The 103555-nt window shown below is 36.0% G+C and overlaps 4 protein-coding genes across 7 annotated transcripts; 3 read left to right on the plus strand and 1 right to left on the minus strand.

The window, feature by feature from the left end:
- Window positions 1–1005: 1005 nt before the first annotated feature.
- Window positions 1006–18403, plus strand: snx7 (sorting nexin 7). 2 transcript variants are annotated; one of them, XM_052596229.1, is made up of 10 exons: window positions 1047–1293; window positions 3056–3241; window positions 3323–3433; window positions 3685–3849; window positions 4933–5131; window positions 5257–5456; window positions 6440–6526; window positions 7951–8052; window positions 12334–12486; window positions 17461–18403. In XM_052596229.1, exons 1-10 carry the CDS (start codon window positions 1171–1173, stop codon window positions 17536–17538), a joined length of 1404 nt encoding a protein of 467 aa, XP_052452189.1. In that variant the 5' UTR covers window positions 1047–1170; the 3' UTR covers window positions 17539–18403. The 2 variants fall into 2 exon arrangements, with proteins under 2 accessions (XP_052452190.1, XP_052452189.1); XM_052596230.1 differs by lacking the exon at window positions 7951–8052 and having other exon boundaries at window positions 1006–1293.
- Window positions 18404–21250: 2847 nt separating this feature from the next.
- On the plus strand, window positions 21251–27857 carry LOC128012904 (uncharacterized). The gene is made up of 3 exons (XM_052595485.1): window positions 21251–21354; window positions 25180–25994; window positions 27491–27857. Exons 2-3 carry the CDS (start codon window positions 25251–25253, stop codon window positions 27638–27640), a joined length of 894 nt encoding a protein of 297 aa, XP_052451445.1. The 5' UTR covers window positions 21251–21354; window positions 25180–25250; the 3' UTR covers window positions 27641–27857.
- A 1649-nt stretch (window positions 27858–29506) lies between these two features.
- On the minus strand, window positions 29507–61418 carry LOC128012905 (phospholipid phosphatase-related protein type 5-like). 3 transcript variants are annotated; one of them, XM_052595487.1, is made up of 7 exons: window positions 61386–61418; window positions 60627–60815; window positions 51336–51468; window positions 45523–45773; window positions 38630–38806; window positions 34792–34926; window positions 34223–34634 (listed from the first exon to the last, which is right to left on the minus strand). In XM_052595487.1, the coding sequence occupies exons 2-7, from the start codon at window positions 60804–60806 to the stop codon at window positions 34506–34508; spliced, it is 1005 nt and encodes a 334-aa protein (XP_052451447.1). In that variant the 5' UTR covers window positions 60807–60815; window positions 61386–61418; the 3' UTR covers window positions 34223–34505. The 3 variants fall into 3 exon arrangements, with proteins under 3 accessions (XP_052451449.1, XP_052451447.1, XP_052451446.1); XM_052595489.1 differs by lacking the exons at window positions 34223–34634; window positions 61386–61418 and adding an exon at window positions 29507–30695 and having other exon boundaries at window positions 60627–61099; XM_052595486.1 differs by lacking the exon at window positions 61386–61418 and having other exon boundaries at window positions 60627–61103.
- An 18732-nt stretch (window positions 61419–80150) lies between these two features.
- Window positions 80151–96136, plus strand: LOC128012923 (phospholipid phosphatase-related protein type 4). The gene is made up of 7 exons (XM_052595514.1): window positions 80151–80494; window positions 83225–83410; window positions 88559–88688; window positions 89596–89791; window positions 91092–91149; window positions 92212–92385; window positions 92860–96136. Exons 1-7 carry the CDS (start codon window positions 80417–80419, stop codon window positions 94267–94269), a joined length of 2232 nt encoding a protein of 743 aa, XP_052451474.1. The 5' UTR covers window positions 80151–80416; the 3' UTR covers window positions 94270–96136.
- The last annotated feature ends 7419 nt before the right edge of the window (window positions 96137–103555 follow it).

The raw sequence follows: 103555 nt of genomic DNA on the forward strand, positions 1-103555 counted from the left end.
TGATTTAGTTTCATACCAAACTAATTTAATAATATAAAAAAAGCTATATCTAGTATGATATCTAGTTTTCACACAATTAAAGAATGTTAAGCTTTATAATTTTTGATAATATAATGGTTGAAGTCCAAATTCAAAGAAATATGATCAAGTCAAACATTCATTATATCCAAGGGGATGGTCTTTATTTGATTAAATAAATGAAATAACTGACAACTAATGAGGAATTCTGTGGCCGAATACTTTATATTAATGACTTGAGCGGTCTCATGATAAGTACTTAAATTTAATATAGTCTGACTGACATGTCCCCAATTAGACGTTTCCTAATAAGTCTCTTATTAGATATGCCCGATTTCGTCCCATAATACGGACTCACACAGCAAAATAGTTGAGTGTTTGCACAGCTATATAGAATTGTAATTGCCACTGTCATATGAAGTCTTAATTATGAGATGTGACGCATTGCAAAGGCATTTAAATTGAGCAACAGTATCATCTGCTGGTTGGAAAAGGACATAGCAGGAATTCAGTGCTAGTTCTACAAACTCCAAACTGAAATACAGCTGGTGCATTAAATACTGATATGAATGAAGGGGAATTTAATTAAACTTGATATTTCAAGACATTTACACAGTTCTTGAATATATAGACTTGAGTCAATACAGTGAGTAGCAAGTATTTATTATGATATATATATATATATTATAATTATTATATACGCTTTAGTGTTTGTTTTTTTGGGGGTTTTTTTTTTTATTACTGCAGTTTTTATAGAATATACGGTATATTTTGTAGTAAGACAATTAAATGAAAGAACCCATAATCACAGAGTTCCATAGCCAAAGAATTATGCAATACACACAAACCTTTTACACTTTTAAAACACTAATTTGATGTTAATCACTATTATTTCACAGTTCAAAACTGAATAATCTTTAAAGGCAAGAGCTGTTGGCCATTAACAAACCACAACATCAAACCAAATAGCTACCGTAAACACGCTCCTTCACGTGGGCGTCCCCCAGAGCTCAGCTCTCGGCCCATTCCTAGTCTCGCGGTTTCCGATTCTGCGCAGTTGAGCCTGATCCGCCTCGGCTGAGCTTTTGAGAGTTGTGCGGAAAACCCGATGAAGTCCAGAAAACTTGTAACAAAGTAGCGATCTGAGCAAAGATGAGTGGATCTGTTGTCGACAACACCGTGTCACCGGGCAGTTCTTCGGTTGCGATTCCGACAGACATCAGCGGGCAAATATTAGATCTAGATGAAGACGATGACTTGGAAGTTTTCAGTAAGGTAATTTATTATCAACTAGTTTCAACTCGGATCCACCGCAGGCTGATCGATCTGTTGTGTGAAACAGAGACATCAGTGTTGATGTCTTTTGATTATATTTAATCAATGGCGTAGAAATCTCAACTTCTCTTGGTGTTTTGCTGTGTTCTGAAGTTCCAAAGGTCAGCGATCAGGCGCTGTCATGCCATGCATTTCTTTTTTCACTTCTGGGTTTTTACTGTTGTACTTTCTGTATACTTCGTCATTTGATGGAAGCTTATTAGTTTTTAAAATAGTCAGAAACTCAGGAAAGAGCTCAGTAGCCTACAAATGCAACCGGTGCGAACACCTGTTATTTGAGTTTGTCTGTCTCACTGTCGCCAACATAATGTTATTTATCTGTCTGACTGTTTGTCTGGTTGTCTGTCGGCCAGTCAGTCCCTGTCGGTCGACGGTCAGTTATAAGAACACCATAACAACAGGACACCATGACACCTAGCAACAGTTCAAACACCCTATAATCTAGGCAGAACACCCTTTCGAATCCTAGCAAACACCCTGCCAACACCCAACAAGTGTTAAGAGCACCCTAGCAATGCCTAACAAGAGGTAAAAAACCCTAGCAACTAAACAGAACGCCCTAACAAATCTCAGCAAGCAGTTAGAACACCCTAGCAACACTTATAAACCATTAGAACAAAAGTCAGAACACCCTAGCAATGCCTAGCAACAGATAGAACACCCGTAATAACTAGGCAGAACACCCTAGCAATGCCCAGCAACAGATAGAACACCCTAACAACTAGGAAGAACATCCTAGCAATGCCTAGCAACAGTTAAAACACCCTAACAACTCGGAAGAACATCCTAGCAATGCCTAGCAACAATTAGAAATCCCTTAGCAACTAGGCAGAACACCCTAGCAATGTCTAACAAAGGTTAGAACACCCTAGCAATGCCTAGCAACATTTAAAACACCCTAACAACTAGGAAGAACACTCTAGCAATGCCTAGCAACAATTAGAACACCCATAGCAACTACACAGAACACCCTAGCAATGTCTAACGAAAGTTAGATCACCCTAGCAATGCCTAGCAACACCTAGCAACAGTTAAAACACCCGTAATAACTAGACAGAACATCCTAGCAATGCCTAGCAACAGTTAGAACACCCTAACAACTAGGCAGAACACCCTAACAATTCCTAGCAACAGTTAGAACACCATAGCAACTGGGCAGAACATCCTGAGAGTTCTCAGCAAGTCATTCTTAATGAACGTTCCGTTGTAGTTGAAGTGTTTATACCTCTCTCTAACTGCTGGTGTTGTCGTCAGTATCAGCACCAGTGAATGGTTTTGAATGGAAGTGCTGTGTTTGTTGGGTAAAGCAGCAGTGTAGTTTGTGCTGACTACAGGCCAGTTTGTTATGACAGGAAACAGACGCTCAGGCTTCTTTCCCAGCAGCTGGGGCTAAACGAAAGGGATTTGCATGCGTAAGTGTTTGGACCAGGAAAGCATAGCGAGAAAATAGGAAAATCAGATGTTTGTCTCTCACTGTGATCGGAACACAAACACAACTCTAAAATCAAGTTCATGGCAATATTACATCCAGTTCTAAATAATGATACACTGTTATGGCATGATACTGTGGTTATGTGGCGTAGTAACAATATCAGAATCATTGATTGATACATTTCTTTAGGTTCAGTAAATATACTATGGAGTTGTTTAGTGTTGCTAGTCCCTCACGTGTCCTGAAGCACGTTTTGTTTTTTTTGTGTAGGATACGACTCCAACAGACGGCAGCTCTTTCAACGCCTCCATGCAGACCTCCCCTGCTTCAATGATCAACCAGTACAAGTTTGAGGAAGACGCTGAAGACACTAAAGATATTTTTGTCACGGTCGATAACCCAGAGAGTCATGTAACGGCTATTGAGACATACATAACCTACCGGGTTGTGACCAAGGTACTTATCTGAGCACGAACTCGCTAAGTCAGGCTCTGTGAATAATTCTCTCATCTTTTCCATCATTCTCCCTCACGTCAGACCACACGGAGCGAGTTTGACTCGAGTGAGTTTGAGGTGCGAAGACGATACCAGGACTTCCTGTGGTTAAAGGGACGCCTGGAAGAAGCTCATCCCACGCTTATTGTTCATGTAGGTGAAGTGTGTGAGTCTCCTGCTTGTCAGACATTCTGGAGAATAAACACATTATGGAAGTTTATGAGATATGGAGAGTCTAAATATTCATTTTTCCAATGGAATATGCTTGTAAAGTTGTTTTTACATTTTAAACTGATTTGACATCATCATTCATCAATAATTAAAGGTGTGGTCCATTTCAAAATGGCTTTGGTTGTGGTGTGCTAAAACTCTCATGAATTATTGATTTGGTTGTGTCCCATCAGCCACTGCCTGAGAAGTTTGTGGTGAAAGGAATGGTGGAGAGGTTTAATGAAGATTTCATCGAGACGAGGAGGAGGGCGCTGCATAGGTTTTTGAACAAAATAGCAGAACATCCCATTTTCTCCAGCAGTGAGGATTTTAAGATCTTTCTCACTGCAGCGTCTGGGGTAAGATTGATCGACTGATTTAAGAAATTTGATTAAGTTTATTTCATTCATTCATTCGGTTATCTATTTTTAGACATTTAATGCAGTTTATTTATACATTTTATTTATTCATTTTTATTTAGGTATCTATAAATCAGTCCTATACATTTTATACAACTGATTTATACATATTTATTCATTCATACATTTTTAATGATCTATTTATTTTTATTTATTTATTTTTATACATTATATAATTTTTTTTTTTTCATTCATTTAGTTATCTGCTATTTATTAATGCATTTATCAAAAGTATATATTTTTAATCATTACTATTATTATATGTAGTTAATGTATAAGCTAGTTAATGTAGTTGTAATACTTAAAAGGTAGAGTAGAGGTATAAAACGTATAACTGTTGTGCATAACTCTTCCCAAACCATGTCTTGAAACCAAAAAATCATCCATACTCGGGGCTTTTTTTGACCCGGACTGGAAAGTGATCACCCAGCAACCACCCAGAACATCTTAGCAACCATGTAGCAGTGCTATATTATAACTACCATATTTTTGTCTTGTGTTGATGTTCCACTGTTAGGTTTTGCGTGTCTATCAGATACATTGTTTTCTTCCTAATAAGAAAAAAACCAGCCTGTTCACACACACACACACATAAACACAGACAGTCCCACATTACCATGATAATAACCACTGACCTTCTGTGTGTTCATTATATGTGATCTACGTTTGTTTAATAAGAGGAATATGTTAAATGCATGCAGATAATGTGACAGTTTCTGTGTTTAGCCCCGGCTGAGTGATCTCTAAGTTAAGTACTTTATAAAGAGCTCCTCACTTCCCTTCAGTCATAAAAAAGGAAGTTTAGCTGTTATGGATATTTGACGCTTCGTAGGCTGCTATGATACACAGTTTTATCAGCTTTATTTGCACTGGTGTTGCCATTACTGCCCGACCATGAACACATGCACACATTTTTCGCCATCAGAGGCTTTTGCTGAGTAAAAATGAGAGGAGTTGAGAATTATTTAGCTGTAGTCTCTGTAGTTCAGTAACCTCATGCTCCGTTCCTATCATCCTCTGCAGGAGTTGTCCTCTCATAAGAAACAAGGTCCGGGGTTTCTGAGCCGGATGGGGGAGACGGTCAAAGCCGTCGCTGCTGCGGTCAGAGGGGTCAGAAACCGGCCTCTGGAGTTCACAGAAATGCAGGAGTACGTGGAGGCCTTCAGTCAGAAGATCAGCTCGCTTGATAAAGTCACTCAAAGGATCGTCAGAGAGCAGAAGGGTTCGGTTTTGTTCCATTCGCTCACTTTTCAGTGAATTCTCATCTCTGATTGGTTGACACTTAGTGGACAGTATCTGCTGTGGTTATGGATGTTCTACATAAACCAGCTGCTGTTGTTGTCACAGAGTATCTGGAGGAGGTGAAGGATTCTGGGCCGGCATACGCGCTGTGGTCACAATCAGAGGAGGAGCTGGCCGAGCCCCTGAAGAACGTGGCCGGCTGTGTGGACAGATGCTGCAAGGAGACAGAGGAGCAGGTCAAGAATCTCAATGATCACCTGATTCCAGTCCTTCACGAGTACGTCCTCTGCGCAGACACACTCAAGGTAGAGTGACTAGATCTGTTTTTGTCTTTTAAAGGATAGTTCACCCTAAAATTCAAATTCAGTCATCATTTGTTCACATTTATATCATTCCGAACCCGTATAACTCGCAGAACACAATGAAAAAAATAAAAATAATACCATTATTCAGCAATGATTCATTCAATTCATCAAGAGTGATGGTAGAGAGATTTATAATGTAAAAAAAATGATTCAAATACATGCAGTTATTTTGAACTTTCTGTTCTTCAAAGAATCATTTAAAAATTATCACGGTTTTAACAAAAAATATTAAAGCAGCACAACTTTTTTAAATGTTTTTAAATATTTCTTTTGTAGCATTTCAGCGTATTAATATGATTTCTGAAGGATCGTGTAATACTGAAGACTGAAGTAATGATCACAGTTGCATCATAGGAATAATTTATGTTTTAAAATGTATATTTAAATAGAATACTGTTATTTTAAACTGTAATACTTTTTCACAAAATTTGTGTTTTACTGTATTTAAAAAACAAAACAAATAAATGCAGCATTTGTGAGTATAAGAGTCTCAATAAAAATCATTCCAACCCCAAACTTTTCAACACTACTGAAGTAATTTATTTGGACATCCTTCAAAAATCATATTTCACTTAAAAAATTAAAATAATAATAATAATTAATACAAAATAAAAACGCATATGGTTCAGAACACATGAGGTTGAGTTCCTTTTTTAAGTCCACTATCCCTTCACGTGTAGAATGTTATTCATTTGTTTTGGTTAAGGCAAATGACCTGCTAGCATAAAAATCATGTTTGAATTGATACAATGTTTGATGCATGTCATCCCGTCTAATATTAACCTTGATGCAAAGCTAAGATCAATACAGCCAGCGTTATGCTTTTTCCAAGGCTTATTACATATTTCATTCAGCCTTACATTTCATTAAAATATATCGATCGCAATTTTCATACTTCATGATTATCGATCACGGGTTTTCAGGCGGTCCTCAGGAGGCGAGACAACATCCAGGCGGATTTCGAAGCCAAGACTGAGGCTCTTGCCACAAAGAAGGCCGACAGAGACACGGTAGGTCTATTATTGACTCATTCAGTCCCCCACGAAATCCATCCAGTGCTCCTTTGGAAAATTCATGGAGATTATTTTTAATAAAAGCGAGCTCTAGCTGTCTTCCTGGCTTTCATTAGACAGCGCTGCTTTTTAAGCTGTAAGAGGAATTTAGAGAGATTATACGACTATCTCCAGATCGCTGTAGATGTCCCTTGAAGCCAGACCACTCTTGAAGTGGGAAGCTTTCAAATATTACTCATATTGCCCAAGCTAATATTGCCATATTTAAGTCTCTTTGGCTGTTTGAGTTTATTTTTGTCAATTCCATCAAATATCAGGGGCAGGACGCTTGAACGCTTTGAAAGGGTATTGATGGACAAAGTACCGATGGTGTCCAGAGAAGCTTAGCAGCGTCTCAGCTCTCGTCAATTTAATTACGTGCTTTGATTGAGCTGGTCCCTGCTGAATTATGCTGCTAACTACAAAAGGCCATTTCCAAAATGAGAAGGTATCCCCAATGGCCTGAGTTTTCTTTTTTAACCAATAACTATATGCTCCAGATTCATTTACTCCCAGTGTGTAGAAGAAAAGATGTGCCATATAATGAATTTGAATATGTGTCCACTTTTTGCTTTTTATCATTGTGTAAAATTTGCATAAAATAACTACTAAACAATACGTAAAAGCTTACTTTAAAATTGTACTTTGGTCAAGGTACAAGTTACTTTTAAACTAGTTAAATGGCAGTCAGACCACACTTTTTATAAAAGTTTTCAGTTTTTTATATACATGTCCAAATTAAGTTGCAAGGGCACTCTTCCTAAAATATTCTCGGGGAGGGGGGGGGTAATTTATACACTAAATTGTGTATAAAATATTATGTGGGAAATATTTACTGTATAAATATTTGATTTTCATTTTATTTCAATATTTAACTTTTTTTTTCTGCCCATCATTTGTGTGTAAACCTGAAGAGTAGATTTTAAAATTAACTTTACTTTATTATTATCATCATTATTATTAATATTAAAATTTGTACACTATTTTAAGTAATTAAAAAAATATATATTTTAAATCTCTAACTGTCAGATATTTATTATTTCAGTCAAATGTTAAATGCTGCTACAAAAGACCTAAAGTGCCAATAAAAATACTTTGTGAATTGTTTTTTGAACCAGATTGATTACACTACAGAAGTGCTTCACTAAAATCAATTCTAGTCAAAAACCCATTCTAAAGTGAGGGCATTTGATCATTGCTTCTGTTTGCTGGAGTGTAAAGCTACTTGTGCCGGGGATTTAACCAATATCCCAATATAAACCCAATATAGCATTTCTGAAATTACATCGTGTGATATGTTATTCCCACAGTAAATGGGTTTTGTGACTTCCAGTCCAGACATGTTCATATTCATGTGTTAACTGCTCATGTGTCCACTGAAGGAGTCTAAGGTGCTGAGTTTAGCATGGGACAGCTTGGTGGGACGATCCCCTGAGGAGGTCAAACAGCAGAAACAGCAGAAACTTAAGGGCGAGATTAATGAGGTAACAGTCCCCCTTAGCGCTTGAGCTTGGCCTGACTAGCTTCTTCTGGCTTTATTTACTCAAGAGTTGATTTGACAATAGTACGTGGCTTTTCTGAGGCGACCACACCTTGATATGAGGGTGTGTTGTCGCCTCGTCTTTGTTTCACATATTTTTGCTCCGTTTAGGCCAGCATGTGGCTTTATGTTTGAAAGCTGTGACGTTTGATGTCAACATCTACGCTTTCAAAACGCTGCCTAATATTTCACTCTGCCGAGCATGTTAGTATAGTAGCCTTTTACTTATGGAGTAAAGGTGTGGTTCATGTGACCTTTCTCAGACTTGTCCCTCCACTTTGTGCTACAGACATGAATAAAACCTTAAATCATGTGGCTTGTTGAGGAGAGGTGTGTTATTACTTTCTTGGAGATCAGGGCCAGGTATATGTATATGTGTATAACTGAGGGTTTGCTCAGCCTGATTGGCATGTTGCAATCAGTTTTTAGTTGAGTAACTAATCTTTTTATTCTATTTTCAGTTGATTTTTAATTTAGTTTACATTGTCATTGTTACCTTTTTCTACATTTTTGCTTTATTAAAAATTTTCGTAGTTTGTAGTACTTCCAAGGTAAATGTGGAGCCTTACATTTTTTTTTTTTAGTTAATTTTTTTAGTTTAACTAGGTTTTACAGCATTTTTCATTTACTCCATGGACAAGCAATATAAAAATCGAATTGTTTTCTGCTTCTGTCTGCTATGTGTTACTGTGGCTTAGTCGTAGAGCATTGCATTAGCAGCGCAAAAGGTTGTGGGTTCAATTCCCAGGGTACAAACATACAGATAAAAACAAATGTAGAGCCTGAATGCACTGTAAGTCGCTTTGGATAAAAGCATCTGCCAAATGCATAAATGTAAATGCTATGTTTGCTAGCAGACTATGCGAGTTTTTAGCAGTTAGCACAAATACTCCAGACAAATTGAGCTAGGATTCTCATACATGAGTTATGGGGTTTGGACCTAGTCTGCATCACTTCCTCATCCTGCTGCTCTCTTTCTCTTTTCCACAGTATTTCCTGTCATGTTTACTTTCACTCTAAATTAATGAGAAAAAGACTGTAGGATGCAGCCATGTGCTTTCTGTCCAATAGAGGGCAGTAAAGGTCACTATAAACAAGTGGAAGATCATCATCCCATTTATGGAAAACTCTCTCCGATAGACCTAAATAAAAGAAACACTTACTTCAGTAGTGTCAACAAACTTGAACATGTGACTCAAGTTTGCGCAAGATTATTAATTCATTTCTTTGTGTGGATTTTAGTCACTTAGTTTGGCTTTGTGTATAAATGTGTGTGTTTGGGTGACCGCAGCATCAGATCAGCGGAACTAATGATCTGGCCTGCTTGTCAGAAGCGAGACGCAGCTGTAGACAACGTCTCGTCCCTAGAGCAATGCGTCCACTCACCAAACACAACCGCTGTTCCACAAGACATCCCCACATCCGATTCACACGAACACACGCTACATTGGAAATGAGATAGAGCTCTAACAGACAGCTACCTCTGACCTTCATTAGCTTACCTGTCAATAAACAGCTCGCTCTGTGTTTCTTAAATGATCCTCTCATTCTTGGCCCACTGATCTGACATGCCACCGTCCCCACAGGCATGTCATTCCCAACATCACTGGGCATGTTTACTGTTCATCTCTCTCTATGTTTAGACACTTATACTGCTGAGTGTCATCTGGATGTTCTTTCACCCCTAGAGAGCTTGTGCAGTAAATAGAGTACGATAGAGTTGTTAACAGCCACCTCGCTGTGCAGTGACAGGAAAGATGTTGTGCATTGTGCAAAGATACACAATGTACAGGAAATGGCTGAAAGTTTGTCAACACCCCTGGAATAATTAGAGGAATTTACTACTATTCAGCTACAAAATCTATTTTTATTTTAATTGCATTTATTGGATCACAACTGTAAAAACAGTAATATTGTGAAATAATATAGCTATTTAAAATAACTGTTTTAATATATTTTAAAATGTAGTTTATTCCTGTGAATGAGTTTTCAGTTTATATTTTTGATCAATTTAATGCATATTTGCTGAATGAAAGTTATAATTTCCTTGAAAAAAAAAAATCTTAGAGACCTCGAGGTTTTGAAATGTAGCATAGGCGGGAGAGAGTAAATATGAATAACTGACAATTATGATCGCAGATTCAACGTCATCATTGTTTACTCGGTTAGACTTTCGAGACAACTTGCAGGGAGCCAACACAATTTTTTATTTAATTACAGGGACCGATCTAGTTGATATCAGCATATTAAATTCATTCATGCATGCTCAGCAGGATTTTACAGGAGTTATACTCCTCCGTAATAAGTTTTTACAACACTCCAAAAAGTGTTCGTCAGCAGTCTGATGGCAGAATAGCTACTCTGATAATTTTGGTGGTGGCATTGTGGTTTTAACTTTTGACCATTCAGAGCTACATGACTTGTCATGTCATGTCTCTGAGTCACAGTTCAGGATTAGGGATCCGCAAAACTACATCTGAAGGATTAGTCGATGTGTCTGTCTTAAGGAAATCCTATAGAATTAGGCAGGTTTAGGGTTGAGACCACAGACCCGATTAGATTGGTACTTAGCAATATATTTTAAATGCAGCCCTTTCAATAGAATAAATAACAGATTTTCAACTAAATAATAAATAGACTAAATAAAAACAACTTTTTATTTCTCATTAATATGAATGTTGAAAACAGTTTTGCTTCTTAAAGGCAGGGTAGGTAAAAAATTTATAAACAACTTTCTTCCAAATTCGTTTAAACTTTCTATATATATCAATGCATAATTAAAATGTAAGTACTCTGATAAAAAGAGTATAAAAATCGAGTGACTCTAGACCGTTTAATCTGTATTAAACACAGCTCATTATTTCCATTCGGGACGAAACATAGGATTGGCTTAGGCGACTGTCACTCTCTCACAACCATGGCAACCACACTTTTGCCACACATGACCTGCCCACTTGCGCGCGTACGTTTGATTTGAGGAATTCAAGAGGCACGGATCCTAGGAATACCAAAACAATTGTAGAGAAACAGCAAGCAAAATTCACAGTATCGGCCTATGCAGTTAGTGAAGGCAAACCAGGCAAAAAAAGGAAGACAGTAACAGTACAAGAAAAGGCAATGAACAAAAAGTCTTTGGATAAACAAAGAAATAAAACGTTAGTTAATATCGGTGTGGCTTTCCAGCGATGCGAGAACTGAGGGAACTCAAGGGGCTGAAAAGTGACTCCTTGATGGCTTTATTTCTGCTGGACAGGTAAATCTTTATTTTTGTATTTTGATCATACATATTTTTTTGTTTATTTTTTCATGAAGCATGTGTAATTAGCACACGTAGCTGCATAATATAGCTAACATAACATTACTTAGCGAGCCGTAGTAGAGACGATAAATAAGGAAGGAGCCCTGAAGGGAGGGGGTGGAGTGAATGGAAATAATGAGCTGTCTTTAAAACAGTCGTGAGAGGTCTACAGACACTCGATTTTTATACTTTCTTTTTCAGAGTACTTAGATTTTAATTATGTATTGATATATACAAATTTGGAAAAAAAGTTTTTTATATATTTTTTCCTACCCTGCCTTTAATATTTTTGTGGAAACCATTACATGTTTTCCTGATTCTTTGAATAAAAAGTTAAAAATAAAAGCATAAAGCAGTTCACAGTAAGGCAGCTCACTTATATCATCCGATTGTGGTTGCATCTCTGGAGCTTTATGTTGAATTTTGTTGGCATTAGGTGAATTGCATTGGCATGTTTCAAATCATACTTATCTGACCATTATCACCAAAGAGGTGTCATTGATCACAATTTCAGTATGTAGTACTGCAAGGCTCAGTACTAGGACCATTCCCTTTCATCCTGTACATGCTACCTTAAGGAGATTTCATTAAGAAACCTGAAACTAATTACGCTGACAATAGTCTTTAGATTTTGCTTTGAGAACAGGTGAAACATACCAATTAACAAAACTAATGGAATGCATAGTTGATATAAAAATTTAGATGACTCACTTTCTACTACTAAATTCAGAAATACTGTCTAACTCTTGACCACGATTTTCCATCTTAAAAATATTTCTAAATAACAACCTTTATCTGAATACTTGTCTACTTGTGAATGGCCTTCGATAGAAAAAGAAACTGTTCAGTTTCCTGATGGTCTAGTTATGACATCTACCAGCAGAGGCTAACAGGACCATGCTAACCAACAAATCCTTGTGTGTTCAGATGAGAGATGATCTGGATAAGGCAGAGGACCGGCTGGAGTGGGCAAATAATGCACTCAAAAGTGACTGGACCCGCTGGCAAAAGGTCATGAGGACTGACCTACGATCAGCCTTCGTCGACACAGCAGAGAGGAACGTCAGCTACTATGAAAAGGTAAGATGTTTGCTTAGTCCAAAATATTATTCACTTTTTTTGGTGTCCTTTTGTTGATTTGTTGTTGCCATTTTATAAAAGCTGTAAGCCGCTTGAGGTCATCTGTTACTGCTCTAAATTTGATCAAGCTTTAAAATAGTGATGTATTTGAGAGATAAACATTCGCACAGTATGAGGTGGTAAAAAATGATCCCCGTTGAAGACTTGGACAAACCGCCAACAGATTTTAGACGGATACATGTGGCCATCTGCCTGCATTCATTTGCACAGCCGCCCTGGACATGTGCCAGCAGAGGGTGGTAGTATCTCATTTTTATCCCTGCTGACAAGTAATTGCACTCCAAGTCTATAAATGTTGACATTGCTCACTAGATTGGATGCGTATAAGCCTTAATTTATCTTTTTTTAAAGCTCTCTTCCTTTGCTTTTCGGTCTTAAACTGTAAATCACGACCTCACAGTTGAAGGTGTTTTACAATAGCACAAAATAAAATGAGAAGCAAAGGAGGAAATGCTTAACTTTCAGAGTTTTAGAGATGTTGAATTATGGTTAATCCATAAACAAGTTGTTCCAGTCAATCTAGTCTATCCTGCTGAATTATAATTACATTTGAGATATCAGAATAATGGTAAGGAAAATGTACTGTTAAATTCAGCAGGAGAGCCACATTTATTATTTTACTGTGCACAAGTACTGTAGTATGGTGTTGCGTGTTTCACAAATAAAACTTTAAATTTAAACTTTAATGTTCTTATTTTGAGCATGGTGCAGTTTCTGAGAACATATGTGCCATTGTGTGCTCAAATTTGTGAAATAAAGTTATTGAGGTATCATTAAAACAGACTAAAAAGCAATAAATTAAATGAATACTGCATGTTCACAGGGCCCTGCAGACACACGTGTGTTTTTATGTAACCTCCAGGCAAAGAGGCATTTTTATTTAATGTGGAAGGAAGAGCCTGATAGCATCAAACACTGACCTAAAAGAGAATAAGGTGTGAGGAAAAAAAAAAACAGAGTAGGTGGAAGAATAAGAAAATGTGTTTGTGTAAGAGTATTTCACCAGCATTGGTCTTTGGGGATATCTGTTAATATGAGAAGATCCAGGCTAGAAAATGTGGTCAGACCTACCGTTCTACCATTCTCCCAGTTTAAGTAGTTTTCTCTCGACAAATGGGAAAATTGCCGACAAGTCATTCCCGCCGAGATGAGAAAAATGCATTTTCCACCTCAGATTGTGACCTCTCATTGTTCATTTTCGAAGCTGGAAGGGTCAACCAGTGGACTTTTAAAGGGATAGCTCACCCAAAACTTTCAAATAATTATCAGAATTTGCTGGTAATTATTATTTGTGCCAAACCTGTATGACTTTTTCTTCTGTGGAACAAGAAATTATTATTTAATTGTATTAAATTACAACATTGAATTACAATTTCTAGTTATGTTTTTATTAATATTATATTTTATTTTTATATTAAAATATATATTTCTATTTCTATTTATATATTTAATATAACTCTTATATTTAAATTATACTAAATTATGATCAGCTTCCAGGTCTAAACAACACATTACTGTATAATATTAATTATTCAGAATTATATTATATTATATTAATTATATTAATTATAATAATTCAGTTTCACATCCTGCTTTTTTTTTTTTAACCTATCATAAAGACATTTGCATACGACCTGCATTTCACCTCCCTGTACACATCATTAAGCTGTAACAATGCAAACTCTAATATGAGGAACAGTGTGACCCTGCACATTGGTGTGGGTGGATGTTCAACATTTGCATGCCGCTTAGTACAAAAAAAAAAAACATGGCAACTTCAGAGAATTGCCATGGAGATGCCATAGCAACAAGGCTGTAGCCGAAACGATAGCAAAGATGAGGAAGCTGTCATTAAATGTTAGATACAATTCAGCCAGCACAGAGCCTTCATTCCTCGTTACCTACAGCTGATGCAACTGATGTTGAAAAATTCACATCTCAAGCCCTTCGACCGCGTCTCTGTCCTCCTGCAGCTCAAACAGAATGTTTTTTTGCCGTCTGATCTGCACAGTTACGTCTCAGGTGTGTCTGTGTTGATTATTGTTATTATTCATGCCTCGCTGCCTGATTAGCGGCAGGTTTGGCTGCGAGTGGTTGGACTGGCGTCAGAGCTAATGATCCTCCTGGTAACACAAGAGTCATTAAAGAGACCCAGTCCATCAGGAAGTGTGTGTCAGAGGGACGTGTTGCAAACCAAGCCCTTAGACTCTCTAGACTACTGAAATAGGTACTGATGGTGTTCAAGCCTTGTGTTTCTCACCCAGTCAGTGATCTGGAATGGTCACATGGGTTTGTGTTGTGCCTTTCTGCTTTATTATAGTTTTATTGTGTCCTCATGTGCACTGCATTGCAAATACAGCTTCTGTTGTTGATTCTGAGGCTTGAAGAACATGTTCATAAGTTAGTTGTGTTCAACTTTTCTTTGTTCTGTTCTTTTTTTTTTCCTTGCATTTCCACATTTACCGTATTCTCAGCTTGAAGTTTTTCAATTTTCTCACAACAAATGGGAAAATTGCCGACAAGTCATTCTCCGCTGAGATGAGAATAATGCATTTTCCACCTTTGACTAAGACCGTCTCATTTTCATTATTCTTGTCCTCATTTGACCTTGTTTTGCTTGGAGGGTCAATCGATGCATTTTAAAAGGGCGACTTCACCCAAAACATTTAATTTTGTTGTTTACAAAAAACGTTATTCCAAACCTTCAAACAGACTTTTCTGTTTTTGTTTGTTTATCTATTGAACATTGGTGTCTGTTTTAATTCTACTTTAAATATCATATTTGTACATTAATATAATAGTAAATACATTTTAATTGTTCCAATTATAATATATTAATATATTACTATATTTTAATTATTGAATGTTGATGTCTTGTTAAATATAATTTAATCATAATATTTGTATAATAATCACTGTATATTTCTTTATTAGAAATTTGTTTGGTTTTTTTCTGTTTTTGTTTATTTATTTATTGAACATTGATGTCTGATTTTAATTCTTATTTAATTATAATATTTGTGCATTAATATAATACATTTCTTAATTATACTTATCATAATATATTTGTAATTTAAATTATTTATATACAATGGCTATATATTAATTTATTTTAGTTATTGGATGTCTTATTATAATCAATTATAATATTGATATAATAATCACTTAATTTCTTAATTATATTTAATATCTACTATATTTACTATATAAGATATATAAATATAAGTTATATTTTCATTTTATTCTAATTACGCTAATAATAATATAAATCAACATCAATGTTTGTTATTAATTACAATTGTAATAATATAATTATATATTAGAATTAGGATATTATATATTTTATAGTTTCATAATTACTCTTTATATTTAGTATTATTTTATTTATTTATATTTATGTATATTTTAATTGTTTCTTTGTTACTCATTGAATGTTCTTTTATTAATTATAATTGAATTACTATATTTATACATTAATATAAGTATAATAATTTTTTCTCCTTTCACAATTATGCTAGTTATATAATCAATATTATTTCAATATATTGAATGTTGATTGTGGTTTTTGAAGCAGTTCAGCATTGCGTCATGCTTTCTACCCCTAAACCATTGTAAAATCACTATTATTTGCATTCTACAATTCACAGTCTGGATTTCTTCTAACTTTAGCAAAATATGCTCATTCTTTGCATATGCTTTCATTCCAATCCTGCATTTATGTGAATGAAAGTGAATAGCACACTAAAGTCCTGAGCAGCTGCTGCAGCTTAATCAATATCTTGAACTTGAGTGACCCAGATGTCAACTGTTTCCCTTAACTCCACTGTTTGGAACTGAGACAAATATAGCCGTGTCCTAGTGTGATTTGGAGGGCGACTGTGGTCCAGCGGCCTCACACACGGCCTGTCCAAAGTGGTTTACCGAGGTCACGTCACGTCTGAATCCTGTGGTGATGGAGTGTATTGACTAACTGCTCTTGACAGTCGGTCAGTCGCAGCCAACAGTCCTCCAGAGGTTCTGCTTTAAGAAACACGCTCTCGAGCAGCATCTGAGCAGTTTGGGCCGAGGGTGTTGCGGTGTTTAGGGCCCTGGGCGGCGACTGACAAGTCCCGGTGAGGACATTTATCAAGGGCTTCGAATCTTGACACCTAAATGGCGATCAGGACGAGGAGCGACCGAAGCTTGTGAATGAAATTGGAAACCAAATGGCAGCCACTTGTCAGGCCTCACACTTAAAGCTGTTTAAATGTCTACAATATTTCACTGCAGTAAGAGTTTTTACTCATGTGAGAATGTAAAAAAAAAAAAAAAAAGGGGGGGGGGGTTAAATAGGTGTATATGGATAGTGTTGCACGCGCATTTGCTTGGGAAAATAAATTGAATTAAAAAAAAAAAACGTATATTATTTTTATTTTATTATAATTATTATTGTATATTTTATATATGAATAATTATACTTTTTATATTGAATATTATTTATTATATAATTATAATATTTTTGAAATTTATATATTTCTAATATATTTACTCTTATTTAAATGATTTATAATGCTTGCATATTTATTGAACGTTGGTCTGTTATTGAATATTTCCATCTGTTATGATTCATCTGTAATATATATTATTATAATACATATTTTCATAATTTTAGTAGTTATTACTTTATTTACTATAATGAAGTTTATTTACTATAATAAACAATTATTTATTTATATATATATATATATATATATATTACAATTTAGATTATGTATTTTAAAATTAGTGTATATACATATACATATATATATATATATACATGTATTGTATAATTTATATATTTAGAATTATATAGTTTAAATGTATTATTTTATTTAAATTATTTATTACATGTATTTTATTTATTACATTGCTTGTGTATATGTTCTTTTGCAGTGTTTGGCAGTATGGGAGTCGTTCTTGCATTCTCAAAGGACAGACGCTGAAGGAAATGGAAATGTTGACTTTTCCTAATCTCTCGTGGTGCTTTTATCTGAACGGGACCACCAAAGATGCTTTTATTCCTGCAGAAGCCAACAAGATTCATATTTAGAGACCGAGGCACCAAAGAGAGGGACAGTCACCCTGTAAAAACATATCCAAACATTCACCCACTCAACCAGAGAGATCGAGAGGAGAATTTCTTTCTGTCATCTGTACGGCTCACATTTGAATTCTTTTGATAATGGGAAAAAAATAATATTGCCAAATATTTTATACTGAGATCTATTTTTCATTTTTGATTATATAAATACAACACATGAGATGGAAAAAAAAGTAATGCAATTCCTGGAAGATGAAGATGCACGCATTATGGCTTTATTGCATCATCTGACCTTTCTAGTGAGGATTTTATCCATATGATGTTTGCTATTTCATATTTCCTGCCCTTTTGCAGATCAATGCAAATGCTTTTTACCTCTTATCAGAGCTGCCTCGATGCAAAAACCAGTCAATTAGAGTATAAATAAATATAAATGCACTCTGAATGGATGCATTTCTTGCATTGGACTGAATTCATCATTGTGCTATTCCATTCAGGTTACTGAAGCTGCATCTTTATGCAAAAAAATCATATATTAAAGATGCTGACATTCCAGAATTGTTTACATGTAATTGTAGTGCATAAATCAAAAGAATTTACCTGCTGCCTTTTAATGTGAATTGAGTGTATTGTTTTAGATTCTTCCATATGATTTAATGCGGTGCACTAATTTCATAAAGTAATAAATTGCAACCTGATTTAAAACCGCTTTTTCAGATCAGTAGTGAAGTTAATGTCTTGGATGTATTCTTGGAATAGCTGTAAAGAAAGTTATTGAAAAGATGATTGAAAGAAGTCTTGTGGTGTGTGTTTTTATTCTCTCTCGAGGGAAATTAAGCAAACAGTTCGGTATGTTAGATGCTAAACTGGGTTACCATCACAGCTTGATCACATGAAACATTAAAGAGCTCTTTAAATGACTCTGTGCCATAAAATTATTACTTTGTTTATTAGAGGAGTTCATTAAATGCAAAATATAAGGAGTACATTAGGGTTAATTAAGTAACCTGATTCACGAACAAAAGGCTCTTATGAACAGATTCTTTTTGGTGAATCAAATTCTTACAGAGTAAACAATGTAACCTGATTCATGAACAAATTACTCTTATGAACAGATTATTTTTGGTGAATCAAAAGCATACAGTGCAAACAATGTAGCTTAATTCACAAATTAATTAATATTATGAACAGATTCTTTTTGGTGAATCAAAAGCATACAATGGAACCAAAGTAGCCTGATTAACAAATAAGTGACTCTTCTGAACAGGCTCATTTTAGTGAATCAAAAGCATACAATGCAACCAATGTAACCTGATTCACGTACAAAAGACTCTTATGAACAGATTCTATTTGGTGAATAAAAAGCATACAATGCAACCAATGTAACCTGATTCACGGACAGATGACTCTTATGAACAGGTTCTTTTTGGTGAAACAAAAACATTAGCTGTACCTTGAAGTTGATTAATTTGTGAATTTGGCCAACTCAACACTACTTCTGCTTGGCTTAGGAAAAACTCTCCCTTTAAGCACCTGTGAAAGATCATTTTGACCTAATTGATATCTCACAGTCAAATCCATTCAGTTTCTCCATCAGATCTCTTCCTGAACCACTTCCATGTGGACATGAATACTCCAGAATCCTGGAATGGAAAAAGGATAACCAAGCCCAGACTTGTCCCAATCCAAGACCCAACACTTTTACTAAAGTACTCTGCACTGGCAGACTTAATCACTATTGTCTCTGACAGAAGCACATATGTCAGTGTCTCCAAAGCAATATTAATTTACTATTTGGTAAGGAAGCAAGTGTGCTAAGCAAATTAATTTTATTCCACGGCGCTTTCATTTTTCCCTGCCAGCAGCAGCTGCTCCCTGACTCGAGCAGAAAGCGGCTCTGCTCTGGGCTTTCCTCGTGGAGACTTGGAGAAGGGAAGTACATGCATGCCTGAGTGACCAGATGGATCAAACAGCCTCAGGGAAGCCCACAGTTTCCTTCCACTCGTCATGCTTCTATCTGTTCCTTTCAGAATCTTCAAGCACTTGACTTCGGCGTGACTAAAGAGAAACTGCCAGAGGATGATTTCAAATACTGCCATTTCAAAGCTTTAAACCTTAATGGAGTTCTCTGTGACTTAGATGTTTCTCCTCACACTCTTCAGAAGAAATCAAATACATTACATACATTAAAAGCAGCTATATACAGGGAGGTTTTTGGTAAGTGTTGTTCAGGTATCAGCTGTTGGCAGTGGGAAGGCCTTGACCAGTTACTGAAGCGTGTCTTAAGTTCCTGGTTACTGTTGTGTCTCGTGTGTGTAATTATGGTGTTGGGTGCGAACATGACCATGTCAAAGCGTTTAGTAGAGACCACAAGACAAACGTGTCCCAACATGCAGCTCATGGAAAATAAACCGAGGACTAAAAGGTACAGTTATTAGCTTATTTTATTCTTTTAACAACACTCAATATTGATCTGCATGTTAAATCACTTAAAGGGACAGTTCATACAAAAAAAAAAAAAAAAAAAAAAAAAAAAAAAAATATATATATATATATATATATATATATATATATAATTGTAACTTAAAATCTCCCAATTTTGAGTTTATATCACAATGTGAATTTGTCTTAATTTAAACTTTATACTGTGGGTTTGAAGCAGTCGTGTCGGCTCTGCTCTCTCTCTCTCTCTCTCTCTCTCTCTCTCTCTCTCTCTCTCTCTCTCTCTCTCTCTCTCTCTGTTGCTGTAAACCGTATTCTGCTGGAGGAATTAAGAGTACTCACATCGTCAAAACAAGCCATTTCTATTGTATGCTGCATCGAACACAGGGCTGGAACAGAGAAAATTACTCTCTGCATTGCGCTTTTACAAAAAGTGTGCTTTAGAGATGTTGGAGAGGTGGCTTATGAGTAGCACTGATATTAGGTGATGGTAATGGAAAACAATAGCCAGGAATAATTATGGACTCCCATGACTCATTGGTCCTGGGCTATAGAGTCATTGTCTATCAGATGAGAGGTTTGATGAGCTGCAGGAACATACACAGGGAACCTGTTAGCATTGTACGCTCCATTCATTTGAACTGATGTTGTTTTGCTATCGTGAAGAGCTTCTATTGTCCTGCCCGTTGCCATAATATCAGAAACAATTCAACACCAGCCATAATGCTGAATACAAAACACTAGCTGCATCTGTGTAAAAAGTCTCCTGTCAGTCCTTTCTGTGGAAATTGTTTTTTTTTTTTTTAATTTTAACTTCATTGTGGTTCAATTCAGTTAGCAGTTAGCATTTTGCTGCTCAAATGTTGCTTTTTAGTAGCTCAGAATACTTTTTCAGAAGAGTTTTATGATGTATCATCTATCCATCCATCTATCATGTAAATGATATGTACAAAATTATAAATATTAGAATATAGATAGAAAATAGAATAATATAGTTATAGTTATGAGGAGGACAATATAGGAATTGATGAATATATATATATATAAATTTTAATTATGGAATATTACACATTTAATATCAATCATTTAATATCAATCAAATAGATGAAAACAGTGTCATCACGTCATGTCTAATGTTCGAGTACTGCACTTCTTTCTTTAGACTTTAAAAAGTTGTATTCTGAAAATTCTGGTCTTTTATGCATTTAAATGCGTATGCATTCAACATTTTTTCCACAGAAAAAGTGGGAAGAGGGATCTGTGCTGTGCTTGGGAATGTTCTGATAAGGATGGAGGAATCAGTGGTAAGCAATCAAACCAATTCATATTCAGTCAGGGAATCTATGTAAGTAATGGCTTACATCGTAATGAATCTAGCTCAAAGGAATAAAATGCTGCCAAAGAAAAGTCAATAATACTCTCTAAAATAGCTCTAATGTCACATCAGAGTCCTAATCAGAGTCCTGAGTGACAGTCCCACTGAGTTCCCTTAAACATGGTTTAGTTCAAGCAGCAGGAGAGGAGATAATGGACAATGCTGGTGTTTTCCTGTGTGCGACCTGCATCTAATTACACAGTTGCTTTCAACATTTATGTGCTACCGAGTCTAGCTTGCTACCCAGCATGCCTCAAGATTACCTCGCGGTGTGTATCTGTACTGGAAGGCATGACTTCCTGCCAATCACTCAACATGTAGAGGTTTCACTGCAAAGGGGACATGAGGCCTGATGCTTGTTTTTCTGTTTTGACTGGTTATTATGTTTGTTTGAGCTTTTAACTATTGTTTTGACTGGAGGGTGAGAATTGGTTTGACACTAAAGCAGTTTTCGAAAAAAGAAAATAACCAGGCTTGGAGTAATGGGATACTTGCCACACATTTATGCAGCTTCATTCACGTACATTAAAAAAAACTATTTAACACTGTGATACTGTGATTCAGTTCAGCTTGATTTAGTGTTGGAAAAATTATTTTGTATGTATATATATACATTATATATACACACAAAAAGTTCATTTCTGAAATAGCCTTAGCCGTCTCATTTGTTGGGTTTAGAGGGCCCTTGTCATCTTAAGACTAGTTTCACATACTCACAGTATTTTTACAGCATTACCATCGCTCTCTGTTCAACTTATTTAACCCCATTTTTTTTTATGAACGTAGCATGTCATTTGTTTTCTGAGCAACTTCCAAGCAGCCAAGCAAGCAGCATGTCAGAGCTCAACAAGAGCACTGTGTGAGTCACGACCACCACTGACTATTAGATGCACAATTGACACTTCACTCACAACAGCACTCTGGTACTGAGTCATATGTGCTCAAACCATATACAATTATTGTAAATGATATGATTACCAACCCAACTCACTGCAATGGACCTTTCTTGCATTGACATTTTCTCTGTCAAAGAGAAAAAGAAGGAACAGTCGACCCAAAAATGAAAATGTGCTAAAAATGTACTCAGATTTGGAGAAATTTTGCATGGATATATAATCACTTGCTCAACGGTGAATGGGTGCCATCAGAATGAGAGTCCAAACAGCTGATAAAAGCATCACAATAATTCAACGGTAATCCAAACCACTCCAATCCATCAATGTTTTGTGAAGTAAAAAAAACTAAAATAAAAACTTCTGGGATTTTTTTTATTTTTTTTTATTAAACCTCTGCTTCTGCGGAAAATACCAGTTCATAAACAATAATAATGCTTCTTCCAGTGAAAAAAGCCAACACCTGTTGTCCTAACAATTAAAAATCTATGCACAGACATATTTGTTTATAAGTTTTGCCTTGTAACAATGCTTGATCTGTGCATATTTCTCTCCTGATTCAGACAAAATGACTGAAGAAAGTAATATTTCATTTTCACAGGAGAAAACAACATTTTGGATAAAGGATTCACATTTTTAGTGGAAACGATTATGAATTAAAAAATGTTTATGATTAATTTATTACAAACATGCCACATTTTAATGAACAAGATGTTAATTCTTGTTGTGTTGATTATTGCAATGTTTTTTATCAACTGTTTGGACTCTCATTCCAATGGCACCCATTCACTGCAGTTCAAGCAATTAGAATTTTTGGGTCAACTATTCCTTTAATGGTAAAATCAGAGCTTGTTCATTAACAATTTCACACATATTGTGGATTTATGTGCACAGTTCTCACTCTGAATTTCTGACAAATTCACATCAGGTGCATGTACACAGAAATGTGTTCCTGTCATCATTCATCATTGGTGATGAATCTGGATTATTCTAAATAAGGAAAGGTGTATCTACATCTATTAGTTTGCATAAAACACACCCAGTGCATGTTCCTAAGAGGGTTTTCCACACAAAACCAATTCTCAAAAAAAAAAAAAAAAAATATATATATATACTAACATTCATGCTGCACAATATGCAGATGTCTCACAGGAGCAAATACAGAAGCTCAGCCAGATGTTGTTTACTCCAATCTCATTATACATACAGCGGGACGCTAAAGTCTGAGACCACAGTGAAATTTGTATTTAAAACAAAAGAAAGAAAGAAAAAAAGGCCAATTTAAGAATAAGATTTTTTTTTTTCTTGGTCACACTTGGACTCTTTGTACAGATGCTTAGATGTTATTGCATTCATTAAAGCACAAGATTCTTTTTAGATCATTTTCAAGTCATGCTGGGTTTAACTTGTGGAGTTCATGCAGAGTGATTTTGTCATTAAAGCAAAAGAAGAACCAAAAAAATAAAAACAATACAATATTCCAAAGGTTATAAAACATAGAAACATTTCAGCATGGCGATTTATTAATTGAAAAAATAATTGAAATTTGTCTCGGATTTTGGAGCCCTAATATATCGCTCTCTGCTCTCCAGAGGTTAGATGTTGAAGACATTTGTATTTAAACCTTCCATCACTCACCTTCTCTGGAGGAAACGGTGAGTCATTGTGAGTCCCACAGCGTCAGTGCAGCTCTCTGAAAGATGGCCGTAAAGTGGGACATCGATCAGAGCCAGGCCACGCTGGGCTCAGACCTGACATTTAAAAACAGGACCTATGATTAATCATCGGCCTAACAGGGATCAGACTTTACAGCATTTGTAATGAAGCCCCATGGACACTCAAATACCCAAGAGCAAGAAAACAGAAGGGTTTAACATCTATGTGACAGACATAACCTTGTTAAACTGTCTAAATGGGAATGTTTATATTTACCCAAATATCCTGGGAGGATTCATTCTTGTTCCCAAAGCAGACATTAGATCTTCTCAACATATTTTAATGCAGGTATGAAATCAATATGACACAGTTTAGCTCCAGCCCTAAAGCAGCTAATAATGGTTTATAGGATTACTTCAAAATTACCAGCATGTGTGTTCCAGCAGATAATGGATCATCAGAATATCCTTTCCAGTTATTCTTTTCTAGAAGTGTTAGCAACAATAATAAATAGTGGTAGTGTATTTAAGTGCGTCTATATTTGGGTAGCAATGAAAAAATCCAGAAAACATTGATTATTTAAATTGATTCAGTGGTACACAGAATTGTGACCAAACTACATTTCCCATCATTCTCTGTAGCTGCATAAGATTGATAATGGTGTTTTCAAGTCCGAGTTGGGAAGTCAAATCTTTCAGATCACTTTGGTCAATCGTGTTTTTTCACTGACTCAAAATACCACATTTTCCACTCATTATTTTGCTATTATCAAATACACCAAATAATCTAAGAAGCACCAACTTTATGTTAAATCTTCCTGTCAATAGAGATAATTAGAGAAATATAAAAAATATTATAAGAAAGAAAGCGGAAAAAACTTAAACAAGCAGAGACTTGAAAAATATTTATAATAAAATTTAAATGCATTAGTTATTGATGATTAGAAAAGTTTCATGAGTAGCAAATTAGCATATTAGAATGATTATTCATGTGACACTGAAGACTGGAGTAATGGCATTGCAGAAATAAATTACCTTTTTAAATAGAAAACAGTTTTTAAACTGTAATAATATTTTTACAGTATTATGGGTTTTAATGTATTTTTCATCAAATAAATAGAGCACCGAGATCAATCATCTTCTTTCAAAAACATAAAAAAACGTATTTACCACTGTTTTTTTTTTTTGTTTTGTTTTTTTTTACAGATGATAATGTCTTTCATCATTACCAGGAGGCTAAACAGAAGGTTAGGCACAAGTGCAGTTACTTGGACGAAATGAACATCATTTTGTCCCCTCATTTATTTGCTCAGCCCAGGCCCTGCGTATCTGGAGCAAATGATGCATCGGATGAAGCAAACTCAAGATGGAAAGCATCTCAGATCACTAGCGTCCCCACTAAATCTGCCAGCCCAGACGTGAACATTACCACTGAGAGACCAAGTGCACCAGACCCGAGCTGCGTACCCATAAATCCCAGCGTATCTAGTGATTCAATGCCCCAGAGACAAAATACTGTCAGCGAGAACTCACAGCAAGTACATATCGTAGAGGTGAACGGAATTCTGCCAATGATTGAGTGGATTCCGGAATCATCTCATGAGCAAATGACGGAGGAAACCATACCCTGGAGGTGTGCTGGACTTGTCTCAGCGACCATTGAAACAAGGAGTCCTGAAGCATCTGGAAAGAAAATCGAATGGTGCCATGAGCGTCTGGCTAAGGCGGCCCACCTTGGGTCATCAGCACCCACCACAGCCAGAACCAGAGTGGTGATCCGGAGATTGGCACGAGGAAGAGGTTACAGAGGAACAAGCAGGCATAGGGAACAGAAGCTCAAACCACTGGTGAATCACAAAGACCTGCACAATAGCTACTATAGTCTGTCAACACTACAGAATCGCTACGGTTGTCTCTGTAGCCCTCGCCAACCGCGGTTGAGACACAGTCCAGGGTGGGACCAGCGAGACGCCACACAGAACCTTGACAGGAAACAGCAGGAGTTTTCAGAAGCGATTGGGGTAAGACTGATGTTCTCAAACTTCAGACGTTTTGGTCTAAAAGCCAAACTCTTCCAATTTGCTGCTTTGGAGATTTGTTTTCTGTCCACTTCGTTCTCAGTCACGTCAGTTGATCTATGTCCTGACTCAGACTTCTCGCATTTGAAGCACAAAGGCCAAGCCTGCGAATTGAATGAGAACCAAAACAATGCGTAAAACAATAAGGCTGCTTGTTCTCGCTGGGAAACCCTGCAGTGTGGATTGATTGTTTCATAAAGATATCGACCTATTTCGTGGTAAACAGAAATGAATGGTTTTGTTATACAATCACCCTCTGTTTGATTCCAGATGAATGCTGGGATATGGACTGGTAGCTATTGTTAGCTGCAAAGTATTACAGGAGCAATTTAGACTTGGAGTGCATGCTAAACACTGCTGTAGTAATGTGTCAAAATATGTCAGTGTACATTTCATTAGGCTGACAAAGAAAATGTATTCTAGAGCTTAATTAAAACTATTAGGAATTATCAGTGTGACGTGGCTGTACAGGTCAGTTGGGCTCACTCTGGTGGCCAAGAAAGCTCAACATGCTGCAACTTAAGAAAACATATGCAAATATAAAAAGCACCAGGAAATTAAGTTTGATAACGTGTGCTGCAAATACTCACAACCCAACCAAATAAAAAAATGCGTTGCAAATATGCACACCGTGACCAAATACAAAAAAAGCATTGACCTGTAGCACAGACCAGATTGATAATGTCCCAGTATTTTTTTGTCACATATTGTGGTTTCCTCAAACATTCCATTGGGGGTCTGTGCATACTTGAGGTGCGTTTCTGCCTATTTGGTTCTGTTGCAAGAAATTGCAGAGCATTTTAGTATTTTGTTGTGTTGCGCTTTTCTGCAGCATGTTTCTGTATTTGGCTGCATTGTGCTTATTTACAAAAAATAAAAATAAAAATAAAATTAAGTACATTTTTCTTTAGAATAGCTTGCTCTAACTAAATGTACAAATAGATCAGGAATGCATAAGAAAGTTAATAGGATAGATTTTCATTTCAAACCAATTAACTTCAAACAGGCATTACTGAACCATGAATTGACCAAAACAAGTACATTTCCCTCGTAATGTGCCTCAGTCATGCTAAATCAACCTTTATTAGTGTGATGTTTATGCCCTGCTTTATTATGAGTAATGATAAATCATCTTTGACTTTAGATTTAACTCTCAAAAGACTGTCCTAAGACCAAGCAGCCTATTTGACAGCACTTCACCACTGGTTTCAATCTTCACTGAGACGGTTAGCAGCAGTCAGACCAGAGAAAATAAGAAGGACTCTCAAAGCAGAACGCGTTTTCCCTTCGGAAAAGAATCAATCCTTGTGATGTGGGGAGGGAGGAATGGGAAATATAGATTTTCTACTTTGAACCTGTTGAGTGACAGTTATTAATGTGTACTGGTCCAATTGCTCCATCTTTTCTGATTGCGTGTTTGTCCGTTTGTTGCTCCTCAGGACATACGGTGTCAGTCAGGATGCCCGAAGAACACCGAATCCCCTCCGACTCCCCACCACGTCACTTTCTCTCATATTTTACAGGTTCTTCAGACCAAACCAACCAATTTTCCAGAGGTCAGGGGCCAGAGACGCCACAGGGCTCTTTAAACGTTGCTGAAAGCGTTCAATAGAAGACATCTTTCTTTTTATAGTCCATACACATCAGTGAAGATCTAGTCAAAGAAAACACCACAGGCTTTAGAATATATTTTTTATTCAAACTTTAAATTTCATCGTCTCTACAGTGTAAAAGGTCATGAATTCCAAGCCCTAAAAGGACTCAAAGAGATGGACTCATGTCGATTTGGTAGGAAATCCACCTATAGTCTCCAAATTAACCATTTAGTAATGATCTACAAGGTGGGATGGGAGAAGAAAATATAGGAATCATAAGTTAAAAAAGCTTTTGAGGTCGAAAGAACATCTTTTAACAACCCCAAAACTCTGTGCAGAACATAAAATAGACACGATTAAAAAACATCCATTTGGTACACAGTAAACCAGTGTGATACTACAGCTAAAATTCAAAGAATATCAATGATAAATACAGTACAATATGTACTTACAGTATGCCATTGTACACCCACAAGCCCCCAGCCACACATACTGTACATGTACAGCACAAACATAAGAAAATAAACATCGATAATCTCTGACAAAAATGATAGTCATGTGCATTTACACTGTACACACCATGTCGGTTTTCACTTTAATACTGCTGCAGTCGCTGATCGCGTTCTTTATCATTTTTATGCATTATCATTATTTTTTCTTTCTGCATTATAAAGTGCAGCTACCCCAGACTTTTGTGATTGGTGATCTAGCAATAATAAACCATTTATCACACCAATATATTATATGTCTATATATTTATCAATAAAAATATACATACCATTTGAGGGGAAGCCAAATGGGAATTTTCTCATGAGATGTAAAGAATCACATTATTGCTCTTAAGGTTAAGGATTGGTACCATCAGCAGGACATTGTACTATACAAGGGGAACCATATATTTAATCAAGTCTAAAACCTTTAAATGAATATTCTGGGTTATTTTTTTGTTTTTCTTTATCCAGGGCTGCATTTATTTGATGAAAAATACATTAAAACTGTAATAATCATCAAAAAAATATTACTATTTAATACAACTGATTTCTATTTCAATACATTTCAATCTGTAATTTATTTCTGTAATGCAATGCTGAATTTTCAGCATTACTTAATTGTTATTCTTTAATCATTTTTTAAAGGATTCTTTTAAAAAAAAGGAATTCAGTATTCTTTGTAACATTGTAAATGTCTTAACTGTCACATTTAATCAATTATATGCATCCTTGCTGAATAAAAGTAAATCAAATCTTACTGACCCTGAAAATGTAATGTCATAAGATAAATATATCCCAGAATATTTCTTTAAATGGCACCACAACATGACAAACACAGGGCCGGAGATCTAAAATATAAAATAGCGCATCACTGCATCTTTTCAGAATAAAATAATGTAGGAGACTAATTTATATCCACAGTTTTACACGAGGCATCACGGTTTGTTTTTAATGATCACAGGAGGAGAGGTGGCTTTCTGACTCACTATTTCTTGAACATTAACAATATCCAATATCCTCAGTGAAAGACGGGCTGGCCATTAAAACAAATGTCTATGTGAGAATCATTATGTTGAGCACTGGTTAAATGGACTGTCTCATTATTATAGTCAGATGGCTGGTGATTGTCTTAGCAGATGATCTGTCTTTCACAGCTGAGTGATTTCAACTCACAATCAAACACAGCTTCACTGTGAAAGCCTATTGGCCTCTGGGTGAAACTGAAGTTATCTAACCAAAGGATCTGGAACCATTTTTCTTATTTCTTTTTGCTGCTAGAACAGTAGGTGAGTACTTGCATTTATCCAAGCTTTGGTATATATATATATATATATATATATATATATATATATATATATATATATATATATTTTATGTGATCTTTCAACAGATATTTTTAGCTTATTTTCTGCCTTATTTTTGTGGACACAGTGTATTTATGAATGTATGTATGGAAGCCCAATTCTGCCTCAGAGTGAAAAATAAAAGACATAACCATCAGGAATAGTCACTATTTGAGAAATAAAGTCACAGTGAGATCATAATGAAGATAAATACATTTGTGATTCAGAGATATTAAGCTAAAATGAAGGAAAATAAACTTAATTTGTGTGATAAAAGCATACTTAAAGTTGTAAAATATATAATTGCAGTTATAAGAATAAATTAACGAAATTTGAGACTTTAGGTACAATTGTGAGATATAATGTTGCAATTAAGAGAAAGTCATATTGTGAGATATTAAATCACAGGTAAGAGAAATACATTTTCAATTGTGAGATCTTAAAATCATAATTATGAGAAAAAAAAGATGCAGTTGTAAGGTATAAATTCAAAAATGAGACTTCAGTCACTATTTGATTAAAAAGTTGCAATTGTGAGATAGTTACAAAATTGTGATATTGAGAGACATAAAATCAAAATTATGAGACACATATGACTTGAGAAATCACATTGTGAAATTAATGTTCCAAGAAATAAACTCATAATAACCTTTTTTTTCTTCTTTTTTACTCTGAGGCAGAAATATGCTTCCAAATGTTTGCACTCATCCAATGCAAGCACTAAATGAGAAAAAATAATATAGGAATAAACATTTTCAGGAATATATGACAACAAAAATTTTCACAACTACAAGTTAAGTCCATTTTGAATTCCAAGTGCAGGTATTTGCATCCACCTGCCATAAACCTTTCAAATGCAAACACAGACACATACGCTCTCCACATACGAGAGCAGCAGAGATATTCTGAGCTCTAGATGAAAGATTGTTTTGCAAGAAAGCCAACAGAACCGGTAGAGAAAATATGAAGTGCAGCTTCAGTCATTAGTTGCGTGATGGTAACAGTTATTAATTGATAGGACCAATATTTCCACACACACACACACACACACAAAGCAAGGGCAGAGCGATCCAAAACGACACTATAGAGAAAATGACCACTGCGTGCACGTTGAGCCGGGACTATCGAGACTGGACAGTAAACAGCGTGGATGTCCAATGTGTCTGCCACACCGGCGAATCATGGTCACGTGATCTCAGCGAAGGCGATGTGATTCTGTTGACAGAGTTAGACAGAAGAAACAATGTCTTGAGTAGATCAAACACATCATATCTGCTCTGGCAGCGGAAAGACTTTTCACATGCAAACCGTTTCTACACAAGGTTTGAGGAGAATAACATTTACACTTTTCACACAAGTGTGACTACTAGCAGCAGCTGTTTAGCACTGTGCCTAAATTCACTGCAAAATACCATCTTGTTTTCCAGTAAAAAAACATCATTTTTTCTTTTTCATTAACCTCTTGAAATTGTTACAATAATGCTTACAGCATGAACGAATAAACCAAATAATTTATGTATAAGCATTTTATGTATCTTACCAAATATTTTTTATAATTTCTGTATACTTTAAATAAATGTATTAAAATTTGAAATATTCACTAAAAATGATATTTTGAGATGCAATTACACTAGTTAAGTAAATCTTAGGGATTTTTTACACATTTTAACTGGAAAACAAGACCAAAAGGAAAACAGGAAGTGTTTTTTTCTCAAATTGTAATTTTTGTGGTTGCACTTTATTTTACAGTATGTGTACTAACATGTACTTATAGTGTTCTTACAGTGTAAGTATCCAAGAAAGTTCTGGTAATACAAGGTAACTACATGGGGTAGGGTTAGGTTTAGGGGTAGGTTCAGGGTTAGTAACTAGTTATTACATAGTTATTGTAATTACTATAATAAGTACATAGTATGTACATGAGGAACAGGACTGTAAAATAAAGTGCTACCAATGTATATAAAAAAAAACAAAAATAGAAGCTCCACGCAATCACTTTAGAAATGCAATAAAACTTTAATGCATGAGGCCAGAGAGCACCCAAAGTGTGCTATTTTGTAATAATGTGAGTTTAGAGCAAATATAGGCAGCTTTGCTTGGCTCCAAATCTCCCAGAATTCCTTCATCGCTTTACACACAGTCAAAGTTCCTGCATGAGGCTGACTGTATATGGACCAAGCGACAGCAAACACTAATGGTTTTGTTCAACCTTTGGCTGCCATATGCAACGGGCCCGATCCCAGTCGGAATCATTCATTTACAGTACAGACCAAAAGTTTGGACACACCTTCTCATTATAAGAGTTTTCTTTATTTTCATGACTATGAAAATTGTAGAGTCACCCTGAAGGCATCAAGGGCTATTTGAGCAAGAAGGAGAGTGATGGGGTGCTGCGCCAGATGACCTGGCCTCCACAGTCACCGGACCTGAACCCAATCGAGATGGTTTAGGGGTGAGCTGGACCGCAGACAGAAGGGAAAAGGGCCAACAAGTGCTAAGCATCTCTCGGGGAACTCCTTCAAGACTGTTGGAAGACCATTTCAGGTGACTACCTCTTGAAGCTCATCAAGAGAATGCCAAGAGTGTGCAAAGCATCAAAGCAAAAGGTGGCTACTTTGAAGAACCTACAATATGACATATTTTCAGTTGTTTCACACTTTTATGTTAAGTATATAATTCCATATATAATTCCACACGTGTTTATTCATAGTTGTGATGCCTTCAGTGTGAATCTGCAATTTTAATAGTCATGAAAATAAAGAAAACTCTTTGAATGAGAAGATGTGTCCAAACTTTTGGTCTGTACTGTATACACAGCGAGATCCAGAAGACAGATCGTTTCAATCAGATCTGAAGAGGTGTGTGACTCTGGTAATCAAAACTATATCAGAAAACGCAATGTGCTGTTTCTTACACGTCATGCATATATAAATGGGCATTGAGAGGGATTCTGCTGGAGTCGTGACTTAATGATAGCTAACATTTCATGGTGCAGAAACTACACGCTGCATTAGAAAATGAATAAATATTATAGCTGGAAATGGAGTGAGTTCATCAGAGATTCAGCAAACACGAAGCGCGATCACAGAAAAGCACTCCGCAGGTCACATTGCTGAAATATACACTGTGACCTCGGCAGAGAATATGGGGCGGATTTTGCCAAACAAATGATTTCTTGCTTTGAGTCACATTAGCCGTGATCCCGCAGTCTGTGTGATTTGAAGAGACAAAAACAGAGATGCGGATTTTCCTCGCCTTGTCCTCCCACTTTCAACAGCATTATGGTTTCTGACAGCAATCTGTCTGGGGGATATTTCAGCAGAAACCAAAGTGGAATCGTCTGTTTTCCATCCCAGAAACCTCACGGGACATTACTGCATCCAAACTTCATCCATCTAAAGGACGGAGGTATATCGCAAATGGATCTCTCAAACCATTAGCACTTTTATTGGTGGAAGAAAGAGTCCTCAATATCCAACATATTTCATTTGCTGCATTTCAATAAACCGTCTGTGAGCCGACACTGTTCCCAAATGGTTTTATTGCAGTTGAATAAGCAAACAAAGAATAACATTTAATCCCTCATATACTGCGGAGAGAAAATCAACACAGCAATCTGGGATTAAATTATCCTCTCATTTGCTTACTTGCAGGATTGTGAAATGAATGCGTAAATAAAAGTGTTCAAAGGGTCATACTTGCAGCTTAATTACAGTCTGACGGGGCTCAGCGGTGGCCCGTGGCTTAATTAAAAGCTGAACACGAGGTCTGACTCTATGCCATGGAGGATAACGGCTGCTTGGGAGCGCCTCAGGAACGGAGGAATTTCAAACGTGTTTCAAGTCTCTGAGGGCTTAGTAGTGCATTTCGACTTCTATTAGAGGTGCGGGATTTCTGATAGTTTTTAGGTCACCCAACTCAAACACCAACACCGGGTCTCAGTTCAGGTTTTAAATGGATTCTGGAGCACTGACTATGAAAGAAAAAAGACTGGAAGCAACTGTGCGTGCAATTCTTCTTAGATCACAAAAGCTTTGAATGATATGACTCTCCAGGTATATTGCAAAAAAAAAAAAAAACAACCGAAGTGATGTCTCCTATCACAGTGTAGTGTACTAACAAAACAACACAAACAAATCTCAAGACTTTGACCTTGTTCTGTATCAAAATCAAAGATCCTGAGAAAAAGAAAAATTCACATTAAGATTAAATATTTTAAAAACATATACAATTACAAACTTCTATTTCAGAGAGCTGTGAGGAAAAATTAAATACAACAAATAATAAAAACTACATAGACGTATGTTTTTTTTTAAGTAAAAAAAAAAATACTAAAACTAACTCAAAATGAAAAAAATAAAATAAAAATAATAATAATAATTTAAAATATAAATTAAACTATAATAAAAACCATAATCAATACTATAACAACAAAGTATATAACTAGGATACAGAAAAATGACAGTAGATCTTTAAATTTGAAGGGTCCTTACAGTATGATTATTTAAATTTATTAAAACAATTTGTGAATATTTACAATATTACAATAATTATATGAATATAATTATATATATATATATATATATATATATATATATATATATATATATATATATATATATATATATATATATATAAATTATAATTTAGTTATTGCATCATACGTTTAATATTTTATTAATATAAAAAAAGATATATATATATATAATAAAACAATTACTGTAAAAAGACAAAAGGTAAACTGATCGCACCCTGAAAATTTATTTAAAAAAAAGTCAACGGAAAAATCAGCACATTAGTTTTAAGTTCAGAAGAAGATCAGATGCAACCATAAAGATTGAACTGCAAAGGACTTGAAAACATGCAGACGGGGATGCCAAAGCTCTGGGTAAGCTTTAATTAGCAACATGTAATTGGTTTGTTCAGTTGAAATGAACATGATTGGGTTTTAACTGGGCTTTAATGACGTGTTGTTATACTCCAGAGCTTTGGCAGCCTGAGCTCCTCACACAGGTGCGCATACGTTTATTGCCTTGTGCTCTGCAGGTGTCTGAAGCGGCTGCTTTTGCCTGTGATCCAGCTAAAGAAACTCAGCAGACGGCCTTTCAAAGAGCGGGACGACAAGTCCTCATCATCCATTCTCAGTTCTGTCACCTGAGAGACAGGAGCGCATGGATACACATCTTGTTGATGATAGCGCTCAAACTGACACAGTTAGGACCCTTGAGAGCTGATTCAACACTCTGTACACAGGGCATGTACCATGCGGCAGTTCATTTGACAGTGTGCTTTTGTCTACTTTGCTCTGTACCTGTGAAGCGATGTACTTCTCCAGTGGACTCTCAACCCTGGGCGAGTTGACCATCGGATCGTTGCTTAGTGGGTCCTGTGGGGGATCCAGGTTCAGCAGTTGTTTGCCTTTGAAGTTATGGACCACACACACCACCTGAAAACATGAAAAATATAACATTATTTAAAGGGATAGTTCACCCAAAATGGGTAACCAAACAGCCATTGACCTCAATCATATTTGTTTTTCAACCAACATTCAAAAGATCTTCTTTAGTGTTTAAAAGAAGAAACAAATGCATACAAGAACAACCTGAGGGTGAGTGAATGATAACAGAATTTTCTTTTTTTGGGGTGAACTGTCCCTTTAAGGGGAAACACAGGATTATTTTGATCTTCTTTTCACTTCTTAAGACATTCAAACAGTTTAAACATCGGTATGAAAATATCAAGTCAAGGCATCTTACATTACAAACATGAATTAATAAGCAAGCATTAGTTGATGGAAATATGTAAATAATATGCAGTTGTAAACTTTGAAATGTCAGGGAGTAATGTGTAACACCTGCAGAAGAGATAAGTGCTGCATGAACTCTAGTGTGCAATGAATTAATTTCTAAAATATTATTGGGGAGAAGAAAAAAAAAACAAGAACTTTACAAACAAACTAAAGTGAAAGTATATATAAGTGAATATATAAGAATTTGTGCAGCTGTTGATTGTGTAGCAGTTCTGGAATACAGAGTCAACACAATACAGCTGCACTGTCAATGGAAAGGATAATATTAAAGTGCACAAACTTAATACAAAGCTACCATGTAGCGCACAGTCAGGGACAATTGTGTATCACAGTGAGAAGAGGGAACAGGGAAATAACAGTAATTTGTTAGTAGCCATGTGAGAGTCCTCGACCCATAAAAGAAACACAGCTACTACCCATAGCAGATAGAACGATAGATCGATAGATAGATAGATAGATAGATAGATAGATAGATAGATAGATAGATAGATAGATAGATAGATAGATAGATAGATAGATAGATAGTTAGACTGATTGATTTACATAAACTCATTAATGTGTTTTGCTTGCACAGCTTGCTCTCCATTCCAAATATGTATTTGTATGTTGCTGAGCATCTGCTTTTTCTGACTTCTGTGCAAAATCTGTTGATGATATTAATAAAAAAGCTCCAACACAGCAGTCAAGGGCCAAAGTAGGTCACATATTGTGTTGGTAGTTTATATTCTGTCATCATATATGCAGCTTGTGGATCTCAGCTAAACAGAGCATGTTTGAATCACAAGCCCATCGTGGGCTAAATGAGGCCGATGTCTTATAGAGGGCTCCTTACACGGCGAGAAAGCTTCGCACATGCAATTTCAATAATTGGAGCGTGTCAACTAATCACATGATTCTTTGTGCGCTTCCTCCAACAAAACGGCAGCTAAATGCTTTCATAAATCACAATCTTAGTCGCCGGAGAGGATTCGTAATGGCCTCGCAGCAGGGCTAAACACTTGTCTGACCCTCAAGACTGGTGGCTCATATCCTAGCAATATGAACAAGAAGAATATGACTACAATTTTACAAGAAAATCTGCAAGGATAGTTGATGGAACTATAGAATGATAGAATAACAGTTAGACAGATAGATAGCGACAGAACGACAGACAGACAGACTGACAGACAGATAATTTTTTTCATTATTTTTGAGTGAGATTTCTTTAGGGTTAGATGTTTTGACAAAGCAATAATCCATTGCCTTAGAAAGTACCACTAATACTGTGATAAAGTAAGTTCAGTCAAAGTAGGAGGTTGACATCAGAGAGCTTTTCAACTCTCTCCAATATTCCACCAGCACAAGAACTCCACTGCCACACTGTTTGTTCAGCACCAACACGGCCTGCTCTCAGACAAATTAATAGCTGAAGTCAATCAAATCATCATTAAAGAGCTCAGTCTGACAGGTCATTACTAGAGAAATCTCTGTGAGACCACACAGGAATACTCTGCTTTATCTTGACAGCGACTGGAATGAAGTTAGACAGGAGTTATGAAATGTTTTGGAACTATTTAATTCACTCTCTGATCAATAATGAAAATCACAAAGGGGACATCTCTCGACAAAGAGTCGTTTGTCACGAAATCTTCAACTGAAATGACACCAAAACTTAGCCACTAGGATATCACAGAAGCTCCTTTGTGGCTGTGTGGTATGATGGACAAGAAACAGTCTTCATGGCTCCGGAGCTTTTGGGCGTCTCGGCCCCAATGCCTATATCATTGTTTTTATCTATTCTTCTGGGACCATTATCTTTCATCCTAAAATCATACCTTATCTTTACATTGGGCTAGAGGCTGTCATAAAAAAAAGAAAAAAAATGCATTTTAATATGCAGAATGTACTGTATCCCTGTAGTTCATCAAAGCAGTAGTCATTGTGCTTGACTGTAAAGCTTTAAGACTCAGACACAGCTGTGGTCTCCACAAATGCATTAGCTTCTGCTCTCAGCTCCTGTGCCCTCAGAGGAAGCCTGTATCATGATGTGTCCAGATGTGGGTGGTGGAACGAGGGTGAAATCCATCTTCCTGCATTTGGCAGCTCTTCTACACGACACAATTGGCTTTAAAGGAATAAGAGGCCTGGAGCAGAGGGTCTGGATGCTCTAGAATGTCAGTATGTGAGCACTTCTTCTACTTAGCTTCCCACCAGCCATGATCCTTTCACTATCCTGTTATCCTTGCTAGATGAACTATATGTAATTTGCTCTGGACTTTCGCCATTCAACTCCATCTTTGTCACAGAGTTAGTTTTCAATCAAATAAAATCATGTCATTTAATCACCCTCATAGTTTGCTTGATACAAAACTACTGTTTACAACTTTTACACGATTTACATATGAAGGATTCTTAGAGTTATACCAATGAGTTTCTATGGCTTTGCTATGATTACCTAATAAAATAAAAAAAAGACTGTATCCATAAAACGCCATTTCTAGCAGATATTTTTCATAGCTTTATACCAGTGATGTTATTGTTAACTGAAAAAATTAAAAACACTTTTGTTAAATTGTAAAATATATATATATATATATATATATATATATATATATATATATATATATATATATATATATATATATATATATATATATATATATATATATATATATATATTATAAAATATAAAAAAAGAAAGAAATGTTACCTTGGCAACTAACTGAAATATATAAAGTGTAGGTTGAAATACTAAAATTAAAAACCAAGACTGAATAAATAAATATCATCTAAAAGGACATAATATGACAAAATATTTAACTAGAATTCAAACGAAAACTAAAAATATACATAATTAAATAATGAAAATAATAATAAATACTGTAATAGTATATAAATGTTAATGTCACACTGCAATAAGGGAATTTTAATAATTTCATTATTAAAAGTTAATGCTGAAAAGTACAGTTTAAATATTTATGTTCTAGAAATATTGGAGGAAAAACATATATATATATATATATATATATATATATATATATATATATATATATATATATATATATATATATATTATAAAATATTTCAGTGTGAGTGAATATGGACGAGGAGTGAGGAGATCTAAAGCTTAAAAAAAGCACCATAAATCCATAAAAGGGGTCCATATGGAAATACTAGACATATATATATATATATATATATATATATATATTCACTCACACTGAAATAGATTAATTTATGTCTGAAATGACATGAGAGTATGTAAATGATGATAGAACTATAATTTTTGGCTAAACCGTTACATTAAATGCTTGAAAAAGCCTAAAAGATATATACAACATGAATCTGTTGAAAAACTTACTAGAAAGGTAGCGATGGCCACACCGATGATAAAGCCAGCGATGACGTCAGACCAGTGATTACGATACTCTGCCACCCTGTTAATACCCGTAAGGAAAGCCAGGCACATCAGGCCCAAAGACATGACTGGTTTAGCCAGACGAGTTCCTTTGGCTCTCACTGTAAATGTGATGTACATCTGAAATCACAGAGAAAGAAGCAAAACATATTCAAATCATGAGTTTGATTTGCAATAATTAGTGTTTCTGTGCTCCTGCCCCTCAATTTGTGGGTTTTTTACAGAACACTCAGTCACTTTATTTGTTTGGATAGACATCTAGTTATTAAAATAACACGTAAATATCCTCAAAGATGCATAGCAATCCGAGCACACAAACCTAACGATTAGAGGTGCATATACTGTAAGATGTCATTGTGAATGCATCAGGCTAGTCAAGCCAACACTTAAAACCTTCCTTCTCCCGAACCAAACCATATCAACATCCAGACACTCCGGAGCCCCAAAATCATGCACACAATCGAACACCAGTTGCCATATAGGGCAAAAAGAGCATAAGCAAAGGGACAGAAAGCACTTTAACAGTCTACTGTTGTTATGGTTACATCCTCAGGCGAATGTCTCTTGTTCGCGAGCATCTATTTGTGACTAGGTGAAAATATGTGCTCTGGCTAACTTAACAATCTACATTTTTTTTAAAAACATTAATGATGTCATATGTAGAATTAAAACTGCTTTGTTCTTATACAAGGCCTCCAGAAGTATTCAGACAAAAAAAAAAAAAAAAAAAAAAAAAAAAAAAAAAAAAAAAAAAAAACAATGCAAGGAGAATGGATGCAAAACTTACTCTGAACTAACAGACTCTTAAATATTATGTGTTTTTTTTTATTGGTATTGATGGTTCCATGACCTTTATCATCCATAGAACATTTCCATTACACAAAAGGTGGAAAGGTTATTTTATAAACTCTAATTTTATTATAATTTTATTATAAACTTCTTTAGGAAACCAAAAATGAAACAATTTTCTGCGAAAGCCCCTTTGAAAACATTTATTTTGAAGTAAACAGAGCTCTTTTGGTTGAGAATACAGAGATTTTAGGTTGTGATTTAAAAGCATAGTCCACAGTGACATGCCTATATCCATTAAAGGATGAAAGTTTTCATAAATTATAATTTTGTCATCTTTTACTCACCCTCAGGTTGTTCCAAACCTTTATGAGTTTCTTTCTTCCACTGAACCTAAAAAGGTATTTTGAAGAATGTAGGTAACCAAACAGTTACTGGTATCCATTGTCTTCCATAGGTTACTAGCATTTTTCAAAATGTCTTCTTTTAACAGATTAAAGAACATCATACAGGTTTGGAACAACCTGAGGGTGAGTAAATGATGACAGAATTTTCATTTATGAAAACTTTCATCCTTTAATGGATATAGGCATGTCACTGTGTGTGTATCTCAGGGAGGTTCATGGGCCGGTGGACAGCTATCCAACACTCACTCAGAGCAGTCAGGTAAGACAGAGTGGCCAAAACAAGTCTATCCATCCAGAGAGAAATCTGTGCTGTGACTTTGCAAGCAAGTGAATGAGAAAATGTGGACAAATGTGGGACAGTCCTGCCGACTCATTCTGGAGTGTGCCTGTGTGTCAGCGCTGAAGGTCGTAGATAATCAGCCATCACTCCTGAGGAAACGCCACACAAAGACAGTAATTGTTACCTTGTGCGAGTCTGAGACGCTACAGCACTGTCTTTTTGGATTCGAAGCTCATTGTCACATTGTGACCTGATTTTTTTTCTTTCTCCAAGAGGAGTTGGGGTTGAGCAGTTGTTTTTGATGTCCTCAAATTTCAATATGTATAACTCCGTGTTCTTGGAAGATAAAACCAGACAGATCAGACAAATTAACGCAGACTCAAATCTCATACAAAATACAGTTATGCACCTCCAATAAATGTGTATGTGCGAAGGCATTTTGGAGGTTTCAAAAACAGAAATATGAAGTTCATATTTTTAGTACAGTATTTTCAAGCAGTGAAGTCCTTTGTCATCATCTAATGCTCACTTTTAACTCTCATTTAATCTTTAAAAAACTAAGAATTTAATAATGTTAATTAAATATAATCTACTTTTTTTATAGTGAACATTACAATATTGTAATGCCTAAATTTATTTGTAGAATTTAAAATGTCTGATTTTAATTATTTAATAAATATATATGTTTTACTTAGAAGTGTGTCAGACTACAGAAATAAAATGGGTTGTGAGTATTGTTGCATGCTGACTTTTCTCTGTCCTACATTTTGCATGCACGACTCAGTCGCCGGTTGAGTCCTCAGTCATCTGCCTTCAGGGCTTCTGTCAAAAACCATGTTGTCTTTTTGAACGCAACAAAACGTAATCTCACAGGTCAAGGGCAGAGCCTGGACTGCCTCAAATCTGCAGAGAGTAAGTTGTCAAATTATCAATTTTACACACTGTTGCACAGCCGTAAACTTCTTTCCCGAGAGATACCATCTGTCCTTCCTGTCAGGTCGACTGGCCATCGGCTCTGACATGTTTTAATTTACATCATCTGAAGGCCTAAAAGATATTTATATTTTATTTGTGACAGCTATCGTGTTCAGAATTGAGAACATCACGTTATTGTTCAAAGACTTTATCAAACTGTCTCAAGTCTGCCTTGACAGTTTTTGAAGAAAGTCAATCTCCCACGGGAGTCTGACAAAGTCATGAAACTCTGGAAATGGACTGACTCACAATATCCTGTCAACTCTTCTGACTTCATTTGCCACCTCTTTCTTCAAACCTGAAAAAAAGTGTTAATGTGTGTTTGCAGCTCTGTTCCAAAACCTAGTGAGCTGCTCCCTACTTAGACTGCAGACTCATACGTGAAATGAATCATTATGAGACCAACTGGGAAGTCTCTTTATTGGCAACAATGTCCAAAATGGTTTGTTAAAAATGCAGTTAAATACCATATACAGCAAAAATGGTAACAAATGTAGCTTGTTCAGCTCAAAGATACTAGACTATAAGAATTTAAGCACGTTAGGTTTAGCACCTAATGTTGGCCACAGACAATATATAGAATACACAAATATTGGGATATTACACACAAATCTGTAAAATAAATAAATAATCTCCAAGGATAGATTAAAATTAATCAAAAGTGGCAGTAAAGAAATTACAACAGATGTATAAAAAATCTATTTATTATTAATTTTTAAATATCCCTTTTTATCTATTTCAAATAAATTCTATTCTGTTCTGTTTGATCAAATAGATGCAGTCTTGGCAAACATAAGTGACTTTTCAAATATTAAAAATACTTATTTTTGAACGGTTGTGTATATATTTTTATCTTAAATATTTTTAATCACTACATTTCAGTACTAAATAAACAAATATTCAGAATTCGGTTTTCTCTCAGTCCATTGATTTTTCAAAAATGCATTCTGCTTGAACTTAAAACTGCTTGAAGCTGTTAAACACTAATTTTGTCAGTGTAACACACTGAATCAGCCTCCTTTACCAAAAATAAATAAATAGCAACCGCACTCACGTATTCAGTGTCAAACATTCAGTCCAGATCATCAACGTGTTTGAGACTAATAGTCATGATATTTAAGACAAAGAATTAGCTAACTTTTGATCCTGCAGAACATGCAAACTAAAACATCTCCATACTTCATGACCTACATACAAAACATGATTGATCTGCTCTTTTTTATTGGAAAAGCACGTCCGTTCAATGACACCTTGAAGGAAGTCAAAAATTCACAGTTCTCTGACACTAATCAGACTCCTCTTGTGTCTACATTAATAATCAAAGCTCCCGGGACACTGATTCTTTCCGAGTTCTAGTCATCGACGAACAGCCAGCGTGAGATATTCTCTCCCTGCGGAGTGAGATTGCTTGCGGGCTCAGTGCACATCTGGAGCAGCATCACTGATGAAAAAGAGGGCTAAACCGTGCCAGATGCTCATTACTTGATATTTGGATTCTGTCCTTCATGGTCTGCTCGCCTGTATGGGTTGTCTCACATCCTAAACGGGTCACTGTGGATAATTAGACCTTGAAGTGAAAAATTAAGGGAGGTTGTAAAAGTGGGGATTATAATGGGAATGAATAAGTAAAAGAGCTGGCAGGAAAGCTCATATGTTATTTAACTTTTTGGGCTGGTTTGTGTTTGACGCCTAGCCCATTTCTAAAATGATTTGTGAGCTGTAACATTCAGCTGAGATAAATAATTAAGTTTTCATGGGTTTTTGTGCAGAGAAGCAGCAAAAATCTGATTCTGGTTCTGTGTCTCACTGAAAACCAACTTGAGCCACCAACTGAAAAGCAGCCGTATCCTGTATGAGAAAGGTCCACACACAACCTTTAAATTGACATCACACCAATCCAACTCTCATTTCCTTTTTCATCTGCAATATTTCCTGCTGAAAGATTGCCGACAGACAGGGATACCACAGCGTTCATGAAAAAAAAAAAAGTTACCACTTTTTCTACTGCCTATTACAAGAAAAAAAAAAGTCATTTCCAAAAACAACTGTTCACGCTATAGTGCTTTGTGTCATATCTGTCCTCGATCAGGCTATGGACAGAATCCAAATGAAGCTACTGATAATTTTCATCTGCATTTCAAACACAGCCCTGTGTTGTGCCATCTCTCCTGGATGCATTCAAGATAACCATGCTTCATGATGATCACTATAAGACACAGAGATATACATATAAATGCTCTGTACAGGCCATGAAAAATTCAAACCAAGTGGTGCTAGCTAAGCGAAGAGCATAAATCACCTTCATATGGCTGCTGTATTTAAACATCAGCTCAAAGTCAAAAGCAGATAAACGGTTGTCACTCTACATCTCATTCATTAATGGCCGTAAGTGTGAAGAGCAGCAGAGGACATCCTTTGAAAATCCTTCTTTAAGAACTTCTTTAAGAAGAGCTAATAAGCTTTAAGAGCAGCTAATAACTTTCAAAGATGTGTACATGACATTACAAGGTCCTATACTCTTACAAACAAAAATAATTGTATAAAGTTCTTATAAAGCACATGTCATCTTAAATCAAATGGCTTGTGGGTGGAAACTCAAGAAACAAAACAAAACAATGCAGCAGCTAAAGACATTCACCTGCATGTGTATAGCAGTGCTTTTAAAAGGGGAACATCTAAAGACAACTTTTTCAAGAAAGTTTTACCATGGAAACTGTCTAACTGCTTAAGTGCAACATGTTAATTACCCCAATCATTGCTAAAAATATCATACATTAAAGAAAAATCTTGTTTTAAAAAGGGAAACATTTAAAGAACTTTTCCAAGAAGGTTTTACCATGAAAACAGACTACCAGCTAAAGCACGGCACGGCAGTAATTCAACCTTCACTGCAATAAATATCGAAACTAAATAAGAAAAATTTTATTTAGACTACCTTCTGCCATGTCAAGGCTTTTAACAATGCATTTGCATAATTCCTTTAAAAAATTATTAAAATGAATAAATATCATGATTAATTTGGTGATTCTTCTGGCCAAAGTAAGCACTGATTGTCTGATAAATATCAAGAAGTCATACTGAATACTGAATTGTAATTGTTCGTTTTTTACTGTACCGAACCAGATATAAAAAGAGGAACTATTATGGATTTATGCAACAAAGATTCATTGAAAAAAATGTACATTTTTGCAAAACTCAAAAAACATACCTATTCCTGCAATTAACTGCTGTTGCTAGTGGCACTAAGGCCCCGTCCACACGGAGACGCGTTTCTGTGAATACGCACAAATTTTTTATCGGATAGGCGTTTCGTCCACACGGATCCGGCGTTTTCATAAGGTGAAACGCTATTTTTTGAAACCGGGTCCCAGAGTGGATAAATTTGAAAACGCCGGCTTTGCGTTTTCGTCTGGACGGCTAATCTGTATATTTTCTGAAACGATGACGTCATCAGCCCACGTCTCCCCCCTAGTCAAACACCTCTACGTAGCGTAACAGCAACAAAAACATGAACAAACACTGAACGATTGTCTTTTTATTAACTAACATTAACACTGATTAATAAATGTATTGCTCCATGTTCGTTTACCACGCGCAAGGTTTATGAGCGTACTAGTCCAAGTCTTCTTCTCTGTTTTTAGAGTATATCTGTGTCAGAATTACAGCGCCACATACTGGTCTGGCATGTAAACTACATCATTATGCGGTTTCGTGTGGACGCGGATATTTCTTGAGACGGGGAAAAAAAGATTGGATTGGGATAAGCTCCGTCTCCGTGTGGACGGGGCCTAAAACACCAACCTTTTTTTTTTTACCCATATTATAATTACACGAGTAGACCATCAATTTAGTACAGACTTTTTTTTTGCACAGTTCCTTGCACAATACTATCTTACAACCTCAAAACACTTTTACCATACTAAATTATTTTTATTAACTAATACATTTTGGTTTTTGCATCACATAACCAACTCCATATGTATGACTTTTCTGATGTTGTAAACTTGCTTGTTGACTCACCCGGTAGTACAGCACTGCACTACAAATCACATGAAACATGAATCATGATAAAAGAGCTAAAAAAAAAATAGCAGGGCTGTTTTAGCAAACAAGTATTTATCTTGTGTTTTCTTTTGTTAACACTATCAGTTATGTTAAAAGTAGGTGGTAAGTTATTTTCAAAACTGATAGAGCATTAACCTTTAAACGCCACTCACCAGACATTTAATATAATAACTAGCTTTATGAAATGTTGCCAGATTTATGTTCATCTCACTGGACATTTCACTTTGAAATTGTAGCAAAACATGCAAGAAACAATGCAATATTTACAAATAACGTCACCACAGGCACATTTTTCTAATGAAGCTGGGTTGGATACTCACAGCCATGTAGACAGCAGCGTACACGCTGAGCGCCGCCTCTTTGGAAGGGAAGGTTTTGCGGGCTCGTAGGATGTCGTCTTCATTGCCAGTGCAGGCTTCCTGATGGCTGATGTAGCGAAGAGCTTGCTGGCAACCCAGAGCTGTGTAGTTTGGCTTACACACTGTTAGAAAATGAGGGGCCAGGTTCCCCGTTACCACCTGACCAGCGTTCACGAAGATGTCTGTGGTGAAAAGACCAAACATGTATACACCTATGGAGAAGTAAACAGATACAGATTCCAATTACTACAAAACCAAACACATTTTTTCAATAACTATACCACCAGTGACAAAAAAAAAACAAAACAAAAAAAAAAAAAAAACGGTGAAACTCTACTCTAGGGAAGTTGGAAAATTAGACTATTTTCAAAAAAAGTGGAGTGTTCCTTTAAAGAGAATCCATCAAGATGGGGCTTAAAATGTGTATTTGACACACATGACCTGGAAAATTGGTTCAGTTATTCAGCAGTTGCTTTTGGCCTGTTTATGTGGGCTCGGTTAACACAGTGCACACTAGAACCCACATTTTCTACTTAAGCACATTAAGGGGATGGATATGACTAAGATTAGGTGATCTCCACAGTGGCACACATCTCACCGCTGAGCTGTGAGGACGCATTAGAGGAGCTAATGTTCTGAGGTTGATGAGATAATAACCAAACCTCATAATTGAACAGAGTCTTTCTCATCGCTGCTCTGTGAACCAAACCTTAAAACCTCAATTAAAAGAGCTCAAACATTGGATTTGCATGTCATTCAAGCTCTGATTCCAAAATCATGCAGTGTTATATAGTATATGTACAACTACATCTAATAGTATATAAGAACCAAAACATAACAATGGATCTTTATCACTGTTGAACTGTAAGTTAACATTATGAAATGTCTTTACTGTCACTTTTGATAAATTTAATGCATCCTTGCTAAAATAAAGTAAAAATTTTATTTTATGTAATATCTTTCTTACCCCAAACATTTGAATGGTAGTGCAAACACATATTCATTATATTTCATTTGTTTTGGATCCAGGAAACACTGGTTGTCCTTTGGATTTTAAGAATCAATATGGAGATATTGTCAAATTAACAATTTGATTTGTATTTTTACCTAGTCCAACACTGATGACCTCATCATCAAAAATATGAAGAATATGAAAATGAGCTAGACTTCACTGAACATGGGCAACAGTTTTGTTGGATCACCAGAAGCAAAACAAGAACCACTGAGCTCGAGGAACCCCAAATCATGATGGACACATCATAAATTAGTCTTCTCTCTTCATAATATAACCTTCTGTTCTGAAGAGTTTTACAATGGTAGATATTGGCCGAGGAACAGGAAGTCACCATTGTTTCTTAAAGAGCTCCATTTTTCTCCTTCACTCTTAAATGTCAAGTTCATTTTGTTTGGAACATCTTTTCAGCTCAACAGAATGACAGGCTTGACAAGGCTATTGTTATAGCCATTGAAAGACTTGTATCAACAATAAGTCATTTTCATAACTGTTGGCAGACGTATTCAGACAACATTAACAAAGCCCTGTTTAGCACGTTTCTCTCCATAAATACTCAAAGGAAAGCCTTGCGGAGTTTTTACGTGACACATAGCAAAACAAGTTTGGCTGATGGTTTGGAGGGAAAATATGGTCTTGTTTTACTAAGAGACATGAGAACGCAAGTTAAGGTTGGCATAAAAAGGCCATCTTATAATGTCACCGGCTGGCGTCACATCAATTCTGTTTTCTGTCACATCGGCTACATAATAACTTTGACGCTGACAGTCCTTGAACTGCATTCTGTCTGCAAGTAAACTGAAGCTAAATATAGCTTATTCACACTTTCTCTTGCACAGTGATCTCAACAACTGTGTGGACTCCAAATATAACATATCTTCGCCTGTGAGTCTATATAAATTTTGTTCAGTTAACTAGCATTCATTCGTATCCACTCTGATTCAGAGAGTTAATTCAGAAAGATGTCCATTAGTCTTTTTTCAATGGGTCATTAAAAGGATCGACTCAAAGGAATCATTTGTTAGTGAATCACTTTGTTCCAAAGGATTCACTATACATATATCTAGATACATATATTAGATACATATGCTATATCGTTACAGTTTTGTGACATGGATAGATACAAAACATAAATTTAGTTTTTGCTTTAGACTGAAAAAAAAAATAATAATTATATATATATATATATATATATATATATATATATATATATATATTTATTTATTTTTTATTTTTTTTACAAAACATGACTCCTAATTAAATGGCCTGAAATTAAAACAAAAGATTTTACCCAACAACGTCTGTTTTATGAAAATACTTTTTTACTCATTACATTCATAATGATACTTCCAGCTTGAGTTCAAACTCTTCCAGATTTCATTGATATAACTTGGAGGAACAGGAGCTATTTAATGATATCGGCACAAACCCACACTGCTTTGAAGTGTTTTCTGTTTTCATTCACAATCATTTTTGATATCAAGACTTGGTGTGAACGAAGAGTTCTTCTTAGGCAGAGAGATGGGGAAATATTACTGAAAAAGCCTGCCTGAGCTAAACGAGAGTGCACCATGACCCACAGCCATTTTCTAAATTTAATCTCTCCCAAAGAACATCGCAGCGCGAGTCATTATGCAAATAACACAAGACAGTGACTCCAGGTCACGAAGCAACTGGTCTCAATTGATGCTTTTCAGTTGAGAAGCATCATCATACCTCAACCATAACCGGAAGAAACATCATTCTTCTAAATATTTTTCTTTTAAGCAGCCACCAATGACTGGAAACACACATGGCATCTTCTAGATGCTTTATCCTTTAAGTTTGATTAAGGTTTGCAAGGAATAAAACTGCACAACAGATAATCATAGCCAGAATCTATGAAGAATGAATACATTTTAAAATTTAAAGGATAAAAATAGATTTAATCTTTTAACATTTTAACAAGGCTATAATGTGAATCTATTATATAGTGGTATTTTTCAAGCTACATTTATGTGATTGAAAATACATTAAAAAAACAGATAAATTATTATAATATTTCACAATATAACTACTTTTTATTTTAATACATTTTAAAACGTAATTTATGAATCTTCAGCCATTCCGCATTTTTTTGGTGTCACATGAACCTTTAGAAATAATTCCAATATGCTGATTGGCTGCTCTTGAAAACATTTATTATTACCGAAAATTGTGCGGTTTAATATTTTGTGGAAGTTTTTTGTAACATTTAATGAATGGAGAGTTAAAATAACAGCATTTATATAAAAGCCACTTTGGATCAATTTAATGTGTTTAAATGAAAGTATCTAAAAGTATACATTTATTATAATACATTCTTACTGACCCTGAACTTTTGAACAATAGTGTTTATATTTTCTACACATTCTTTCTAACCTTATTGCTTAACTGTTTTATCATTTACTAACACTACTGTTTCAAACCTCTATGACTTTCTTAAGTTACCACTGAATGCCATTTGGTGTCATTGGTGTCACGGATGTCAAAAGTAAATGGGATTTGAGAATTGTAATGGATTTTCTTGAAATAATGACTTAAATTTTAGGGTTTCTTTTTTTTTTTTTTACAGAAGTCAAACAGGTTTGGAATGACATGAGGGTCAGTAAATGATTTGAATTAGCTGTGACTTGACACACACACACACACACACACACACAAAAAGAGCTTGAAATGACTTAAAATGTCACAGCCTAAACAACCATGACAATGCTTTCCAGGAGCCAAGTGCTGTAAAAAAAAAAAAATCTCAGATGGATCTGATTTCCTCTATGACACATTAACTGCTGCTGAACAGTGACAGATGCTGTCAGTAAAGTAAAGGTGATTTTCTCAGTGCCCTGTAGGTGGATTAGGAATAATTCTGCTTATCTGATTTGTCTTTAAGACCGCTAATGCTGTCAGATGTCCAATAATCCTGCAGCTTGGTTGACTAGGCACAGCAAACTGTGAAACTATGACTAAAGTACTGTACATGCTGCTGGAAAATTAGAGCGTCTGTGGGTGAATGGGAACCATTTAAAGCAGAAATTAATAGGAGATGGAAGTGGATTTTCTCACAGGATCAGGCTAATAATCCATGACGTTGCTGCTTCTTTATCTCACAAAAACACTAAAACATTAGAAGGAGAAATTGAGTGAAAAGGGGGAAAAAAAAATCAAACTGTGAGAATGAAAGAGTATGGAAGAGAGACACACAGTAAGACACCACAGATTAAGTCTGCATTATAGGGTTCATATGATGTGACTTAAATTTTTCCTTTCTCTTTGGAGTGTTACAAGCTCTTGGTGCATAAAGAAGATCTATAAAGTTGCAAAGACTAAAGTCTCAAATCCAAAGAGATATTCCTTATAAAAGTTAAGACTCGTCCGCACCCCCCTAAAATGGCTCGTTTAAACACACCCCCACATCTCTACGTCACTATGTGGGAAGATTTGAATAACACCACCCAGATGTTCACGCAAAGAAGGCGTACCGTTTATTTTCATTAAGTATTGTTGTTACCACCGCCGCCACGTCGTATAGACGCAGTGTGTTTCACTGTGAAAGTGAAACCACTTTGTTTGGCTTTGCAAAAGAGGATGATATCCGCTTCGTCATGCCTGGAGCTGATTCATGCTGGTCGCTGAGAAAATACATTAACCTTGCACTGTGTATCGCCGGACCGGCTTTCACTGTGGATGAAGTGGAGTCCAGCCTGGGGTCGTCACATGTGGTTGCTGCAAGCCCAACGGACGCTTCTTAGTAGAATCCGCCGGCCGTGCCATTCTACTTGGTTTGGCCTTCCAAAAGGGGACATGACTAGAAATCATTTTTATTTCACGTTTATACTGAGTTTATGTTTATGTCTCGTGGCTCCAGCCGGACAGGGAATCACAATATGGCCTAACATTTCCGTCACACGCTTGAGGTATTCTGCCAAGCACACACACTGGATAGCTGGCCAATTAGAGCACACCTCACATTTCAAACAGATAAGCCTTGTAAAAATTTACGCGTTTCAGAAGGTAAGGCATGGAGAAGAAACAACAAACTGCATTTCGACTAAACACTTAAATAAACACTTCACATTCAAATTGTGTCATCACTTAATCTCATTTAAAGATGTATTTTCAAACCTGCATTACTTTATTGCTCTTGTGAAACACACAAAAAGATATTTAGACAATGCATTTTCCTTTTTTCATAAAACAAACACACAGTAAAGTAACCACGGCTGTTAAGCCCCCCAAAAAGTCCATTAATCTTATTTCAAACATTCTGAAGCCAATTGAGTAGATTAAAGTCATCCTTTTCCATTATTATTATTATGAATAACAAATTATATTTCAGTCAGTTCATCACACAATGTTACTGTGTGACTGTATAAAACTAGAAATACAGAGTTCTTTTAAGGTGCTGTTTTAAGAATTTTCTTGTAGAGATTTTTTTTTTTTTTTCTCCGTTTGTGTTATACAGAAGAAAGCCATAAGTAAAAGAGGGCAACTTTTATTTGGGTGAACATTCCCTAACATAAAATAAAATGTTTCAAACGCCTTTCTTCACTGGTTATAACCCTAAAATAAAGGGGGTTTGACAGTAGTGCACTTACCATGGGTTGGTACAACCACTCTTTCTTTTGAGAGGGACAAAACACTTCCAAGTAATTCTCACAGCTTAACTGTAAATTGAATGCCAGGGCTTAAAGCACAAGGTTCCATAAAAAGATCCATAAAATGAAGTGGACAAGCCATGACATACCAAGGAAACGGAAAGTCCTCCGCACTAATGGGTTGAGGTAACAGCAGTCCCCGGTCACCATGGTCTTCTCTCGACTGTCGAGATCTTTCGATGTGTACTGTATCAAGAACAACACCGTTTCTGTCACGGTGATCTGAAACAGAGCGGAACATTAGAAAATGTCAAACATCTGAAATGAAGTTAACGAATACATTTTTACATTCTCTGAGGAAAATGTGAGTGGTGCTGATAAGTTCAAAAACGTGTAACTAGATGGTTTCCTAGCAGCCCAAGTAGATTTTTTTTATTTTATTTTATCGGGTATATAACCGAGTACAGTCTTGCCTCTGCAAATGACTGTCATAATAAATGTGTTGTGTTTTATTGTGCTGATGCTCATCACAAGAATGGGCACAATTTACATAGCATAAACCCAAATGAGAGTTCTTTCTGTCCTTATTTGCATCTATTAGTAAATTAAAGTGTTATTGTTCTAGACAGAAGCCTTGCTTGATTACAGGCCTTTTCATATTGTATAGTTCATCTATAGGACTGAATAATTTGGTCGGTTAGATTGAACTTCTTGTTCTGGTCTTATTGCGACTTAAAAATGTGTTTTTGTAAACTTTCATCAACAGGTAAAAACTTGCTCTGTGTGTGAAACGACTTTTCTTCTCTGCTGATGCGATCAAGCCCTCTCATTTTTAGCCCTTCCCTATAATAATCTATTCAGTTCCCTATGAACGTTCAATATCCCATCACATTCAGAAGAACATCACATATAGTAACAGATACTTCATCTAGGATTGAATCATCACTTCAATTTATGTCATCATTGAAAATGGATTTTAGGTTCCATACAGACTTCAGGCATTTAAAGTAAACTCTATCTGCAATAAAACTAATGAGACATTTCTTTCTCTTCCTTTGCTCACGAGTCCAGGTTTGATTGAGGTAACGAGACCAGGATACGAACACACATGAGGAGCTTGAGGCTCTTCCTGATCTGTCAGAGTGATTTAACAGCTTGTCCAGCTCCTATAGGGTTTGCTTTTGGGGCTTAGATGCAAGCAGGATCTTCTGCTTCCAAAAGCAGAGCGACTTAATCTCACATTCTCAAACTGCATAAACCTCCACATAAAAATCTGGGTAGAGAAGCGTAAGAGTTTGGTGGCCTCTTTGCCCCCCTCCTTACTTCAAAACAGTAGCAAAACCGCTCAAGGCTTTACACACATACGTACTGCAGAATCTAGGTTATGAGCATCCAGCAGAAGAGAAAATGATCAGAAAAGACAGGAAAAATAAGGGGAGGGGGATGGACAACATAGCCATTTGAGAAACACATCATTGCTTCTATTAGATCTCTACATCCATCAGGAAATAGATTTAAACCAGGGCTGTCAATCAAATTCCTTACACAAGGTGTAGATCAATCAGATAAATCACATATTATATCATAGCATATATTTGTACACAAAAACTAATTTAAGAGAAAATGTAAACATTATCATGGTGTGTATGGACAATTTAAATATGTATACTTGCATTTTTCTATGTATTTAATGCAAGAACCTCACAGGAAAAATAAAAGCTTGACAATTTCCAAATGAAGAAGGATATTCAACAGGAAAAAATGACTTGATTGTATCCATTAGGAATTTATTGGGTTGTGAAAATGGTCTCTATACAACAGGTACTTAGAGGGCTGGAAAAATAAGAGAGTTTGGGGATGTCTGCTAAAAAAGGAATGCAATTTATTTGATAGATTAATAGATTCGATAATGATAGATTATGAAATCAAATCATATTTTCCTTGCACTGAATAATGAGATTAATATCATGCTGATATTAAAGGTGATGCATGGCATTTTTGTACCACTAGTATCACCAAGGACAACAGAAAAAATTTAATCAGGTTTCCCGAAACAGGTTCCCTATCCCCCATTGGTCAAGAAAAGTGATAGCCCCGCCCTAAACTCACATCATTGGTTGAGCTGCATGTAAGGACATGCTGGATAGAATTCCTTCATAGCAACTACTATTAGCAACTAAAACAGTATGACTGCCTTAACAACAGGAGGTCTAAAAGTAGGTTAACTTAATGAGCTTTAAGCAGAGTGTTTATACTGTCAGCGGTTAAAGCACTAGATTACAATTTAAATTGCCCTGTCACATGTACATTAAAACTTTTTTTCACTTGTTAAAACTTGTTAATATTCTGAAACAGGTTAAGATTATATACCATTATTATAGTACAGATGGTTTCAAGCGCATGAAAACTATAAATGTGGTTCAATATTCAGGGTTAAGCTCCGAGTACAAGATTACAGTCGTGCACCTCAGCAGGAATACCTCAACTTTTTTCAGATTGTTTCATTGAGCAGAAAGAAATCTAGAGGTTTTTTTTTATATGAATGTATTGACTGAGGAGAATATACTAATGTTGTGAAACTAAACTCCAGAGTCAAAACTTCCTGTTGTTCCTCATTACATTTTTTAAATCGCCATTTTTCTTTTTTACAGAAACCCTTCAACCACTGAATTCAGTACCATTAGTGGGATGTGAAAAGACAACTGACAGAAGATTATAAATATATTAAGACCACGGAGACATAAACATGAGAGATTTAAGCAAAACCAAATCTCAGCGATGGCGCACGTGTTGAATAATCTCTGAAAACCGAGGATTAAGAATGATTTCTTGTGATTTCGTCCCAGAAACCTACAAGCATTTTCATCACCTTCATATGGAAGCTCATTTCTATCACATTAGAAAAAAAAGAAAGAAAAAAAAAACCCTTCGGTAAATCATATTTATGAGACAAAAAGCCATAAAGACAGAAAATAACTATGTTGACTTATTTTTATAAATATATCTATTATTCAGACTGACGTTGGAACATTGTTTCACCCATATTTTGACATTTTATTTACACAAAAAAAAGTAGACACTTCACTTGCATTTAATATGTTTTTAATGTATATGTTTCTAATGTACAATTTGACTTTGCTGCTGTCTGGAATTGAACTAATGGTTTCGTCTGGTCAGAGGAGAACTGGCCCCCCAACTGAGCCTGGTTTCTCCCAAGGTTTTTTTCTCCATTCTGTCACCGATGGAGTTTCGGTTCCTTGCCGCTGTCGCCTCTGGCTTGCTTAGTTGGGGTCACTTCATCTACAGCGATATCATTGACTTGATTGCAAATTAAAACAGACACTATTTCAACTGAACAGAGATGACATCAATGAATTCAATGATGAACTGCCTTTAACTATCATTTTGCATTATTGAGACACTGTTTTCCAAATGAATGTTGTTCAGTGCTTTGGCGCAATGTATTTTGTTTAAAGCACTATATAAATAAAGGTGATTGATTGATTGATTGAATGTAATTTAATCCTGACACCTAAATGGCACATCTTGTCTTTTAGCCCATAGCCAATACATTGGGCTAGTAAAAGAAGACCTTTCGCTACAATCTATAAAATTCTGCAACAGAGTGTCATTAGACAAAACAACAGTACATCTTCATTACCAAGATGGCTGCCAAGTGAATTGACTTGCTTGCAGGGACTTTGTTTGTGGTCACTACCGACAGAGACTCACACACACATTATTTGCAGAATACTAAAATATTTTGAAACCACTAGCTCATTTTGTAATCTTAAGTACTTTACTTATTGATTCCCACTTTAAAAGAAAGTATGCCAGACAAAATATATTCAATATAATGAGTGGTATTACATATTTAACTGGGAATTATCAGGATAAGTGTGATCACCTATGAACTGTGAAGTAATTTACTGTATTTAGATGATCTAACGATTACATAAATGGCGCCTGAATCTATGCACATTAATATAAACAGTCCACAACTATTAAATGGATGCAGTTACATTACATACCATATGTGTTTGAAAGCATAATGGTGGATTTGCCATAAAATTGTGTTTTTGATAATGGAAACTGCTGTTAAATGGTCCCTGATGGCAGTAATGACTCAATTGTGAACTCTACTTTTATATACAAGTGTACACCAAGATATAAAAGAAGTAGTTGGAAAGCCTTAACATCTGTAACAGGTCGATATGATAGAAGATGATGATTTCACGAGCAGACGGCTGTCATCTTTATCTGCGGTTAAAAACAGTGTTTGCAAGCGTAATAGAAAAAAAAAATACACCAATTCAGAGGCTTCAAAGTCAGTGAGAGACAGAGATCAAAAACAGCATATACTTTACTCAAAAAAAAGGGAAAAATTATTTTCTGTGTTTTATAACACTTTAATAATTTTAATTGATAACTTTGCCTTTTGCAAACCTTAACAAATCATTAATGTACCAGATTTACAAATAACTTTTGAAATACCCTGAACCTTTTGATGACAGTTCTGTATATCTCAAATATATACCCACACAAATATATACTGTGCACACAAAATATGATACCATCTGACAATAAAACACCAGTTTGCTTTCTTTAAAAGAGAGAGGGAGAGAGATAAATAGGAATTCAAAATAAAAAGTTATTTGTGAATGAACTGCATGAAATTTTCATCAATATATCTGGGTCATATTTCACCTCTTGATCAAAAAGTAAATAAACAAAAATTACATGAGGTATATTTTAGGACTATTAATGTAATATTTTAATAAATAATTAATGTGTGCAAAATATATATTATTTAAATCATAAAGCATTTATCATAATAATATTTGCAATGCATTTAAATTTAGACTGATTTTAAATTAATTTATGTTGAGACATCATGTTTTGCAGTATGACAGTTACAACATTTTTGAATAAAATGTGCTTAATATGAAATTGTAAATACAAATATTATATATATATATATATATATATAAAGCTCTAACAATAGGATATTCTTTATTTAGATATTATTTCTTATAAATAAGACATTTCTATGAGACTCACATAAAATGACATCAAGCTGTAAAACACTAATTGGAAGCTTTTTTCATAAGTGAGTCAGAGAAATATGTGCATGCTTATATTAGCTTATTAGTTATAGTTATTAGACATGTGGTAATTGCTTTTTTGTCCTGAGTGACTTCAGCACGTCTTTATTACAGGGACAGTCCCCCTGGAGCAATCTGGGTTAAGTGTCTCGCTCAAGGGCACATGATGATAGGAAGCGTTTTAATGAGTGTGCATGAGAATGTGTTTGGTATTCAATATAAGCCGTTTTTATATACAAGTGCACACTTGCAAATCATGAGCTAAAATGACAGATCACATTAAAGAAATGGTTCACCCAGAAATGAACATTTGCTGAAAATGTTCTCACTCTCTAAGGCCATCCAAGATGTAGACGGGTTCGTTTGGATTACTTGTGGATTATTGTGATGCTTTTATCATCTGTTTGGACTCTCATTCTGACGGCACCCATTCACTGCAGAGGATCCAATGATTGAGCAAGTGAAGTAATGTTACATTTCGCCAAAAGTGTTCTGATAAAGAAACAAACTCGTTTACATCGCAGATGGCCTGAGGGTGAGTGCATTTTCAACATATGTTAATTTTTGGGTGAAATATTTCTTTAATTTTGCCACAACTATTGGCCCGGCCTTGGGCTATCAAGTAAATCATGAAAAGTCATTAAATGTTTGCTCATTAAAGTTTGTTCATTATAATCTCTGATGAAGAATGGGCTTTGTTGTGGTTTAGCACATTTGACAGTGATCATCAAATCCCATTCATTATCAGAAGATTTATCAGTATTAAATAGGATTTTACATTGTAATCTGTTTTAAATGAAGATGTGATGGGAATACTAGTCTGCCTTATCCAAACGTCTGACTCTCTACGTGTGATATCGCACAAATCGCATCCAAATCCAGCAGCGGACTTATTATGTTGAGGGATTTCTTTAATCATTCGCTTTTGCAAGACTTTTCCCCTTTAAGCCACACCTTAAAGCATCAATGTCATTTTTGGCAATTTCAACTCAAATTGAGCAATAACTCTGTCTGAAGCTCATATCTTTACCGAAAGCCCTTCAGACTACAAATCACTACGTGATGGTTTCAGTACGAGTCCGTCGTGGAGTTTATGAGCACTACTTTATGGAGATAGAGTTCATCTCTCTTTACGACAGCTTTGGCTGGGGTCACAGTGTTGCGACCTGATTGATATTTTTACTGTCTAAAAAAACAAGAGCCAATATCTGTCTGTGCTACTCAGAAAATTGTTGGGGGGGAAAATATAACAACCGAGTTGCCATGTAGCAACACTTATAATCTGACAGCACTGTAAATGAAAAATGCATCTATTTGAGTCTGGAAACAGTCTAGGAGGGAATCACTGAAAATAAGTATTTATATTTAATTTTCTTTCTTTCATTCATCTTCTATTGCATTCGAAATATGAAGACATACCAGCCTAGCTAAACATACCAAAAACTGCCATACTTTTGGCTGTCTACAATGCAGTTTATTCTAGCCAAAAACCACTCAATTATTAGTCAAATAATTTAGCTACAAGAGCTACATGACATTTCTTATACAAGCTAGGTAACAACGACGCTGTTCATGAAGAAAATGAATTTAAAACTTCAATATTAGTAAAGACATTGCTTCCGAACACTTTTGAGAGACACACAGACTAGTAACATAATTATCTCTCGCTCTCTCTCTCTAAATAACTAGGCGGGGCATGATAAAATTTTTTCAGAACTGATCCGATACCAAAATTTCTGAGTATCGGACAATTCCGATACAGATCCGATACCAGCACAATTTTCTTTTCTTTTAATTATTATTTTACCTCAGTGTGTGTTGACCTGATCATCACTCTTTTGCGTGTTACTCACAATCTACTAAATATAAAAAATGTGAATATATTATATATAAAAAAAAAACAAATTACAAATATATATATATATAATTATAATACATGATAAAAATATATTATAAACTAGGTTAGTAAATAATTCAGCAGCAAAAGTTACTCTACAAAAATGAGTTCACAATAATTTTATAAAATAAAAACGGTTAGTGGGGGCAAAAATAAAAGTAAATAGGTGTGATCTGGTAAAATGTTACACATTGCTCTTGGTGGTGCTTTATGTTTTTGTGCATTTCTTGGGGCTTCACAAAAACACAGAATAGTACCTTAGGTGTGCAGTATTTTTCTAATAACTGCCCATCATCAATTATTCCTTACTTATGGCACGTGTAACCAAAATTACATTTGGACCCTGGCAAAGGGTTGCATTTACTTGCTACTAAATATCTCCAACCAAAATATATAATATATTGTCTACTGAATGTGATTGACCCAAGAAAAAGTTAATAAATAAATAAATAAATAAATAAATACAAATCTGCATGGCATTCTCTTGTATATTTAGCAGAAACAAACTAATTAAAATAAATCTAAATCTAAACGATAGAATCCAATCAAATGCAATCCTAACATAAATAAATAATGAAAACAAAAGTGAACTCAGAAAAGTTTACATTTCAAGCATAAAACATGCTTTTATCTAAACTGTCATTCATCTGTTAAACACATTAGCTGGATACAGAACCACACTATGAGCTGATAGAACAGGAAATGTCCAGTGTGGCGACACTTCAGATTGAGTCACTGCCACTGATGAAATAATGTGGGCTGGTGAACATTAAATTACAGACACTGTTTTCCCTAATGAAAAAAAACTGCAGTTTTCAATGAACAAGTGTTATTAAACAACAACAACACAGTTGTCAGTGAATAGTCAAGCTAATGAAGGCATTCAGTATTGGGGCAGTGCCTGCTGTGATCTAACATCAAAGGCTTCGTCTTCAGCTAGATATGAAGAGAGAGGGGTTTTATGATATGCAGGTTTAATTTATGCATGCAGGGATAATGAAATCTCATTATGCTGATTTACCAAGACGGAACATGTGCAGTAAACATATTTGGATCTGGTTAATTATACAGTCCTGCATGCATGAAAATTAGTATTCTATGCAATGGTTTAAGAAATAACCTTTAAATTATAAATAAGCATAAGCAGAGTTGAAATGTATCTGAATGTGAAAGTTATGATGAACAGCAGTGTCGACTATGACTCATACACAAGTCTATAGTCTTAAAGGCTCATGGTGTGCATTATTTCTATACCTCAGACAGCATCACACAGCACTGTTGCACGTGTTCCCAAATGTGTTTTTTTATTAAACCTCTCTCTTCTGCATCTCTAAATTGAATTGCTTTCATGCAATCACTTGCACACTGCTCAATCAATAATAAATAAATAGCATGTTAAAGTGTTCTTATGCATACCTCTAAAAATCAAAGCAGAAATCAAGCAAAATTACTTATCCAATCTAAAACAAGTCATGCATTAATTATTATAGAACCACTTATCCCATGGCGGTTGGCAAAAATATTAAACCACTATCAGTCTCTAGCCAGATCTAGCTCCATGCAATCATTTCTCTAATCAATCGAAATCAAGTTTTGCATTAAAAAACAACTAGTGAAAATCAAAATAAACTCAAATCAGACAGTATTAATAACTATTAATGACAGTCGATATCAAGTGATCACATCAATCTCAGGTCTGATAGTCTCTCATGTAATTAATAATTTCTGAGGTCCTTAATATGACGCATAATTGAAAACCAATATGAAAATCACTTGACAATCATAACCTCATACTCTAGTAAATAAATATCAAGTCTAAATCAAGTTTTGCATCTCAAGTTTGATTTGCTTCCATGCCATCATTCATTTGATAATCCATCAATGCAATAAATAAATAAATACAAATGAAAATCACTATCAAAAACTCAAATCATTATTATTAATAAAAACAATCAATTACAAGTGATCACATCAATCATATAACCTTTAATGTACTTATTAGTTGATGAATTATTTAAATTGACGTATCACTGAAAAACAATATAAAAATCACATATAAATTATAACCTCATACTCTATTAGGGAAAACAGATATCAAGTAATAACCTATAAATCAGTTCCTAATCTAGTGTGCTTTCAATGAATTATCAATTAATCAACACTTAACAGGTAAGTCTATATGAAGTCAGATATAAATCAGTTTGAAATAACTTATCAATCTTGATGCAATTATTATTTTTTACTCAATAATTGTGAAAGCACTTAAGATAAATCAACTGATCACTTATCAATTAATAACACTTACATATCCCCAAGTTATCATTTATAAATAAATACAAAGAATTTATCAATGATAATTAATATAAACTAATCGCTTAACTCTCAAGTTATCATGCATCAACCTCAAGCCCTATCTGGCAGTGTCTTGAGTGACTCACCAGCAGCGTGGGGACCCCGGAGACCACCGCGTACAGCAGGGCGGGCGGGATGGCGCTTGTGTCCTCGGGTCCGAGGTAGGGTTTCGTGTACGCGATCTCGTAGCAGAAGAAGCCCTGCACGTGCACGTTGAACGTGTCCGTGTACTCGAAGTAATATGCCAGCATGACCGTCCCCGCCATGATCACCAGCTGGAAATAAAGCATGGTCGTCAGAGAGTGGGGCAGGAACATTTACCAACAATCCAGTGGAGAACCTCCAAACAACTGAGCTCGCGTTATACTTCCCGCATCGCGCCGGGGTCCGACGCTCCGAGCGCACGCGAGGTTGGCACGCGAAGACGCACGCGCTCGCATGGCACAGCGCTCGAGTCGGAATGAGAGAGCGCGAGAGAGGAGAGCGCGATAAAGTGTCACCGTGCGCTCCTCACTAGCTGATGATGAAGAGACACGTCAGGCGCCCTGCCCGCGCCCCACTACCATCATCATCATCATCATCATCATCCGCTCAGAGGGTTTAAAGGCGCTATTCGTCAGTCACCAAATGGCACCTCGTCTCTATCAGCTCTGTCTAACAGCAATTAAAATATTATAATATATTTATTCACAGACAGTACAATAATAGTAATAAGAAGAAAGAAATCAAGTGATGATGATGATGATGATGAAGTTAATAAAAATTTTGATTGATTATAATATAGTGCGCACACTAACACAAAACACCATCAGGTCGCTCATGTTAAAAATAAAATGTAAACCAACATGATAGTTCACTCAGGGAATTGTGGGAATGCTTATTTAAAGAAATTCATATTTTTTTTTTTTTTTTAGCTTCTAAAATAAAAATGATGTATTCACACACAAGCATGTTTGTTTCTGTGAATTGAAAGGACTTTCCATAGACTTCTATTACTTTTATACTGACCAAACAATGTTTTCTATCCACTAATCCAGGGATTGGCAAATTTGGTCCTGGAGAGCCACAGTCACACAATGTGGCACAATGTGGCATAAAGAAGTATTCACACACACCTGTCTAGATAGATAGAGATGTGACGTTACATTCAGCCAAGTGTGGTGACACATACTCAAAATCTGTGCTCTGCATTTAACCCATCTAAAGTGCACGCACAGCAGTGAAAACACACAAACCGTGAACACACACCCGGAGCAGTGGGCAGCCATTTATGCTGCGATGCCCAGGGAGCAGTTGGGGGTTCGGAGCCTTGCTCAGAGGCACTTAAGTTGTGGTATTGCCAGTCCGAGATTCGAACCCACAACCCTAGGGTTAGGAGACAAACTCTCTAACCACTAGGTCACGACTTCCCAGATATAGATAAGGGTGGGAACTAGGGAATGGGCTCAGGAGGAGGACGAACACCCTGGAGGAGTCCAGCTGAACACAGGACACAGCCATGATGTCGACCCACAGTGGAGCCGATGGAGGGAGGAGCCATGGAGGAGGAATGGCGGTGACTACAGGGGGCCGACCAACGGCAGTGGAGCAGGTGGTGGAGGAGCACGAGGCGGAGAAGGAGAGCCAAAGAGCCAGGGCGACGGGGAGGATCCGGAGGTCCTAGGTGGAGCAGATGGTGCAAGCGAATGATACAGAGATGTGGCGGCTGCAGTGGAGCCGGAGTGACAGAGGACTAAGGCGGAGCCGAGGGGATGAAGGAGCCTGTCGAAGCCAGAGGGATGAGGTGAAGCCAGAGGAGTGGAGTCCCAAGGTGATGCCACTCCAAGGCGGAGCTGGAGGGCACTTTCTAGAAGAGGGCACTGGAGGATCGGAAATCCCCTTAGGGCTGGACGAGGGAACCAAAGAGGAAGGAGGGCTGGACGACACCAGTGGAGACGACGGAGAGAGGAGAGGGGGCAGTTCAGAGTACCAGTCTACTATATACCAGTCTACCCTCCTCTGTTTGGCCCTTTCGGCATTTCGTTCTCAGCTCACCCTCAGCCGTGGTGCAGGGGGCAGAGCTGCTCTCACACCATCTGTGGCTTTCTCCCTTGTGGCAGGCATTGTTGCTGGTCCACACACCTTGACTGATGTTACAGCCTTTGGCTCCACGTGATCATTAGCTCTGTCGCTCTCTCTAGCGATGGTTCGTTGGTCATGGCGGGCTTTGGATCTCTGTCAGCGGTGGGCTTGGATATGCGCTCAGCACATCGGGGAGATGGTGGGCTGGGCTCTGGGTCAGGAGTGGCACAGGCAATAAATTCCTGGGAACCGGAGATCCATTTCTCACCAGTGTCCACTCCACAAAGGCAGTGAATTTTGCTTGAGGGCCATCTTTGGATGATGGTGCTCTGCACACGGTGTTGAGGCTGGCCATGTTGTCTGGTTAGGTGGTGAGATGGTGCCACAGCCAGAAACAGTCTGGTATGACCCTCGAGTTAATTTTCCTGCTGCTCCAGTAGAAGGAAGAGGAAGAATTCAGGGCGAGTGAAGGGATCCATATGGGCACAACGGAAATAAAACACTGGGGGGAAACATGGAGGTAACTGTTTTTAGGTTGGAGATTCTGTCACACGCGAAGAATGAGGAAACCAGGAATGCACGGAACAATCTTCTTTTAACTCAATAATCCAAGGGAATACACATGGTAGACAGGAGCACTGGAAACACATAGGTGAACATACAATCTCCGACAAACATGTACTGAATGGACTAGGGCTTATAAACCCAGAATAATTGGGGAAACACAGGTGCATGGAATAACAAATTAACGGGGACACGGAACACATGTGGAGGGAAAAACACCCTCAATTTCTGGCGATAAAAAAGTGTAAATATAGCCATTTCACAATACAGTAAAATTAGTGCCATTATTTTAAACATTTAATAGACTAACTTTTACAGAACATAAAAAAATTCTACATTTCAATTACCAACTTTACATTTCAGACCCCAAAAATATAAAAAGAAAGGCTAACTGTTTTCTTCATAAAAAGACAAAAACTACTACTCCTACTAAGAACTGGTGGCAAAGAGTTTTCTCCCAAAAGGTTACACTGTTTTTTATTGTTTAATAACAGCATAACAAATAACATATTCAAACAAAAAGCTGCTCAGCTGCAGCTCTATTTAATTTAAACGTCTTTGACTTCATATAAAAAGCTTTGACACTTTCAGCTTTATCAGTTATCAATTTTTTTTATTAATAAACCTCATCTATTAAAACAGCTCTGATAAAGTCTAATTCGCCTAAAACATCAATAAAACTCAACAGAGACATTTTGAGGAATCATCTGCCCTGCTGGAAGCCCCCTCAGATGTTCACATTAACCTCGCAGAGAATCAATTACAGCGCTAGCATATGTCTGATAGGGTGATGTGGTAGAGCCGTACATCTGTTAAAAACTCTAGGAAAACTAATCATGATAATTGGGCAGATGTTATTTACATTCCTGTGACAATGTGTTTCCACAGAGAACAAACACAGCAGTCTGGCTAATAAATGTAGGTGTGTTTTCATGATGGGAGAGGAGAGATTGTTCTTAATCTTAGCATCACTAATTATACTGTGATATTATTTTGGTAATTTAGTATAATCATTATATAGTACGTTATATATTGGCTTCTGAAACCCATTTCTTTGAGTTCAGGAATATGATTGATGATCTTGAGGATCTTGTTCCTAACTAAGAGCGTGTTCTGAACATGATGTATCACTGAACATGAAAAGCTTATTCTTGATTTTTACAGTTCAGAAACACCCTAAGGAACCAGCTGGCCTAGATTGAGTTACTAAACCCACAGACCAATAAATCAGAGTCCTAATGAAGATGTGTTAGAGTGCATCACTTCAGACTATTACAGAAAGAAGACAATATTACAAAGTAATGTAACAAAATAGACATTAAGGGACTAAACGATATTCATAAAGCACTTAAAAGCATAAAACTTGTGCACATTTAATCGCTGCTTTTATAAACAGAACCTAAAGTATTAAAAGACTAATGACGGAAAGCAACTTCAAAGCAACTTGCGAACTTTATCTTTCCCGCCACCCTTCATGAGAAATTCATTGCCTGTCTTCAATGTACTTGAGAAGATCTGAAGGGATTTTCTTTGCTGTTTTCAAAATATTTGTCAGGCTCAGAAATATAGAATTAAATGCTACTTTATGAGAGGAGCAGCATCTATGCAATGATTTTAAATGTTTAACCATGACTTTCTGCTTTACTTCTAGAGTACAAATAAGGGTTCTGTCAATTCTGTTACTAACCTTACTTTACACTGATAATCTTAAAATAGTGTACTATTGTATGTTTTGTAAGTCAAATGATCCCACGATGCATAACATTTTTTTTCTGGATTTTGATTGAACACCTTTATGGAACTTTTAAAGGGTTCTAAGCATGATGCACCTGACGGAAATCTTTAATATTTTATATGTATTCTAAGTGTAAAAGCATTAGAAACCTGTGCCGTTAGGCTCCAGCGTCATCGTCAATATGAGAGCAGCATTGGATGAGATGGTATTCGGATGTTAAAGCTCATATATTGGATTCTTCCAGAAAGGGCTTTTGGTAAACAGCCAGCAAGAGTAGTTAATTAGTGTTTGAGGACCACCATACTTCATCTAAATAAAATGATTCAACTACAAAGACTGCATGTTTGATTAACATCAATTAGAATAGTCTGCCTGAAACATTAAACGTCTGAAATAGGCCCCATTTAAAAACCAAAAACACAATGACTACTCCACAAAAATAGAAGAAAAGAGGTCAATTGGTTGCATAAAATTCTGTCATCTTGTGCATACTGTGGCTTGTCTGATGAAATAAGTCCTCTATTCATAACTAAGTGAGGGATTTGAGAAGGTCTGGACTCTTCTGAGCCTGCAGAAGGAAGCTCAGTATCAAAGCCAACTACTATAGTATATGAATGTTTAGGCAAGTATAACGAATAAGAACTCTCTCTCTCCCCTTCTTAATAGTTTGGCACTGCTTGCTTAGCGGCTGTTCCATAACTTATTCATACAGCTCATGATTCTTTTAAATGACACCATGACTTTAAGACAGATGCTTCACAGAGCACTTTAATCATCCACTTTTTCCATATAAAGGTGTGGGTGTAATGAAGCATTAAACTCAATATTAATGCAGATAACTCAGGAAATAAGGCAGAGAGAAGGCAAGGCACACATACTGTACATCCTTCTCTCTCTCTCTCTCTCTCTCTCTCTCTCTCTCTGCCAGCAGTCTTCCTCTAAGCAATAACTCGCTTTTATGAATGTCACAGAGAATAACACCGACACCAGGAAAAGTCTCATTACCTGAAAGGGAAAACTTCATTTTTTATGCCTCTTGTTTTATAGGGCCAACCTTTTGCAAATGATACAAAGATATTTTATAGAGAGGAAAATTTATGTAGCCTTTGATTTAATATGACATCTGTTATGTTAACAGGTTCTTTTACATCTGTTTTCGTGGTAAAGCCATAGTCCACCTAAAAATGAAAACTCTTGCCATTATTTACTCACCCTCATGTTATTTCAAACCTGTATGACTTTCTTTCTTCGGTGGAACACAAAAGAAGAAACCAATGGCACATAAGCCTGTTGTATCTAGCCTTTAATTAATTAGATCATTTCAAGAATCTCAAATTTGTGTCACTGCTAGACAATTACATAAGAGATTAAGTAGAGCAAGCGTCTCATTACAGCAAATTAAACGCAAACACTTCATCAGGACACAGTGGACTGGATTCTTACGAGTTTATTTCGAAATAATGACAGGCTGACTGTTCAGCAAGGGTGTAGCATGTAAACAGACATTTTTTTGTTTGATCAAAATGATTGCTAAAGACAACTTAGTAGTTACTGTATATTGGCAGGGACATACTGGTATGGTATCTACTAAATTCTATACCCTAGAAAATCAAAACAAGAGATGTCAGACTTTGAAAATAACAGTTCTCTCCTTAAATATGAAGAAGCCAAACAACAGATTATTGAGTTGATCCAAATTTCATAATTCATGAAATTTCATAATTTCATAATTATAATATACCCTATATAATAAAGTCAGACATTGAAGTGAGCTGCTGTTATTGTTTGATGTTTTGTAGGCCTCCTGTTTCATAAAAAAACAAAAACAAGATTACTGATACACGTTCCAAAGTCCCGATCGGAATCAAAAGATTTACGAACAACAATCTCCGAAGTTCTAATCTAAATCAAATTATTTGTGATGCGCAAAGATCTGATCTGACTCAAAAGATTCATGAACCAACTCCAAAGTTCAGATCTGAATCAAAAGATTCACAAACCCACTTCAAAGTCCCGATCTACATCAAATGATTCACGATCTGCGCTTCGATGTCCCGATTTGAATTAAAGGATTTGCGAACCCACTATGAATTTCTGATCTAAATCAAATGATTTGTGAACCCACAACAAAAGTTGCGATCTGACTCAAAAGATTCACAAATCTGCTCCCGATTTAAATCTAATGATTCACAATCCATGTTCCGAAGTCCAGATTTTAATCAAATGATTTGCGAACCCGCACCGAAGTCTGGATCCGTATAAAATAATTTGCTAACCTGCTATGAAATCCCAATCTGAATCAAATGATTCATGAATCTGCTCCGGATCTAAATTAAATGATTCACAAACCCACTCCAACACTTCCGATCTGAACCAAAAGATTTGTGAACCCTCTTCAAAATCCTGATCTGAAACAAATGATTCGTGATCTGTGCTCTGAATTTCCGACCCAAATCATGTGATTTACAAATCCACACCAAAGTCCAAATTTGAATCAGAAGATTCAAAAACTCCCTCCAAAGTTCTGATTTAAATCAAATTATTCAATATAGGCCCTGTCCCAAATGGCAACCTGAACCCACACGTTCTTCCTCAGAGTCCAGACTTTCGTAATGTAATGCTGCTTTGACTGTCAGGTAGAAGTCAGCTGCAAGGCTCAGCAGAAGTGCTGATCAAGAGCACATAATGGCCACAAAGGGGGCGCTCGTGAGCACCCTTCTGAACGCTAAAATGACAAATGATTCACAAATCGCAGACCGAAATTCTGATCTGAATCTAAAAATTCACAAACCAGCTCGAAATTCCAATCTAAATCAATGATTCGCAGATCCGCTCCGAAGACTGTCACAGTCCATTAGGAAATCTGTTGAAACTGTGATATCCAGTCATCTAAGTGAAGGTGTCATACGATGTGATTTAAATCTTTCCTTTCTCTTTGGAGGGTTACAAGCTCTTGGTGCATAAGGAAGATCTTCAAAGTTGCAAAAGTCTCAAATCCAAAGAGATATTCTTTATAAAAGTTAAGACTTGTCGACACCCTCTTAAAACGCCTCGTTCTGGCGCTATGTGTGTTTTTGTGAAAGCGGCCTTTGTCTGGCCTTCCAAAAGAGGATGATATCCGCTTCGTCATGTCTAAAGCTGATCCATGCTGGTCGCTGAGGAAATACATCAACTTTATGCCGTGGATCGCATCGGCTTTCAGTGTGGATGAGTGGAGTACAGACACATTCAACTGAACTGTTCACATATGTTTCAAACACTTTGGCTAACTTATATGTTCTCACTCCACCAATGTCTTAAATATTCATCCTTGGAAGCGTGCAGATTGCTAGAATCATGAATGTATGAATGAAAACATGAATATTTCACACACGGTTGAAATTAAAACAACAATGGTTACGTACAGTGCACATATGTTAAATTGTTTGATCAAAATTATTGCTGGGGAAAATTTTGTAGTCACTGGATATTGGTAGGGACATGTCCCTAGCGTCCCTACTACATTCTACGCCCTTTGCTGTACAGTACATAGTAGTATCAAAATTATTACTATAATTGTATGTTTGCACTAAACCCATAATGCACAAATACTGTATGACCAGCAGTTTGGAAATCAACAGTAATGTTTTAAGCACCAGCAGTGTATCATTAGTGTATCAAGGCTCACTGGATCAAGAAGAAATTATAGTCTGTCTACACTGCAGGCATCACTGAATGGATGGTGAAAGAACTCTTCAGTTGACTTCTGTTGCCTTTAAAAGGAACCTGAGAAATGAAAGATGGAGCCATGCTTTGGCTTCAATAGTGCCACACTACTGCAGAAAGGAAGTGCCACCTAGTGGCCACTAGAATAAGAACAAACTCCCCACTCTCTAAACAAGGACTAAAGCACAAATCCATGCTATTTGGCACATTATGGAATCCTTATTTAACATGCATGCAGAAAATGAATAAATATTATAAATAAAACAATAATATAATATAATATAATAAAAGAGTAGCTGCAATATAATTATTTTAACTTATGATTTTCAAATTTCTTCCCCAACACCAGACTCTTCAAATTCATGTAGAATCTGTTCCTGCATCACAAAAACACGAAAGTTTCATTCAGCTTGAAACAAGTGCCACCCAGAACAGAAATGTTATCAAGCGCTCTTCCTTCATAATCCTGACAGATCTCAACAAGGCATTGCGGAGCACTTGCAAATATTTGCAGACGGCAACGTCGATGATTGCCGTGGCACAGCAAACAGCCGTTTCATTCCTGTGGCCCTGTGCCAGCCTCAGCCCTTCCAGATTAATGAGGACGGGCCCACAGGGAGCGATGACCAAGCATTTCATTACAGGCTAACAACAAGAGCTAATTCAGCACCGTCTCCCAGAGCTGTGATCCCTTCGGACAGCAGTAAACACTGCCGCATCGTGGAGGGAATTAAGATTTTTTTGCAGCACTCCACGCATAATATTAAGATCTCACAAGGCCACCGACAAGCTTGGTGAGCGAAAAATTCCTTTGCAGACCTCTGCCTTCCAAAAAGTAATTAAAAATTGATCAGGGTATTTTAAGATTAACTAATGAAGATTCAACTATAAGAATTAATCTGCAAACAAGCAGTTAAATGCACAGATTCTCATATTTTCATTGCTAATGGAAGAGCAGACAGATACACATACATACATAAAATACACATATAATATATTATAATATACGTCATATATACTGTACAAAACTCTGGGGTTCAGAAATGCCCTAAAAAGAGTAATAATCTTATGTAGCATTATAAATACTGTCAATTGTTTATAATTTATAATGTTGTGTATTAAACACAAATCTAAATAAAATCATTAATTTCTTTAACTTTTAAATAGTAGTGTATATTGTTTTTAATGTCAATTTACATTTGTTTTTTTCAATCTGAATCCCATAGTTTCACACAGATTTCTCTCCATCTTTTGCCAGTTTAAATTGTGTAACTACTGAAGTTTTCTTGTCCGTAAAGCGCGAAAGACATTTAGACACAAAGCGCAAACCTGTCTATCACAAGAAATCTGCTGTTGGTTTGTGTTGGCGTGTCTTTTTCTGCATTATGTGTAAAGTGAGGGAGGATTGACTGCTGTGAGTCAGGCTAGAGGGCCTTTGACAGGCTGAATATGTTTCTTTCTTTTTTATTTCTTTCTTTTATGTCTACATAGATGGACCCTCGCTCTGTGTATGATTACACCTGAGCTGCTTCAGCAGGCTGTCTCAAACCATCTCCACATTTCCCCAATGCTTTTTATGACATGGAGAAAAAAGTTTTATAAAATTCAGCCGGACACATTCTTATACAAGCTGTCAGGTGCAGTGGGATCAGAAAGTATAATAAATAATCCAGTGCATTCAGTAACTATACATTACAATGCATCTGTTTCCCCGAATAGTAGTTTTAACACATGCAGGGGGAACATATCACTTACATAACAGCATTAGACACTGCCACTTGAATGCAATACATCTTCCCAATTAAACTTAGAAGAGCTTCTGTGATGGCTGAATGTGCAGTATTTTTGCACTACATCATCGAATTACTGTGCTAAGAAGAGTCTCTGTGCCTTTAGGTTTGAGGGATGAGTAGTACTGTCTCTATGGGTGTTAAAGCATTGATGTAGACCTCTGTGGAGGCACTAGGATTTCGGTGAACATTACTCTGGCCCACACACATCAGCGCTGCAGTGAAAAGTTAAACACCTCCTATATAACACCCCCTCTGCAGCTGAGCGCTAGCGTGTAGGCGACTCTCTTCCTCAGCTCAATCCAGAGCCTTACTGACGTACATCTGTAATTTTCTGTCAGGCAAAATGTGTGAAAAGTTTATCATTAGCATGTCAATCACTTTTGTGCTTTATCTACTGAAAAAAAGTTACATTAGTACCTAAAAGGAATAGTTAATCCAAAACTGAAAATGTTCTAGGCCATCTAAGATGTAGATGGGTGTCTTTCTTCATCAGAACAGATTTGGAGAAATGTAACATTCTCTTCAGCGAATGGGATTTATTTCTTACAAACATGCAGCATTTCACTTCAGCAGATGTTAATTGATGGACTGGAGTCGTGTGGATAACTTGTGCATTACTGTGAAGTTTTTAACAGCTATTTGGACTCTCTTTCTGACGGCACCCATTTACTGCAGAGGTGATGCTGCTCAGACAAGCTTAACTATCAATATTTCTCAAACATTTTAATCTGCTGTGGCATGGACAGAAATGATACTTGCTAAAGTGCTATTGCCTTGCTAAATTATTCTTTTTTTTTTTCCATCAAGGTGACCTATTTCAGTCAATTACGTGTCCTTGAGCTGGAAAAAGTGCTATCCTGTAAATAAAGCTTTAAAAAATGTACATGACGAAAATGTCAAAAAGTCCCACATGCATAGGTGCCTCCTTTTTATTCAGCAAGGAGGCATTTAATTAATTAAAAGTGATAGTAAACATATTTATAATATTACACTTTTTTTTTTTTTTAATAAAGCTTTTTCTTTTGAATTTTCTAAGCAAAACACATTTTCCATAAATACACATGGTTTTCTGACCCTGAGACTCAACTATTTTCTGCTATTCTCCATCTGTGGTCCTTGGAGAGTCTTTAGCCACTCAAACTCTCCTTCTCACCGCACATAAGGACGATATAGACACACGTCCTCTTTCAGGCAGATTCGTAACATTTTCTGTTGATTGGAAATTCTTAAATTATTGCCCTGATGGTGGAAATGGAAATTTTCACTGCTCTTGCTCTTTTCTTAAAGCCACTTCACTAATTTGTGAAGCTCTATTATCTTTTGCTGCACATCAGAAATATATTCTTTGGTTTTTCTCATTGTGATGGATGATTAAGGGCATTTGGGCTTTGTTTCCCCCATTTATATTTCTGTGAAACGGGAAGCAATGGCCGGATAATTTAATGTTCATAATCACCCTGGAGTACCCAAAATTGTGAATATTAATGGGATTATACTTCAGAGTTATTTTACTCTAAGAATTTCTAGGGGTGTCCTTAATTGTGGCCAATGTGTATTAGAGAAAAACATTTATTTCATAATGATATTTCCCACCATTTTAAATTCTTATCTAATGAAAGGCTATATTTTTGTGATTTTTTTTTTTTTTAATAAAAGATCAAAAGTATTAACACTTTTCACAGCCTTCATTTATCATATTTACCAAGGGTGTCCATATGTTTGGGCATGACTGTGTATATACAGTATATACACAGTCACAGTCTTTCATAACTTATTTACACTTATTTACAGAGGCGTCAAGGTCTTGAAAAAAGCAACTTTGTCATTGTTATGCAGGTCTGTGTATATGACATTTATTTGGTTTCTTTACCTCCAAGGTGAGATCTTTGTAGAACTCCTTGCGACTTTTTAGATCAGTCATTTTTTCCATTAACTTTGATGCCTGAAAGAAAGATAAGTGAGTTCAGTGGGGAAAATATAAGCAGCAGAAACCACTGGGTGGCACTAGTGATCATCTTTTAATGGTTGCACCTGCTGTGTTCAGACTGGGTAGGCGCATTCTTAGTTTCAGAGATGTTTTCTCAAAGTAGATTTCACAGCAAGATTCATTTTTATGCAATCTTTAAATGATTAGTTCCAGAAAACTTCACAAACTTAAATAAGACTTCATGCTTTTTAAAAGCTTATAAAAGCATGTTTTATTTTGCAAGTTGCATCTGCCAAGGTCACTATTTCAGGAGAGTAATGTTAAAATAAACATCCCTGAGCTAGTGGGAAGTGCTTTATTAAAATAAATATGGAAATAAATAAATAAGAGAACCGATGAAGTGACATACGCAGACAAGATTTTCTGGCATAACATTCTGTTTTAAATAACAAAAGCATGTTTCAAGGGTTAAAAGATTTCAGAATTTTTCTTTATATATTTAATTTGTTAAAAAAGCAATAGTTCAAAATTTGTTGAAAATGTACTCGCCATCAGGCCATCCAAAATGTACATCATTTTTTCATCGGATCAGATTTGGAGGAGTTTAGCATTACATCACTCGTCAGTACACTGCAGTGAATGGGTGCCGTCAGAATGAGAGTCCAAACAGCTGATAAAAACACCACAATAGTCAACAAGTAATCCACAAGTTAACATCTTGTGAAGTGGAAAGTTAAATGTTTATAATAAACAGATCCATCAGTAAGATTTTAACTTCAAACCACTGCATCTAGCTAAAATAAGTGAGTCCTCTATGCATAATACTACTTTGTCCGGTGAAAAAGGCATCTCGTCTGAATCAGAGAGAAGTATGTACAAAGCAAGCATGATGTACAAACGGAAACAGACCAAAACAATTGTAAACAATGTTAGTGGACTTTGATGTGAGAGGATAACACAGAGGATGAATTTATTTTTCATTAGCTGGAGGACGTGTTATTATTGATTATGGACTAGTATTTTCCCAGAATTAACGGTTTCAAGTTAAAATGCCTCAGTGATGGAGTTAATTCTTACAAATGTGCAGCTTTTCGCTTCACAAGACATCAGTAGATGGACTGGAGTGGTGTGGATTATTGTGATGTTTTTAACAGCTGTTTGGACTCTCATTTTGACGGCACCCATTCACTGCAGAGGATACAGTGGTGAGCAAGTGATGGTAAATTTCTCAAAATCCATTCTGGTGAAGAATCAAATATTGTATTTGGACAAATAAGACAAACACAAATATATATATATATATAAACATAAACCATTCTGCAAATAAATAAACAGGACACTTTTCAAGCAACATTTCACAAACAAAAGATTTGCTACTGTGAGTTTCAAATGAAAAAAATGAAAGAAAAAAAAGTATTTCCTTATTTCGCTGAGAAATAAAAATTATTTTATGAATGAAGTGTCAATCTTGTTAAAAGAAATCAGACAAAACCTAATTCAGCCACATTTACTGTGTAAATTAAGCTGTGAATATTGTGTGAATATTAGAAAAAGAAAGATCGTTTATTTAAAACAAATTATATACATATATAATAAAATTAACAAAAATATGCTATTTAGTCTCTGAGAGGCTAGGCTGCGCAGTGCTGTATCTCCACAAAGCCATAGATGGCAGGGACAGGGTGAAAAACAGTCCTACCTTTGCCAGTTTGACTTTATAACGGCATCAGAAAGGACCCTGCTGGAGGTGGGAGATACATTTATTATTCTCTGCTGCTCGTCGCTCGCACCTGTTTGTTTTACTAAACTTTTAAAAGTACGATTAGTCTCTAAGCCGTTTAACCCAGCGGTTAGTGAGAAAGAGCTTCCTCTGCTGTTGTTGCTGCTCTGCGCACGCGCACTTCTTAAAGAACAGTCCACTTCACCCCTCTTATGGCAGGACACGCACACCTGTAGGGTTTCGTTTCTCTACGTGACGTAGGAAACGCTTCTACAAGATTAATGCACTGAAATTAATTTTAAATGAAAGAAACCGAGTGTTATGGCAAAATAAACCACTGCATCTTGATCAGGACGGCTGTAAATTACTTTGGATAATCTGTATTTGTATGCTGTGCACACGTATACCTTCATTAGTGACATCAGATTTAAGAAGCCTACTATCCACCTTTTTTTTTTCTGCAAGAGCGGGCACGGCCATTTGTTATAGGCTTGTTTGAGATGCGCCTTGCCTCACCTGAAATGTATGCGAGAGTAGGCGACTGCAGTGAGAGGATTCACGCTCGTGCACAGTGTTGCTAATAAACTGGATGTAATATAAGTTCTGTTGCTTTTATATGAAAATTAATCAAAAGAACAAGACACCCATTTAATTACATACCAAAGACGTGTTTTTTTTATATTTTTTCTTTAACACAGTGTTAAATGTGTTTTTATTTAGCCTATTTATTTATTTTTATAAAAATTAAATTGCATAACCCAAAGAGATCGCTCTTTCGGATAGTTTGGAAATATTCACACATAACATATAGATGACAGAAATTACTAATTGACTTTAAATCATATAACACAGTAGCCTACATAAAATAGACCTAGTACAACAGTTACTAAATCAGTAATAGTAGCTAAGTAAATAATGGTTGTTTGTTCACTGAAAGTAACTAAAAATACAGCTTAAATAGTTTATAATAGTTATATAATTATAACATGCAATTATAATATAATAATTCTACTCAATTTTTATTTTTTATTTTTTTACATATAAATGTTCAAGCAATATGCACACTATCATTGTAAGACATTTATACATTTTTCGAAATACATAACATTTCAAAGAATCAGAAAGACATAGGAATGAGTTTGACACCCCTGGTCTAAATGGTCAAAAACACCCTCACTGTTTTAAATAGTTGGTGCTAAATGCTTTAGTCTTCATACAGCAAGCAAGCCAAAGGCAACAGTGGTTAATAAAGAAAAATCTGCAAGATGTCGATACTGGAGTAAAAAATCTTTGGAAAATCTCACACATTCACATAAAACGGCTTACTTCTGCGTTGAAAAGTAAATTGGCTTTCGGTTCGGTACGCGGTACGCATTATGTATACCGAACGGTTCGTTGGAGTAATTAATTATATTTGAAAAAAAAAAAAAAAGAGAGAGAGAAAGAAATATAATGATATGCGTTCAACAAGGTAGCCCAATAACCCAAACAACGTAACAGGCAACGCCCCTGACACTCCCGAAGAAGAAAAAAACACCATCTTATATGTTTATGTTAGGCTACTCAGCAGGCGCTCGCTCACTCAGTACGCGCTGAAGGCTCGTTGCAAAATAGCCAATGCGTTTAACAGACTAGAAATGAGAAGATCCTCCAATAACCAACAGGTCTGGTGTTTGGGTGCACTTTGGATTCCCTTTAAGCTATAATGGTGATGGCAAGAGAGTGGTGGATAAAAAAACAACGGTATGTCGCATCTGCAACATGACAGGGTACACCAGCGGGATTACAAAAAAAAAAAAAAAAACAGCAGGAATATCTGGGATATATGCGTCAGTACTATCTGGGAAAAGACGAAAAAAAGGAGAAACATGCACGCAGCAAACTATCCCTGCAGCATTTAGACACTATAGCTTACAGGGAATCCAACCCAAACACCAGACCTGTTGGTTATTTTAGGATCTTATATTTCTGGTCTGTTAAATGCATTAGACATTTTGCAACGAGCCTTCAGCGCGTGCTGAGTGAGCGAGCGCCTTAGGGGCAGTTCACATATCGTGCCTAAAAACGCATGGAAAACGCTAAGCGCGTCTTTCTCCTCCTTTCCAAAGCGCTCGGACAGAAGCGCTCATGAGGCGTCTGTCTTTGCTAAGCAACAATGACGTGCTCTCTCCATGAGACGCGGAAATTTCAGCGAAGGATAAATGGATTTGCAGCTCTAAAAATCGCTTGCAGTAGCTCTGCTACTGAATTTATTTCAAAATTGCAATCCATATACAACTATGATCAGCTGTTCCTTCATCTTGGCTGAGCTCTCAACGTTGTTACGGGAAAGGATGAAGCTGATTGGTTGGTTCTTGTCTATGGAAGCATATGTGTAGCATTATTCAATTTGGGATGTAATATGCAAAATGACAATGCAATATGTAAAATGGCAATGCATTTCTGTATTTACATTTACATTTTCCAATACATTTGTGCAACGTTTGGTGCAAAATGAAAATGAAAATTAAATTACATAATTTTAATTTGCCATTTACTACACCAGTTTTAAAATGTAAAATGAATATTAATTTGAACGCTTTATAAGTTGCAAAATTAAAATGAAAATGTATTACAGGAATGATTAGATATGTCTAACATGTTAAAGCAAAAACTGTGGCAAAATGATCATTTAAATGCTATTTTTCTTAATTGCATTAACACTCACAGTCAAGACACTTACGATTGCATTTTCATTCGGTGTCCCGCAATGAATGTAGCAAAACTCAATGTGCACATTGAAAATGCATTCCGAGCCGATCACGTGTCCCCGCCCTCGCGCCACGTCAATCATTGTGTGAAGAAGGCGGGGCTTACAGAAGGTCAGAGACTCAAGTCTCAAGAAGAGGATTCAATCAAGTGAGACAACATGGACAAGACAGTTGGTCCGTGTATGTTTTGATCATTTCGGTTTATGGCTTCAATATTTCATTCGGATTTGTGGGCGGAGCTGAAACGCTGCTTTCATCTGATTGGTCGAATCGGATCGGTTTTCATCTGACAGCCTTCAGCTCGGTCTTGTCATTCTTTCAGGCAAAATAAGAGTCAGTGCGAGTGAAGCACTGAAATGTCTGAAACTACGCTCACTGTTAATTAGCATAATATTTGAATCAGATGTCGCTGGGCAAATTCGTGCTGCTGAGACCTGCAAATTATTTCTAGGTTGTAGTATTGTATGAATATTGTCCAACTGATAAATACAGTGCAAATAGTTCTGTCCCTTTGGATAACAGTGAAGTGGAAATTAAAATCAATAATAGACTGAACAGTTCCATGTCTGTAACATTTACCACTCTCATCTTTTAAGTCATAAGGCACTAGGTATGTGTGTGTGTGTGTGTGTGTGTGTGTGTGACATTAATAAATAATTGTAAAAATGAATATAGTTACATTTCTAAATAAAAATAGTAAAATTAGCTCTATGCTGCTCAGTGCTCCTGTAGCCTACCCCAGAGCGCCCTCTCGCGGCTGTAGACGGTAATGTTTTCTCTTGGTCTTGAATAAATGTGACATATAGTCCAGTGCGACTTATATATGTTTTTTTCCTCGTCATGACTTATTTTTGGACTGATGCAACTTATACCGAAAAATACAGTTAATATTATTATTATTATTATTTATTATGAGAGTAATTGACACAGACTAGAACTTTAATGTTTCACCCAATTCAGCTCATATCTTTAGACTCGTCCGACTCGTGTTGCTTGTATAACTGGCAAAACTTACCTTCCCAAAAAATCCTATTTAATTTTATTTCATAAATTTAACTATATTTATTTCCACTTTACTGTTATCCAAAGGGACAGAACTATTTGCACTGTTTTTATCAGTGGGACAATATTCATACAATACTACAACCTAGAAATAATTTGCAGGTCTCAGCAGCAGGAATTATGTGCCCAGCTACATCTGATTCAAATATTATGCTAATTAACAGTGAGTGTAGTTTCAGACATTTCAGCTGAAGGCTGTCAGATGACAACCGATCCGATTCGACCAATCAGATGAAAGCAGCGTTTCAGCTCCGCCCACAAGTCCGAATGAAATATTGAAGCCATAAACCGAAATGATCAAAACATACACGGACCAACTGTCTTGTCCATGTTGTCTCACTTGATTGAATCCTCTTCTTGAGACTTGAGTCTCTGACCTTCTGTAAGCCCCGCCTTCTTCACACAATGATTGACGTGGCGCGAGGGCGGGGACACGTGATCGGCTCGGAATGCATTTTCAATGTGCACATTGAGTTTTGCTACATTCATTGCGGGACACCGAATGAAAATGCAATCGTAAGTGTCTTGACTGTGAGTGTTAATGCAATTAAGAAAAATAGCATTTAAATGATCATTTTGCCACAGTTTTTGCTTTAACATGTTAGACATATCTAATCATTTCTGTAATACATTTTCATTTTAATTTTGCAACTTATAAAGCGTTAAAATTAATATTCATTTTACATATTAAAACTGGTGTAGTAAATGGCAAATTAAAATTATGTAATTTAATTTTCATTTTCATTTTGCACCAAACGTTGCACAAATGTATTGGAAAATGTAAATGTAAATACAGAAATGCATTGCCATTTTACATATTGCATTGTCATTTTGCATATTACATCCCAAATTGAATAATGCTACCCATATGCTTCCATACATATACAATTGCATAATACATGAAAAGAAAATAGAATAAAAAAGATTAGAAAGGTAGTTAGATTTTTTTTGAGAATAGAATTTGAATATTTCATTGTTTTGTACAGCATTGCACTGCACTGCACTATTCTGTCTTTTGAAGGCTAATTGCATTGTAATGTATTTCACCGAAATGCATTCCTTATTAGACTAATATTAAAGGTGCAGTGTCTAAATTTTAGAGGCATCTAGCGGTGAGGTTACGAATTGCAACCAACGGCTCAGTCCCCCTGCTCACCCCTCCCTTTAGATAAGCTACGGTGGCCGACACAGGTAAAGATGTAATCGGTAAAGACAGCAGAGAGCAATGAGATTCTTTACAGAGCTAAATGAAAGAATTATATTTACTTAATTATTCAATAAATCGATGAAATTGCGAATGTGAATGTACTTGTGCATCATTGTGTCAGTATTGTTTTATTTGCAAGAACAACAAAGTCTCGAAACGCGCTCTGTATAGCAGTTTGTTTGTCTGGTTAGGGCTACTGTATAAACATTGTGGTGACTTCCATATTAGGGCAGCCATGGTGTATATAGATAGAAATTGTTTATTCTAAGGTAATAAAAACACAAAGTTTTATTAAGAAAGGTCTTTATACACTTCTGAAAAAATAGTTATGTAGCTATATTTTATTGCATTTCTGTAAATAGATCATTGAAAAATTACACACTGCACCTTTAATTGGCTATATTGTTTTATATCGCTTTGTTTTGAAAGGTGAGATCATGACATCAGAAGGACAATTGACATGACAATAACAATTCCGTTTCAATATTCAGGACAAATCTTTAAATGTGAAAATCATAGCCTAATCAATATAGGCTATATGTATGTAACATTTAAATGTTTGATCTATGATGATAAAGGGAAAATTAGGGAAAAATTTAATTGCTCAGATGATGCTCTTATGAGACTTTAACGAGAGTTCTTATTCAGGTTCCAAAACAGAAATAACACAGTAAACAAAAAAAACAAAAAAACAAACAAAAAAAATAGTTGAGAGTTCGACCATAGCCTAATCATCTGCAAGTATTGCTCTTCATCGAGTCCCATTGCTGTAAACAACTGAGTTGTTTTACACATTTGAGAGTTAAGTATAGCATACCGTAGGTTTTATTCGCCATATGATAATAGACAGAAAAAAGCAGTGAAATTTCTTGTGAAATGTTTTTCTCTATAGTGTTCATATAGGCTATGCTTTTATTGTGTTTATAGAGTACACATACTTTTGTGGTGTTGAATAATAAAATACTACTTTAGTACTTCCTGTAGCTATCCTACACGTCCAACTGTTTCCGTCTACATTCGTGACATTATTAATAATAATGCGAATGACTGGAGGAATGCGCAGCTTGTGCGCATGCGCGTCAGGACGCAAGACCCGTCCTCTGAAAAATCTGATGTCATCTTGCCGGCAATATTTTCCTCTCTGTATATTCAATTGCAATCATATTCTACTGCAATATAAAGGGTGCGTGTAAATGGTGAAAGGTGTAGATAGTGTGTGTCGTTTGTTTCTGTGTGCATCATGCATCTCAATGGAGCAAGCAGCAGCTGATCTAGACGGCTTGGTTTGCTGGATGAAGGTGGACGCTTAGGACACAACAGGTTATCGGCGTTTATAAAAGGAGAGAAATACGATGTCTGCGAGAGAAGGATTGAAAGAGAAGATGATAAAAGAGAGCGTGACACTGCTGCCATGCTTTTATTTCGTGGAGGTAAGAGACCGTCTGTTTACATTTGCACGTTTGATTTGACAGGTGACAACTTGCAATGAGATGACAGTTTATTTTTAATGTTCAGGATATGTATTTATTTTTTATGTCACGGTCATAGCTTAATCAATACATTGAAAATTTCAATATTTGCCTATTTATCTATGATGATAAAGTGAACCTGAGGGATTGTATTGCTCATAAGATGCTCTTTCAAAGCTCATGAGAATTGATTGAGTTCTCTTTGAAGTATCTTGATCTCAGATGTTCTCTTAAAATGAAAAAATGAAAAAAGACGACTGCTGAGAGATTGTTTGAGTTAATATTGTAATCATAAGAATTTTTTTTTTCCTCCATTGAATCTCATTGCTATCTAGGATAAACAACTTTAAAAAATTAAAAGTTAAAAAATCTTTATTTGCCACATAATATTTTTTTTTTTTTTTTACATATTTATTTATGTGTGTGCTTATTGTTTATTCATTATATATATATATATATATATATATATATATATATATATATATATATATATTATAAATTATATAAATGTGAATATATACTTCTAATTACATGTAAATATTTTCAAAATATGTACTGTATGTGTGTGTATTTATATATAAATAATTAATGTACACAGTACACACACATATGTTATGTAAACAAAAACTTTTATTTTGGATGTGATTAATCGCGATTAACCGTTTGACAGAACTAATTCATATTTATTGGTTTTACATTGCATCCAAGCTTTTAATTGAGCATTACTTGCATGTACAGCATCTCAAACATTCCTTATAAAATATCATCAGTTTGATATGTAAAAACTGGCAGAGAGTGATGTCAGCACTGGGATGCTGTGCTTCTGACAGCTCTCCTTCTTAGTTGATCACCCCAGGAGGTGCTGCTCTGCTCTCAATGCATCATGATGGGGTTAGTGGAATATATGTAGGTCAGTGTGACATAAAGAATTGAGGCAGTGCAGCTTTCATACGCACATGCATACACACCGACACACGTGATCTAGTACTTAGGAGGAAGATCTAAGCATGCATTCATATATTATGCAGGGCTGTGCTGAATTTGACATTTCCATTCATTTATTCATTCCTCCATTTGCTGTTTTTCAGTGAGCTTTGCAAAATTGTTTGTCAAATACCAAAAATGAAGGTCTAGAAGATCACGATTACCATATTTGAATGTTTTAAAGAGATTTGATGCATGTGCTCAGCAGAAATGGCTGGATTTTGTGCTTCTCAAGATATCACTAAGTTTCATCAGGTCACAGGAACCTCCATGTCTCCTCATGTGGAGCAACTCTTATCGTAACGGGTCCTTTACCATCCGGACACCATCTACACCTGCTTGGAATGGCTCTCTCTCACATGGATCTGAAAATAGCTACTAAGAAATGCTATCCTCCCCATTTATAGCCATCAATTATTAAGACCTCAGTCTCACCTCTTCTTTTCATTTGGGATAATCATGCAGTCAACATGAAATTGCATTCATAACCTATTTTAATTCAGTTACATTCAGTAACATTTCTGATTGAAAATGGATATTAGATCAAGAAAATTTGATCCACTTCTTATTTTAAAATAAAACTGGAAAATCAAATGACCTTCAATATTCCTCATATACACTGTAAAATGTTATAAATAAAACTAGGTTTTACAAAATGTCAACATTTCACATTTAATTCAGTGTGTTACTTGCTGATTCTTTGGAATTATTTGTGAAGTTTACTAGCGATTTCTGAGTGAAAATTGTTTCTACATCACTTTTTTTAGTGTATTACCATCTGAAATCATCAGTATACCACCACTTCTTTATAAAGGCACAGAATAATGTTCAGCTAGAATCTTTCAAACAGAACTAGAGCAATCATCTGATGTAAAACTTCAAATCTATCATCAAAGCAAGCAGGCTTTTGTTGGGATGTGATTCTTTTTGATGCTAACAGTGATGGTCGACTGCTTTGTAAATCCCATTCGGTTTGTCCCAAGTGCCAGCACTTTGGAAGAAAATATGGGTCAGTGGTATCAGTCGGCCACAGAGCAACTCTGCAGAATCAGCACTGAATGGCAGCTGCATGCTGTATTCATCAGCATATTAAAACACCCGCAAACTGACCCAATCTTCAGCCGAGAGCTCTTAATTACTGCCTTACAGTGATAAACATGACAAAAACAAACTGTCATAAAAAAAGAAATCTAGATTTTATAAAGATAAACTTAACACTGAAAGAAAAATGGAGTAGAATTTACTTGAAAAAAGCTAATAAACACATTTTGCACAGTAGTAAATTTCACAAAACAGTTATAGTAGCATTGAGCATAAAAAATGTATTTATAATTATAATAATGCCTATTGAATAAAAATGGTTGCCAGACAATTAAACACACACATGCACAAATATATGTTTATGGTATTTACATGGCATATATACTGTATCATAATACCAAAATATATAATCTCTTTAATGTTAGTGTGAGTCCATCTATAGCTTTTCTACAATTATGCAGTCCATCGCTACTAAATTTGTACTACTAGCCTACAGTTATCACCTCACAAACTCATCATATGGCTTTCATATCCCCTGTCTGGGTGTATATTACGATAACGGCTGGCTGACTGTATGCACATTTCCATAGGGATCGTTACGTGGACAGTGATATTCTTTGATAATGTTTGTTGAAGAGTTATGTGATGTTTTCTCCTCTCTAACAGCTTCCTCTCCTGGTCTCATCTATCGTCAGTGTGTATTTTCTGGAGTGGACAGACATTTTCAAACCAGTCCGCTGGGGCTTCAGCTGTCACGACCGCAGTCTGAGCCTGCCTTATATCGAACCCACACATGAGGTCATTCCCTTCCTCATGCTCCTCAGCCTTGCTTTTGCAGCTCCTGCTATTACGGTCAGTCTAACCAACCAATACACTCACATACACATAGTGCAAGATTTACTTTTGCTTTCAGATACTGTATATTGGATAGGACACAAACTGTTGGCCTCCTGCTGATGTTGCCTGCATTTTGGTAATTCACCCAAGCTGGTTGAGTGCCTGGAGTAACCTTTCTATCAAACAATTATTGCAATAATACAAGTCTTGCAGTGTCACAGTCTGGTCTACTCTGCATTTAATTATAGCTAAGAAACATTCACATAGACAGAGAATAATTAAATATTGTCAAAATAATAGAAAGAGCCCAAAAAGGTTACATTCAGTGGCCCAGATTTTAGTTATTGTTTCTACTTTTCTGTGGATTTATATAATAAATTGCATTATTATTTTGGCCTACATATCATATATATAAAATTATATATTTTCAATGCATAACATTTCTAAGACTACATATATAATTTTATATATACTACCTTATGGGTAATGATTCACTCAACTCACGATTCGATTTGATTCACGATTTTGATTTCAAGATTCGTTTTTCTCACTTTTTTTAAATAACAAAATGAGATTGAAGACATTTAATACAGTAAATGAAAAGGTTTCCTTTTATTAGGCTACTGCTGCACATTCCTTGTGAAATTGAAATATAACAACACCAAATTAAAATTTTAAAACTTACAAAAGAAATCTCTTCATATAAACAAACTACGGCTTTGCCTGTGCTCTTTACATTTAAAACTGGAGGTAACCACTGCATTTTAATTATGATCCAGCGTACATGCAGCTTGCAGTTTTTAATCTAAATAAGTCTGTGTAATTGCAAAATTTGAAGCAAAAACAGAATGCTCTGACTATAGTTTTACGAAACTATTCTACATAAAACATTTGAAAGAAGCAGCAGACGAGCTGAATGAGACACAAGTTCACTCTCTGCCAGTAGGTGGCGCTTGTGAACACAATGATAAAGCGTTTCCTGGGTTACTGCTGTAAGCAGAGCTGCACTTATGAACACTAATGTATCAGTCAGAGGCAAGATGAAATGAAAATACCACGTAAACATTTCTAAACACAGTCAGTTCCGCTCAGAGATACATTCATATAAACTACTACTCCAATTGTATCTTTGTTTGGCATATTAACTGATATTTGAATAGATTTTCAACCAGCTCGTGGTACATCATTACATCCCTATACTACCTAACCATACAAAATGTTAGAGTGAGTCGTTTAAAGGAGTTGTGCACTTACAGCATGAAAATATCCTGATAATTTACTCACCCCATGTCACCCCAAAAAAAAATTCCAACTTCAAAATCATCCAACTTTGTTGTTTTACCTTTTTTTTTTTTTTAAAGGCATTTGAATTTCTTTGCATGTTCCTTTTTTAAACACTGGGTATTCCGCCTACATCATGCTTGCGTGATTACGTAATGCGTGAGGTCGAGCAAGTGCAAGATGAGCATTTGTGGTTAAAAAGTACATACATTTTTTATTTTTCTTAGAAAAGGACTGATCATTCCACTAGACAAGACCATTATTCCTCCACAGGGATCATGTAGAACCCTTTGAAGCTGCATTCAAATGCCAATTTGGATATAATGATAAATGAATAATAATATAATAATAATAATAAATCAATATTTCTTGAACACCAAATCAACATATTAGACTGATTTACGAAGGATCACTTGACAATGAAAATTGGAGTAATGAAGCCATTACTAACATTTGTTTAAAATATACTGAAATAAAAGATTTTTATTTTCAATTATAATTTTTATTTTTTCAGAATAAAACCGTTTTTACTGTATTACAGTTTTATTTTTGATCAAATAAATGCAGACTTGCTGAGCATAAGAGACAAAGATTTACATAATAAAATAAAATAAAAAAATAAAAAAATACTTTTAAAAAATTGAGTCCAAACTTTGGAAAAATAGTGTATTGTAGATACATTAATCCAAATAATTTCTAACAAGACAGTCTCTAAGAATGATTGTACAGAAAACAAAACAACGTAGAAGAAAATGCAATTAGACTTTGTGATCGTTTCACAGACAGACAACAAAGCTAAAAGTGGAATATACTGTTATGAGCATAAATATGTATTTTACAATGCTAAATGTGTGAAAACCCCCCCCCAAAAAGTCAATGACAGGAATATTGTTCCAGGACCGACTGAGATGTGAATGCAGGAGCATGTCCTTGAGTAAGTTTCTACAGTTAGCCTGTGGTCTATTATCACAGCTGACACACACCAACTGGCCTCATCTGAAACACTACAGAAAAGAAAGTTCACGCATGAATAACTCATACCCAAAGAGAATTTGGTCACACTACTCCATGAGCAGTGAGCTGTCAGATAGCATCTTTCTCTCCTCAACTTTGACACCTTCGGTGCATCACAATCCTGCCAGTATGGCTGCCGGCCCTCCGGGTTTCCTCCGGTTTACTGCTAGTCCTGGAGCAGATGAGTGCAGTTTGACATTAGGCTTTACTGTGGATTTATGACAGTTTGGTTGTTCACTCATATGGAAAGTCAGATTATTTCACACTCAAATTCATTTCTTAGGGCAGATTACGCAGTTGTCTTAGAAATGTCTGGATGGTTAAATGGTTTCACAACGCTAATGGGCACTTGGCTGTAATGAGTTGTTTGTGGTTCGCTTCTCTCTGATCCTCTGAACTTATTTGTAGATGATAGTTACTCTGTTCTGAAGAAGAAATAAACAGACTGAGACCATCTTTACACTTGGCAAATTTTCTAAACACACCACAGGCGTTTTGATATTAAGGTCATAAACATTTATCAAGCATGTCATTGCATTTACTTTTATTTTTCATTAGATGAGCACTCAAATTGTATCTTTAGGCAAATAAACATTTATATTAGATTGGATATATCATTATTAACGAATCAAAAGCAATTAAAGCAATAAATAAAATCTCTAGTAAAATAGCAGAATAGATGGAATAGATGGACCCAGAAGGAATAGATGATCTGACCTTGGGAGAATTTCATGAAAAAAATGTTTGAGTTCATATTCAAACCTCTGACATTCTTTTGCAGACTGTGCAAATCTGAGCTGTTTGTGATGTTGCTCTCCTCTAAAAGTACAAATGAGATGTGTGAAGAGAACAAAAACTATTGCAAAATTTTTATTTTTCAATCCTAAAGAAAAGAAAAAACGGAATGCACTGAGTGAACGACTAAAACGAATAGCATTACCAAGACACCCAATGTACTTTTCTCTGCAGCGTGTGACGACCATGCTAGCAATTTTAGGTAATTCAATAATTCAGTTTGAGTTGCAGACATGGAGACATCTGACCCCATTTGCATCTTATGCCAACATCTTCAGCTGCATAAAAAAGAACAGTAATGTGTTTCTAAAAATGCATTTTTCGTTGTCAGGTAATGACCGTCATTAAAAATGACCCACTCCTTCCTTTCTTTAGGCTACAATCTGTTTACCTACACAGGCCAGATTTAGCAACAGGCAGGAAGTGACTGCAGGCATCGAGACGTCCTGTAGTTCCTCCAGGTGTCATGACAATATGAGTGTCTGAGAGGCCGAGCTGGACAGATGGGATGGGATGCTGGAATCTGCGGGCTTCCTGGGATCTGATTCAGGTCACGGTGTGGCACATGGTCTTGCCAAATGTTTTAGATCGTATCCTTAGCACCTCCCCCACCAGGCTGAAATGTGTAGAGCACAGCTGATATCAATCCCATGATCCCACTGGGATTTAAACTCCTCACCTGGCGACCTATGCAACATAAAAGAGAAGATTGCAGGCTGTCGAGTCTGAGTGGACTTTATGGAGCTAATGAAAAAAAGTAGTCATTGCAAAGATAGTCTCATGTAACCAGACATTTCTATTGTGGCACACTGAGCACTAATGTCATAATGACAATATGATGTGTTCAAATGAAAAATAATAAATGAACCAATAAGCATACACATACATAGACGTTATATACAGTATATGTAACTTTTTTTTTTATATGTAATTACTGATTTATATATATATATATATATATATATATATATATATATATATTAGTATTCAATTAATTATAATAATACATAGTAATTCATTTATTGATTTATATTAAATATTTGTTTCCATTATTTAATACAGTAATTATATAAAAAATATTTTATTTATAAAATTATATAAATATATATATTTATAGTTAATAAATCAAATTGAAACTTAAAATATGAAATATAATTATTATATTAAATATAAATTAATATATATTAATTTATAATTAATATAATAATTATATTTCATATTTTAAGTATCAATTTGATTTATTAACTACAATACTAATACTAAAACAAATAAGGTAATAATTTAATTATATAATAAATATTTATTTATATTTTGTAATACATATTTTAATACATGTTTATTTCTGTTATATGTTTTTATTTAATATATAGTAATATATTATATATTACTCTATTAGATATATTATTTATAATATCTAACAATTATTAAAAACAATATATAATGACTTAATAATATAGATATAATTATAATGGGTTTATATATTAAGTAGTCAAGCTATTTTAAATTAAAAATGCAAGGATGCCATTCTCCTGCCATTTCCTTAAGGTTGCAAAAGCTTGGAGTGAAGGGACCAAGGACCCAAACAAGGTTTTACAAAGCTTGTGACCAGTTGAGCTGAAATGATTCATCTCCATGAAAGCAGCAGTTCACAGCCCTGCTGTTTGTGCAGAAGTCAGTGGGTGCATGATTCTCAGAAGACGGGGAGGTGAAACGCTGGGGACAGATCTGGAGCAGATTAAGGATGGATGTGTCTTTGATGCACACTGACAGCCCTGCTTAAGATGGGCATTAATACATAAATGTGCAATGATCAAAACGGCCGCTCTCTCAGCCCAAGTGAGACCTGATTGCATTATGGCTCATCAAAACTGCATTTACAAGTAGACAAGGACATTATGGCGGTTCTGTTTAAAGGCATCTGTAGCTTCACTTCAGAGTTTCTGTGTTTGGTGTCAAGGTAAAAAGAACCTCCTGAAGAGTCAGTATGAGACCGTTGAGTGCAATCTGAGAGGAGAGATATCCTGAACATCTGATCCACTTCCCCCTCTGACCTGGTGTGTTACATGTCCACAGATCATGTTTGGAGAGGGGATTCTGTTCTGCTGTCTGTCCCGGGCGCAGTCCAGAGGAGGAGCTGAAGCCGATATCAACGCCGCGGGCTGCAACTTTAACTCTTTCGTCCGGCGAGGTGTCAGGTTTGTGGGTAGGTCACATTTCTTGTAAATATCTTTCGTTAACTCCTGATGAGCCTTTATTCCGTTACCTGTGATTAGGGCCCACATGGAATGTAGAATTGTTTTGACCAGAATTCTGTGAAATTACTAAATAAAAAATTAAATTAAATGTATGCATTTAGCAGAAGCTTTTATCCAAAGCGACTTACAGTGCAATCAAGCTATCAATTTTTATCTATTTTTTACCTGACTACCAGTAAAACTAATTTGGGACCAAAAAGTATTTACACTCTGACCTGACCATGTTTTGTTTAAGTGTTTTTCTTTAATTGCTAATGCGAACTTTTTACACCACAAACTGACAGCTATTCAATCTAATCGATTACATACCTTTCTATCAATGTTATCTGACATTATTAAGGTGAATTTGTTCTGACACAGTTTAACTCCGAGTTCTTGTCATATTTGATTACCATTTTCTAAACTGTAGTAAATAAACTGTGATAATGTGAGAAATGTTAAAGGTTTCTGAATAATTGCAGGTTTGTTGTACGTTTTTCCCTTTTAAAGTTTTCACATAAAACACAGAGTGATGTGTAACATCAACCCGATCACACGGCAATTTGAACATTTTTGACAAGGTGGCTAATCCAAACGAATTCGTCCAACCTCACTCACCAATACATACGATTTGTGAAAATTTTTATGTATTTTATGAGGTAGGAAATTCATAGAAAGGACCACACCTAACCCCGCCCCTACACTTAACCGTCAAAGAAATCGTACGAGTGAGGTCATACGAATTCGTACAGATTAGCCACCTCGTAAAATACATTCAAATTTGCCATGAGATAGCATTGGTAATATCAGCCAATATATTGTTTATCAACTTGAATAAATATCAGTGCATCACATTCAATGTCTTTTTCCTTTCAGGCGTTCACGTCTTTGGCTTATGCGCCACAGCTTTGATTACCGACATCATCCAGTTGTCGACAGGTTACCCCGCCCCCTACTTCCTGACTGTCTGCAAGCCCAACTACACTCACCTCAATACCTCCTGTGATGACAGTTTCTTTATCCTGGAGGACATCTGCTCAGGATCTGACGCCGCTGTCATCAACGCCGGCAGGTACGGCTCTGATTCATGGCGAACTGGGACCTAGATCTCTGTCGGATTAACAGTGCCACAGTCATGTGAAACATAGATGATCCAAACCCCCGCTGATACAGACAAGTTGATAAAAAAAAAAAATCTTTAAATATTACTCAAGTGTGAACTTCTGATACTCAGGGATTCATACGAAAGAAACCGGCACAAGAGCCTGCATGGATCAGAGCCAAGCCTCAGTGCAGCCTAAGAATAGAGGCTGTAGATTAAAGGAATAGCTTTTGATGTACTTTTTAACAAGGTTGGTTTTCAAGGGAACGGATGAGGCTGTGGACCATCTCTTCACCAGTGTAGATTCATTAAATAATGGAAGTACTGAAGTGACTTATGAATTTCTGAGTATATAGTACACTGACACAAAAACCGTTTACCCTGTTTATAACTCCAGCTCTGTCTGGAGAGAATCGCTGTTGTGATGATTCGGGAAGTCGCTACTATCAGACTGAGCTGGACGTGTTGTAGACCAGCAAGTATACTGATGCCTCAAGCTCTGAAAGTGTAAATAATTTGGAGGTACATCGCATCTTTTTACAGACTCTTTCATTTACTGTGTGACAGAGATAATTTAGTATATTCTGTCGTAGCAGAGCTTTCTGTGATAGTTTCCTGATTAAGAGGAGACTGTGAATGTTTATTTATTTATGAATAACGTTCAATCATGAGAAGAGAGCTGTAATTAGATTTTAAAATAAAAACATGAAAAAAAGGTGACATATAGGTGACATATAATGAAATTCTGATTTTTTCATGTCTAAGTCCTATAAACAGGTCCCCAATGCAACTACCAACTACCAAAATGAGCAATCCAGTAACTTCTGGCTTTCTCCGCAAGCTTGTGGAAAAACGAAACGAAAAAACGGAAATCGTTTAAACTGATATGGCTTAAAAATGCATGATGTCATCGTGTTGATGATCAAAGCCAAAAACAATTTGGCAGAGTATCTGAGATACAGCTTTAAAGGTGTAACCCTATTCTGGAAAGGGGGCCGGGGAACAGCAGCTCATTTGCATTTAAAGACACATGCACGAATACCACCTTTAACACCCTAGCAACCACATAGCAATGCACTAAAAACCACCCTATACCAACTATACAGAAACACACTAGAAACCTGACACTCTACAGCAATTGCATATAAACTCAATTTGACAATATGCATTTAGAAGAGAGGTGCTGAGGTGATGTATTTCAAATGCGTCTCCTGTATTCTTTCTTTCCCTTGATGACAGAGTTGATCGCAATTGCTTTCATTTATTTCAGAAAATCCTTCCCATCACAGCATGCAACGCTGGCGTCATTTGCTGCCGTGTATGTCTCGGTGAGTAAAAATCAGTCATTCAGAAGCATTCAGGCACTATCAGTTCACTTTGTTGTTAGACACTGATAAAAAATGGTGCTGCATTTGTGTCACCTTGTGTGCAAAACTGACCCTGATGTGTGGATAAAAGGGCAACAGCTCTCCATTGTTATTTGTGCATCAACATCCAGATGCCTTTATGCAGTTTAGCGGAGCTTGTCAAAGTAGCGAAATGGAGTGTTGGCCCTTTTGAGCTGTGTGTGCATATTTAATAGTCTATTTGAGGGTAGGAATACATTTGAGTCTTTACATTGTTCTCTTTTTTTCTTCCTGTCATGAACTATGTGCAAATTATATGCTTACAGAATACCAGTAAAGGCATTTAGATTTGCATAAGGATTTATAAATTGGGTATTTTAGACATCGTAAGAGTGTGTATTTACATGCACAATCTTACACCACTCTTATATAAAGAGCTAAAAATGTGTAAAGGGTAAACACCTTTACTGGTAGGTGTATGCTTGTTAATTTAATGTATGTCTGTTTAAGTTTTCATGTCAAATCCAGAGAAAAAACTTGATATCAAAGTGTGATTTTCAGTCTATATAGCTCCTTTCTCAAGCTCAGGGTCATTTGATTCATTATATAAAACAAAGAATCTATTATTTATAATGAGCTGATATAGTCAATGTGCTTTTGCTTAAAGTGCCTATGAATTTGCCTGATAAAAGAGCACAGGTTAAGCTGTTGAAATGACCTTACACATTGTCATCTTATGCACAGTCAGTCTAATAATCAATGGGTGGAGGCTCATGTCTCTGGGAACCATACCAACCATCTTACCAAATCACAAATGTGCTTCAGTGGTCTAGCCATAATGATACACTCAATCAGCGGAATCATGTTAATTAATTTGCTTTGAAGATTCTTATAATTATAAGATTCTATAATTATCAAAGTGTGCATGAATTAAAAAAAAAAATTCAGTGCAAATATTGTGGTTCCTGGCTCCCTACCTGATTCTGCTTTGGCTTGGAAACATCACAAAACATCTGTGATCTTGATCGTCTTTTTCTTGTTTAGATGTATTTCAACAGCACGCTGACAGACTCATCCAAACTGCTGAAGCCACTTCTGGTGTTCTCCTTTATCATCTCTGCCATCATATGTGGCCTGACCCGCATTATTCAGCACAAGAACCACGCCGTTGATGTTTACCTGGGCTTCCTGCTTGGAGGGGGCATCGCTGTTTACCTTGTGAGATGAATATAAGCAGATTATCCTATATTTAATAGCATTTTAAACAAATTTCACAAGTTTTTGAAATGCAGTTTACTTGCATGAATATGAATATAAGCAGATTATCCTATATTTAATAGCATTTGAAACAAATTTCACAAGTTTTTGAAATGCAGTTTACTTGCATGTCTACAACATAAAACATGTACACCATGATTTTGTTGACTAGAACATATTCCTGGATCAGACTTTTGTTGGTTCTGGAACAACATTCCCATTAAACAATCGTAAGCCAAGCTCTATTACTGCCCTAAAATCAGAGGGAATCAGACATTTTTTCATGCTCCAAATTTGACAGAAAAGTTGTTTCAGGACCAAAAAGAATATTAATCCAAAATGTCCCACTCAAGTACATGTAAATTGTGTTTCCCAACCCCTTATTATGAAGTATGTTAGGAAATACCATTGAAATACAGTTTTTTGTCCATCCAGGGTTTGTTTGCTGTAGGAAACTTCCAACCGAGCAAGGAGAAACAGACAAGTCAGCTTCACATTCATGATTCTCATCGAACTATGGCTGACCTCTGCCAGCAAGGTCACCACCTACCTGCCAAGAGCTGCAGTGGCAGCGAGGGTCTCTCATCTTCCTGCTCCGAGGGCAACCTGCATCACAACACCCAACACCACCAGGCTGGATCTCTTAGCAGATTGAAAAGACCAAGTGGAGATGTGGAGGTCATCACCCGCAGTCCTCCACACAAGGAGAACATGGTGACCTTCAACACCTTGCCCAGAGTGCATATGCCTGCCATGGACGAGTCTGCTTTCCGCAACGCCACCATCCACACCTCCTCAGTAGATTCAAGTCGATCGAAGCAGCTGCTGATGCAATGGAAGAGTAAGAACGAGAACCATAAACACTCCCTGCATGCCATAGAAAGTCGACCAGGCCAGTCCCCTCCAAACAGCATGGACGTCCGCTGCAATTCCGAACCCTCAGCTGTGGGAATCAATGGTGAACATCAGGGACCTGGAACCCCATACCTAAAAATGGCCACTGGAAGTACAACACTACCAAGCAACCCCAGTGGAATTGCTGGCGGTGCTCGGATACCCATGCAGTCTCGGCCTGGTTCCTCGCAGTTGGTGCACATACCAGAGGAGGCACAGGAGAACATGGGTGGCTTGCCAAATGCCAGTAATGCCCGTGACAAATGGCTTAAAAGCATGGAGAGGACTGGGGAGAAGGGTGGGGAGGTACCGGTGGTTAGGACTAACTCTAATGGCCAGCCGCGCATCATGCAGGTCATTGCAATGTCCAAGCAGCAAGGTCTTCTGCAGGGGAGCTCTCCCAGTTCTGAGAGCAGCAGCCACACCAGCTCCACTGCACCTCTGCAGCGCTACAAGAGCCTAACTGAGGAGTCTGGAGGTCAAGGCAGCACTGGAGCCATCATTCGGGTGGAAGCCCATCCAGAAAACGCCCGACCCCTGGTGCATGCGCACTCTACGGATGGAAGTGGCTCCTGGACATGGAAGTCCCAAAGCAGCTTCAGACAGTCATTTGAGCTCAATGACTTGAATCGAGACTCAGAGAGCTCAGAATCCGTGAGGGATGGGAAAAGTTCTATGGATAGAAAGAAGAATGGCTCTAATGCTCCTAAAGTCGTCGCAGTGCCAACTGTCCCTACTTTATCTACAGCAGGTGGTGATCACCATCCCAACCAGACTATTTCCACCATCCGGGTCACTCCCATGGACATGACTGAATCTGGTCCTGAGAGTCGCGATTCGAGTTTGCGAAGAAAAACCAGGATCCTTATCCCTGAAAGAGGAAACAGTCCAGACAGTACCAGGAATATTTTTTACAAGGGAACATCCACCACCCCAGTTTTTAAAGAGTAGTCAGTAATTATCTTGAAAAATAAAAATAAAAATGAAGAAACCAGAAGAGGTTGGGTGTTGTGTAGACACATATGCTATGTTTTACACATCTCCAATGGCATCACCTGTTATGCATGAGATTATTGACTGACTTAAAATTATATGGCAGCGAGAAAAGCACAAAATCCAGGTTTTGGTCAGAATTTTGTTTACTTTTGTGATAAGGACATTGTAAACATATGGCCGTATACAGTATCAAATGGAAATGGTCTTACCTTTAGTGAAACACTGTGAAGCTGGAACTGTGACCATGCCAAGATTGAACTGCAACACTGTATTTAAGTATCTTAGAAGACTTCCCATATAATCATACTTCCACTTATTCATACATTGATAACTATGCTAGCTCAAACTCTTATTTTTGTATTCTGTAAATAACTTTAAAACTAGGTGCTGCCCGATTCTGAGAACATTATGTAAAAACAAAAAGATAAGCAGAAAATATAAAAAAAAATAGTGCAGTGCACTCTTCTGAAAACTTTCATTTGAAATTTCTTATGACCATAAGTGCTTAGAATATTCTCCGTAGCAAATGATAGTCATAAAATGACATGCACTTCACATTTACTACTTGCAATACAAATACTTTACATACTGTATGAACTGTATCTGTAGAAATTTGCACATAAAGTGCACATTCATTAATATTGTATTAGACACATAATATTACGTTATATGTGTATCAGTGTCTATAAAAAAAGACAAAAAATAAAAAATACATTTTACATACAAATACCAATGAATACTAATGAGATTTATTACCTTAGCACTATTATTGTGAGAAAAAAAAATACATTATTATTGCACCTAATGTCCATCTTCCACTCTTTTCTCAAATGTATATTTGCATAACATAAAATATAATTGTACTTGTTTCCCTTCAAATAATTCAGATTTTATGTCATAGTTATTTAAAGGTTAGCTGCATTAATAGCAAAACGCTATTCCACATTGATTTTCTAACTGTGGTTATTTCACTGTGAGTTCCAGCTTTTTAGGCCAAACAGTCATATTAAATGTTTTATACTGTATACACTTGTGTAGCCGCAAAAAAAAAAAAAAAAAAAAAGTGGCTTTACTGTTCACAAAGATATTTGCAATGAGCGAGAAGTGGTTTATTAAATCTAGTCATCCTAGCTGTTAAAAACTACAGCAGTGACATTTAATTCCATGAAAATTTACTGTGTAACTTTTATAAACTGTAAATGAATGTGCCAAAGGGTATTTTAAAGGGAAGATTCAGTTTTGAAACATTTCTATAGAAGTCTGTATTCTTATAAACCTCAAACTCTTTCAGCAAAGCTGTAGCCAGTGCATGGTAGTTTGATATTTCACATTTATTTTTTGTTCCCTTTTTGTAAATTATGCATTTGTGTAGCAGCTGCATATGTGATTATTTATACTGAATATAAATGACTTGTTGACAATCTTTATAGATAAAATCACACCCGAATACACTGTATGTTATCTCTAATTGTTTGGATACCCGTTAATGGGCGCTAACGATTTTAGAAATGCATTAAGCATGCTGGTAGCAGTTTGTGTTCTCTGAGGAACCTTTTACTCTGTAGCACTCTGTGTAACTGTCATCGAGTTCAGTTTGGATAGGAATGAATCCAGTCGGACCTGTTACAGTGATGTTATGTGTCAATGTCGCAGCGACCAGACAGAATAATAATGTCAAACTTTGTTAATGTACTGGATGTCACCTTTGAGAATACAAACAGTTTGTTTCTATCATTACATGGTTCTGATTTACTCCAGTAACAGGCTAGATGATGAAAAACTGTGCTGTACCAGTGTTTGAATAAACATTTGCCATTTACAACTGCTGAGTCTCTTCAATAAGGAATTGGCTGCACATTTGTAATGGCACCTTTCAAAAATAATTCACAAAATAGACATAATTTTTTTGCAATTCATCAGATCATGCCAAAATTATAACACTATGACATATTTAATTATTGGATACTGTCAACTACTGAACTAGGACTTTAATGGCAAAATTGGAATGGGATGCTATTCCTGGAAAGTGCCTTATGTTTCTTCATCACTACTGTCACACAAATGTACAAATATTATGGTGTGAGAATGATTTCTCTGTCAGCTGAGAACCATCAACAGCCATATACAAATATGACAGACTGTGGGGCGAATACAAATGAAGGCGTAACACGTTTAAATCATTGCCTGTGGTCTTTCATCTATCCTTGAAAATTAGCACAGTCAGATAACTCACATCCTTTCCTCCTCACCATCCTACATCTCCTGCATTAAGCAAACCAAAGCTGGCATGCAGCGCTTTATCCATGGCTATACATTTAATGAGGATGTTTTAAAAGAAACATTAATTTCACACCAGATCAAGAACGCGCGACGCCACACAAACACACACACAAGCTCCCTTCGTGATCAGGAAATGCTGGTCTCGTTAAGATTGCCATGTGTAATTATCATCGTACTGTATAAACTAGGCCAGTGAATTGACCTAAATTGAATGTGAGGGCTGCCAGATACAACTCATCTCTTATGAACTGACGAAGTAAACCAAAGGAAAAGAAAAGTATAAAAACTCAACAGTGGAAGCTCTGGATCACACAGAAACACTTTTGTCTAGCTAAAACATGTAAAGTAGTGGTTGTCATTTTCAAGTCTCCGTTAAAAAAAAAGTTAAACTAAACACGGTACCATGCTAGTTAGGGTAAGGTAAGGGAAATCCATAACAGGTTTATTGTTTATTTTCAGCCATACAGTACTTCTTCAAAATCAGCCAATATCATTAAATACTAGTCTACTACTTGTGTGTTCAGTGAACATCTGTGAGTGCTAACCGGGAAACTTTTAAGCTCTTGAAATCTGTGAAGCTAACATGCTAAAGCTAATCTGGGCTGTGGGTTCCCAAGGAAATGACAGGTTCTGAATGCAAGCAACTATTGCCTTTGAATTATTTAGTATCTAAAAGATGAGGAGTTTAGTTTTGGATATGTATTGTTGAATAATGTATTGGATATGAATTAATAATGAATGTGATTCGCTCGATATTCAAACTGATACAAAAAGAGTGGGATAAAATATGCATGATTGATACGGAAGATGGAAATAAGAATAACTGTTCAGGTGATGGCAGAACTTTAGAGAGCATGTACACCTAGCCTAAACTGAGATATCATTAAGTACGGAGGGAAAAGGGCCAAAAATACCCGAAGAAGCTATTTGTTAGCCATTTGCATTTTTATTCATCTCAATGGTAGTTGGTTGGCTGGCGCAGTATGTCCTTGCCATCTGTGCTCACCCATTATCTGGATTTTGTACACAATAAAATGTCTCATTTGTTCTAAATGCATGGAAACCAGTGATCAATATTCTTAAAATTTTCTCATGAATGATATTAGGGTGAGTACATAATGACTGGGTTTTCATATATGGATGAACTACTCCTTGAAAGTAAGGTTAAATTAGGTAAATTGTAAAATTCACATGCCAAATTGATGTCCCTGTTTTAAAGCTGCAACCTTCCAATGCCATTAGAAATTGAAATGCTAATGAATGCCCTTTAAGTGCGGCAGTGACCTTAATGGAAAAACCATTTGTCAGCATCACAGTTTATTTATACATCGCTGATTTTATATTTACCTCACAGCCTATGAGCTCTGAAAGGTCAAAACTTCATGTCATGTTGTATAGGATATGGGCAGCAAATGGCACAGGGGCAAGTGGGAAATGAAATAAAGGTCTGATTGTGAAAGCCAGTTGTTAGTTCAATTTGAAATACATTAGGGGTTCAGGCCAAGCACTTACACATGGTATCTTCACACTTTGGGTGATAAATGACCTGTGGGTATGTATGGATCAGTACATAATGTAGAATGCAATTGACTGCAGCATTAAAGATGTTTCAACAATTTACTGCAGTCTTTGTCCAACAGCTTTTACTAATGGAACACTGCAACTGTCCAGCAACATTCAGATTTGAAGCCTAACTGACAGAATTTTATTCTTTAAGTGCATGTCACATGTCACAGCAGGCGAAAGTCCACTGCACATGATCAATAGTGTAGTGTAGCGATTGTCAGAGGTTACTATTCGAAACTAAGCAGCTTCAAAATGGCCCATTGCATGTTCAAAGTTTAAAAAACTTGTATCCAATGAGAAATCCACATGCCAAAATTCCAGATTGCATAAATTTCCTGTTTTGCCTACAGAATTTATATTTACAAGGGTAAATGTGACCACAAAAAGAGGCATAAAGTCTGGAACACTTATCCCAATAAAGGTGACTCTTTGCAAAAAGTCTTTGAAAAAACAATAAATAAAATAAATAAATACAAATAAAAAATAAAATAAAAAAGTTGTATGTATACCTTTTCAGAATTACAGAATGGAAGTAAAAGGCTTTTTAGTAACTTTAATTTGCAATTTGTGCATCCCTAAAGACCAATTCTCACTCTAGTTGATGGATTATAATTATAATTCATGATAGTGAAGATGTATTTCCGTTTCCGTCCTAATTGAAGTATAGCATTTCATTATTATTGTATATTCTCATATTTCAGCATACTGATGAAACACTGTGACTGGTTTTTCAAACTTTAACTACAGGCTGCTGGCAGATTGATGAGATGTGTTCTGTGGATCATGTCATCCTAAACACCTCTGAATTTTTCATGAATGGCCCCTGATGTGTCACGGGCAAGCTGGCGTTTTATTAATAAAAAGCTCACTGGCAGTAAAACAAGCCAATGGAATGCATTCCATTACTGGAAATAAGAATTGAGAAAATGTAGAAAATGTAAGAGTTTGGCATTTAAATGATTATGCAATTTAAGTCAACATAAAATGGCATTGCCGAAACATTTAATATTTACAATATTTAATTAGAATTTTTTTTGCTCTGATGAATCATGCAGAATAAGACCAGCCATATGTTTTTATGTAAATAGGAATGATTTTGATTTCATGTTAACTTTGAAATTAGTTTATGAAGTGAAATAATAATTCAATAATTAAAATTTTTACTGCAGAACTGGTAAGCATTGTAGAAGAAAATTATGACTATTCTAATCTTCATTAAACAATAATGAAATGTTCCTCAAAAAAAAAACTGCTGTCACAAAAATATGTTTATGCAGCCAGGAAAGGATCTTGTTGTTTTAGACAAAACACACTCACTGCAGCACTCAAACTGGGTCACAAATGACAAGATATGAAATTTTTATTATTTTTTGGAGTGATATTTTGCCAGTTTTACCTTCACTGCCATGGCATCAAACAGTAAACCATGGCTCATGATTGTCATCACGACAGCAACCTTTCAGAAGAGTTTTCATTATTTTTGGACCCTGAGAGAAATAAACAGCATGTAAGTGCTTGAAGAAGATCATTGATCAATGATTAAATCATATTTAATATCCAAGATCTTTTCTTGCTCTTTCTGTTCTAGCAAAGGTTTAAATGTTAGAAATAATTGTAACTCCTGACCTGGATTTGTTTTTGGTTGTTTCTGGATTATTCCAGTTTTGTTGTAGGCTATACAAAGTCTGCATTGATGCTGATTTTATGCAACCTTGAACTGACTCTGAATTTAATTAATTATGTAATTAAGTATAACTATGCAAATTTATGTGATTTATTTTATTTATTTATTTTTGCTTTATTTTAATAAACGCCACAAAAGCTGTCTATCTCTTTCTGCTCATCTATAGATAGATTTGCTTTCAGAGCAGACACTGAAAGTTTTCAGTGTGATTCTCATGGGAGGTAAAGCTGTTTGTTAGCAGCCTACAATCGAATCGTTAAAAAAACAGATGCATTTGCTCAGCCTCATATCTGTGGGTGTTGTGTGACTAAAACACAAACTGACATCCGAAGAGACATGGACTTGTGTAATGGAGGAGGAATGTTTACAATGATGAAGGTGTCTGATGATCGCTCATTTAACTGACCACAAGCCTTAATCTGTGCTGCACAAACTAAAGAGAGACCCCAGTAATCTCACATGTGTCTCCTTAGGAGTTCTCAACAATTTCACAAAGTGGGCTCAGATTTGCTTCAGTACAAATCAAATATTTCACATCAATTTCTTCCAAGACCAAATTATGACTTCCATCCATATTAAACCATTTACTCTTACTGTATGACAATAACTTCAGACAATGATATACTACAAAAAGTTTCTCCTCAGTGTTTTTGAAATGTTTTGTGTTTTGAATATTCTAGCTTTTTTACTTTGTCAAACCAATCCCAGGTCACATGGATCCACACAAATGACTAAACCACAGTTTTTTGTAAAGAAACTTGCGCACACTTATAGACTGATCACGTAATGCATGTGACGTCACTGTTTTGCCAAATTCACATTTTCAGAATATACACAGAGACAATTAATGGTATACTTTACAAAAACATGAACTTTGTAACCCATTTTTTATAAATGAACATTTTCAGGCCCCCAAAACACCAACGGCCAACGTGCATGAATGCATATTTTTCTGTTTAAAGATGAAAATGGTATTGGCTGTTTGAATTTTATTTCTTCTAGGGATGCACAGTATCAATGCTTAATGAAATATTCATTTTATACTGTAGATTATAATCTTGTGACACGGAAATTCACTTGTAGATTTTAGCAGTTTTAGGCTAGCGTTTTAAATGCACTTACTAACAAAATAGCATAAATTTTACCAGAATATTAACATCAGTGCATACATAAATTTATAAAAGGAACCTTAGGAGAAACAGCTGACAAATTTGATACTGAAATCAAATGTAACTTGGAACTCTGAGAAATTCAAGTGCAACTCTTGAGCAAAAAAAATAAAAAATAAAAAAAATAAAACTTCTGGGAACTTATGGCTCACCTCATGACAAATTATAGGAAACAGAGTCATTTTCCATAGATTGTCAGATTCATTTTACATTTCTTTTTGTCACACTTGCTGTTTGGAGCACTAGACTCACCTGTATTCTCACATAAATATATACATAAAGAGTTTTTTATACAATTTGTTGCACGATTAGCAGGGCAGTGAGCTATGAAGCTAATTGCCACAATGTTCTCTCTAGCACCATGCTATTCCATTCAGTTTATGAAGATGAAAGTGGCACACTAGCTTGAACAATCATTCTGGTATTAACTACTAACACTTCTTATAAAAGTATTATATTATAGCTTTTTTTTTCATAAAAATAACATGCAAACAATAAGGCAGCATAGTCCCACAACCTTCATAAGTGAGATCTAGATAATCTCAAAGAAAATAAAAGGTAAAACATAAAATTTAAAAGTAAGTAAGATTTTTTTTTAAGAAATATATTTTGTCTTTTAAAATATTTATCAGCACAACACTTTAGAACATATTAGAACATTAGACCACATATTAAAATGATTTATAAAGGATTATGCGATGCTGAAGACTTGAATAACATCTGCTGAAAATTCAGCCTTGCATCGCAGGAATGAATTTCATTTGAAAATATATTAAAATTGAAAAGATCTATTTGAAATTGTAATAATATATCTGTATTCTTGATAAAATAAATGCAGAGACTACTTTCAAAAACAAATCTCACTACCCCAGACATCTTAACAGTGTGCTAATGTACTATAAGAAATTATTAGGGCTATATAGTGTATGTTGCATGTAATAACAAGCAATAGAATATATCTAGCCAAAATACACAGTTTATAAACAATTTTTAATCAGCAGAGCGTGTAGTTACAGCATTTACCAGCAGGAGCTAACGGGACATGCCAAGCACCCAAAACTTGACCTCTTGGACTGTTTTTTCCTTTTTTCTCTTAACTTCTTTATTATGCCGTCTATTTGTTATTATTATTTTTTTGTCTTGTTGTGTGTCTGATTAGGGGACAGTCAGGAGAATCCTGACCACTTTAGGTAGAACATGAGGTTGTACTGTTGCTATTCTGTATCTGCCATGGAAAGGAAAGTAGTGGGAAAATAAAATTAGAAGTTAACGAATGATGGATTCAAGCAAGAAGCAAAATAATGCAGTTTCTAAATGAAACATATACAAATGTACAGGCATTTCATGAAATACATTCATGAGTTAGCACATCATGTCTATTTTCTGCATTGGAATTTTAGTTCTTTATCTCACAATCCGATGGGTGAAGAGGATCAGTTGAGTTTTCCTGTCATCTGCTGGTGGCTGGTGCTCACTACAGATACACAGCAAGATATCAGCCCTGTCTGTATAAGAGAATATTTCAGTTCATAAAGAAGAAATTCACTAGGATTGTAACAAGCCCCCTGCTTCCCCAAATATAAATATTTTATATAAAATTTTAAGACAAATTTAGTTTATATATATATATATATATATATATATATATATATATATGTATATATTCCACTATATATATTCCATTTATTATTATTAGGCAATTAAATGCAAAGCCCAATTTTTAATCCTGAATAAAAAATATATAATGCATGATAATCCAATAGTCTGTGACATTTTTAAACTGCTTAAAACACAGCTCAAATAACATGTGGATATAAAGATGTATGGATATTAAGACTGAATAAACAAATGTGTTTAAACAGTTTAAAAGTGTCATGGGCAGGCCTCTCGATCTCTGATCAAGAATAGACTCGATCTGACAGCTGGCCAGCTGATTTCACGCAGGAGGAATGCTCATATCAGGCTGGAGAATGTTATAGACTGCTTGCCAGAGATTCACTTCCCTCTACAAACCTTTGATCCAGTCATTACATGGGCAGAAATGCAGGCCTTCAGCCCTCAAATCCCACCACAGACAAACAAAGCCAAGTCAGTAAATCCAGCACAGGTGGGGGATTGTTATAGTCATCATTTCCTGTGAAGAAGCTAGGCTGAAGCATTTATTTTCCCATACATTGATATTAATGGTTTAAGTAGGCTAAATTACAAGAACGCGCATTAACATCAAGGAGACATCTATTTGACGTCTGCATGTACATCTGCCTGACTTTTTTTGGGGGGGGGTGTCTGTATAGGTCTATATAGGACGTTTCCTATCAGCCTAAATATTTCCATGCACTTTTTTTTCTAAAATTTACCTGGCCCTCATCCACAGCATGCGGCGAGGCAGCACCATTCACATTTTACTCAAACTCCCTTTACTTCTGTAAAGACATAGAAATGAAAGGCTTCCTCTGCTCTAACTGCATTTTTTTTGTTTTGTTTTTTGGCTGCCATGGCAACAGTAGCCTACCTGTATAAAAAAAAAAACGGCTACAGCTGT

The sequence above is a fragment of the Carassius gibelio genome, chromosome B24, assembly GCF_023724105.1.
Source record: "Carassius gibelio isolate Cgi1373 ecotype wild population from Czech Republic chromosome B24, carGib1.2-hapl.c, whole genome shotgun sequence".
Taxonomy (NCBI): Eukaryota; Metazoa; Chordata; class Actinopteri; order Cypriniformes; family Cyprinidae; genus Carassius; species Carassius gibelio.

Coding starts and splice junctions, on each gene's coding strand:
- snx7 (XM_052596229.1), top strand. CDS start 1,171: ATGAGTGGATCTGTTGTCGACAACACCGTGTCACCGGGCAGTTCTTCG. Junction 1,294..3,055: donor ACTTGGAAGTTTTCAGTAAG/GTAATTTATTAT, acceptor TTTTTTGTGTAG/GATACGACTCCAACAGACGG. Junction 3,850..4,932: donor TTCTCACTGCAGCGTCTGGG/GTAAGATTGATC, acceptor CATCCTCTGCAG/GAGTTGTCCTCTCATAAGAA.
- LOC128012904 (XM_052595485.1), top strand. CDS start 25,251: ATGAACATCATTTTGTCCCCTCATTTATTTGCTCAGCCCAGGCCCTGC. Junction 25,995..27,490: donor AGTTTTCAGAAGCGATTGGG/GTAAGACTGATG, acceptor GTTGCTCCTCAG/GACATACGGTGTCAGTCAGG.
- LOC128012905 (XM_052595486.1), bottom strand. CDS start 60,857: ATGTTCCTGCCCCACTCTCTGACGACCATGCTTTATTTCCAGCTGGTG. Junction 45,774..51,335: donor GAGGACTTTCCGTTTCCTTG/GTATGTCATGGC, acceptor ACTTCTCCATAG/GTGTATACATGTTTGGTCTT. Junction 34,927..38,629: donor TGGCCATCGCTACCTTTCTA/GTAAGTTTTTCA, acceptor TCATGTTTTCAG/GTGGTGTGTGTGGTCCATAA.
- LOC128012923 (XM_052595514.1), top strand. CDS start 80,417: ATGTCTGCGAGAGAAGGATTGAAAGAGAAGATGATAAAAGAGAGCGTG. Junction 80,495..83,224: donor CATGCTTTTATTTCGTGGAG/GTAAGAGACCGT, acceptor CCTCTCTAACAG/CTTCCTCTCCTGGTCTCATC. Junction 88,689..89,595: donor GCGAGGTGTCAGGTTTGTGG/GTAGGTCACATT, acceptor TTTTCCTTTCAG/GCGTTCACGTCTTTGGCTTA.